The sequence below is a fragment of the Oncorhynchus masou genome, chromosome 4 (assembly GCF_036934945.1).
Source record: "Oncorhynchus masou masou isolate Uvic2021 chromosome 4, UVic_Omas_1.1, whole genome shotgun sequence".
In the NCBI taxonomy this organism is placed as follows: domain Eukaryota; kingdom Metazoa; phylum Chordata; class Actinopteri; order Salmoniformes; family Salmonidae; genus Oncorhynchus; species Oncorhynchus masou.
Genome location: NC_088215.1, coordinates 2,702,710 through 2,846,888, shown reverse-complemented (window position 1 = coordinate 2,846,888; position 144,179 = coordinate 2,702,710). Strand labels below are relative to the sequence as shown.

The following is a 144,179-nucleotide window of genomic DNA, read 5'->3' as shown; positions in this document are numbered from 1 at the left end:
CGAGACCTACCAGAGCTGGAGGTGGGTGAAACGATAAGGATGAAACCGCTGCCGGGAGACCACACAGGACTTTGGAGGCTGGGCACATGCCTACAGAGAGTTGCACCACGTTCTTACCTGGTGGATGTTGGTGGCTCACTCTATCGTCGCAATCGGGTGGATCTGCGCGTAGCAGAGCAGACAAACCAGAACACGCCATACACTCACCTAGATGAGCTGGATCACAGTCCAGGCCTAAGGGGCGCAGAATTGAGACATGGGCCAACTGAAGGTGAGGCTTCTACCCCACCAAGCTCTCCAGCTCGTGCCCCTAATCCTACCCCTGTCAGAGCCAATACTTACTCACGGGTGGGTCGGCTGTGCAAGCCACCGGACAGGCTTACTCTGTAAGCAAGGGACTGTTAACTTGCCCTCGGTTAATTAAAATATATATTTTTTCTGAAATAATAAAATTAAATCAAAAAAGGAAGATGACAACTGAAGTAAAAAGAAAATATAATGCCTTTTCTATTGTTATGACCTGACTGTTAAGAACTTAAATGTTATGCCTTTATGTTTGCACTTTCTATTGAAAAGGATGATGTTACGGAGTCTAGTTGATAGGTAATCGACTAGCTGGACTGTTCCCCGGACTCCAGTTGTACGGATTTGTACAATGCACTACCAAGGCTATTGAACCTGACATTGGTGTCTGTCTGTATTCATTTGTCCAACATGTTATACCGAAACACCGTCTCTGCAGTCGTTGAACCAATATGCAGGAAAGGGGTTCTACACTTTAATGTTGTTCTGTAGGAATGGCTGAAGCTACACTGTAACGTGTAGAACATCAAGACTTGACCATCAACAAAACGTTAACAATTGATGAAATGCAACCAATGACAATACCTAAAATACTGTAGTCCTCAATATCTCCTATTATATTAGCCCAATATGTAGTCTTAAAGGGGCAGTCAGCAGTTGTTACATCCATTTTGGGACTTACACATTAATGATATGAACCCATTGTTTCCTGAAGAAATCACTTATAAATGCCTTATGAGCTTAGTTCAACTGTTGTACCCCATCAGAATATAAGCTTTTTTTTTTACTCCAGTGTTCATCAGTTAAGATAAACAAACATGGTTAAAACTATAATGTTGATATTATGGATGGTTGCATTTCTCCAGCCCCATCCCTTAACTTTTTACCGAAACGGGCGGGGAGCACGCTTTGTTATTGTTTCTACTGCTGATTGCTGCTTTAAACAGCTTCTTCAGGATTGGTGTCCTGTCCACAGGAAGGTTGAGCTAACGTATGCGAATGCAATTAGCATGAAGTTGTAGGTAACAAGAACATTTTCCAGGACATAGACATATTTGATATTGTCAGAAAGCTTAAATTCTTGTTAATCTAACTGCACTGTCAAATTTCCAGTAGCTATTACAGTGAAATAATACCATACTATTGTTTGAGGAGAGTGCACAGTTTTGAATATGAAAAGTTTTAATCAACAAATTAGGCACATTTAGGCAGTCTTGATAGACAATTTTGAACAGAAATACAATGGCTCATTGGATCAGTCTAAAACCTTGCGCATACACAGCTGCCATCTAGTGTACAAAATCTAAATTGCACTTGGGCTGGAATAATGCATCATTGCCTTTCTCTTGAATTTCAAAGATGATGGTGCAAAGCAAAATATATAATAATGTTTTTTTCTTCTTTGTGTTATCTTTTACCAGATCTAATGTGTTATGTTCTCCTACATTCCTTCAACATTTCCACAAGCTTCAAAGTGTTTCCTTTCAAATGGTATGAAGAATATGCATATCCTTGCTTCAGGGCCTGAGCTACAGGCAGTTAGATTTGGGAAAAAAGGGGCAGATCCTTAAGAGGGTTTACCGTTACTCCTCAAGGTCCAAGGACTGTATGTTTTTCAGAGGGAGACTGGCTCTGGCTGCCAAAATAGCCAAATATTCCATCTAAATGTGAATTGATTCTCAATTGCGATACATTTCTAGAAACATAAACCTCTGTACTTTCATATCACATCAAAAATAATTTCACATAATACTTTCATATCACATCAAAATAATTTCACACAATACTTTCATATCACATTAAAATAATTTCAAATACTTTCACATCAAAATAATTTCACACAATACTTTCATATCACATTAAGATAATTTCACATAATACTTTCATATCACAAACATAAATCTCTACTTTCATATCACATCAAAAATAATTTCACATAATACTTTCATAACACATCAAAATAATTTCACACAATACTTTCATATCACATTAAGATAATTTCACATAATACTTTCATATCACAAACATAAATCTCTACTTTCATATCACATCAAAAATAATTTCACATATTACTTTCATAACACATCAAAATAATTTCACATAATACTTGCATATTACATCAAAATAATTTCACACAATACTTACATATCACGTCAAGATAAGGAGCTTGTTGATGCGGAGCATCAGGAGCTTGCAGGAGCTTGTTGATGCGCAAGCAGTGTGGGTGCAATAATTGATTAACATGTATGTGTACATTTATTTTGCAATGCTCGCGCACACGACGCAAGCATTGTGGTCAGCATGTTAGTGGTAGAGCGTGATCACCCCCTGGACTTGTGTGGTTCTCGGCTAGGTGCATGATTAGGCTGCCCTCGCTCCAATCAGTTCATGTACAAGACTAGGGGATGTCTGGCACTGTCAGATTCTCTTGACAATCGTGTTGTTTTCTGATAGTGACTTCCTCTCCTGGGTGCCCGTACCTCGGAGAAGTGTGAGTTGTGGGACACGGAGATGGATTGGGTCTTTGGTCGGATCAAACTAGTCTTGAAGCTGGGCGGTATACCATATTTGACTATATAACAGTATTGACGAATGGACCGGTTTGGGTTTTTACTTTACCTTCTATAAGGGTATTTCAATGTTTGCTTTGTTAAATATGATGTACCCCAATGACAATTTTTTTTAAGGAACCTGGTGGGGGGACCTCTTCATTCAGTGCTCCCTGTAGAATTCTGGCTGTAAAGTCTTGGAGATCCAGAAATCTATTTGCCGCCTTCACAATGATGTCAAGCTTCTCAGTTTTTTAAATTAGTATGACTAGTGCAATTTCTCACTTGCTCTATAAACACAACAAAGTCCACCTTCTTCACTATTAGTGTATTGGGATCCTTCTCCTGCATGGCGTCACTGCAGACTGTGGGACATTCACTACCATCTCCTCTCTACTCACTCCTTCAGCTATTTTCACTGCCTCCACATAGGAGACCTGCTGGATGGGCCTGATCCTCGCTACTCCGACCTCCTTCATCCGTACAAGGCACTCCGGGAACGTGATTCCCATCACATTTACAACAACATGCTTCATCTGACTCTTCAACTACAGCATATTTATTCCTTCGACAAACATTTTCCGCATGTCCCAACTTGAACAATTGCAACACCGCAGCGGCTTCTGTACATAGGGTCTCACCACATATCTCACATACCCAGGTTTTACATCAGATGGGAGAAGCAGTTCACCAAACCACAATAAAACCTTCCATCTATCGTTCAATTTAATGGACGTGCGTCTACCTTGAAGGTTATCCCTAAACCACCCAGCCTCTATGTCCAACGCAACACCAGAGATGACACTTTGAACCGGTGCCCTACTCTGAAAATCATAGCCTTCCACATCATACGTGCACATCTTGTTGAGTCACAGAGCTTTTGCGCTGTTGACACACAAAATCAGCATCAGCATCGGTTCGAGTGACTGCTCACGGTCACTCCAACCGATTCCACTTTACCCAATTCATCCTTCATCATCTTTGAGACCGTTAACAGGTCACCCACAAAAGCATCCTTGCTGATGATTCCCACTCCGACCCTAAACTGCTGTTCATTACCAACTTTAGCCCTTTTCACTCCACTGTTATTCACCATCGTCCACTCACTCTCCCCAACTGTACAGAGTCACTGTTCTTCACCATCGTCCACTCAGTCTCAACAACTGTACAGAGTTACTGTGCAGGGGTACCGCTTAGTTGAGGTAATATGTACATGTAGGTAGAGTTAAAGTGACTATGCATAGATGATAACAACATAGAGTAGCAGCGGTGTAAAAAGGTGTGTGGGTGCAAATAGTTTGGTTAGCCATTTGATTGGATGTTCAGGAGTCTTATAGCTTGGGGGTAGAAGCTGTTTAGAAGCGGCTTGCCGTGCAGTAGCAGGGAGAACAGTCTATGACTCATGTGACTGGAGTCTTTGACCATCATACATCAATAAAATCAATTTAGTCTCAAATAAATAATGAACATTTAAATAATGCAAAAACAAAGTGTTGGAGAAGAAAGTAAAAGTGAAATATGTGCCATGTAAAAAAGCTAACATTTAAGTTCCTTCCTCAGAACATGAGAACATATGAAAGCTGGTGGTTCCTTTTAACATGAGTCTTCAATATTCCCAGGTAAGAAGTTGTAGGTTGTAGTTATTATTATTTATCTCTTTACCATTTGTATTTCATATACCTTTGACTATTGGATGTTCTAATAGGTACTTTAGTATTGCCAGCCTAATCTCGGGAGTTGATAGGCTTGAAGTCATAAACAGCGCAATGCTTGAAGCACAGCGAAGAGCTGCTGGCAAATGCACAAAAGTGCTGTTTGAATGAATGCTTACGAGCCTGCTGCTGTCTGCCACCGCTCATTCAGACTGCTCTATCAAATCATAAACTTAATTATAATTTAATTACACACAGAAATACGATCCTTAGGTCATTAAAATAGTCAAATCCGGAAACTATCATTTCGAAAACAAAATGTTTATTCTTTCAGTGAAATACTTAACCGTTCCGTATTTTATCTAACGGGTAGCATCCATATGTCTAAATATTGCTGTTACATTACACAACCTTCAATGTTATGTCATAATGATTTAAAATTCTGCCAAATTAATTACGGTCTTTGTTGGGAAGAAATGGTCTTCACACAGTTCGCAATGAGCCAGGCGGGCCAAACTGTTGCATATACCCCGACTCTGTTGCAAGAGAAGTGACACAATTTCCCAAGTTAAAAGAAATTCATGTTAGCAGGTAATAGTAACTCAATATGCAGGTTGAAAAATCTATACTTGTGTATAGATTTTAAGAAAGGCATTTATGTTTATGGTTAGGTACACAGTGGTGCAACGACCGTGCTTTTTTCGCGGCCTCTGTGTGGAGGATCAGCGTGGTGGATGTGTTGTTATCTACCCTTAGCTAGCACCTTACCGTGGCTCCTTGCTGCACTCGCATAACAGGTAGTCAGCCTGCCACGCAGTCTCCTCGTGGAGTGAAATGTAATCGGCTATAATCGGTGTCCAAAAATGCCAATTACCGATTATTATGAAAACTTGAAATCGTCCCTAATTAATCGGCCATTCCGATTACTCGGTCGACCTCTAGTCTTGATCACATTGAGGGAGAGGTTGTTGTCCTTGCACCACACGGCCAGGTCTCTGACCTCCCTATAGGCTGTCTTGTCGTTGATCAGGCCTACCACTGTTGTGTCATTGGAAAACGTAATGATGGTGTTGGAGTTGTGCCTGGCTGTGCAGTCATGAGTGAACAGGGAGTACAGGAAGGGACTGAGCATGCACCCCTGAGGGGCCCCTGTGTTGAGGATCAGTGTGGTGGATGTGTTGATACCTACCCTTACAACATGGGGGCGGCCCGTCAGGAAGTCCAGGACCCAGTTGCAGAGGGAGGTGTTTAATCCCAGGATCCTTAGTTTATTGATGAGGTTTGAGGGCACAATGGTGTTGAACGCTGAGCTGTTGTCAATGAATATCATTCTGACATAGGTGTTACTTTTGTTCAGGTAGGAACGGGCAGTGTGGAGTGCAATATAGATTGCATCATCTGCGGATCTGTTAGGGTGGTATGCAAATTGGAGTGGGTCTCGGGTTTCTGGGATAATGCTGTTGATGTGAGCCGTGACCAGCCTTTCAAAGCACTTCATGGCTACAGAAGTAAGTGCTACGGGTCGGTGGTCATTTAGGCAGGTTACCGTAGTGTTTTTGTGCATAGGGACTATGGTGGTCTGCTTAAAACATGTTGGTATTACAGATTTGGAAAGGGAGAGGTTGAAGATATCAGTGAAGACACTTGCTGGTTGGTCAGCGCATGCTCGCAGTACACATCCTGGTAATCCGTCTGGCCCTGCGGCCTTGGGAATGTTGACCTGTTTAAAGGTCTTACTCACATCGCCTGCGTAGGACGTGCTCACACAGTCTTTCGGAACAGCGGGTGCTCTCATGCATGTTTCACTGTTATTTGCCGTAGTTTAGCTCTTCTGGTAGGCTCATGTCACTGGGTGTCACACTGGGTGTGATCTGAGTGGGCATTCTATGTTGGATGTCTTGTTTGTCTATTTCTATGTCTGGCCTGATATGGTTCTCAATCAGAGGCAGGTGTTAGTCATTGTCTCTGATTGGGAACCATATTTAGGTAGCCTGGGTTTCACTGTGTGTTTGTGGGTGATTGTTCCTGTCTCTGTGTTTATGTTCACCAGATAGGCTGTATAGGTTTTCACGTTCGTTTATTGTTTTGTTTAGTTATTTCATGTCGAGTCATTTATTAAAGAACATGAATAACCACCACGCTGCATTTTGGTCCGCTTCACCTTCGACAGACGAGAACCGTTACACTGGGCATCTATCTTAGTCCTGTATTGACAGTTTGCCTGTTTGATGGTTCGTCGGAGGGCATAGCGGGATTTCTTATAAGCTTCCGGGTTCGAGTCCCACTCCTTGAAAGCGGCAGCTCTAGCCTTTAGCTCAGTGCGGATGATGCCTTCAATCCATGACTTCTGGTTGGGGTACGTACGTACGGTCACTGTGGGGACAACGTCATCGATGCACTTATTGATAAAGCCAATGACTGTTGTGGTGTACTCCTGAATGCCATCGGAGAAATCCCGGAACATATTCCAGTCTGTGCTAGCAAAACAGTCCTGTAACTTAGCATCTGCTTCATCTGACCACTTTCTTATTGACCGAGTCACTGGTGCTTCCTGCTTTAATTTTTGCTTGTAAGCAGGAATCAAGAGGATAGAATTATGGTCAGATTTGCCAAATGGAGGGCGAGGGAGAGCTTTGTATGCGTCTGTGTGTGTGGAGTAAAGGTGGTCCAGAGTTGTTTTCCCTCTGGTTGCACATTTAACATGCTGATAGAAATTTGGTAAGACAGATTTAAGTTTCCCTGCATTAAAGTCCCCGACTTCGAGGAACACTGACTACTGGGTGAGCGTTTTCCTGTTCATTCAATGAGTTTTTAGCGCCAGCCTCAGTCTGTGGTGGTATGTAAACAGCTACGAAAAATACAGATGAACTCTCTAGGTAGACAGTATTAACTCGAAATGACACAACGACAAGGTTCCAGTTTAACAAACTTTACTAAACCGTATGAACACACTACAAGGTATCCATTCCCCTTAAGGCTAGGGCCATCAACAACTCAACTTCCTGTGCAGGCGCACTCTTGACAGAGTGATAACAGAAATATAGGGATACTTAAAACATGAAGTTAACTGATAGTGTGGTCTACAGCTTATCATGAGAGACTCTACCTCCGGCTCAACACTTCCTTAGATATTGTGCACCAGCTGTTATTTACAAAATACATAGTCCGCCGTCCCTTGTCTTATCAGACGCAGCTGTTCTATCCTGCCGGTGCAGCTTATAACCAGCCAGCTGTATGTTGATAATGTTGTCGTTTAGCCATGACTCCGTGAAGCATAAGATATTATAGTTTTGAATGTTCCATTGGTATTGTAGTCTTCCGCATAGGTCATCGATTTTATTTTCCAAAAGATTGCACATTTGCTAGCAGAATGGAAGCAGAATGGAAGGAAGTGGGGATTTATTCGATCGCCTATGAAATCTCAGAATGCAGCCTGCACTTTGGCCCCTATTTCTCCGCCTTCTTAACGGGGATCTGGGCCTGCTCCCAGGAAAACAGTATATCGTTCTCGTAGGACTCGTTAAAGGAAAAAAGGATTCTGCCAGTCTGTGGTGAGTAATCGCAGTTCTGATGTCCAGAAGTTATTTTCGGCCATAAGAGACGGTAGGGCAACATTATGTACAAAATAAGTAAAAAAATAAGTTCCAAAAACCGCCAAGAAACGATAAAAAACACAATTGGTTGGGAATACTTAAAACGTCAACCTTGCTCTCTGGCGCCGTCTTAAAGACAGTTATGCCGTGCTCCACGTTGAATCCAACCTCCCTAAACAAATTGATGTTTATAATGTGTTATTGTCTACTTGATTTCCAATAGGGTCTCGTTATTCTGTTTGGACACAGAAGATACTTATCTCATAATGTGTAGAGAACTGTTCCTTGATGGATAGGATATTGTACAACACACAGAACTATTTTCCTTTATTCAGGACATTTAGAATGACACCACATTACAGAGTGGGATTATTGACAAAATTATCTGGTGATCAGGTTATGAATTGTCATGACAAAGACATTTTAGTTTCCATTTTTCACCTGAAATATTAAATGATTTATAGTCCTAGGTCTATGTTATTGTTAGGTGAAGTTATGGGTCCCACAGTAGGTCATTGTTGTTGTTAGGTGACAATATGGGTCCTACAGTAGGTCTATGTTGTTGTTAGGTGAGGTTATGGGTCATACAGTAGGTCTATGTTATTATGTTAAACACTTATATGAAGTATAAAGCAGTTGATTTGCAACAATAACACAGGACATTCAAACGACCTGTAAGCAACCTGTAAACGGAGGCTATTTTTGCTGTCAGCCTATGAGAACTCCCCTGAGTTTTCCCCCACGGGGGTGAATTAGTGAATAGACACAGAGCTTAATGTGAGTTTCCTTGAGTAGCACTCCTGATCTTGCACTGTAATATTCAGAATACATTGTGAAAAGCTCAAATCTTTGCTCACCATTTTTGCTCCAGACAGATATACTACATCCATAACTAGTGGTTTCCTTGTTAGCAGGGAGGAGTTTCTACAACCAGATTGTGTGCTCATCACCCTCGCGCCGCAGTTTTAGCAAACACAGAAAGGGGCTTATATTGGAGACCAAAAGTTATCTGCCACACTGCTTAGAGTTTCAACAACTTCAACTTATGTCTAGCCTACAATCTTTGATGTTACTATAATGTGAAAACAAGACAAAATATGACTGTTGTTGCTCACTTGACAGTCTTAAGGAAATCGTCAAATCATTTAACAGACAGTCAATTGTTGTACAACCTCATGGGTGCGCACTGGGCATCACCTTTTTTTTACCTTTATTTTACTAGGCAAGTCAGTTAAGAACAAATTCTTATTTTCAATGGCGGCCTAGGAACAATGGGTTAACTGCCTGTTCAGGGGCAGAACGACAGATTTGTACCTTGTCGGCTCAGGGATTTGAACTTGCAACCTTTCGGTTACTAGTCCAACGCTCTAACCACTTACTGTTGTTGTGGGCCTTTAACCATCTGTCTGACTTGTTGTTCACACCGGAGAGAGACGGGACTATCGTAGATCCTCTGGGGAGCCTCAACAACCTCATGATGCTGACGAGGCAGAGAAGAGTCTCTCCACATCAGAACACTTCAAGAAACACCAGCAGAGATCCACAGGGAAGAGAACTCGCTGCTGCTCTGACTGTGGGAAGAGTTACTCAACATCAGATTCACTAAAAATACACCAGAGAATTCACACAGGTGATAAATCTCACCGCTGCTCTGATTGTGGGAAATGTTGCAAATCTTCATCAGAACTTAAAATACACCTGAGAAATCACACGGGAGAGAAACACTGTAGCTGTGATGAATGTGGGAAGAGTTTTGATACAGCTAGCCATCTTACTGTACACCAAAGGACTCACACAGGAGAGAAACCTTATAGCTGTGATCAATGTGGGAAGAGTTTTAGTCAGCTAAGCAGCCTGATAACACACCAGAGAACACACACAGGAGAGAAACCTTTTGGCTGTACTCAATGTGGGAAGAGTTTTACTCATTCAACCAACCTGTTATCGCACAAGAGAACACACACAGGAGAGAAATCTTATATCTGTGATGAATGTGGTAAGATGTTTACGACATCCAGCAATCTGAAACTACACCAGAGAACACACACAGGAGAGAAACCTTTTAGCTGTGATGAATGTGGGAAGATGTTTACGACATCCAGCAATCTGAAACTACACCAGAGAACACACACAGGAGAGAAATCTTTTAGCTGTACTCTGTGGGAAGAATTTTGTTCAATCGGGCGATCTGACAGTACACCAGAGAACACACACAGGAGAGAAGTCTTTTAGCTATGATCAATGTGGGAAGAGTTTTATTTCATCTGGCTCACTGACTTTACACCAGATAACACACACAGGAGAGAAATCACATAGCTGTGCCCAGAGATAATCTGATTAAAGATCTCTGATCAAATATAAGAAAATACATACATGAAGGAGTTGTTTCATGATATCAATGAATTAATGTCACAATGTAGAATGTTAACACATTGTAGGAGTATTTTAATAATGTCACAATATCGAAGCCTAAACATTTGCCCCCTTATCAATTGATTTCAGCATGATATGGATATTAGCCTCATTGAGAAAATACAGGCTCTGAATTGAAAGAGTTACTATTTATGTGATTTAACTAAAAGTGACTAGCAAAAAAAGAGTTGTGTTACATTTACCACTTTGGTGACTCACTTGAATTGAAATGTAACACTTCACAATGTAGCAATCTGTTTTTTACAAATTGCCTCTTTAACAAGGGATGTACACATTACTGTGAGCGGACCAAGTAATTGGGCGTCACTCTAAAGCGGGAAGTTGGAATAAACGAGTCAGGAGTAGGTTTTCTTGATTGAACACAGTTCTCTATGGAGGGCATTTGGTCAACACAAACACTCCAAAATAATCAATGAAAATCTTCCAAGGAAAAACATACATCTTCTTCTCCAGATGAAACAGGAACACAATAGGATTATCTTTAAACTACAACAAAAGTCACAGGATTGTCACCGTCCTAGTGGTTCTTCCTGGATAGCTCCTCTATCTCTCAGTGGCCATCTTCCAGAGATAGTTTTCCCCTCCACTCTGCTGGTTCCATTCTCTCTCTTATAGGGGAAGGAGAGTATGTCATTAGTACCGTCAGCTGTGCTTAATTGCCTCTGGTTACCTTGTCTCCCATGCCTTGTTGGGCTACTATCCATGAGCCCAGCCTGCCCTCTGGTGGTCCTTCCACATCAAATCAAATTTATTTATATAGCCCTTCGTACATCAGCTGATATCTCAAAGTGCTATACAGAAACCCAGCCTAAAACCCCAAACAGCAAGCAATGCAGGTGTAGAAGTACGGTGGCTAGGAAAAACTCCCTAGAAAGGCCAAAACCTAGGAAGAAACCTAGAGAGGAACCAGGCTATGAGGGGTGGCCAGTCCTCTTCTGGCTGTGCCGGGTGGAGATTATAACAGAACATGGCCAAGATGTTCAAATGTTCATAAATGACCAGCATGGTCAAATACTAATAAGGCAGAACAGTTGAAACTGGAGCAGCAGCACAGCTAGGTGGACTGGGGACAGCAAGGAGTCATCATGTCAGGTAGTCCTGAGGCATGGTCCTAGGGCTCAGGTCCTCCGAGAGAGAGAAAGAAATAGAGAAAGAGAGAATTAGAGAGAGCACGCTTAAATTCACACAGGACACCGAATAGGACAGAAGAAGTACTCCAGATATAACAAACTGACCCTAGCCCACAGACACATAAACTACTGCAGCAAAAATACTGGAGGCTGAGACAGGAGGGGTCAGGAGACACTGTGGCCCCATACAAGGACACCCCCGGACAGGGCCAAACAGGAAGGATATAAACCCACCCACTTTGCCAAAGCACAGCCCCCACACCACAAGAGGGATATCCTCAACCACCAACTTACCATCCTGAGACAAGGCCGAGTATAGCCCACAAAGACCTCCACCACGGCACAACCCAGGGGGGGATACCTTCATACCCCCCCCCCCAGGACCGAACCGGAGGGTCGGGCGCCAGACGCACCGTCTGCGTTCCCGTTCCTCGATCCGGCCCTGTGGATGACATGGAAAGAGAACGGTTGTAAAGACAAAAACCATCTGGCTATTCTGTTGTTATTGTTTCTCTTACCAGCCATCCACGTGAGGGGCGCATGATCAGTAACTAATGCAAACCTCCGACCCAGTAGGTAGTACCGGTGATAATCGAGGGCCCACTTGATGGCTAAGGCCTCTTTCTCTACGGTAGCATACCTCTGTTCCCGATCGCTGAGCTTCCTACTTATGAAGAGAATCGGCTTCTCTGCTTCGCCTTTACCCTGAGCTAGTACAGCCCCGAGCCCCGTATCCGAGGCGTCGACCTGCACAATGAACTCTTGTGAGAAGTCCGGATCCTGTAGAACGGGATCAGAACACAGGCCATCTTTTAGCAATTGAAATGCCTCTTCCGTCTCGTCTTTCCACTCTACCTGGTTTGGCAGGTTTTTCCTGATGAGGTTTGTGAGGGGGTTGGCAATGGTTCCATATCCCGGGATAAAACGGTGATAATATCCTGTTATCCCTAAGAAGGCCCGAACGTCTCGCTTGGTCCGGGGTCGAGGCCAGTAATGAATTGCCCTGGTCTTCTCTGCCTGTGGCCGTATTTTCCCATTCCCCATGGTGTACCCCAGGTATTCCGCTTCGGACAGGCCCAGGCAGCATTTCTTTGGATTGGCTGTCAACCCTGTGGCTTCCAAACTCACGAGCACCGCCCGTAATCGCAGGAGGTGACTATCCCAGTCCTCGCTGTGGATGACCACATCGTCTATGTACACCGCTGCATACTCTTGATGCGCATCCATGAGGTGTTGGAAGGTTGCAGCGGCACCATGCAGTCCGAAGGGCATTCTCACCTACTGGAAAAGCCCCTCTGGGGTGGCGAAGGCAGTCTTTGGGCGATCCTCCGGAGCCACCGGCACTTGCCAATATCCCTTCATCAAATCCAGGGTGTTGATGAACTTGGCCTTTCCTAAGCGCTCCAAGAGTTCAGCCACGCAGGGCATGGGATACGCATCGAATGTAGAGATGGCATTCACGCCCCTAAAGTCGTTGCAGAGTCTCATACTACCATCGGATTTGGGGACCAGGACTATGGGACTGGACCACTCACTCGTCGATGGCTCGATCACGCCCATACTCAACATCTCCCTTACCTCTTTCTTAGCGATGACTCGGCGAGCCTCAGAAATCCTGTAAGGGGGTATATGCGCCCTTCTTGCTGGGTTCAGTGTGGATATGGTGGAACAGGACATCTGTTTGTCCTGAGAATGGAGAGAATATTCAACCGAAGTTCATAATCAGCTTGTCTAGCTGTTTTGACTGCTCCGGTAGGATAGTTTGGCCACGGCGCATCTGTGGTAGGAGCCTCCTCTTTTCCTTTGCCCTCCAGGGCCATTAAAGCCACCACCTCCTCTCGTCCATGGTACGTCTTCAACAGGTTTCTGTGATAGAGTTGGACCTTCTTCCTCCTGTCAGGTTGCTTGATGAGGTAGTGGATTAGTAGTGGATTTAGACATCCATCTGACTCCAAAACAAGACATGATTGAATAGTTGAATAGTGTCTAATCCAAATAATCAACACAATGTCAGGTGTTAGTGCAGGGCTTGAACAGAAACCTGCACACCCAGTACCTAGATCTCTAGCAGGAAGTCCTTCTGTTCACCTGATTTAGAATTCCTCACAACCAAATGTCGACCGCATTATCTACCAAGGGAATTCTCTTCGGTTATAATCACAGCCGTATATATTCCCCCCCAAGCAGACACATCGATGGCTCTGAACAAACTTTATTTGACTCTTTGCAAACTGGAATCCATACATCCTGAGGCTGCATTTATTGTAGCTGGGGATTTTAACAAGGCTAATCTGAAAACAAGACTCCCTAAATTGTATCAGCATATCGATAGCGCAACCAGGGCTGGCAAAACCTTGGATCATTGCTATTCTAACTTCCGCGACGCATATAAGGCCCTGCCCTGCCCTCCTTTCGGAAAAGCTGACCACGACTCCATTTTGTTGATCCCTGCCAACAGACAGAAACTAAAACAAGAAGCTCCCATGCTGAGGTCTGTCCAACGCTGGTCCGACCAATCTGATTCCACACTCCAAGACTGCTTCCATCACGTGGACTGGGATATGTTTCGTATTGCGTCAGACAACAACATTGACGAATACGCTGATTCGGTGTGCGAGTTCATTAGAACGTGCGTTGAAGATGTCGTTCCCATAGCAACGATTAAAACATTCCCAAACCAGAAACCGTGGAGTGATAGCAGCATTCGCGTGAAACTGAAAGCGTGAACCACTGCTTTTAATCAGGGCATGGTGACCAGAAACATGGCCGAATACAAACAGTGTAGCTATTCCCTCCGCAAGGCAATCAAACAAGCTAAGCGTCAGTATAGAGACAAAGTAGAATCTCAATTCAACAGCTCAGACACAAGAGGTATGTGGCAGGGTCTACAGTCAATCACGGATAACAAAAAGAAAACCAGCCCCGTCACGGACCAGGATGTCTTGCTTCCAGGCAGACTAAATAACTTTTTTGCCCGCTTTGAGGACAATACAGTGCCACTGACACGCCTGCAACCAAAACATGCGGCCTCTCCTTCACTGCAGCCGAGGTGAGTAAAACATTTAAACGTGTTAACCCTCGCAAGGCTGCAGGCCCAGACGGCATCCCCAGCCGCGCCCTCAGAGCATGCGCAGACCAGCTGGCTGGTGTGTTTACGGACATATTCATTCAATCCCTATCCCAGTTTGCTGTTCCCACATGCTTCAAGAGGACCACCATTGTTCCTGTTCCCAAGAAAGCTAAGGTAACTGAGCTAAATGACTACCGCCCCGTAGCACTCACTTTCGTCATCATGAAGTGCTTTGAGAGACTAGTCAAGGACCATATCACCTCCACCCTACCTGACACCCTAGACCCACTCCAATTTGCTTACCGCTCAAATAGGTCCACAGACGATGCAATCTCAACCACACTGCACACTGCCCTAACCCATCTGGACAAGAGGAATACCTATGTGAGAATGCTGTTCATCGACTACAGCTTGGTATTTAACACCATAGTACCCTCCAAGCTCGTCATCAAGCTCGAGACCCTGGGTCTTGACCCCGCCCTGTGCCCTGTGGGTCCTGGACTTGCTGACTTGACACCGCCCTCGGAGTGTGGTGTCAGGAAAATAACCTCACACTCAACGTCAACATAACTAAGAAGATGATTGTGGACTTCAGGAAACAGCAGAGGGAACACCCCCCTATCCACATCGATGGAACAGTAGTGGAGAGGGTAGTACGTTTTAAGTTCCTCGGCATACACATCACAGACAAACTGAATTGGTCCACCCACACAGACAGCATTGTGAAGAAGGCGCAGCAGCGCCTCTTCAACCTCAGGAGGCTGGAGAAATTTGGCTTGTGACAAATAAAATCTGATTTGATTTGATTTGGGTACTTCTCTCAGGGCAAATATTAAGTGTGGGAGAAGCATGTCCCAGTTTTTCCTGTCTCGGGACACCACTCTTCTCAACATGCTTTTAATCATTTTGTTCAAGCGTTCACACAACCCGTCTGTTTGAGGGTGGAATATGCTTGTAGGTATCTGTTGAACCTGATATAACCGACACAAGTCCTTCATCAACCGGGACATGAACAGGGTTCCCTTATCAGTTAAGATCGTCTTGGGGAGGCCCACACGAGAGAACATCAGGAATAACTCCTTGGCAATTCCCTTTGACGACATGTTACGCAGGGGTATGGCCTCCGGAAACTTGGTAGCGTAATCTATAACCACCAGGATGTACTCGTGTCCTCTGGCAGATTTTGGGAGGGGTCCTACGAGGTCCATAGTTATGCGTTCAAAGGGAGTCTCTATGATGGGGAGAGGAATCTAAGGGTTACGTAGGTGTGGCCATGGAGCTGTACGTTGACATTGATCACACGTCCTACAATATCTGGCCACATCCCGGGTGACCCGGGGCCAATAGAATCTCTGCATGATTCTGTCAATAGTCTTGTCTTGTGCCAGATGTCCTCCTAGGACGTGGGAATGGGCTAACTGTAGAACTGTATCCATGCATGGTCTTGGCACCATTAGTAATTCCTGGTGAACTCACTTTTGATCTGAGTGGATACCACAACTCAAACCAAGTTTTTTTAAAGAATGCGGTGATCGAAACACGCAAAGTGTAGTTTTTAGAAAAGCCTCGTAGCTCTGAGTGTGTATTCCTGTGTGACGGTGGGCACCTTGGAGGTGTAAACAGGGCCCAGTCAGGAGGCTCTGAGTGTGTATTCCTGTGTGGAGGTGTAACCCGGGCCAAGTCAGGAGGCTCTGAGGCTGAGTCAGCTATCTGTGTGAACTATATGAAAACTAGAATCTGTGTTTACTAGTTAAGACCATTTATGATATATAAGATAGTAAGGTGCACCTGTAATTGTTTTAAACCTAGACCCCATTTTAGAAGTATTGAAGGATGTAAATGTATGAGTTGCATTGTCCTAGGAACTAACCATGACACAAATGTGAAAATATTCCTGCAGGTTAAAATATTGTTCAAAAACAGCTAATTGATTAGTTATGTTTGAGAATAGCATTGAGTGACTGTGATATGAGAGTTGTGTGAATATGGAAATTAGTCTTAATCGGTTTGGATAGTAACATAGAAATATGCTTAATCAGATTATTGAAATTTGGATAATAAGCGGGATGAGATTTTAGAAAGCAGCGGAAGGTCTATAGGTCCTGGGAGGCTTAATTTTGCCGTGGTCATTGTCCCGTAAACAAACATATATTTTTTGGGATCCGCTGGGAGTATGTTTGGAGAGCTGCTTAATTGCTATGGAGAGTCCTTGAAAAGAAAGCAAATGGAATGTTTGTCGTGAGTACCTAACGATTTTCTTACATTTAATATGGATTCTGTGAAAATGAAAATATGATGAATCGTATGTGTGTATAATGATTACTAGAGATTTGATAAAGTAATACTGGGAATATAATTAGATACAATTTAAACCACCCATTCGTAGACGTACCTAGTGTGGCAAAGAAGGGGGTCGAGTGGTAAATGGCAGATATGTGAGAGAAGAATTAATAAACGGGCTCTGCCCGATCACTAAAATGGCCACCCCTGTCAGAACTACAGATCACAAAATGGCCGACCACCGAAACTACAAGTCCCAGAAGCAAGGGGAACCCTCAGAAGGTGGAGCCAAACCACAGATAAAGGGTCAAGAAAAACCAAGAAGAGAAGAAGAGAGTGCTGGAAGGATCTATGAACAATAGAGAAAGAGACAATAGAGATTGGCTGGATTTACCGTGTATGAGTTGGACTGTTTTGGACTTACCTGTTGGCGTTTGGACCTGGACCTTCCCGAGAACCCGATTCGTGTACCGAACCCTGCTATCCTTGACCTCGCCTATGGCCTGGGTGGACCAGGACGGAGAAACAAACACACAGGTACTGTCCTGTTCGAAAGAACTCTCATTCTTGGGTGATTTGGTGACAGTTTACCACTTAGTTTGTGACAAACGCTCCTAACCTTGAAGAGGTTTGCCACACTAGGTTTTGAGTTGGTATCTTTAATGGATAATCTGATAAAGATGAGGTTTAAGCATTATTAAACAGTCTACAAAGTCTGGGCATCTTGTCTCAGAAACTGACTGGAGTGTGTCCACATTAGGTTAATTTACCCTAACGATGTAACTATAAAACGCTTATTGGATTTCGGGTACTACATTTTGAAATAAAACTGCCCTTAAGGCCTGTGGGGGTCTTCCCAGTATGAGAGGAGTTGCTAGATTTATTGAATAAATATTTTTCCATAAAGTTAGAGGCAGCACCCCCCTATCCACATCGACGGGACAGTAGTGGAGAGGGTAGTAAGTTTTAAGTTCCTTGGCGTACACATCACGGACAAACTGAATTGGTCCACCCACACAGACAGCGTTGTGAAGAAGGCGCAGCAGCGTCTTCAACCTCAGGAGGCTGAAGAAATTTGGCTTGTCACCAAAAGCACCCACAAACTTCTACAGATGCACAATCGAGAGCATCCTGTCGGGCTGTATCACCGCCTGGTACGGCAACTGCTCCGCCCACAACCGTAAGGCTCTCCAGAGGGTAGTGAGGTCTGCACAACGCATCACCGGGGGCAAACTACCTGCCCTCCAGGACACCTACACCACCCGATGTCACAGGAAGGCCATAAAGATCATCAAGGACAACAACCACCCGAGCCACTGCCTATATAGAAATATATATATACAGTGTGTTCAAATGGAGTGTGGAGGTAAGGCAATAAATAGGCCACAGTAGCGAAGTAATTACAATTTAGTAAATTAACACTGGAGTGATAGATGTGCAGATGATGATGTGCAAGTAGAAATACTGGTGTGCAAAAGGGCAAAAAAAGTAAATAAAAACATGGGGATGAGGTAGGCAGTTGGATGGGCTATTTACAGATGGGCTGTGTACAGCTGCAGCGATCGGTAAGCTGCTCAGATAGCTAATTCTTAAAGTTAGTGAGGGAGATATAAGTCTCCAACTTCAGCAATTTTTGCAATTCGTTCCAGTCATTGGCAGCAGAGAACTGGAAGGAAAGGCGTCCAAAGTAGGTGTTGGCTTTGGGGATGACCGGTGAGATGGCTGCGATCCCCGTACAGGGACCAACATCAGGGGAAGTTTCAGAGTGACAACTAAAAATACAATTTCATAACATTACACATTCTTGAAAATGCAAGTGTCTTACACCCTTCAAAAGATTAGAATCTTGGTAATCAAACTACGTTTTCCAATTTAAAATAGCTATTACAGAGAACAAATCCCATGCTTTTGTTTGAGAAGAGCAATCAAGAACAGAAACATTTTCCGCCATGACAGTTTTTAGACATTCACATCTGAAGGTAAAATTATGACTTACATTCTGATATCTTGCTCTTATTTCTCTTTCTGAGTATCCCATTGATCAAATGAAGTGCCGTTTTCTTTGATAAAATCCATTTTTATAGCCTAAATCTAAACATTTTGTAAACTATTTGTGCCGTGAATTCTATCTCTATCATTTTTTTACAGAGCATTCGGCGTTATTCGCCCCTGTAAACAATAGTTTATATAGTCATGGTGGGTTTCAGTGCATTCCTATGGATGTTTGCAACACAGTCAAACATCATTGTTTTTTTTGCGGGAGAATTGACCGAAGTGAGCTGATTTGAAGACAACGATAAATGACTACCTGACGCACCAATAATTTTAGCGAAGCTTCATTGATTGACTATATTTCTGCCCAATGACCACTGATCTTCTTGAAATCTAGCTGGGTAGATAGCCAATAAGCTGAGGTAAACGCCAGTATGTAATGGTTTGGGGTTGGACCACAATTCCTTGGTTGTAATCGCACGAGCAGGGAACTTGACGATCAGAGCAGTTGCTGTAAGGCTTTTTACGCGCAGCTGTAAGTTGTAGTTTCAACGATTTCATTGAAGATATCCTGGCAAATACATAATGTAAAGCGAAGTCAAACTCGAGTGAAAGTGAGACAGATTTTTTTGTTTGAGGAATCTTGGAGTGTTATGTTTCAAACGAACTGAGGAGCTGTTTCTGCAAGGACAGGACGTACTTCTGGACGGGTAAGAGCTAATGCCGTTTTATGAAATATAAATATATATATAAATGTATGTATGTATATATGTATATATATATGTATGTATATATGTATGTGTATATGTATATATATATAAAAAAAATATTATTTTTTTTGCAATGAAATGTGTCGTTTGTTTTTGTGTGTGTTGGTTTGTTTGGGTGTGTGTATGTGTGTATATATATATATATATATATGTATGTATATAAATAACAATGGCCGGAGTTGAATGGAACACCTTAGTGACTGTTCCCTCTGCTTTATACAATCAATACATATCTGTTTATTTTATATGATGATAAAAGGCTCATACAATACAAATATTGTTTTTATGTTTTCTTTCACAGTGATAGCGACTCCGACTGGGAGGCCCCGATGCCAAGCTGCCCGCTCTACCTGTGCCCCCAGTGGTGTTCATATGCCACAGTTCATTACAGCAGGCATGACTGTGCCTCAGGGCCAAAAGGGCACAGCATGGAGGCGTCGTTGTGTTCTGTGTCGCATGTAAGGGATTACCCCCCTGAAATGGACAAAAATGAATGGGAAAACATTGGCATTGGACAAACCATATACACGGTGTCCAATACCACCCCATTCGGCGTTGATTCATGCAAAGTGTATTACAAATCCCATATGGCAAATGCCAGTTGTAACACTTTAAAACTCCAACAGGTGGCGTGTGCGCTCCACCGTGGTTTTTCATATTGGAAATTTAACCCAAGTCAACATCCAAAAGCAAAATTTTGCTTTTTTTTGTCAAACTTATCACCCCTTAAAAAAGTCCTTGATGGACCGTTTTTCGAAATTCTTTCGATTTTTTTTTGTCAATTACACACGTATAAGAACTGTATCAACATACTTTAGTCGTATTTCATTAACCTGTTGAAACTCTAGGGGCGCAATTTCATTTTTGGATGAAAAACGTTCCCGTTTTAAACAAGATATTTTGTCACAAAAAGATGCTCGACTATGCATATAATTGGTAGCTTTGGAAAGAAAACACTCTGACGTTTCCAGAACTGCAAAGATATTTTCTGTGCGTGCCCTAGAACGTGAGCTTCAGGCAAAACCAAGATGAGACGGCATCCAGGAAATGAGCAGGATTTTTGAGGCTCTGTTTTCCATTGTCTCCTTATATGGCTGTGAATGCGAGAGGAGTAAGTCTGCCCTTTCTGTCGTTTCCCCAAGGTGTCTGCAGCATTGTGACGTATTTGTAGGCATATCATTGGAAGATTGACCATAAGAGACCACATTTACCAGGTGTCCGCCCGGTGTCCTGCGCCGAAATTGGTGCGCAAAAGTCAGCTGCAAGTATTTTTCCACAGAATTCAGAGAAGAATGCAGGCTTCCACGAACGATATATCAATGAAGAGATATGTGAAAAAACACCTTGAGGATTGATTCCAAACAACGTTTGCCATGTTTCGGTCGATATTATGGAGTTAATTCGGAAAAAGTTTGACGTTGTAGGTGACTGAATTTTCGGTTCGTTTCGGTAGCCAAATGTGATGTACAAAACGGAGCGATTTCTCCTACACACAGACGCTTTCAGGAAAAACTGCGCATTTGGTATGTAACTGAGAGTCTCCTCATTGAAAACATCCGAAGCTCTTCAAAGGTAAATGATTTTATTTATTTGGTTATCTGGTTTTTGTGAAAATGTTGCGTGCTAAATGCTACTCAAAATGCTAAGCTAGCTTAGCATACTCTTACACAAATTAGTCAATTGCTATGGTTCAAAAGCATATTTTGAAAATCTGAGATGACAGTGTTGTTAAGAAAAGGCTAAGCTTGAGAGCCGGCGCATTATTTTCATTTTATTTGCGATTTTCAGAAATCGTTAACGTTGCGTTATGCTAATGAGCCTGAGGCTTTAGTCACGATCCCGGATCCGGGATGGGGAGTTTCAAGAGTTAACATTATTATTATTATTTTTTTACTTGTGCATAAGGTATATGTTTTGTGGGTGCCAAATGTCATAAGAAATTTGACATGCTCAAAAATCCTGCAGAAATTCAAAATTGACTGGCCTGATGAACTCGGGATGGCCGGGCAGTGATTGTTGATCCTTTCCATCACTCGTTGTGTTGATTTCATCATGTCCATTTGGTGATATTTTTTCACTATAGAATCATATTGCAAATGCACGTGCATTGTTGTGCAACTGGTGATTGAAAATAGGCACCTGGTAACCCAAAAATAAAAATATGGTTGTAAATGCAGTTACCGGTACTCCTATTGTCCATGCCCGCTATGTGAGCACCCTACTACGGCCCTCTATCTGTGGGGGCCGTTCTGAGTGCTTTCTGGATAGTTTAAAATATTCTGATGGATACGCATTGTTGTGCAACTGGTGATTGAAAATAGGCACCTGGTAACCCCAAAAATAAAAATATGGTTGTAAATGCATTTACCGGTCATTCTGATATTAATGCCCGCTATGGGAACACAGGATGGCCGGGCAGTGATAGTTGTTCCTTTCCATCACTCGTTGTGTTGATTTCATCATGTCCATTTTGTGATGTTTTTTTCACTATTGAATGTTTCAATGGGCATTTACCATCACGAATTTGGCATGCTCAAAAATCATGCAGAAATGCAAAATTGACTGGCCTGATGAACACAGGATGGCCTGGCAGTGATAGTTGCTCCTTTCCATCGCTCGTTGTGTTGATTTAATTATGTCCATTTGTTTATGTTTTCTCACTTTTGCAAAGTCACTGTGCATTTGCAATATGGTTCAATGGGCATTTACCATCACGAATTTGTCATGCTATAAAAATCGTGCAGGAATGCGAAATTGACTGGCCCGATGAACTCGGGATGGCTGGGCAGTGATTCTGGTACCTCTCCATTGCTCGTTAGGGTTGATTTCAGAATGTCACTTTGGTGATGGTACCTCACTGTTTAAACATATTGCAAATGGACAAGAGTCACCATCAAGTCACCGTCCGTCAGTCAATTAGATATCATTCTGACACCAAACTGATACAAACTGACACCAAACCCACTTTTTCCAACTTGTTTAGTAGCCAACTATCACATACTTCAGAGCTGGCCCAAAATTCACAACGCCTTCGGTTCAAACCATAAAAAAAAAACATAAAACACGTAGTTACGTTCTAGCTGCGGATCCATTTCTTATGTTATGTGTAGGCCTAGCTGAGGCGACCCCGAATCCCAATTTTCAGCTCGATAGCTCATTTGGTGTCTGAGTAAAACCCTAATTGGTGCTGAAAATCCACTTTTTTCCATGACTTGCTACGGGGTCCTTTAATGAGCTATCGGACAGAAACGTTGGAGTCTGTCTATATGGGCCGAGACGGTCGCAATGCACCTAGTCTTGCGACTCTGGGACATTTCTAAATGTCGTCATTTTCGTGATGCAAAAATGAATTGAAGTCATTGCAAATGTACGAGGCTGTTTCTCGGTCCGAGAACCGTCTAGAGCCACGTAACTCACCACGCACTATCGACCTGAGGTCTAGAACAGGATTCTAAAGTTTTGGAACTCTAGGTCTGACGGTTCTTTAAAAGTTCCAACAAGGTTAACTAATGCAGGCAGTGTATGTCTCTACGCACCCCAATGTGTCCCTCCTTCCAAGCTGTGTGTGTGTGTGTGTGTGATTTAGTTTTCCTTTGACATTGTATGGGAAGAATGACTGATTTACAGTTCATGGGGTTGTCTAATCACATATATGAAGTTTTGGAAAGATCAGATTTTTTTTTTAACCCCTCGAAACAGCCCCTGAGACACCAATTATGGCACTTCCGGTTGGCACAGGAAGCGATAAGTCAACACACATCCTCATTGGGGTATTATATTACATAATCCTGAGTTTTAAGTCTTTACCATTAAAAACTGACTGATTTACACAGGGTTGAATGCACTATGTCTATCAAACTGCAGGCAGGGTATGGATATACACTTTTAGGGCGATTTGAACCACTTCCGGTTGGTCCAGGAAGTTTAGAATCAACACAGGTAGACCTCATAGTGGCCTGATGGACTGGTACCGAAGACAGGTTCATACGGCATTCATAACCCATATAGGCTCCAGGTTGAATTTAGGGGAGCAGGCAATGTATTCCTATGGGGAGAGATGTCATTGTAATCTGTGAGATCAAAAAACCCTGTTTTACTGTTAAGGGTTAATGCCACACGGTCAAAGTTAGGCTTTCACGGATCGGAAGGACCTTAGGAACATTCCTGTGGTTGAATTGTCCTTCTAAACCTAACGGTTCCGCCGTTGTCACCCAAAAGCAAATGATGTTGTGGTGCAGGCTTCATTTTGGGCCTACTTTTCTCATGGTCGCTGCGCTCAGACCGAGCGAGCTACGGTCAAGCGGGATATCTCGTTGAACTCGGCACAGCCTAGAGATTATGTTTATGCCGTTGCCTACTCTCTGTGTCTTTGAGCACCGCACTTTTTCACTCCATCCTTGCTGTGTGTGTGTGTGTGCGAGCTTTTCTTTGACATCTGTTAGGAGAAATGACTGATTTACAGTTCAGGAGGGTTACCTAGTCACACATATGAAGTTTTAAAAATATGTGACTTTTTTAACCCTTCAAAACAGACAGTGTGACCCAATTAAAGGCACTTCCGGTTGGCACAGGAAGCTATAAGTAAACACATGCCTTGATTGACATAGCCACTTACAGAATCCTGAGTTTTAAGTCTTTAAGTTAAGAATTGACTGATTTTCACAGGTTTGAATACAGTGATTTTCATAATGACAGGTTGTGTTTCAAAACATTTTTAGGGTGATTTTAACCACTTCCGGTTGCTTCAGGAAGCTTAGAATTGACACAGGTAGACCTCATAGTGATCTGATGGACTGTCATAGAAGACAGGTTCATAAGGCATTCATAACCCACATAGGTGTCAGGTTGAATTTAGAGGAGCAGGCAATGTATTCCTATGGGGAGAGAAGTCAATGCAAACTGTTTGATGTAAACACCTTATTTTAACTGTGAAGGGTTAATGCCACACGGTCAAGGTTAGGCTTGCACGGATCGGGAGGACCTTAGGAACGCACCTTAGGTCGAATTGTGCTTCTCACCCAAATGGTTCTCTCACTGTCACCCAAAAGCAAATGACATTGAGGGCCAGGCTTTATTTTGGGCCTTCTTTTTTTCAAGGTCGCTGCACTCAGAGCGAGCTACGGTCAAGTGGGGCGTCTCGTTGAACTCGGCACAGTCTGGACACTATGGTGATGCCATTTTTTGTGTTGATTTCAGAATGACATTTTGGTGATGGTCCCTCTCCGTTTAAACATATTGCAAATGTACAAAAGTCAACTAGCAAGTCAGTGTCCATCACTCAATTAAATGTCATTCTGACACCAAACTGATACCAATTGACACCAAACCCACTTTTTCCAACTCATTTAGAAGCCAACTATCACATATGTCAGAGCAGGCCCATAATTCACAGCGCCTTTAGTTTAAAACATAATAAAAACGTGAAAAACATAGTTACGTTCTAGCTGCGGGTCCAGTTCAGACATTATGTGTAGGCCTATGTGAGGCGACCCCGAATCCCGAGTTTCGGCTTGATAGGTCCTTCGGTGCCCGAGTAAAACCCTAATTGGTGTGTAAAATCCACTTTTTTCCATGCCTTGCTATGGGGTCCTTGAATGAACTATCGGACAGAAACGTTGGGGTTCATCTCTATGGGCCGAGCCGGTTTCAATGCACCTAGTCTTGTGTCTCTGAGACTTTTCTAAATGTCGTCATTTTCGTAATGGTCAAAATGAATTGAAGTCATTGCAAATGTACGAGGCTGTTTCTCGGTCCGAGAACCTTCTAGAGCCACCTAACTCACCACACACTATCGACCTGAGGTCTAGAACAGGTTTCTAAAGTTTCGGAACTCTAGGTCTGACGGTTCTTTTTTAGCTCGAACAAAGCTAACTATTGGAGGCACTGTCTGTCTCTACGCACCCCAATACGTCCCTCCTTCCAAGTTGTGTGTCTGTGTGATTTAGTTTTCCTTTGAAATTTTATGGGAAAAATGACTGATTTACAGTTCATGGGGGTTGCCTTATCACACATATGAAGTTTTGTAAAGATCTGACTTTTGTAACCCTTCGAAACAGCCCCTGAGACACCAATTATGGCACTTCCGGTTGGCACAGGAAGCTATAATTCAACACATACTCATTGGGGTATGCTTTTACAGAATGCTGAGTTTTAAGTCTTTACGCTAAGAACTGACTGATTTACACAGGGTTGAATGCACTTTGTCTATCAAACTGCAGGCAGAGTATGGATATACAGTTTTAGGGTGATTTTAACCACTTCCGGTTGGTCCAGGAAGGTTAGAATCGACACAGGTAGACCTCATAGTGGCCTGATGGACTGTCATCGAAGACAGATTCATAAGGCATTCATAACCCACATAGGCCTCAGGTTGAATTTAGAGGAGTAGGCAATGTATTCCTATCGGGAGAGATGTCATTGTATTCTGTGAGATCAAAAAACCCTGTTTTACTGTTAAGGGTTAATGCTACACGGTCAAGGTTAGGCTTGCACAGATCGGGAGGACCTTAGGAACATACCTGAGGTCGAATTGTGCTTCTCACCCTAACGGTTCTCTCACTGTCACCCAAAAGCAAATGACGTTATGGGGCAGGCTTCATTTTGGGCCTACTTTTCTAATGGTCGCTGCGCTTAGACCGAGCGAGCTACGGTCAAGCGGGGCATCTCGTTGAACTCGGCACGGCCTAGAGAATATGGAAATGCCATTGCAGGCTCTGTGTGTCTTTAAGCACCGCACTTTGTCACTCCATCCTTGCTGTGTCTGTGTGTGTGTGAGAGAGAGCTTTTCTTTGACATTTGTTGGTAATAATGACTGACTTATAGTTCATGGGGGTTGCCTAATCACACATATGAAGTTTTGAAAAGATCTGACCTTTTTAACCCTTGGAAACAGCCACTATGACACCATTTAAGGCACTTCCGGTTGGCACAGGAAGCTATAAATAAACTTATATCCTGATTGGGGTATGCCTTTACAGAATCCTGAGTTTTAAGTCTTTACGTTAAGAACTGAGTTATTTACGGAGGGTTTAGTGAGTGTTATTTCAGAAAATCATAGAAAATCACAGAAATCTCACAGAGCTCTGCAGCACACTTTAAAATATTTGTATGAATACCCTGCAACTGGATCTGTAACTGTTGAAAAAAAAACACCTATCTTTGAACATCACCAATCTGTCATTGTACGATTTCTCTTAAATGACGATAGATAAATGTCTTTTTTTTATTGACACCGGAGGCTCCTTGACTTTGACGTGAAGTGGAAAAATAATTTCTCTATTTTCATTTTGGACCTTTAATCCCAGAGAAATGGCCATAACTCAAAAACCGTTGAGGCCTAGACGCCATCTTGTTCGGGGCCAACTGCCCATTATGCCAAACCTACGCTCACCAAGTTTCGGCTTCGAAATATTTTCCGTTTTCGAGATAAGGCCCCGTCGTGATTCGTGATGTTTTGTCCAATTGCAATATGATTGCTTATGCCCTCTTGTGGGATTTTCCGGGATAGCGGAAAAATGACCAAAATTTGATTATTTTATAAAACGGAAACCGAATGTCCGACAAAGTTCATTTGATGACTTACCGGTAGGTCCGGCCCTGCCGCTCGGCCCGACGCCGTCCGCAAATTTTACAAACGTTTTCGGACGTCTAGTAAGGGACCGTACATTTGCAATATGGACTTTCTCACTAACCATACAGCAAATGTCAAAATGTTCCCTTAAGGTATGAAATGCACCACTTGTTCAGTTTGCCTCTGCTTTACATCAGAAAGAGACTGCTATGGGACAGGGCACAGGCAGCAAAATACTGTGACGAGGATTCCAAGGGGTGTACTGTTTTTTTTCTATATTTTTTTCTAATATTTTTAAAAACATTTTTTGTGTGTGTGTGTGTGTGTGTTAGAATTGCTTTTTGATGTGTTGTATATAGTTATTTGCACTGCTGTATATAGTTATAGGTCATTTCACCAATTCGGCCACTTGAGTACATTTGGGCAACTTGTGTGGGACACCTGGGTGACTTCATGCTAAATGTCATGTAGCTCACCCATTCCTGAAGTTATCAGTCTGAAACTTTGCACACCTACAGCTGCCCTCCTGTGTTATCCATCACAATTATCTCCAGCATCCTATCTGACTGTGTGGCTATTCTAGTAGATGTGAAAGATGATACGACAACACTAAAAAACAGAAAACGTATGCTCTTTCTCTTTTCCTCCACCAGATCTACTGTGTTATATTCTCCTACATTCAATTAACATTTCCACAAACTTAAGAATGCTTCCATTCAAATGATATCAAGAATATGCATATCCTTGCCTCTGGGGCTGAGCTACAGGCAGTTAGATTTGGGTATGTCTTCAGGTGGAAATTGAGAACAAAGGGATGCAGCCATAACAGGATATACCTCCTGGAGCACGTGCTATGGGTGGGTATTGCTATGGTGACCCGTGAGCTGAGTAAAGGCGGCCAGGCAAAGCCTTATAGATGACCTGGAGCCAGTGGGTTTGGCGATGAATATGTAGTGAGGGCCAGCCAACGAGAGCATACAGGTCGCAGTGGTGGGTGGTATATGGGGCTTTGGTAACAAAATGGATGGCACTGTGATAGACTGCATCCGGATTGCTGAGTAGAGTGTTGGAGGCTATTTTGAAAATGACATCACCGAAGTCAAGGATCGGTAGGATACCCTCGTAAAACTGACTATGTTTGGCAGCGTGAGTGAAGGAGGCTTTGTTGCAAAATAGGAAGCCGATTCTAGATGTAATTTGGGATTGGAAAAGCTTAATATTAGTCTGGAAGGAGAGTTTACAGTCTTGCACAGCAGAGAAGGTACGGTAGGATTCGAAATGGTCAGTGATCTGTTTGTCAACTTGGCTGTCGAATACTTTAGAAATGCAGGGCAGGATGGATATAGATCTGTAATAGTTTGGGTCTAGATTGTCACCGCCTTTGAAGAGGGGGATGATCGCGGAAGCGTTCCAATCTTTAGGAATCTCAGATGATACTAAAGAGAGGTTGAACAGACTAGTAATAGAGGTTGACACAATGGCTGCGGACAATTTTAGAAAGAGGGTCCAGATTGTCTAGCCCTACCTCCCTGTAGGCCGTCTCGTTGTTGTTGGTAACCCAGATTGTCTAGCCCAACCGGGTCCAGGTTTTGCAACTCTTTCAGAACATCAGCTATTTTGGATTTGGGTGAAGGAGAAGCTGGGGAGTATTAGGGAAGTAGCTGAGGGGTTAAGGAGCTGTTGGTCAGGGTTGGGGTAGCCAGGAGGAAAGCATGGCCAGCCGTAGAGAAATGCTTCTTGAAATTCTCGATTATCGTGGAGTTATCGGTGATGACAGTGTTTCCAAGCCTCAGTGCAGTGGGCAGCTGGGATGAGGTGCTCTTATTGTCCATGGACTTTGCAGTGTCCCAACAGTTTTTGGAGTTAGAGCTACAGGATGCAAATGTATGTTTGAAAAAGCTTTCCTTTTCTTTCCTAACAGACTGTGTGTATTGGTTCCTGACTTCTTTGAAAAGTTTCATATCGCGGGGACTATTCGATGCTAGTGCAGTACACTACAGGATGTTTCTGCGCTGGTCGAGGGCAGTCAGGTCTGGAGTGAACCAAGGGCTATATCTGTTCTTAGTTCTACAGTTTTTTGAAAGGGGCATGCTTATTTAAGGTGGTGAGGAAATTACAATTAAAGAACAACCAGGCATCCCCTACTGACGGGATGAGGTCAATATCCTTCCAGGATACCCGGGCCAGGTCGATTAGAAAGGCCTGCTTGCAGAAGTGTTTTAGGGAGCATTTGACAGTGAATGAGGGGTGGTCGTTTGACCACGGACCCATAACGGATGCAGGCAATGAGGCAGTGATCGCTGAGATCCTGATTGAAATAGCAGAGTTGTATTTGAACAAGGCAGTTAAACCCACTGTTCCTAGGCAGTCATTAAAAATAAGAATTTGTTCTTAATTGACTTGCCTAGTTAATTAAAGGTAAAATAAAACATCTGGAGGGCAAGTTGGTCAGGATAATATCTATGAGGGTGCCCATTTTTACGGATTTAGGGTTGTACCTGGTGGGATCCTTGATAATTTGTGTGAGATTGAGGGCATCTAGGTTGGATTGTAGGATGGCTGGGGTGTTAAGAACGATAGCGTCCCACACACCCCAGAGAGGTTAAGCATATCCCAGTTTAGGTCACCTAACAAAACGAACTCTGAAGATAGATGGGGGGCAATCAATTCACATATGGTGTCCAGGGCACAGCTGGGAGTTTAGGGGGGTCCGTAACAGGCGGCAACAGTGAGAGACATTTTTAAAATTAGAAGTTCAAACTGTTTGGGCATGGACCTGGAAAGTATGATACAACTTTGTAGGCCATCTCTGCAGTAGATTGCAACTCCTCTCCCTTTGGCAGTTATGTCTTGATGGAAAATGTTGTAGATGGGGATAGAAATTTCAGAATTTTTGGTGACCTTTCAAAGCCAGGATTCAGACACGGAAAGGACATCAAGGTTGGCAGAGTGTGCTAAAGCAGTGAGTAAAACAAACTTAGGGAGGAGGCTTCTGATGTTAACATGCATGTAACCATGTTCTTTACTGTTACATAAGTCAACAATTGAGAGCGCCTGGGGACACATGGCCTGGGTTAACCTCTACATCACCCGAGGAAGAGAGGAGAAGGATGAGGGTACGGCTAAAGGCTATCAGAACTGGTCGTCTAGTGCTTTGTGAACAGAGAATAAAAGGAGCAGATTTCTGGGCGTGGTAGGAGAGATTCAAGGTATAATGTACAGACAGGGTTTGGTAGGGTGCGGGTACAGAGGAGGTAAACCTAGGCAGTGAGTGACGATAAGAGAGGTTGCATCTCTGGAGGCACCAGTTCTGCTAGGTGAGGTCACCGCATATGTTTGAGGTGGGAGAAAAGAGTTCTCTGAGGCATGTAGAGTAGGACTAGGGGCTCTGCAGTAAAATAAAACAATGATAACTACCCTAAACAACAGTATACAAGGCATATTGACATTAGAGAGACATAAAGCGAGGCATAAAGCAATCACAGGTGTTGACTGGGAGAGGTAGCTAAGACAACAACGGGTAAGACATCAGTTAATCAGCTAAGACAACAACAACGGGTAAAATGGAGATGAATGGGCAGAGAGGGTCAGTTAAATACACACAGGGCCTGAGTTCGAGGCTAGGGCCGACAGATAAACAAAATAAACTAAATGGAGTACCGTGATTAGTGAACAGTCCAGCAGGCATCAGCTATGTAGCCAAGTGATCATAGGGTCCAGTGAACAGCAATATATGAACCAGGGAAGCCATTAGGTAGTCATTACTACGCTAGCCGGGAGATGCACCTGGCTTGAGGGTAACTGGTGTTAACTTAAGGGCGTTAGCCACTACAGCCAATCGGGTGCAGAGTTTACAGCAGGAATCCGGTGACGTAGTGGCTTCTAGTTGTCTTAGTGAAGAGTCTGGGACACATCAGCTGTGTAGCCGAGTGATCATAGGGTCCACTGTGCAGGCCGGGAGATGGGCCTGGCTCAAGGCTAGCTTTTAGGCTGGGCCACTTGGTGGCAGCTAGCTAGCTGCGATTATCCGGTGTAATGGTCCAGAGCTTACAGCAGGAATACGGTGATGTAGTAAATAAAAACAGTCCGATATGCTCAGGGTTGATATCTCGCTGTGTAGACTGGCAGGTATTATACAGGCTAAAAGCAGCTGGTGCCTGAGCTAAAAAGGTAAAGACTGCTAGCAGTGGCTAACAATGACTAAATAGCTAGTAGCTAATTAGCTGGTTAGCTTCTGATGGCTAGCTTCTGATGGAGGTTCTAGCTATAAGGTCTAAAAAAAATAGCAGATCCATATCACATTGGGTGAGGAAGGTTTCCGGAAGGTATATTTAATTTAAAAATGTAAAAAGATATATGAATAAAGCATAACATTTACAACAAACACGTCTTTATTGGATTACAAGATGGATTACAAGATGACACAGTTTAAAACCATTGGATTTAGCACTGTGCCCATGAGAACTTTTTTTCCCAGCGTAACATAAGGAGCCAGTAAATGATACATAGTTTGAGTGCATTTCAGAATACAAAAAAACTGTCCGACAGCAAGATCCCGTATTTAAGTTCAAGCTCATCATATGACAAGCGTAACGTTGTGACTATAACTACTGTTCTCTGAAGGAGGGAAACAAGGTACAACATACTATTAAATTCACACCTTGCTGGAAGCCCCACCTTCTACAGGTGATGAAAGTGAGGCTTGAATTTTTTACTTAAATTTAATACCGCTCTTCACCGACTAAGGAAAGGGTGGGGACGAACAGGTGTTGCACCTCGTTTCCCTCCTTCAGGGAACCCACTCCAATTTGCATACCGCCCAAACAGATCCACAGATGTTGCAATCTCTGTTGCACTCCACACTGCCCTCTCCCACCTGGACAAAAGGAACACCTACATTAGAATGCTATTCATTGACGACAGCTCAGCGTTCAACACCATAGTACCCTCAAAGCTCATCACTACGCTAAGGATCCTGGGACTAAACACCTCCCTCCGCAACTGGATCCTGAACTTCCTGACGGGCCGCCCCCAGGTGGTGAGGGTAGGTAGCAACACATCTGCTACGCTGGTCCTCAACACTGGAGTCCCCCAGGGGTGTGTGCTCAGTCCCCTCCTGTATTCCCTGTTCACCCACGACTGCATGGCCAGGCACTACTCCAACACCATTATTAAGTTTGCAGACGACACTGATCACCGACAACGACTAGACAGTCTATAGGGAGGAGGTCAGAGACCTGGCCGGGTGTTGCCAGAATAACAACCTATCCCTCAACGTAACCAAGACTAAGGAGATGATTATGGACTACAGGAAAAGGAGGACCGAGCACACCCCCTTTCTCATCGACAGGGCTGTAGTGGAACAGCTTGAGAGCTTCAAGTTCCTTGGTGTCCACATCAACAACAAACTAGAATGGTCCAAACACACCAAGACAGTCGTGAACAGGGCACGACAAAGGCTATTCCCCCTCAGGAAACTAAAAAGATTTGGCATGGGTCCTGAGATCCTCAAAAGGTACTACAGCAGCAACATCCTGACTGGTTGCGTCACTGCCTGGTACGGCAATTGCTTGGCCTCCGACCGCAATGCACTACAGAGGGTAGTGTGTACGGCCCAGTACATCACTGGGGCTAAGCTGCCTGCCATCCAGAACCTCTACATCAAGTGGGGACAGAGGAAGGTCTCAAAAAATGTTCAAAGACCCAAGCCATCCCAGTCATAGACTGTTCTCTCTACTACTGCATGGCAAGCGGTACCGGAGTGCCAAGTCGAGGACAAAAAGGCTTCTCAACAGTTTTTACCGCCAAGCCATAAGACTCCCAAACAGGTAATCAAATGGCTACCCGGACTGTTTGCATTGTGTACCTCCCCCCCAACCCCTCCTTTACACTGCTGCTACTCTGTTCATCATATATGCATAGTCACTTTAACTGTACATTCTACTTCAATTGGCCTGACCAACCAGTGCCCCCGCACATTGGCTAACCGGGCTATCTGCATTGTGTTCCGCCACAACCCCTCATTTACGCTACTGCTACTCTCTGGTCATCATATACAGTACATATAAACTCAGTTTTCACAATTCCTGACATTTAATCCTAGTAAAAATTCTCTGTCTCGGGTCAGTTAGGATCAACACTTAATTTTAAGAATGTGAAATGTCAGAATAATAGTAGAGAATTATTTATTTAAGATTTGATTTCTTTCATCACATTCCCATTGGGTCAGACGTTTACATACACTCAATTAGTATTTGGTAGCATTGTCTTTAAATTGTTTAACTTGAGTCAAATGTTTCGGTTAGCCTTCCACAAGTTTCCCACAATAAGTTAGGTGAATTTTGGCCCATTCCTCCTGACATAGCTGGTGTATCTGTGTCAAGTTTGTAGGCCTCCTTGCTCGCATATGCTCTTTCAGTTCTGCCCACAAATGTTCTATAGCATTGAGGTCAGAGCTTTGTAATGGCCACTCTAATACCTTGACTTTGTTGTCCTTAAGCAATTTTTCCACAACTTTGGAAGTATGCTTGGGGTCATTGTCCATTTGGAAGACCCATTTGCAACCAAGCTTTAAATTCCTGACTGATGTCTTGTGATGTTGCTTCAATATATCCACATAATTTTCTTCCCCGTGATTACATCTATTTTGTGAAGTGCACCAGTCCCTCCTGCAGCAAAGCAACCCCACAACATGATGCTGCCACTCCCGTGCTTCACGGTTGGGATGGTATTCTTCTGCTTGCAAGCCTACGCCTTTTTGCTCCAAACATAACGATGGTCATTACAGCCAAACAGTGATATTTTTGTTTCATCAGACCAGAGGACGTTTCTCCAAAAAGTACGATCTTTGTCCCCATGTACAGTTGCAAACCGTAGTCTGGCTTTTTTATGGTGGTTTTGGAGCAGTGGCTTCTTCCTTGCTGAGTGGCCTTCTAGGCTATTTCGATCGAGGACTCATTTAACTGTGTATATAGATATTTTTGTTAGCCGTTTCCTCCAGCATCTTCACAAGGTCCTTTGCTGTTGTTCTGGGATTGATTTGCACTTTTCGCACCAAAGTACGTTTATCTCTAGGAGACAGAACGTGTCTCCTTCCTGAGCAGTGTGACAGCTGAGTGGGCCCATGCTGTTTATACTTGCGTATGATTGTTTGTACAGATGAACGTGGTACCTTCAGGCGTTTGGAAATTGCTCCCAATGATGAATCAGACTTATGGAGATCTACAAAAGAAATTCTTAGGTCTTGGCTGATTTCTTTTGATTTTCCCATGATGTCAAGCAAAGAGGCACTGAGTTTGAAGGTAGGTCTTGAAATACATCCACAGGTGCACCTTCAGTTGACTCAAATGATGAATGATCAGAAGCTTCTAAAGCATGACAAAATTGTGTATGTAAACTTCTGACCCACTGGAATTGCGATACAAGTGAAATAATCTGTCTGTAAACAATGGTTGGAATAATTACTTGTATCATGCACAAAGCAGATGTCCTAACCGACTTGCCTGAACTATAGTTTGTTAACAGGAAATTTATGGACTGCTTGAAAAACTAGTTTTAATGACTCCAACCTAAGTGTATGTAAACTTCCTACTTCAACTGTTAGATGGGCTATTTACAGATGGGCTATGTACAGGTGCAATGATCTGTAAGTTGCTCTGACAGCTGGTGCTTAATTAAAGTTAGCGAGGGAGATATGAGTCTCCAGCTTCAGTGATTTTTGCAATTCGTTCCAGTCATTGGCAGCGGAGAACTGGGTGGAAAGGCAGCCAAAGGAGGTGTTGGCTTTGGGGATGACCAGTGAAATATACCTGCTGGAGCGTGTGCTACAGGTGGGTGCTGCTATGGTGACCAGTGAGCTGAGATGAGGCGGGGCTTTACCAATGTATTAATTTATGTATTAATATGTATTAATTTATTTTGGGATTCTGGGTAATCCACAGCAGATTTATGGAGAATTGCTGTGGGTGAGTTGAAAATTGAATGATCCCCGGCACAGAAATGTATAAAGTTGACATTACATCATAAAATGTAATTCATCCATACTGTGTGTATCCCATCTTTGCAACTTTGAAAATAAATGAACTATCCATCCATTGCTCCTTCCTGTGTTGACTTACTGCCTTCAGGGACTAGGAACTAGCTTGATATCTAGCTCAAGCTTGCCAACGTTAACCACCTTGTGCCTTTCATGTACTGTATGGTTGTGTTATCTAGTGGGAATCCGTTAGCACGTGTTGGGGAATAATCAGAATTGGTTGGTAACATAGGTAAGATGTTTTATATTCGTCATATGTTTGTAAGTTACTTCTCATCAGAATGTTATTTTTGTATAATACTATGGCGGGGTTGCAGTATCTGTTCTATGTCAAGACTAAGTTGCTTGGGCCGGAGAGAGGGGAGACGTCAAGCGTGTATCTCTTGGCTCCACAATGTCTGTGTGCCAGTTAGTGTGTCTCTGTGATCTTGTCAAGATAGGATGGATTTGATATATGCCTGTTGATATGGAGGATTGGTTTATGGTTTTGAGTTTGAGTTTGAGAAAAGAACATAGTTTAGGAGACAAAGCTGAACGATGAATTATGCCGATGCTGTCTTATCCTGTGTGTATCTTTGCTATAAAGGATCTCAGTTGAAATGTGGAAGGGACTCTCAGAGAATTCATTGATAGACACTGAATTGATCTGAGAGTCACAGGGTTGTGATAGAGCTCATATAATTAAAGATGGACTTTGTGATAACTAACTCTGACTTGTGTGTGGTTTGCTCTCATGATTTGGTGAATAGAGGAAATTTCCACGACACACGGCAGACTCTGATGCCTTGTTACCTTGGGTTCAAAACAAAAGAGGAAATCAACCTGCTTGCTCCTTTTTTTCCCTTTTCTTTTTTGACACAACAGTCTGAAAAGTGGTTTAATATATGACATAAAGGCTACGCTATGCTACGGTGTGGGACGTCATCTATAAATTCTGTGTCGCTCAAAGCCTTGAGTAATGAACCTATTTTTGACACAATTGGCTGGAAAGTGTCTATGCTTCAGGAAGTTTTGTTTCCCCATCACTACTTTTCAGCATATTCTCTGTGAAGTAGATTACGGGAGTTTTGTAACTTTTTCCACCTTGGCTTACTGATAGCACGCAAGCTGACTGACATCTAGAACCTATCTATTTTGGATGTTGGGGATTTTCCCTTCCATCATTCTGTATGTCTCTGCTCCTTTGATCATGTTTTAGTTGGGTTTTGTTAGTTGGGTTCGAACTGGTCTCCAGGAGTTGGTGCTCCAGCTCGCTGACCATAGCAAGTTGGCTAAATAGCTAACATTAGCTGGCTGGCTAAGAAAACTGCATATAGCTAACATTCTTTGATTAGATGGCATGATGTATTTCCAAAACGTTGGTTTACTTCAATCACTCAAGTCATGAGTGCAAATGATTGGTTTAATTTAAAGTTATACATTTGAAGTTCTTTCTGTTGTCAATTTGTAAGTCGCTCTGGATAAGAGCGTCTGCTAAATGACTTAAATGTAATGTAAATGTAATGTTTACATCACAGGGAATAGACTGGTCCCCCATATTACTTCACACCTGACTTTGGCATTCTTCTGAATTCTGATTGGTTTAATGTAATAAAACCAAAAATAGAACAGTGAGGTTAACTTTGCATTGGGACTTTATTTGATATTTTATAAACAATACAAACACTCACACAACAACATCATACAAACATCACACCTGCCCAGACCCAAGAGATCACACCTCCATCTCCATTAACTATGTCACACCTGCCCAGACCCACTAGAACACACCTCCATCTCCATTAACTACATCACACCTGCCCAGACCCACTAGAACACACCTCCATCTCCATTAACTACATCACACCGGCCCAGACCCAGTAGAACACACCCCCATCTCCATTAACTACATCACACCTGCCCAGACCCACTGGAACACACCTCTCTCCAACTCCTGCATCACACCTGCCCAGACCCACTAGAACACCCCCCCATCTCCATTAACTACATCACACCTGCCCAGACCCACTAGAACACACACCCATCTCCATTAACTACATAACACCTGCCCAGACCCGCTAGAACACACCTCCATATCCAGCTACTGCATCACTGTCCGCCACATGGCCTCAAACTGCACCATTTTATTTCTCTCTGTCGCCCAGCACTTAAATTTTTAGATAATAAAGCATTTGAACTTTCCACTGCGTTAACAACGTGTGCTGCACTGGAATTATCCTTCTACACATGTACTGTAATGGAATTATCCCTCTATATATGAACTGAAGTGGAATTGTCCCTCTATGTACTGCACTGGAATTATTCCATTGGCTAGCAGAAACTTCATCAACTCTGTCTCAGTGATTTTTGTGATTGGTTACATTTCAGTCACATGTGCATAAGAGAGAGAGAGGTGGTGTCTGATGTCTGCAGGTCAATGCAACTGAGAAATATGATCCTTGTAATTATTCTGTGAATATCAGCAGTGGGAATGATTGTGAAATATTTTGTTCATTTCATGAGAGCAACATGATAATGATTTCTGAACAACCATTTTTTATTTAATGTCTATTAAGAGTATCTTATCAACTTTATTTCACTTGGTGATGTTTCATTATAGAGAGCATAACATGACAATACATGACAATACAGTGGCAAGAAAAACAACCCTTTGGAATGACATCTAAGTAGCCGAATATGTTTTTTTTCCCCACCAAGGCAATAATAGTGTTCGTGGGAGGACACCACAGAAGAAGCCACTGCTGTCAAAAAAAACATTGCTGCAAATCTGAAGTTTGCAAAAGTGCACCTGGATGTTCCACAGCGCTACTGGCAAAATATTCTGTGGATACATTAAACTAAAGTTGAGTTGTTTGGAAGTAAAACACAACACTCTGTGTGGAAAAAAAAAAGGCACAGCACACCAAATCACAACCTCCTCCCAACTGTAAAGTATGGTGGAGGGAGCATCATGGTTTGAGGCTGCTTTGCTGCCTGGACAGCTTGATATCATCGACGGAAAAATGAATTCCCAAGTTTATCAAGACATTTTGCAGGAGAATGTTAGGCTATATGTCTTCCAATTGAAGCTCAACAGAATTTGGTTGATGCAACAGGACAGCAACTAAAAACACAGAAGTAAATCAAGTAATCAATCAACAGAATGGATCAGTCTATCATTGTTGGTATTGAAAAAGCCTATTGCCCATTGTGGTGGAAATTCTAACCAATAAGAAGAGACTGACATTTCTTCAAACAATCAACCTTAATTTGATAGCAATTGCAATAATGTCGCTGGTCAGTCCTACACTCTGAGGTGGACGGCTGAGAGCTCGACGACACAAGGAGTTCAGAAGCCTTATATAGTCAAACTATCTTGTGCATATAGAAAACACCTGATCTTGGTATGTGTCCATGTGTGGAGAACGAGACACAGACTGTGAATTGTTCGTCTCGTTCTGTAGCAACAGCTAGTTATTCTAGTTTACCAGTGAGGTGTCAAAACAACAGGAAATCACTCTAGACACAGTTCCTCTGAAGTAGATCAAAGGTTCCCTGAATTAATTGGGCCAAGCGCCTTTGGCCTGTCTGTCCAGAGCGTGTGTGGTTGCACACCACACAAACATACACATAAACTTCTCAACCTTAAAGAGATCCTTCAACACATTGGAAGTCATATAAACTTAAAGAGGTTAACATAGATTTTCTCTCACAACATTGCACAGAGAAAAATCAGACACAGCCTGAACTGTGTGATGTTGTAGTTCCGCTAGAGATAAATCAGATCCAGACTGAACTGTGTGATGTAGTAGAGAGTTGTAGTTTCTCTAGAGATAAATCAGACCCAGCCTGAACTGTGTGAGGTAGTAGGGAATTGTAGTTTCTCTAGAGATAAATCAGATCCAGCCTGAACTGTGTGATTTAGTAGAGAGTTGTAGTTTCTCTTGAGATAAATCAGACCCAGCCTGAACTGTGTGATGTAGTAGGGAGTTGTAGTTTATCTAGAGATATATCAGATCCAGCCTGAACTGTGTGATGTAGTGGGGAGGTGTAGTTTACAACAGGCCAATATTATACGTAGTTTAGCACATAAAACATTGCAATTAACTGCAATGACCATAATCCACTGCGCGCCTACTTGTCTTTTCTGTGTTTCTTTTACACCTGTGTTAAGTTGCAATTAAAGAGTAAAAACTCAGACGATAAGTAAAGCTCAAACCAATTTTATTCACCAACTGAGTCACACAGCTGCATAAGACCAAGATATATTCACACAAGCGCTGATATTTAACCCTTTATGCTGAGTCTCCTCCTTACTGGTATTTAACCCTTTATGCTGAGTCTCCTCCTTACTGGTATTTAACCCTTTATGCTGAGTCTCCTCCTTACTGGTATTTAACCATTTATGCCGAGTCTCCTCTATACTGGTATTTAACCCTTTATGCCGAGTCTCCTCTATACTGGTATTTAACCCTTTATGCCGAGTCTCCTACTTACTGGTATTTAACCCTTTATGCTGAGTCTCCTCCCTACTGGTATTTAACACTTTATGCTGAGTCTCCTCCTTACTGGTATTTAACCCTTTATGCTGAGTCTCCTCCCTACTGGTATTTAACCCTTTATGGTGAGTCTCCTCCTTACTGGTATTTAACCCTTTATGCTGAGTCTCCTCCTTACTGGTATTTAACCCTTTATGCTGAGTCTCCTCCTTACTGGTATTTAACCCTTTATGCTGAGTCTCCTCCTTACTGGTATTTAACCCTTTATGCCGAGCCTCCTCCTTACTGGTATTTAACCCTTTATGCTGAGTCTCCTCCTTACTGGTATTTAACCCTTTATGCTGAGTCTCCTCCTTACTGGTATTTAACCCTGTATGCTGAGTCTCCTCCTTACTTGTATTTAACCCTTTATGCTGAGTCTCCTCCTTACTGGTATTTAACTCTTTATGCTGAGTCTCCTCCTTACTGGTATTTAACTCTTTATGCTGAGTCTCCTCCTTACTGGTATTTAACCCTTTATGCTGAGTCTCCTCCTTACACCTCTGTTGCTAGGCAGAACTTTTGTGGTATCAGTTCTTCCTCACTTCATCTGACCTCTGACTAAATTCCTCCCTCCTCCCCATCTCACGGCAGTCCTGTTGACTTGTACCAGACTGTGGCCCTTCTCCTCCCCAACTCACGGCTGTCCTTTTGACTTGTACCAGACTGTGGCCCTTCTCCGTCCCACCTCACGGCTATCCTGTTGACTTGTTCTCCTTCCATGCGATCCCTTAAGTCCTACCGTAACCATTTTAAATGTCAACTTCAACGGGTTAGGGACGTCCCAAGGATGTATCTCTACCTGAAAATACATGATCTAAGTGATTGATAGTTGGTATTCAGCAGTCATGAAGCCTTATTTCCTTTAATGAACTACTAAAATAGTGATTTTGTCAGACAGCATAGACAGCAGCTCTAAACTTTATTGATTGACTGATCCATTCATCCTTCCATCCCTCCTCAGCCTTCCTCTCGTCTGAAGACCCAGTAAGGGTGGAGCTCAGTCAGAGAGCTGTTGAGGGACTGGTTAGGAAGAACACTTCTACAGCCAGAGAGGTGAGAGGTCACACATGGTTTAGATGGTAAATATGTATGTCCCCTTAGCAGTTCATCACGTCATCAAAAGGTAATACGTTACATCTATGTTTATTTACATTAGTGCAAATTGTCCACTGATATTGGTGCAATTTCTCACCCCTTTTGGCTGTATGAAAGTGAATTTCTTCTCAGACACACACATTTGTTCTTTGATATTATGGAGGTAATTTGTGTAAAATGTCCTTTTCCCTACTAAATCACCACATCTCTTTACATTGCTTATGCATATTCAGTGACCTGACAGTATCCAGACTATGTCAAAGGCCCATCCTGGTAGATCTGAACCTAATGCAGTTTGGAGTGATGACAGAAGTCACATTTAGGTGCCAGGTGTAACTGAGGCCATAGATGCTCCATATCCATTACTTTGAGTGTTTCATATAATATGACTGAATGTGTTTATTTCTGTGTTGCAGGGGCAGTCAAGAAATGGAACGGCAAGGCCACAGAACATGACATAAGCAGAGCTGTGGGGGACCACCTCAAGCCCCTGGTAGAGCCGGGGGTGGTGTTTACCACTCCACCACGCATTCAGCAGGCTTGAAAAGTGGGATTGATCTGGTTTATCCATTTGTTTGTCTCTGTTTTAAGTAGTGCATCCTTTGACATACTGATCTTCATACCAAGAGTCTTTCGATTGGTCGGTCATTGGGTTCATATATATATCTCCATCACTAACTGAAAACATCAGCTGTCAGAGCAGCTTACCGATCATTGCACCTGTACACAGCCCATCTGTAAATAGCCACACCCAACTACCTCATCCCTGGATTGTTATTTATTTTTGCTCCTTTGCACCCCAGTATCTCTACTTGCACATTCATCACTCCAGTGTTTAATTGCTAAATTGTAATTATTTCGCCACCATGGCCTATTTATTGCCTTACCTCATTACTCCATTTGAACACACTGTATATATATATATATCTGTTGTGTTAATGACTGTACTTTTGTTTAGCCCATGTGTAACTCTGTGTTGTTGTTCGTGTCACACTGCTTTGCTTTATCTTGGCCAGGTCACAGTTGTAAATTAGAACTTGTTCTCAACTGGCCACCTGGTGAAATAAAAATAACATTTTGTTATTGGAATCAAATCAAGCTTTATTTATACAGCACATTTCAGACATGGATGCAACACAATGGCTTCATAGGAAAAAACAAATAAAAGACAATGAAAATAAACAAATATTTAGTACACAACAAACAGAAGACTAATGAGCACCCTAAGGAAATTCCATTGATTAAAATATTAATCGGATGCAATATCCAACCCAAAATAGAAGCTTGTTTTTTAGGAGGGGTTCTGAAAGACACTAAGGGTGTCCACTTAAAATGAGTAACAACAACTGGGACCTAAAAGACACTCACCATGAGACCCACTAAATCTGCCCAAGAAGAGACAAACAAAAGAAAAACCCACAACAAACTTAAAGACAGGAAGTAAACCAGAAAGGTGGAGCAACTAAAGGTGTTGACTCTCCACATATCAAGACAACTGGAGCACTGGGCCAGACACTCTTAAATAGACTAATGAGGTGACACCAATCTGTGCATCCTACGTTCCATTTCTCATTATAATCAACTACAATGCTTCATCAATATAAACATGGCATCTGCTGGCTGTCAACAATTGAAGACAGGAAAAAAATAATTTCTAAATAATAATATACAATAGCATATTTTTCTAAATTTTCTCTATAGAATCCGAAAACGCACTAGCTTCTAGTCCACTTTTTATTTTACTAGGCAAGTCAGTTAAAAATGTGTTCTTATTTTCAATGACGGCCTGGGAACAGTGGGTTAACTGCCTTGTTCTTCAACATATTTTTACCTTGTCAGCTCGGGGATTCGATCCAGCAACCTTTCGGGGACTGGCCCAATGCTCTAACCACTCAGCTACTGAAAGTACGTTGAAATTAGGTTGTTTTGAATATAATTTTAAAAATACATATTTTCAACTACAACCGAACAAATATTGGGCATCGGGCATCGTCTTCTTTTCAATTACATTTTGCTAGGTGGGATAGCTCCAATGTCAAAACACAGTTTTAAAATGTCTAAATCAATCAATAACCATTATGCAGGAACATTTTGTGATACATTGAAAACCTAAACATAAAATGGGCTATGTACACAAACATCTGCCACAATATTCATATTACTTGTATTTGTTAAACAAGCTCCTTATAAACTGCACAAGCATCAGAAACGCTATTATTTTGACAAGTAGTAATAAATCACTGATATCAATTAGGTGGGAATTCAGGTTGTAGGTGCTGTTGAAACTAACACAACTAAAAATATATTTTACCTCACTGGTTAGAGGACAACCTGCAGAAGACAGTCAGCTACATTTTTGGGGTGATGCATTTAGATTTACGGGTCACTAAACAAAGGAACGCAACACTTATTTGTCATCACTCATCAATATCATGTTGAAATCAATTGTGCGAGAGGAGGGAGATGAGGTTGCACGTCCTGTTAAAACTAACAGCTCAAAAATCACAAGGAATCTGGGAATAATGTGTACATCACTGGTTAGAGAATAACTTGTAGAAAACATCTAGCTACATTTTGAAGTGTTGCATTTTGATTCAAGTGGGTCACCAACGTGGTAAGTGTAACAACTCTTTTTTTGTTAATCACTTTTTGTTAAATCAGATAAATAGTACTCTTCCATTTCAGAGCCTGGATTTTCCCCCTGAGGCAAATATCCATATCATGCTGAAATCAATAGAACAGGTGACAAACGATTAGGCTTCTACATTGTGACATTATCAAAATACTCCTACTACAATGTTAAAACATTCCACATTGTGACATACATTTTTGATATCATGAAACAACTCCTTCATGTATGTACTTTCTGATATTTGATCAGAGATCTTTTATCAGATTTTCTCTGGTCACAGCTATGAGCTTTCACTCCTGTGTGTGTTCTCTGGTGTCGTACCAGGCTGTTTGACTGAGTAAAACTCTTCCCACATTGATTACAGCTATAAGATTTCTATTTTTTGTGTTTTCTCTGGTGTACAGTCAGCTGCCCAGATGTAACAAAACTCTTCCCACATTGACCACAGCTATAAGGTTTCTCTCCTGTGTGTGTTCTCTGGTGTATAGTCAGACTGCTAGATGTAACAAAACTCTTCCCACATTGACCACAACTATAAGGTTTATCTCCTGTGTGTGTTCTCTGGTGTGATATCAGGTTGGTTGACTGAGTAAAACTCTTCCCACATTGATCACATCTATAAGGTTTATCTCCTGTGTGTGTTCTCCGGTGTACCTTCAGATGGCTCGATTTACCAAAACCCTTCCCACATTGATCACAGCTATAGGGTTTATCGCCTGTGTGTCTTCTCTGGTGCACTGTCAGATCGCCAGAATGACCAAAACTCTTCCCACATTGACCACAGAAAAAATGTTTATCTCCTGTGTGTGTTCTCTGGTGTGATGTCAGGCTGGTTGACTGAGAAAAACTCTTCCCACATTGAGTACAGCTAAAAGGTTTCTCTCCTGTGTGGATTCTCTGATGAATTTTAATGCCTGCTGATGAGGTGAATCTCTTCCCACAGTCAGAGCAGCAGTGAGTTCTCTTCCCTGTGAGTCTCTGCTGGTGTTTCCTGAGGAGTTCTGATGTGGAGAGACTCTTCTCTGCCTTATCAGCATCATGATGTTGTTGAGGCTCCCCAGAAGATCCATGATAGCCCCGTCTCTCTCCTGTGTGAACGACAAAGTCAGACAGATGGTTAAAGTCCCACAACAGCGGAAATCCACTGTAAAAGGTGATGCCAACAGCGTAGCTATGATGTTGGACAACAATTGATGTCTGTAATGAATGTTAAAATTATTTGACAATTGTCTTAAAATGAGCAAGAAGTCATATTTTGTCTTGTTTTCACATTAGTAGTAAAATCGATGAATGTAGGCAAGAAATAAGTTATTAAAGTTGTTGAAACCCTAAGCAGTGTGCCAGACAACTTTTGGTTTCCAATATTGGCCCATTTCTGTGTTTAATAAAATTGTGGTACGTGGGCGATGCACACAATCTGGTTGTAGAAACTCCTCCCTGCTAATGAGGAAACCGCTAGTTATGGACGTAGTATATCTGCCTGGAGCAAAAATGGTGAGCAAAGATTTTAGTTTTTCACAATGTATTCTGAATGTGAATGGGGGAAATCTCAGGGGAGTAAACTCCATTTCTAGGTTGCTTATTTGATACTTTTCTTTATTTTTTTATTTTACCTTTATTTAACCAGGCAAGTCAATTAAGAACAAATTCTTATTTCAATGACGGCCTAGGAACGGGTTAACTGCCTTGTTCAATGGCAGAATGACAGATTTTTACCTTGTCAGCTCGGGGATTCGTTTTTGCAACCTTCCGGTTACGAGTCCAACGCTCTAACCACCTGCCTTACATTGCACTCCACAAGGAGCCCTGCGTGGCAGGCTGACTACCTGTTACGCGAGGGCAGCAAGAAGCCAAGGTAAGTTGCTAGCTAGCATTAAACTTATCTTATAAAAAACAATCAATCTTAACATAATCACTAGTTAACTACACATGGTTGATGATATTACTAGCGTGTCCTGCGTTGCATATAATCGATGCGGTGCCTGTTAATTTCTCATCGAATCACAGCCTACTTCGACAAACGGGTGATGATTTAACAAGCGCATTTGCAAAAAAAGCACTGTACACCAATGTACCTAACCATAAACATCAGTGCCTTTCTTTAAAATCAATACACAAGTATATATTTTTAAACCTGCATATTTAGTTAATATTGCCTGCTAACATGAATTTCTTATAACTAGTGAAATTGTGTCATTACTCTTGCGTTCCGTGCCAGCAGTCAGGGTATATACAGCAGTTTGGGCCGCCTGGCTCATTGCGAACTGTGTGAAGTCCATTTATTCCTAACAAAGGCCGTAATTAATTTGCCAGAATTGTACATAATTATGACATAACATTGAAGGTTGTACAATGTAACAGCAATATTTAAACTTAGGGATGCCATCCGTTGGATAAAATACAGAACGGTTCCGTATTTCACTGAAAGAATAAATGTTTTGTTTTTGAAATTATAGTTTCCGGATTCGACCATTTTAATGACCAAAGGCTCATATTTATCTGCGTTATTATGTTATAATTAATTAAGTCTATGATTTGATAGAGCAGTCTGACTGAGCGGTGGTAGGCACCAGCAGGCTCGTAAGCATTCATTCAAACAGCACTTTCGTGCATTTGCCAGCAGCTCTTCGCAATTCTTCAAATATTTAGCTGTTTATGACTTCAAGCCTATCAACTCTCAAGATTATGCTGGTGTAATCGATGTGAAAAAAGGCTAGCTAATTATCGGGGTGCGCGCTAATAGTGTTTCAAACGGCACTCGCTCTGGGGCTTGGAGTAGTTGTTCCCCTTGCTCTGCATGGGTAACGCTGCTTCGAGGGTGGCTGTTGTTGACGTGTTCCTGGTTCGAGCCCAGGTAGGGGCGAGGAGAGGGACGGAAGCTATACTGTTACACTGGCAATACTAAAGTGCCTATAAGAACATCCAATAGTCAAAGGTATATGAAATACAAATCGTATAGAGAGAAATAGTCCTATAAATACTATAACTACAACCTAAAAACCTTACCTTACCTTACCTTGGAATATTAAAGTCTCATGTTAAAAGGAACCACCAGCTCTCTCATATGTTCTCATGTTCTGAGCAAGGAACTTAAACGTCAGCTTTTTTTTTACATGGCACATATTGCACTTTTACTTTCTTCTCCAACACTTTGTTTTTGCATTATTTAAACCAAATTGAACATGTTTCATTATTTATTTGAGGCTAAATTGATTTTATTGATGTATTATATTAAGTTAAAATAAGTGTTCATTCAGTATTGTTGTAATTGTCATTATTACATTTAAGAATCGTCCGATTAATCGGTATGGGCATTTTTTGGTCCTCCAATAATTGATATTGGCATCGGCGTTGAAATATCATAAACGGTCGACCTCTAGAGCTTACCAAGATGACATTGTATGTTCCTGAGTGGCCTAGTTACAGTTTGGACTAAAATCGTCTTGAAGGTCTATGGCAAGACTTGAAAATAGCTTTCTAGCAATGATGAACAACCAACTTGACAGAACATGAAGGATTTTAAAAAGAATAATGAACATTCACATGAAGAACGCCCTTTAAAAAATCAAGCATTAGTTCAACAACTGCAGAGTTTATGTCCCTGTTTTGTAAGATTGATCTCACTGTATTTACTCGTGTTAATCAGTTCTCCAGTCTTCTCTTCTTCGTCCTCCTCTAATGTAACAGTAATCTCCCCCTCTTCATCCTTCATTCCAAAAACGTCTTCATCTTCTTTCACTGTGACAGTAACCTCCTCCACTCCAAGAACCGCATATTCCTCCTCCTCTTTCACTCTGGAGGCGTCTACCTCTCCTTTCACTGTAACAGCCTCACCCTCTAAATGTTGTTGTATTGTAACAGCCTCCTCTTCCTCCTCCTCTTTCACGAGAGCTTCTTTCTCCATCCAGCAGACAGACTCTTCTTCAGCAGGAGGAGAGTAACTTAGTGAGCTCATGGTCGGTGATAATAGACAAGTGACAAGCCAGCTAGTTGACTTACAACGTAAATATGAAATTAAATAGGGTAGCTAGTTGTTTCCACATAAGTACGTTTAAATCATAGTGGCAAATAAAACACGAAATTGTCTAAAGAACTTGAATGTTCCGACTTTGTTGGCTAGCGAGCTACCGAGGTGGCTGCAGTTGTTGAAGAAGCGTTCCGTCCACTAGATTATACGTCACACGAGAAACATCGCCTGAAAGACACATATCACATCTGCTGTTTGGAGGGAGTAAACGCTGTTGAGGAGGGAACACTTTTTTCTTCTTCATTGAATTGTAATATTATAAAACAGTTTAGGGAAACGTTTTTTTCTTCTCCAATAAATAAGAATATTATATCAACACGTACAAAGAGCAACAAGTGTTGTTTGATTAGTTAAGATTTTTTTATGAGAATTTAAAACAAACTCAACATCTACTCCACATCTGTATTCCTGATTCAGTCAAATAACTAGATATCAAAAGTATCACCTAGTCATTGATAACATTGATAAAGATTAGCAAAAATTACTGTATAAAATAAATAAGTAAACTTTACCCACTACCAGGATATTTTAGCCCAAAACCTGGTTACCTCTCTGCCTGGAGGCTGAAACTTGGCAATAAGTGGATCTTCCAGCAAGACATCAACATCCACAAAGAAATGGTTAATTGGGCACAAAATCAACATTTTCAATGGCCACCTCAGTCTTCAGAATTGAACTCCATTGATAATCTGTGGTTTGAATTGAACAGGGCAGTCTACAAACGCAGACAAAATAAATGAAGGACCTGGAGAGATTCTGTATGGAGGAATGGTCTAAGATCCCACCCAATGTGTTCTCTAATCTCATAAAACATTTCAGTTTCGTTTTCCTCCCAATGGGAGGGTGCTGGAGAATTGAAACATGGGTGTCAATAATTCAGACCCTTACCTTTTGAGAATTACATGTTAAACTAAATATATTTCTCTGAGCAATTGTATTAGCATAAAATAATATAATTTCCCTTTTTTTGTTGGTGTAACAATACAGCATATAGATGTATATAATGAACAGACTAGGTCTATACTGCTCCTACGTGGTGTAACATTACATCATGTAGATGTATATAATGAACAGACTAGGTCCATACTGCTTCTACGTGGTGTAACAATACATCATATAAATGTATATAATGAACAGACTAGGTCTGGTGTGCGACTTTAAGGCAATGCTGCTAGTGTGACGTATATTTTAGTGGACGGAACCCTTCTTTCAACAGCAGGAGCATGTAGTCAGCCAACTCGGTAGCTTGCTAGCCTAAAAATCTGAACCAATAAAGCTCTTCAGACTCTTTAGTGTATATTAGTCACTGTCTTTTAAACCCACGGCTGTCGTCTAGTTAGTTATCCGTTTTAATTTCATATTTACGGTGTTATTGATATTATTCAGCTAGCGGGCTGGTTATGTTAGCATTAGCCTAGCTAGCGAACATTCCCAAAGATGAGTTCACTAAGCTACTCTCCTCCTGTTAAAGAAGATGAGGTCTGCTGGACGGAGAAAGAGGGTCTCGTCAAAGAGGAGGAGGAAGAGAAGGATGTTACAATACAAAAACAAGTAGAGTGTGAGGCTGTTACAGTGAAAGAAGAAGAGAAAGACGTTTCAGTGAAAGAAGAGGTAGGCACGTTAAGAGTGAAAGAGGAGGCTGAGGAGAATGCAGTTATTGGAGTGAAAGAGGAGGAGGGGGAGATGATTGCCACATCCAAAACGGAAGAAGCGGAGGAAACGGAATATCTGGGCCCGGTTTCTCAAATGCATCTAAAGGCGTCCAATGATGAATTTTGCCATAAGATGGTTTTGGGGAACCAGGACTCGATTAACACTAGTAAGAACTGTCATTAAAACAGAGGCACAAACTCTCCAGTTGAACTGATGTTTGGTGTTAAAGGGTAAACATGTAATAGCATATTTGGACTTCCAAATGATATATTTATAGCCATTCTTGAGGAATATAACACATGCCTCATGAGCTTAGTTCAACTGTTGTACCCCATCAGATCCCCAAATAAGCTTTTTTACTCTAATATTTAGAAACAATGTAAATCAACACTGTATAGCCTCAACATGGTTAAAACTAAAATGTTGATATCATGAATGGTCAGTCCTTGCATCCATAGGTCTGTTTATGAATTTGAGAGTAGTTACATTTCTCCATCCCCATCATCATCTTATTACCAAAACACTTTATTATTGTTTAAACTGCAGATTAGTTGATTGGTTGATGGGGCTTTTTTAAAGGGACTATCTAGGTTTTACATAGCAACAAAATGCCTGCCCTGAGTCTTGGTTTGGTAAACAGCTGAGGGAAGGGGGCTGGAGAAATGTAACCACACAAATTCATAGAGAAAGCTATTGTAGAAACCGTAACCCAACACCTAGCGACCTCGTCAAGAAGTTCAGACATTTTGGCGTAACAGTTATAAGGTGTTGGCTTGACAGTCAATGGACACAGGTTTGAGTTCAGCTCAGGGCTACCCCCAGAATTCACTACGCTATGAATACAAGGACTGGCCATCCATGATGTCAAAATGATAGTTTAACCAGGTTTCTATGCTATATAGTATATTCTAGAATTCTTCCATGATGTCATAATGATAGTTTAACCAGGTTTCTAGGCTGTATAGTATACTCTAGAATTCATCCATGTTGTCGTAATGATAGTTTAACCAGGTTTCTAGGATATATAGTATATTCTATAATTGCCAGTTTAGATTTCCTGTGGGGATCAAACTGTTTTTAAGTCATTGTATAATATTCAGCCATTTTTTTCATACCATTTACAGGCGAAACATACCTAGATTCAGAAACATTCATTATTTCTTTAAGTTAATGAATTGGTTTGAAATGTTTGTTTTAAAACCTTCTCAAAGTTGGTGCCTTGACAGTTTTGTAAAAAATGTTTACCATAAATCACTATTTTAATTTGTTTTAAATGTAACCTTTATTTAACCAGGCAAGTCAGTTAAGAACAAATTCTTATTTACAATAATGGCCTACCCCGGCAAACCCGGACAACGCTGGGCCAATTGTGCAACAGCCCATGGAACTCCCAATCATGGCCGGTTGTGATACAGCCTGGAATTTAACCAGGGTCTGTAGTGACACCTCAAGCACTATATCCTATCCTAGCCACATGGGTGCCCAACATTGACGACCGTTGGCTGGCATGCATAACTTCCAGTGAATTAAGCTTACTGGTGTTCCCCCAGCATTAGGGCAACCCCATTCCTATTTTAAATTCCTGGAGATTATTGGACATTTTCCAGTACCTTTAGAATTGTCCAGTTTAGAATTGTACTGTTTTCTTAGAAGTAGGTAGCAGAATCAATATAGTTAGTGGATCAACACACCTGGTCTTTCTGGGTCTTGTGAAGGCCTTTGGACAGGAACACTGGTTAATCATTTGTAAGCACCATAGGCTTGGACTTGTGAAGGCCATTGGACAGGAGCATTAGTTAATCAGTTATAGGCACCTGCAATAGGAGTGTGCATGTTTGTTTATTTTTGTGTCATTGCAATGGTCATGCCACCAATAAAATCTATGCCCTAATGTCTGAGCCAATCAGAGAATGGAAACTGAGCAGAAAGATAAGGGTGGCCAAGGCTAAAGGGTGTTAATCATTTACATAAAGGGTAGTGACTATGCTATGTAAGGGAACACACCCCTGAAATGTACAAAAATGAATGGGAAGTCATTGGCACTGGACAAACCATATACATGGTGTCCAACACCACTCAATTCGGCGTCGTTTCATTCAAAGTTGATTGCAAATGCCATATGGCAAATGCCAAGTGTAACAATTTAAAAATCCAACAGATGGCGAGTGCGCTCCACTGTGGTTTTTCATATTGCAAATGTAACACAAGTCAACATCCAAAAGTAACATTTTGAAAAACTGAACATTTTTTCTATAACTTATCACCCCCTTAAAAAAGTGCTTTGTGGACCGTTTTTCAAAATTATTTAGATTTTTGTGTCAATTACACATGTATAAGAACTGTATCAACATACTTTAGTCATATTTTATTATCATTTTTATTTTATATTTTTACTTGTGCATAAGGTATATGTTTTCTCCATTTGCAATATGATTTCGTAGGAAGTCAAAAGTCGAAAATGTGAACTTAAAAAAAAATGTATCACCCCCTTCATGTAATGGCATTGAAAAAAGGCGAATAGCTGTGTTTGAATACCCATACTGAATTCTACACACTTAATGAGTATATACTATTAGTTAACTTTATTTATTAGTTCATGTTAGTATACTGTAACCTAACCATATCCTTTCAAATCAGCGCTCTTCTCCTGTCTCTCTACCGGAAGTTTATGCTGTTGCTATGCAACCTCTTGCTAGCTAGTTAGCATAACACATTACTAGTTAGACATTTTCCCACTTCAGGTTGTGTTTTCTTAAATTCAATCTTGAATACCAGAGTGCTTCATAAATTCAGACTGTTGTCAGATTGTCCATTTGTAAATTCATCCCGTTTCTCTCTCGGAGCCACTGGCCGTTCCGTTCGAGGAGTTGGGTTGATTTGACCGTTCTGACCTCAGCTTGCTGGCTACTTCCAAACACAAATGAGACTCTGACCATTTTACTCACCCTGGCAGAGCTGGTTAGGCAGTTTTCATGTTATCCAGAGAGACTAACTGTGCTGCTGGAAAAACATTTAAATTACGCTTTTTTTAGCCTATGTTTACTGACACCTGGACATATTGAACGGGTGTTGAGCGCTAGTAAATTCATTATTCTGCTCTCTGGTAATCAGACGAGAGAACTCTGAAATCGGAGTAGAGAGCCAGAATGTCCATTGAAAAAGCAAAACGACTATACCATTTAGCTAAGCTAAGAATGACTGAAATAATCAAGTCAATAAACGTTAAGTTTGTTAGAATATAGTTAAAATACTGGCAAGTTTAATGTATAAGTAGTCAACTAACGTTAGGTAGCTAGTTGACATACCGGTACATACTGCTGTAATAACATGCTAACAAATTGCCAGAAAAATAGCATGTAAGGTAACTTATTTGAAAAGTCATTACTTTATTACATTGCTCAACATTTTTTAAACATTTGTCATAATTAGTTAAAACAATGAATTTGTATCGGCTCTCGTTGGACTTTCCGCCATTTTCTTCAAATCTGAAAACGATGTGAAGCCACGCCCATTTCCTGAAGAATTGCATTATGGGCCCTGACGTACTGCGTGTTTATGTAATATTGTGGCGAATTTAGTACAACATCCGGCAACTTTTGGAATACTAACAATATCATACTGTGACCAATAAGCATACTATATACTCAATTAACATCACAAATAGTAGGGTTACTATGAGTATTCTAACACAGCTAATGACTTATCAACAGCTCTAACAATTTGACCCCCACAGGAAATCTACACTGGCAGTTACAAGTAGACCCATTTACTATATACCCATTGATTCTTGAAGAATATTACTTATACATGACTCAAATGTTTCAACCGTATTACCCCGACCAGAAACCAAAACATAAGTTTGTATCTCCAACCCTCAAAACATGTTAATAAAAAAATAAAATGTATAGCCTTAATCTTGTTTAGAACTATCATTTTGACTTTATGGATTGCCAGTCCTTGAATTTACAGTGTAGTCAATTCAGGGGGTAGCCCTGAGCTGGACCCAGCGACTGTCAAGCCAACACCTATTACTGTTACTCCAAAATGTCTGAACTTCTTAACGAGGTCACTAGGTTTTGGGTTACGGTTTATAAAAAATGCTTTCTCTATGAATTTGAGTGTGGTTACATTTCTCCAGCCCCCATCCCTCAGCTCTTAACCAAACAAAGTCTTCAGGGCTGACATTTTGTTGCTGTTTAAATACTACGGTGCCCCTTTAAAAAAGCAACACAATCAACCAACCAATCTGCAGTTCAAACAATAACAAAGCTGTAATTCCACCACTGTTTTGGTAATACGATTATGGATGGGGCTGGAGGTATGTAACAACTCTCAAATTCAGAGACAGACCAATGGATCTATGATATCATTATAGTTTTAACCCTGTTGAGGCTATACAGTGTTGGTTTACATTGTTTCTAAACATTGGAGTAAAAAAAAGCTTATTCTGGGTTCTGATGGGGTACAACAGTTGAACTGAGCTCATGAGGCATGTTATATTCTTCAAGAATCAATGGCTATAAAAAAGTCTAAATACGGATGTAGCTATTAGATATTTTCACTTAAACACCACACATCAGCTCAACAACTGCAGAGTTTGTGCCTCTGTATTTAAGACAGTACTTACTAGTGTTAATCAGGGCCCGTTCATCGTTAGAACAATTAAATGCCTTAACATGCCTTTGGGAAACAGGGCCCAGATATCCAGTTTCCTCCTCTTCTTCCAATGTGACAGTCATCTCACCCTCCTCCTCCTCTTTACTGTAACATCCACTTCCTCTTCCACTCTGAACACGTCTTCCTCTTCTTTCACTGAAACGTCTTCCTCTTCTTCTTTCACTGTAACAGCCTCACCCTATACTTGTTTTTGTATTGTGACAGCCTCCTCTTCCTCCTTCACGACAACGTTCAGCCACAGGCCCTCTTTCTCCGTCCAGTAGACCTCTTCTTTAGCAGGAGGAGAGTAGCTTAGTGAACTCATGGTCGGGAATGCTAGCTAGCTAGGCTAATGCTAACTTAACCAGCCCGCTAGCTGACTAATAACAACAACAATTAAAACTGATAACTAACTAGACGACAGAAGAGGGTTTAAAACACAGTGGCTAATATACACTAAAGCGTCTCAAGAGATTTAGTGGTTCGGATATCTTGTCTAGCAAGCTACCAAGGTGGCTGACAAGCTGTTGCTGCTTTTGAAAGAAGCGTTCCGTCCACTAGATTATACGTCACACTAACAGCATTGCCTTAAAGTCGCAGATCGCCATCTGCTGACTGGAGTGGGTAACGCAGTTGAGTAAAATGTATATTTAAATTATTTGACTAAAAGTTAAAGTATAGGAAGCATGAGTTTTTACTCACCAGTGTAACAACACAGTGTGGTTAAAGACTTAGTAATGGAGTTCTAGTCACAATATGGTTTAATATAAGTACAAACAGTTATGTTGTTGCGTTATTACATATTTCTTGACTTATTTCTGGATATTTTCTAAACTACCCACAATGCACTATTTCTCAACGTCATGTGGAGTATCTACTCTGTGCTACAGAGCTCGGTAGCTAGCTCAAGCTTGCTAACGTTATGCGTTCATGGTGGTTGTGTTATCTAGTGGAAACCCGTTAGCACTATATAGCCTAGAAACCTGATTAAACTATCATTATGACGTCATGGATGGCCAGTCTGAACCCGTTAGCACGGTTGAGCTTCTGGACATCAGAGCAGCAATTAGTCACCTCGAACTTGACAAATATTTATTCTTTAACGAGTCTGACGCAAAGTATATGCTGCTTTTAGAAGACCAGGCCCAAATCCCCGTCATTCGCGTGAAGAAAATTTGGAGATGAGCTAAATTTACATTTACATTTTAAGTCATTTAGCAGACGCTCTTATCCAGAGCGACTTACACTAAATGACTTTTATGCTCTCTTTGAGGCAATCAACTCTGAAGCACGATTGAGAGCACCAGCTGTTCCGGATGACGATGTGCCCAATGTGAGCAAGGCCTTTAAACAGGTCAACATTCACAATGCCCCATGGCAGACGGATTACCAGGGCGAGTACTCAGAGCATGCGCAGACCAACTGGCAAGTGTCTTCACTGACATTTTCAACCTCTCCCTTTTTTATTTGATTTAACTAGGCAAGTTAGTTAAAACCTCTAGTGACTCCCCATCCCGCATGAGGGAGCGTAATCATCGACTGACACTAATTAGCATAACGCAACGGAAATAAATATTCCTAGAAAATATTGCTGTTCATGAAAATCACAAGTGAAATATATTGAGACACAGCTTAGGCTTTTGTTAATCACACTGTCATCTCAGATTTTCAAAATATGCTTTACAGCCAAAGCTAGACAAGCATTTGTGTAAGTTTATTGATAGCCTAGCATAGCATTTTGTCCAGCTAGCAGCAGGTAACTTGGTCACGGAAATGAGAAAAGCAATGAAATTAAATCGTTTACCTTTGATGAGCTTCGGATGTTTTCACTCACGAGACTCCCAGTTAGATAGCCAATGTTCCTTTTTTCCAAAAATGTTATTTTTGTAGGCAAAATAGCTCCGTTTGTTCTTCACGTTTGGCTGAGAAATCGCCCGGAAATTGCAGTCATGAAAACACCGAGAAAATATTCCAAATTAGCTCCATAATATCGACAGACACATGGCAAACGTTGTTTATAACCAATCCTCGAGGTGTTTTTCAAATATCTATTCGATAATATATCCACTGGGACAATTGGTTTTTCAGTAGGACCGATTGGAATAATTGCTACCTCTGTATTTTACGCGAGAATCACTCTGGGAGCCATCAGGTGACCAGTTGCGCAATGTAGCCGCTTACGGGTATTCTTCAACATAAATGCGTAAAACTATGTCACAATGCTGTAGACACCTTGGGGAATACGGAGAAAAAGTAATCTGGTTGATAGCCCATTCACTGCTCAGTAGAGACCCATTGGAACGCAGCACTTTCAAAACATGAGGCACTTCCGGATTGGATTTTTCTCAGGCTTTCGCCTGCAATATCAGTTCTGTTATACTCACAGATAATATTTTTACAGTTTTGGAAACTTTAGAGTGTTTTCTATCCTAAGCTGTCAATTATATGCATATTCTAGCATCTTGTCCTGACAAAATATCCCATTTACTACGGGAATGTTATTTTTCCAAAAATGAAAATACTGCCCCCTAGTCACAAAAGGTTGTGAAGAACAAATTCTTATTTTCAATGACTGCATAGGAAGGGTGGGTTAACTGCCTTGTTCAGGGGTAGAACGACAGATTTTGTACCTTGTCAACTCGGGCATTCGATCTTGCAACCTTTTGGTTACTAGTCCAACACTCCAAACACTAGGCTACGCTGCCGCCCGACTTAGTGCCGGTACCCCCTGTATATAGCCTCGTTATTTTGTGTTACTTTTTATTTCATTTTTTACTTGAGTTTAATGAGTAAATATTGAACTGCATGGTTGGTTAAGGGCTTGTAAGTAAGCATTTCATGTTGTATTCAGCAAATATGACAAATACAATTTCATTTGATTGGTTTGGTATTGTTTGTTCGACATTGCAGCCAACAGTGCAGGTGACTGCCGACTGACTGATCTATAAATCACCTTGCATCATAAATAACTACTCATTATTATTTATAAATCAGACTGCCAGTCACCATTTACCCACAATACAGCATGGATTTGATGGTCTCGAACACGGCCAGTGGTTTAGTTGATGGCTATCATGTCTGGGATGTCATCTATAATACTTTGGGTGTTCTAAATTCTGTGTCGCTCAAAGCCTTGAGTAATGAACCTATTTTCAACATAACAGGCTGAAAAGCTGCATTGCTTCAGGAAGCTTTGTTTCCCCATCACTACTTTTCAGCATGTTCTCTGTGGAATACACTACGGGAGTTTTGTACGGTTTTCCACCTTGGCTTACTGCTACCGCGCAAACTGACTGATATCTGGAATCTATCCATTTGGATGTTGGCGATGTCCCCTGCCATCATTCTGTATGTCTCTGCTCTTTTGATCGGCAGTCATGTTTTAGTTGGGTTTTGTTAGATGGGATCTAACTGGTCTCCGGTAGTTGGTGTTCCAGCTCGCTGACCATAGCTAGTTGGCTAAATAGCTAATGTTAGCTGGCTGGCTAAGATAACTGCATATAGCTAACAATCTTTGATTTTTGGTTAGATGGCGTTATGTATTTCCAAAACTTTGATTTACTTTAATCACTCAAGTCATGAGTGCAAACGATTGGTTTAATTTGAAGTTCTACATTTGAAGTTATTTCTGTTGTAGTTTAGGTCATAGGAAATATGCTGGTCCTCCATATTACATCACACCTGACTTTGGCATTCTTCTGAATTCTGATTGGTTTAATGTAATAACTTCAAAAATAAAACAGTGAGGTGTAACTTTGCATTGTGACTTTTTTAACATTTTATTTGAAATTTTAAAAACAATACGAAACACACACATACAAACAACAACATCATACAAACATTAACTACATCACACCTGCTCAAACCCACTAGAACAAACCCCCATTGCCAGCTCCCGCATCAGCCCCATTTTATTTTTCTCCGTCGCCCACTTTTAGATAATAAAGCAATTTACCTTTCTATTGAATTAACAACAGAGGATTGGTTGATTTCCAGGTTTTAATTAGGTATAATATTTAAGATGATTGATGAGAAAAGTATTGTCCAATTCTGGGGTATCCCACTGCACCCTCAAATGTCATGTTTTGAAATACCAGACAGGCAGATTAAAATAAATTTGACATTGTATAACTTCTGATAGAAAGTTGGCTAACTCCACCCATAACTTTGTAACGTTATAACATTCCTGGAAGGCATGGATTTTTAAAATGTATTTTACATTTATTTATCTTTTATTTAACTAGGCAAGTCAGTTAAGAACAAATTCTTATTTACAATGACGGCCTACAGACGACACTGGGCCAATTGTGCACCACCCTATTATTGAGTCATTGTTAGTTTTACACTGAAGACATTAATGTCGTTGTGCTGTAGAATTTGTGAATTTTGTCACTTGTATAATAAGGTACTATCATTTGTCCCAACATCACAGGCCACAGACTTTGATGCAGTTAAAGACTTCCAAAAGTGTTTTAATGGGGTTTCTCCCTGTCACCTGCCAATTTAAATCCATTAAATGAAACAAGTTACCAGACACGACATATTGCTAATGCTCTTCCTATTGATATCCTGAATGTCAATTAACTTGTGGTCGTGATGACGGTCTATTCGATGACGTCGTCGATCGGGATTCCTCAGAAAAGAAGACGCTCTTGATTGATCACTGGAGTCAGATGTGAAGGAGGAGGTTGATCATCAGGAGTCAGATGTGAAGGAGGAGTTTGATCATCAGTGAACCTCTAGGATTGTGGCTGGGCTGGCGTTTCAATTTCCAGCTTGGTCATATATTTAGATACATTAAATGTTGATATTGTGAACCTATGTTTATGTATTTGTACCTCCTGTTTTGGGATGTGATGTCACTAAGTACTGCCCCAAAATATACAGTGCATTTGGAAAGTATTCAGACCCCCTCACTTTTGCTACATTTTGTTACGATACAGCCTTATTCTAAAATTGATTAAATATTTTTTCCTCTCAATCTATACACAATACCCAATAATGACATCACAATACCCCATAATGACAAAGAGCCTATATACAGTACCAGTCAAAAGTTTGGACACACAACCTACTCATTCAAGGGTTTGTCTTTATTTTTACTATTTTCTACATTGTATAAAAATAGTGAAGACATTAAAACTATAAAATAACACACATGGAATCACATGTGAAAAAAAGAGTTAAACAAATCAAAATATATTTCCTATTTGAGGTTCTTCAAAGTATTCACAATTTCCCTTGACAACTTTGCACACACTTGGCATAGTTGTGTTGTCTTCACTAATTATTCTACAATGTAGACAATAGTTAAAATAAATAAAAAAACATTGAATTTGTAGGTGTGTCCAAACTGTATATGCATTGTGGAGGAGAACTGATCCTAGATCTGTACAAAGGCATAACATCTACAGCAGGAACAACTGTCTGTGTTAAAAAGGCCCAGCTGGATTGAATTGAGCTATTTAAAATGCCATATTTGAAAGTCAAATGATTTGTTCCGTTTGTCTATCGGCATATTAGTGGTAGATTTGGGGGAGAATTTGACATGTCAGTTGGAATAGTGATAGATTTTTGGAGGGACCCTTTTCACTACAGCCAATCAGTGAGCAGCTTCCCTTCCCCCACATCTCAGGCAGTTCTGTTACAACACTTCCCTGCTTTCATCAACAATGGAGTAGCTTCCCCTGCTTTCACCAACAATGGAGTAGCTTCCCCCGCTTTCATCAACAATGGAGTAGCTTCCCCCGCTTTCATCAACAATGGAGTAGATTCCCCTGCTTTCACCAAAAATGGAGTAGCTTCCCCTGCTTTCATCAACAATGGAGTAGCTTCCCCCGCTTTCATCAACAATGGAGTAGCTTCCCCCGCTTTCATCAACAATGGAGTAGCTTCCCCCGCTTTCATCAACAATGGAGTAGCTTCCCCCGCTTTCATTAACAATAGAGTAGCTTCCCCCGTTTTCATCAACAATGGAGTAGCTTCCCCTGCTTTCATCAACAATGGAGTAGCTTCCCCTGCTTTCGTCAACAATGGAGTAGCCCACTGAACGAAAGCCTTGACATTTCATATCTGGGGTATTTTTACCTCAGCCAGCATTGTGAATGGTTAAGAACGTCATGTTGTACTCGTAATTTAGCCAGCATTGTGAATGGTTAGGAAATACTATTTTACGTTTTACTCATACCTCAGCCAGCATTGTGAATGGTTAGGAGATAATATGTCATGTACAGACCTAGTCTGTTCATTATATACATCTACATTATGTATTGTTAAACCATGTAGGAGCAGTATAGACCTAGTCTGTTCATTATATACATATACATTATGTATTGTTACACTAACAAAAAAAGGGAAATTATATAATTTCATACTAATTGCTCAGAGAAAGTGATATAGTTTAACATGTATTTCTCAAAAGGAAGCACCCACGCCTTAGGAGGATAACAACACTGAAATGTTTTATGAGATGAGAGAACACATTTGGTGGGACCATTCCTCCATAAAGAATCTCTCCAGGTCCTTGATTTCTTTTGTCTGTTCTTATGGACTGTCCTGTTCAATTCAAACCATAAGTTTTCAATGGAGTTCAAGTCTGAAGACTGAGATGGCTGTTGAAAATGTTGATTTTGTGCCCAATTAACCGTTTCTTCGTGGGTGTTGGTGTCTTGCGAGAAGACCCGATAAATGGCCAAGTTTCAGCCTCCTAGCAGAGAGGAAACCAGGTTTCTGGGCTGAAATATCCTGGTAGTGGGTAATGTTTATTTATTTTATACAGTAATTTTTGCTCATCTTTATCAAGGGTATCAATAACTAGGTGCTCATTGTGATATCTAGTTATTTGACTGAATCAGAAATACAGATGTGGAGAAGATGTAGAGTTTGTTTTAAATTATCATAAAACATCTGACTTAATCAACCAACACTTGTTGCTCTTTGTACGTGTTGATATAATATTCATATTTAATGGAGAGAAAAAAATCGTTTCCCGACACTGCTTTATAATATTATAATTCAATGATGGAAGAAAAAAGTTTTCCCTCAACTGCGTTTCCTCCCTCCAGACAGCAGATGGCGATATGTGTCTTTCAGGCGATGTTTCTAGTGTGACGTATAATCTAGTGGACGGAACGCTTCTTCAACAACTGCAGCCACCTCGGTAGCTCGCTAGCCAACAAAGTTGGAACATTCAAGTTCTTTAGACAATTTCGTGGTTTATTTGCCACTATGATTTAAACATACTTATGTGGAAACAACTAGCAACCCCATTGAATTGCATATATACGTTGTAAGTCAACTAGCTGGCTGGTTAAGTTTGCACTAGTCTAGTCGCTAATGCTAACTAGCTTTTATCTCCGACCATGAGTTCACTAAGCTACTCTCCTGATAAAGAAGAGGTCTGCTGGACGGAGAAAGAAGCTCTCGTCAAAGAGGAGGAAGAAGAAGAGGCTGTTACAATACAAAAACAAGTAGAGGGTGAGGCTGTTACCGTGAAAGCAGAAGAGGAAGACGCGTTCAGAGTGAAAGAGGAGGATGTTACAGTAAAAGAAGAGGAGGATGCAGTTTTTGGAGTGGAGGAGGTTACTGTCACAGTGAAAGAAGATGAAGGCGTTTTTTTAATGAAGGATGAAGAGGGGGAGATTACTGTCACATTAGAGGAGGACGAAGAAGAGAAGACTGGAGATCTGATTAACACCAGTAAGTAGTATCTTATAAAACAGGGTTGTTGATCTCGTATGATTTTTAAAAGGGCATTCTACACTCGCTAATGCTAACTAGATTTTATCTCCGACCATGAGTTCACTAAGCTACTCTCCTGATAAAGAAGAGGTCTGCTGGACGGAGAAAGAAGCTCTCGTCAAAGAGGAGGAAGAAGTAGAGGCTGTTACAATACAAAAACAAGTAGAGGGTGAGGCTGTTACCGTGAAAGAAGAAGAGAAAGACGTTTCAGTGAAAGAAGAGGAAGACGCGTTCAGAGTGAAAGAGGAGGATGTTACAGTAAAGGAAGAGGAGGATGCCGTTTTTGGAGTGGAGGAGGTTACTGTCACAGTGAAAGAAGATGTTTTTTTAATGAAGGATGAAGAGGGGGAGATTACTGTCACATTAGAGGAGGACTATATACTATAAATAATTATATAACATTCTATTCAGATCTATCTACAAATACTTTTTCTTTTCTGAAACATTTATAAATATAACTAATGACTGTCTTATATCTGTTTGAAATATAACTGAGAAGAGAAGACTGGAGATCTGATTAACACCAGTAAATACAGTGAGTTCTATCTTATAAAACAGGGTTGTTGATCTCGTGTGATTTTTAAAAGGGCATTCTACACTTGTACTATATGAATTGTTCATGACGTCCTCCAGTGATTTTTACTTTGAACTTTTCCTGTTGAAAAGTGATATATAAATACATTAAAGTATAAACACACTAAAGGGAAACATATTACTTTGAAAATGGTGTTTAATAGACAACTGCAAACGTCAAGTAGTAGAGTATTCGAGGAGTTGGTTTGATAGGAAGTGGTGATGTCATGGACAGGAGGTGAAAGGAGACTGGAGTGACAGTTTAATTAAAGCTACAACAAGGAAGCATTGACAGATTCCAATGGATATTGATGTTCAAATGCTACAGCGATTATGAAGGTGAACAACTTGAAGTCAAAAAGTCAATCCAGAGGTATAATTCCACAATAAAAGTATTAAACAATGATATTAAATGGTTGAAAACTGTATCTTAAAACGGCATCTGCTATACAGGCACCCATCATTTGTTCAATGTAGACTTAAACTGACCCCGTCTTCCCATATTCCAAATAATGAAACGCACCTACAATTGGCCAATAGGGGTTATGACAATAGAGGGATATTCTGTATATAAATAAACAACTTCCATACAACGCTGTACACAGTCAGCATTTCTATATTAATTCTATATACTATAAAGTATATAGTAAGTATATTTTGCACGCCCAATTTTTCAGTTTTTGATTTGTTAAAAAAGTTTGAAATATCCCATAAATGTCGTTCCACTTCATGATTGTGTCCCACTTGTTGTTGATTCTTCACAAACAAATACAGTTTTATATCTTTATGTTTGAAGCCTGAAATGTGGCAAAAGGTCGCAAAGTTCAAGGGGGCCGAATACTTTCGCAAGGCACTGTATCTGTTAGTCATTTAGTTATATTTCTAACGGATATAATCTGTACATCAGACAGTCATTAGTTATTTTTTTGAGGTTGAGAGACAAAAGCTCTGGTTGTTCATTCTATTGAAATAGTTTCTAGCCAATCGCTCTGGTTGTTCATTCTATTGGAATAGTTTCTAGCCAATCGCACTGGTTGTTCATTCTACAGTTTCCAGCCAATCGCACTGGTTGTTCATTCTATAGTTTCTAGCTAAGCAGAAAATGTTACTGTCTAAGAATGTCAACATTGTTGCTGTAGTGGCTTCAAACAATGTCCCAATATTCTAATTAACCACTTGGATATGTTCTGTAGGAATTGATGAAGCTACAAAGAGGGGGGTCCACCAACAAAACGTAAAATATATTAGAAAGCATTTCATCCTTTTTCACAACATTTCTAAGGGTGATTTTGCGTAAAAGTGATGCTGAACCACGGTGATAATTATCCTTTAATAAGGTTCGATGTGCAGAAATCTCTCCACCATTTGATAAAATGGTGATATTTCGCCTGATTTCAGTATGTCTCCACCCCGAACTTGTTTTGTCACAATCATTGTATTATCTAAACCGCTGTGAAATATATTTTCTAAAACCTCAAATATTGTATTTAAAGCAGTTTGAAGCTGGTGTACAAAATCCTAAGGGAAAAGACTAAAAAAAACACTTAAGAATGGGAAGCATAGACATAGCGCACATAGATCAGATCTGTGACTTCTTAGACTTGCTTTCAATGAGTGACATATCTATAACACACATTTCTATGTGAAGTTTGTCAGGTCACCCAAAAAGTGACATGTTGCAGCTTTAAGGCCTATAAACAGGTCATTGTATGAATTTAGATCAGTACAGAGCATGTGACCAAGTCTCCAAAAGGCTTTTCAGCCAATCATATTTCATGTCTTTTAGAATGCGCTTCCCGGATCTTGTTTTCCACTCATAGCTGGTTCCACAGCACCCACAAATGTCATGTTTTGAAATACCAGACAGACAGATTAAAATAAATTTGACATTGTATAACTTCTGATAGAAAGTTGGCTAACTCCACCCATAACTTTGTAACGTTATAACATTCCCGGAAGGCATGGATTTTTTATTTATTTAACTATAGGCAAGTCAGTTAAGAACAAATTCTTATTTACAATGACGGCCTACGGACGACACTGGGCCAATTGTGCGCCACCCTATTATTGAGTCATTGTTAGTTTTACACTGAAGACATGACTCTGTCGTTGTGCTGTAGAATTTGTGAATTTTGTCTCTTCTATAATAAGGGACTATCATTTGTCCAAACTTCACAGGCCACAGACTTTGATACAGTTAAAGACTTCCAAAAGTGTTTTAATGGGGTTTCTCCCTGTGCACCTGCCAATTTAAATCCATTAAATGAGACAAGTTACCGTACAGGACATATTGCTAATGCTCTTTCTATTGATAACCTGAATATCAATTAACTTGTGGTCGTGATGACGGCCGATTTGATGACGTCGTCCATCGGGATTCCTCAAAAAAGAAGACACTCTGGATTGATCACTGGAGTCAGATGTGAAGGAGGAGGTTGATCATCAGGAGTCAGATGTGAAGGAAGAGGTTGATCATCAGTGAACCTCTAGGATTGTGGCTGGGCTGGCGTTTCAATTTCCAGCTTGGTCATATATTTTGATACATTGAATGTTGATATTGTGAACCTATGTTATGTATTTGTACCTTATATTTTAGTATGTGATGTCACTAAGTACTGCCCCAAAATATACAGTGCATTCGGAAAGTATTCAGACCCCTTCACTTTTTCTACATTTTGTTACGTTACAGCCTTATTCTAAAATGGATTACATTTTTTTTCCAATCAACACACAATATGCAATAATGACATCAAAACCCCATAATGGCAAAGCGCCTATATACAGTACCAGTCAAACATTTGGACACACAACCTACTCATTCAAGGGTTTGTCTTTATTTTTACTATTTTCTACATTGTATAATAATAGTGAAGACATTAAAACTATAAAATAACACATATGGAATCATATGTGAAAAAAAGAGTTTGGGTGAGAATTTGACATGTCAGTTGGAATAGTGATAGATTTTTGGAGGGACCCTTTTCACTACAGCCAATCAGTGAGCAGCTTCCCTTCCCCCACATCTCAGGCAGTTCTGTTACAACACTTCCCTGCTTTCATCAACAATGGAGTAGCTTCCCCTGCTTTCATCAACAATGGAGTAGCTTCCCCTGCTTTCATCAACAATAGAGTAGCTTCCCCTGCTTTCATCAACAATAGAGTAGCTTCCCCTGCATTCATCAACAATGGAGTAGCTTCCCCTGCATTAATCAACAATGGAGTAGCTTTCCCTGCATTCATCAACAATGGAGTAGCTTTCCCTGCATTCATCAACAATGGAGTAGCTTTCCCTGCATTCATCAACAATGGATTAATTTCCCCTGCATTCATCAACAATGGAGTAGCTTCCCCTGCATTCATCAACAATGGAGTATAGACCTAGTTCATTATATACATCTACATGATGTATTGTTACACCAACAACAAAAAGGGAATTTATATTATTTTATACTAATTGCTCAGAGAAAGAGATATAGTTTAACATGTATTTCTCAAAAGGAAGCACCCACGCCTTAGGAGGATAACAACACTGAAATGTTTTATGAGATGAGAGAACACATTTGGTGGGACCATTCCTCCAAACATAATCTCTCCAGGTCCTTGATTTCTTTTGTCTGTTCTTATGGACTGTCCTGTTCAATTCAAACCACAGGTTTTCAAGTCTGAAGACTGAGATGGCTGTTGAAAATGTTGATTTTGTGCCCAATTAACCGTTTCTTCGTGGATGTTGATGTGTCTTGCTGGAAGATCCGCTTATGGCCAAGTTTCAGCCTCCTAGCAAAGAGGTAACCAGGTTTCTGGGCTGAAATATCCTGGTAGTGGGTAAAGTTTATTTATTTTATACAGTACTTTTTGCTCATCTTTATCAAGGGTATCAATAACTAGGTGCTCATTGTGATATCGAGTTATTTGACTGAATCAGAAATACAGATGTGGAGAAGATGTAGAGTTTGTTTTAAATTATCATAAAACATCTGACTTAATCAACCAACACTTGTTGCTCTTTGTACGTGTTGATATAATATTCATATTCAATGGAGAGAAAAACTCGTTTCCCGACACTGCTTTATAATATTATAATTCAATGATGGAAGAAAAAAGTTGTCCCTCAACTGCGTTTCCTCCCTCCAGACAGCAGATGGCGATATGTGTCTTTCAGGCGATGTTTTGTAGTGTGACGTATAATCTAGTGGACGGAACGCTTCTTCAACAACTGCAGCCACCTCGGTAGCTCGCTAGCCAACAAAGTCGGAACATTCAAGTTCTTTAGACAATTACGTGGTTTATTTGCCACTTTGATTTAAACATACTTATGTGGAAACAACTAGCTACCCCATTGAATTGCATATATACGTTGTAAATCAACTAGCTGGCTGGTTAAGTTAGCACTAGTCTAGTCGCTAATGCTAACTAGATTTTATCTCCGACCATGAGTTCACTAAGCTACTCTCCTGATAAAGAAGAGGTCTGCTGGACGGAGAAAGAAGCTCTCGTCAAAGAGGAGGAAGAAGTAGAGGCTGTTACAATACAAAAACAAGTAGAGGGTGAGGCTGTTACCGTGAAAGAAGAAGAGAAAGACGTTTCAGTGAAAGAAGAGGAAGACGCGTTCAGAGTGAAAGAGGAGGATGTTACAGTAAAGGAAGAGGAGGATGCCGTTTTTGGAGTGGAGGAGGTTACTGTCACAGTGAAAGAAGATGTTTTTTTAATGAAGGATGAAGAGGGGGAGATTACTGTCACATTAGAGGAGGACGAAGAAGAGAAGACTGGAGATCTGATTAACACCAGTAAATACAGTGAGTTCTATCTTATAAAACAGGGTTGTTGATCTCGTGTGATTTTTAAAAGGGCATTCTACACTTGTACTATATGAATTGTTCATGACGTCCTCCAGTGATTTTTACTTTGAACTTTTCCTGTTGAAAAGTGATATATAAATACATTAAAGTATAAACACACTAAAGGGAAACATATTACTTTGAAAATGGTGTTTAATAGACAACTGCAAACGTCAAGTAGTAGAGTATTCGAGGAGTTGGTTTGATAGGAAGTGGTGATGTCATGGACAGGAGGTGAAAGGAGACTGGAGTGACAGTTTAAAGCTACAACAAGAAAGCATTGGCAGATTCCAATGGATATTGATGTTCAAATGCTACAGCGATTATGAAGGTGAACAACTTGAAGTCAAAAGGTCAATCCAGAGGTATAAATCCACAATAAAACTATATTAAATGTTATTAAATGGTTGAAAACTGTATCTTAAAACGGCATCTTCTATACAGGCACCCATCATCTGTTCAATGTAGACTTAAACTGACCCCGTCTTCCCATATTCCAAATAATGAAACGCACCTACAATTGGCCACTAGGGGTCATGACAAATAGAGGGATATTCTGTATACAAATAAACAACTTCCATACAAAGCTGTACACAGTCAGCATTTCTATATTAATTCTATATATTATAAATAATTATAACATTCTATTCAGTATCAAAAATATCTACAAATACTATTTCTTTCTGATACCAAAATGAGACGGAAACATTTAGAAATATAACTAATGACTGTGATGTCCAGATTATATCTGTTAGAAACATTTAGAAATATAACTAATGTCTAACATATATAGTCTGGACATCAGACAGTCATTAGTTATATTTCTAACAGATATAATCTGGACATCAGACAGTCATTAGTTATATTTTTGAGGTTGAGAGACAAAAGCACTGGTTGATCATTCTATTGTAATAGTTTCTAGCCAATCGCACTGGTTGTTCATTCAATAGTTTCTGGCCAATCGCACTGGTTGTTCATTCTATAGTTTCCAGTCAAGCAGAAAATGTTGCTGTCTCAGAATGTCAACATTGTTGCTGTAGTGGATTCAAACAATGTCCCAATATTCTAATTAGCCACTTGGATATGTTCTGTAGGAATTGATAATGCTACAAAGAGCGGGGTCCACCAACAAAACGTAAAATATATTGGAAAGCATTTAATCCATTTTCGCATTTCTAGGGGTGATTTTTCGTGAAAGTGAACCTGAACCACGGTGATAATTATCCTTTAAGGTTCAATGTGCAGAAATCTCTCCACCATTTGATAAAAAAGGTGACATTTTGCCTGATTTCAGTATGTCTACACTCCGAACTTGTTTTGTCACAATCATTGTATTATCTAAACCGCTGTGAAATATATTTTCTAAAACCTCAAATATTGTATTTAAAGCAGTTTGAAGCTGGTGTACAAAATCCTAAGGGAAAAGACTAAAATAGACACTTAAGAATGGAAAGCATAGACATAGCACACATAGATCAGATCTGTGACTTCTTAGACTTGCTTTCAATGAGAGTGGCATATCTATAACACAACTTTCTATGTGAAGTTTGTCAGGTCACCCAAAAAGTGACATGTTGCAGCTTTAAGGCCTATAAACAGGTCATTGTATGAATTTAGATCAGTACAGAGCATGTGACCAAGTCTCCAAAAGGCTTTTCAGCCAATCATATTTCATGTCTTTTAGAATGTGCTTCCCGGATCTTGTTTTCCACTCATAGCTGGTGATGTCATTGACATAGCTGTCCCCCAGTATTAGTTATGGGCATGTTAATGAGGCAGTACAGACCCAGTGGAAGAGTCCTGAGTGTTGTTTTGAAGTATTATAAAGATCGGTGCGGGACTGGCAATCTAACAGTACAGACCAATGGAAGAGACGGGCAATGTAACAGTACAGACCCAATGGAAGAGACGGGCAATGTAACAGTACAGACCCAATGGAAGAGACAGGCAATGTAACAGTAAAGACCCAATGGAAGAGACGGGCAATGTAACAGTACAGACCCAATAGAAGAGACGGGCAATGTAACAGTACAGACCCAGTTGAAGAGACGGGCAATGTAACAGTACAGACCCAGTGGAAGAGACGGGCAATGTAACAGTACAGACCCAGTGGAAGAGACGGGCAATGTAACAGTACAGTCCATTGGGTCTGTACTGTTACATTGCCCTTCTCTTCCATTGGGTCTGTAAGAGACGGGCAATGTAACATCCATAAAGGTTTTAGGAAATGTTAAACCTGGAGCTGACATCAGATCATCTTGAAACTTTCTCTGGAAAGTGAACTTTTATCAAGGTTTTATAATTATTTCCTGCTTTTCATTGTCAGTAGGTTTTATATGGTTTATAATTAGTTCCTGCTTTTCATTGTCAGTAGGTTTTATATGGTCTATAATTAGTTCCTGCTTTTCATTGTCAGTAGGTTTTATATGGTCTATAATTAGTTCCTGCTTTTCATTGCCAGTAGGTTTTAAATCAAATCAAATTTATTTATATAGCCCTTCGTACATCAGCTGATATCTCAAAGTGCTGTACAGAAACCCAGCCTAAAACCCCAAATAGCAAGCAATGCAGGTGTAGAAGCACGGTGGTTAGGAAAAACTCCCTAGAAAGGCCAAAACCTAGGAAGAACCAGGCTATGTGGGGTGGCCAGTCCTCTTCTGGCTGTGCCGGGTAGAGATTATAACAGAACATGGCCAAGATGTTCATAAATGACCAGCATGGTCGAATAATAATAAGGCAGAACAGTTGAAACTGGAGCAGCAGCTCGGCCAGGTGGACTGGGGACAGCAAGGAGTCATCATGTCAGGTAGTCCTGGGGCATGGTCCTCGGGCTCAGGTCCTCCGAGAGAGAGAAGGAGAGAATTAGAGAACGCACACTTAGATTCACACAGGACACCGAATTGGACAGGAGAAGTACTCCAGATATAACAAACTGACCCCAGCCCCCTGACACACAAACTACTGCAGCATAAATACTGGAGGCTGAGACAGGAGGGGTCAGGAGACACTGTGGCCCCATCCGAGGACACCCCCGGACAGGGCCAAACAGGAAGGATATAACCCCACCCACTTTGCCAAAGCACAGCCTCCACACCACTAGAGGGATATCTTCAACCACCAACTTACCATCCTGAGACAAAGCTGAGTATAGCCCGCAAAGATCTCCGCCATGGCACAACCCAAGGGGGGCGCCAACCCAGACAGGATGACCACATCAGTGAATCAACCCACTCAGGTGACGCACCCCTTCCAGGGACGGCATGAGAGAGCCCCAGTAAGCCAGTGACTCAGCCCCTGTAATAGGGTTAGAGGCAGAGAATCCCAGTGGAAAGAGGGGAACCGGCCAGGCAGATTATTATATGGTTTATAATTAGTTCCTGCTTTTCATTGTCAGTAGGTTTTATATGGTTTATAATTAGTTCCTTGCTTTTCATTGTCAATATTTTTTTTTCGGCGTAATGATGTCAGTAACATACACAATGGTTGTGGATGTGATGGATATTGATGGATCTTCTCTTCAGAAGCTGTTCCATTCACCACATTCAGTGTGCTTGTTCCTAGATATTTTCTTCCGACTTCAACTGAAGCAATTGTTGATAGCTAGAACACATCATTTTCAAGTTAAGATTCTCTTAAAAAAAACATGCTGAAGTCAGTGGTTGGAATCGCTTCAGGGAACTGAAATAACTGAGATCTGGGGTTTAAAATCAGTTCAGGAAGCTGAAATATATGCTGAAATCTATGGTAGAAAAGTGGATTGGGCGCTATATAATAGTAATAAAATAATAACAGTAATGTCTTATTTGTAATACTTTTCAAATAAGTGGCACAAAAATATATGTATAATAACATCAAATCAATAACAATATTAAATCCTTAAATATCAAGCCAAAAGGTGGCTACTTAGAAGAATCTAGAATCTCAAATCTATTTAGATGTAACACTTTTTTTGGTTAATACATAATTCCATATGGGTTATTTCATAGTGTTGATGTCTTCAATATTACTCTACAATGTAGAAAATAGTCAAATGCGTAGATAAAAACAGCGAGTAGTAGCAGTGTACAAAACAAATGGGGGCGTGGGGGGGTCAATGTAAATAGTCCAGTGGCCATTTGATTAATTGTTCAGCAGCCTTATGGCTTGGGGGTAGAAGCTGTAACGGAGCCTTTTGGTCCTAGACTTGGCGCTCTGGTGCTTGCTGTGCGGTAGCATAGAAAACAGTCTAAAACTTGGATGACAGGAGTCTTTAACGATTTTATGGGTCTTCCTCTGACACCGCCTATTATATAGGTCCTGGATGGCAGGAAGCTTGGCCCCAGTGATGTACTGGGCCGTACACACTACCATCTGTCGCGCCTTAGTCAGATGCCGAGCAGTTACCATACCAGGTGGTGATGTAACCGATCAGGATGCTCTCGATGGTGCAGCTGTAGAACCTTTTGGGAGGGGACTAAGTACACATACCCGAGGGGCCCCTTTGTTGAGGATCAGCGTGGCAGACGTGTTGTTGCCTACCCTTACCACCTGGGGGCGGCCCATCAGAAAGTCCACGATCCAGTTGCAGAGGGAGGTGTTTAGTCCCAGGGTCCTTAGCTTAGTGATGAGCTTTGTGGGCACTGGTGTTTAACGCTGAGCTGTAGTCAATGACCAGCATTCTCACATAGGTGTTCCTTTTGTCCAGGTGGGAAAGGGCAGTGTGGAGTGCAATCTTTGGATCGGTTGGGGCGGTATGCGAATTGGAGTGGGTCTAGGGTATCCGAGATGATTCTGTTGATATGAGCCATGACTTTCAAAGCACTTCATGGCTACCGATGTGAGTGCTATGGAGCGGTAATCCTTTAGACAGGTTACCTTCGCTTCCTCGGGTACAGGGACTATGCTGGTCTGCTTGAAACATGTAGGTATTATAGACCTGGTCAGGGAGTGGTTGAAATGTCAGTGAAAACACTTGCCAGTTGGTTCACGCATGCTTTGAGTACGCGTCCTGGTAATCCATCTGGCCCCGCAACTTTGTGAATGTTGACCTGTTTAAAGGTCTTGCTCACATCGGCTACCGAGAGCGTTATCACACAGTCATCCAGAACAGCTGGTGCTCTCGTGCATGCTTCAGTGTTGCTTGCCTCGAAGCGAGCATAAAAGGTATTTTGCTCGTCTGGTAGGCTGATACCTATATCAGCAGATTGTGTTCCTCTGACAGGTTGTTTTACCGCATTCTTGCGTTCTAACTACCCGCTATTCAAAGTGCTCTGAACAAATTAAGGGAATTGTTCACAAACATTGGCACATCCTAAAATCCGATGATAGTCTTGGTAATGTGTTTTCGGACCTTCCCTTGGTCGTATTCTCGCGGGGCAGAAATCTCAGAGACCAATTGGTACACTCTGATTTACCACCCCAAGATATTCCTGAACAACGTCTATTTGCGCCCCTACTGGATGGAAATTACAAATGTAATGGCTGTGCTCAATGCAATGACACTTATAAATGTAGATCCTTCAAACACCCACAAACAGGGAAATCGATCCCAATAAAAGGTGTTATTACGTGCTCCACTAAGGCAGTTATTTATCTTATAACTTGTCCTTGTGGTAAAAATCATGTAGGTAAAACAAAGCGCAAATTAAAAGTACGTATCTCAGAGCAACGTAGCACCATTAGGTGTAAAACTTGACTTATCCAGTTGCGGCCCACTTCTTGGAGGCAGGCCACTCGATTTCGTCTCTGCGTTATATTGGCATCGAACATGTCACCCTCCCTAGGAGAGGGGGTGACCTTGATAATTTATTGTTAAAACGAGAGGCTGCCTGGATCTTTAATTTAAAGGCCCTTCGGTGTCAACGTAGACTTTGATCTGAAGCCATTCTTGTGATTATTGTGACTTTTGCCATTGTAATTGTTTGTAAACTTGTATAGTCAAATTAATCTATGATCGTATGCTATCCATTTGTTTGTATGCTGTTCTTTGTATGACATTTTAATATTTGATTATTAACCAATGATATTAGGCCACTCCTGGCCATGATTACAGACACCTGTGTCCTTTGACACTATATAAACGAGTCATCCCGCAGTGTTTGTGATTATACCCTGATGAAAACAGCTTGGCTGTCGAAACGTTGGTATTAAATTTTTGCATCTGAGCTCCAAGAGTGTGCGGCTCTCTTTTATTTTCTAGGTTGTTTTACTATATCAGACCACACCAGCACCAGTGTTCCTATATCAGACCACACCGGTGTTCCAATGTCAGACCACACCAATGTTCCAATGTCAGACCACACCAATGTTCCAATGTCAGACCACACCGGTGTTCCAATGTCAGACCACACCAGTGTTCCAATGTCAGACCACACCAGTGTTCCAATGTCAGACCACACCAGCACCAGTGTTCCTATATCAGACCACACCAATGTTCCTATATCAGAACACTCTAGCACCAGTGTTCCTATATCAGAACACACTAGCACCAGTGTCCCTATATCAGAACACACAAGCACCAGTGTCCCTATATCAGAACACACTAGCACCAGTGTTCCTATATCAGAACACACTAGCACCAGTGTTCCTATATCAGAACACACTAGCACCAGTGTTCCTATATCAGAACACACTAGCACCAGTGTTCCTATATCAGAACACACTAGCACCAGTGTTCCTATATCAGAACACACTAGCACCAGTGTTCCTATATCAGAACACACTAGCACCAGTGTTCCTATATCAGAACACACTAGCACCAGTGTTCCTATATCAGAACACACTAGCACCAGTGTTCCTATATCAGAACACACTAGCACCAGTGTTCCTATATCAGAACACACTAGCACCAGTGTTCCTATATCAGAACACACTAGCACCAGTGTTCCTATATCGGAACACACTAGCACCAGTGTTCCTATATCAGAACACACTAGCACCAGTGTTCCTATATCAGAACACACCAGCACCAGTGTTTCTTATTGCCTCAGTTTGCTGCTTCGGCTTGTTGTTATTTCATTTTCTTTTCTTCTTGTACCATCAGCCATGGTCATAGGAGCCTATATTCATTCATACCTATATTCATTCATATTAATGAACCCCCTCTGTTGCAATCCAAATGTTAGGCTATAAACATGGGGTAATAATGTCTAGACGATTCTTTCTAGTGAACATTAGTTTATGAATTGCCTGGCAGGGCTGTGGTACAGTGGAGATTAGTTGATTAATTGCCTGGCTGGGCTGTGGGACAGTGGAGATTAGTTGATGAATTGCCTGGCTGGGCTGTGGGACAGTGGAGATTAGTTGATGAATTGCCTGGCTGGGCTGTGGGACAGTGGATGTGTAGGAGTGATTCAAATAGAACTGTTAACAGTCATTACCCCGGTAGTATTGTGAATAACTAACGGCTATAACCAATCAGCATCCAGGATCCAAATGTTGTGTTATAATGAAATATCTAGACCTCAATAGGAAGACTGTTTTGTCATATGGAGGTTTTAGTCAGGTGTCTGCTTAACTAAATACTTTGTTTGTCTTTGGCAGGAGAGAGACCAGACTCTCCCTCTGACAGACGGAAGAGTCCTTCAGGGGAAACAGACCCAGAGACTCCCAAAGCAGTGAGACAACATCACTGCTCCCTGTGTGGAAGGAGTTTTACCAAGTTAGGGAACCTAAAAGAGCATGAGAGAAAACACACAGGAGAAAAGCCTTTCCAATGCTCCCAGTGTGGAAAGAGATTTTCACGAACTCATGAACTAATATTACATGAAAGGACACACACAGGGGAAAAACCACACAATTGCTCCCAGTGTGGAAAGAGTTTTACGCAGTTAGGGAACCTAAAAAAACATAAGAGAATACACACTGGAGAGAAGCCTTACCCCTGTTCCCATTGTGGAAAGAATTTTAGGTTGTCAGAACACTTAAAATCACATGAGAGGACACACACAGGGGAAAAAACACACAATTGCGTCCAGTGTGGAAAGAGTTTTTCCCATCTAGGGAACCTAAAAAAACATAAGAGAATACACACTGGAGAGAAGCCTTACCCCTGTTCCCATTGTGGAAAGAATTTTAGGTTATTACAAAACTTAAAGTCACATGAGAGGACACACACAGGGGAAAAACCACACAATTGCGTCCAGTGTGGAATGAGTTTTTCCCATTTAGGGAACCTGAACAAACATAAGAAAATACACTCTGGAGAGAAACCTTACCCCTGTTCTTATTGTGGAAAGAATTTTACATTGTCAGAAAGCTTAAAATCACATGAGAGGACACACACAGGGGAAAAACCACACAATTGCTCCCAGTGTGGAAAGAGTTTTTCCCACTCAGCGACCCTGAATCAACATAAGAGAATACATTCTCGAGATTGTTCCCAATGTGGAAAGAATTTTGCATTGTCAGATAACCTGAAAAAGCATGAGAGGACACACACAGGAGATAAGCCTTACCCATGCTCCCGGTGTGGAAAGAGATTTTCAAGATCACCGGACCTAAAGAAGCATGAAAGGACACACACAGGAGAAAATCCTTACCACTGCTCCCAGTGTGGAAAGAGTTTTACTGACTTAGATAGCCTGAACATACATAAGCTAATACACTCAAAAGAGAAACCGTACCATTGTTCCCAGTGTGGAAAGAGTTTTACTAAGCTCGGGAACCTGAAAAGGCACGTGAATAAACACACAGGGGAGGATAACCTTACAGTTTGGAAAGAGTTTTAGTTAGGGAACCCAATTGTGGAAAGACATTTTCCCAGACAGAGGACCTGAAATCACATGACAGAATAGACAGGCTGTGTTCTGATGAGTCACTGTGTTCTGACTGATGTTTGACCGTTGTTTTATGTCACATTAAATCATATTGTTTATATTAAATTTAACTCAAATATAGGCCTCTACTTTTGTTTTAGTTTTTTCCTCTGGAGACATGATCATGTCTAAAATAAGATTACAATTTTAAAATGTGTTTAATTGAATACAAGTATGAACCCTTATTATTCCACAATGTGCTGATTGTAAAAATGATTTGATTAATGCAACATTATCTGAATAAACTGTATAGAACAATGTTAGCCGCTCGTGGACATTCATTATCTACATCTATGTACTTACAGAAATGAGTTATTCTGAATTGAGGGCTGGAAGGTGGATAACACAACGTATCAGGACAGGTCTTCTGATTGGGTGAATGGATGGCAGGAGAGGTCTTCTGATTGGGTGAATGGATGTCAGGACAGGTCTTCTGAGTGGGTGATTGGATGGCTGGATGGTAGATAACACAACATGTCAGTCAGAACAGCAGGAGAGGGTATTGGGGGGCCTTTCAACCTTTTTATTTAAATTAGTTTGCTTCTTTAGTCTTTTTGGTTTTCAATAGGCTTTGTCTATTACAGCGAACACCTGGTAAAGAGGTGATCATCTCTGATCCACCTCAGTAGTACTGTAGTGTCCACCTATCTGGTAAAGCGGAGGTGGGGTTTGCACATTGTAGTCTATTTCATTTCCACCCACCCGGGGAACCTGGCCATGCAAAACAAACTAGCCCAATATTTCTGCCTCATGGACATAGCAGGTTAGGAGGCTGAGGTTAGGGTTAGGAAAAGGGTTAGCTAAATTGCTCTCCTAACCTGCTACGAAATGTCACTTCCGGTCGTAACTGTACTCCATCCAGTCACAACCGAGAATCATGAATTGACTTCCTGAAACTATTCAACCACTGTCGTTCGTCTGTGAGCAAGCTGATCAACCAATAGTTTGAGTTGCCTGATCCTGTGGTATTCTGTTCACTAGGAGAGTCAGTATGTACAGTGGGGAGAACAAGTATTTGATACACTGCCGATTTTGCAGGTTTATCATAGGTATACTTCAACTGTGAGAGACCGAATCTAAAACAAAAATCCAGAAAATCACATTGTATGATTTTTAAGTAATTAATTTGAATTTTATTGTATGACAGGTATTTGATACATTAGAAAAGCAGATCTTATTATTTGGTACAGAAACATTTGTTTGCAATCACAGAGATCATATATTTCCTGTAGTTCTTGACCAGGTTTGCACACACTGCATCAGGGATTTTGGCCCACTCCTCCATACAGACCTTCTCCAGATCCTTCAGGTTTCGGGGCTGTCACTGGGCAATACGGACTTTCAGCTCCCTCCAAATATTTTCTATTGGGTTCAGGTCTGGAGACTGGCTAGGCCACTCCAGGACCTTGAGATGCTTCTTACGGAGCCACTTCTTAGTTGCCCTGACTGTGTGTTTCGGGTCGTTGTCATGCTGGAAGACCCAGCCACGACCCATCTTCAATGCTCTTACTGAGGGAAGGAGGTTGTTGGTCAAGATCTCACGATACATGGCCCCATCCATCCTCCCCTCAATACGGTGCAGTCGTCCTGTCCCCTTTGCAGAAAAGCATCCCCAAAGAATGATGTTTCCACCTCCATGCTTCACGGTTGGGATGGTGTTCTTGGGGTTGTACTCATCCTTCTTCTTCCTCCAAACACGGCGAGTGGAGTTTAGACCGAAAAGCTCTATTTTTGTCTCATCAGACCACATGACCTTCTCCCATTCCTCCTCTGGATCATCCAGATGGTCATTGGCAAACTTCAGACGGTCCTGGGCATGCGCTGGCTTGAGCAGGGGGACCTTGCGTGCTCTGCAGGATTTTAATCCATGACGGCGTAGTGTGTTACTAATGGTTTTCTTTGAGACTGTGGTCCCATCTCTCTTCAGGTCATTGACCAGGTCCTGCTGTGTAGTTCTGGGCTGATCCCTCCCCTTCCTCATGATCATTGATGCCTCACGAGGTGAAATCTTACATGGAGCCCCAGACCGAGGGTGATTGACCGTCATCTTGAACTTCTCCCATTTTCTAATAATTGCAGTTGTTGCCTTCTCACCAAGCTGCTTGCCTATTGTCCTGTAGCCCATCCCAGCCTTGTGCAGGTCTACAATTTTATCCCTGATGTGCTTACGCAGCTCCCTGGTCTTGGCCATTGTGGAGAGGTTGGAGTCTGTGTGATTGAGTGTGTGGACAGGTGTCTTTTATATAGGTAACGAGTTCAAACAGGTGCAGTTAATACAGGTAATTAGTGGAGAACAGGAGAGCTTCTTAAATAAAAACTAACAGGTCTGTGAGAGTCAGAATTCTTACTGGTTGGTAGGTGATCAAGTACACTGCTCAAAAAAATAAAGGGAACACTAAAATAACACATCCTAGATATGAATGAATGAAATATTCTTATTAAATACTTTTTTCTTTACATAGTTAAATGTGCTGACAACAAAATCACACAATGTATCAATGGAAATCAAATTTATCAACCCATGGAGGTCTGGATTTGGAGTCACACTCAAAATTAAAGTGGAAAACCACACGACAGGCTGATCCAATGAGTGTGTGTGTGTGGCTTCCACGTGCCTGTATGACCTCCCTACAACACCTGGGCATGCTCCTGATGAGGTGGCGGATGGTCTCCTGAGGGATCTCCTCCCTTGACCTGGACTAAAGCATCCGCCAACTCCTGGACAGTCTGTGGTGCAACGTGGCGTTGGTGGAAGGAGCAAGACATGATGTCCCAGATGTGCTCAATTGGATTCAGGTCTGGGTAACGGGCGGGCCAGTCCATAGCATCAATGCCTTCCTCTTGCAGGAACTGCTGACACACACCAGCCACATGAGGTCTAGCATTGTCTTGTATTAGGAGGAACCCAGGGCCAACCGCACCAGCATATGGTCTCACAAGGGGTCTGAGGATCTCATCTCGATACCTAATGGCAGTCAGGCTACCTCTGGCGAGCACATGGAGGGCTGTGCGGCCCCCCAAAGAAATGCCACCCCGCACCATGACTGACCCACCACCAAACCGGTCATGCTGGAGGATGTTGCAGGCAGCAGAACGTTCTCCACGGCGTCTCCCGACTCTGTCACGTCTGTCACGTGCTCAGTGTGAACCTGCTCTCATCTGTGAAGAACACAGGGTGCCAGTGGCAAATTTGCCAAACTTGGTGTTATCTGGCAAATGCCAAACGTCCTGCAAGGTGTTGGGCTGTAAGCGCAACCCCCACCTGTGGACATCGGGCCCTCATACCACCCTCATGGAGTCTGTTTCTGACCGTTTGAGCAGACCCATGCACATTTGTGGCCTGCTGGAGGTCATTTTGCAGGGCTCTGGCAGTGCTCCTCCTTGCACAAAGGCGGATGTAGCGGTCCTGCTGTTGGGTTGTTGCCCTCCTCCACGTCTCCTGATGTACTGGCCTGTCTCCTGGTAATGCCTCCATGCTCTGGACACTACGCTGACAGACACAGCAAACCTTCTTGCCACAGCTTGCATTGATATGCCATCCTGGATGAGCTGCACTACCTGAGCCACTTGTGTGGGTTGTAGACTCCGTCTCATGCTCCCACTAGAGTGAAAGCACCACCAGCATTCAAAAGTGACCAAAACATCAGCCAGGAAGCATAGGAAATGAGCAGTGGTCTGTGGACACCGCCTGCAGAACCAGTCCTTTATTGGGGGTGTCTTTGCCTATTGCCTAAAATTTCCACCTGTGTTCTAGTCCATTTGCACAACAGCATGTGAAATTTATTGTCAATCAGTGTTGCTTCCAAAGTGAACAGTTTGATTTCACAGAAGTGTGATTGACTTGGAGTTACATTGTGTTGTTTAAGTGTTCAAATTGATTTATATAGCCCTTTGTACATCAGCTGATATCTCAAAGTGCTGTACAGAAACCCAGCCTAAAACCCCAAACAGCAAGCAATGCAGGTGTAGAAGCATGGTGGCTAGGAAAAACTCCCAAGAAAGGCCAAAACCTAGGAAGAAACCTAGAGATGAACCAGGCTATGCGGGGTGGCCAGTCCTCTTCTGGCTGTGCCGGGTGGAGATTATAACAGAACATGGCCAAGATGTTCAAATGTTCATAAATGACCAGCATGGTCAAATAATAAGGCAGAACAGTTGAAACTGGAGCAGCAGCACTGTTAGGTGGACTGGGGACAGCAAGGAGTCATCATGTCAGGTAGTCCTGGGGCTCAGGGCCGAGAGAGAGAGAGAACTTAGATTCACACAGGACACCGAATAGGACAGGAGAAGTACTCCAGATATAACAAACTGACCCTAGCCCCCTGACACATTAAACTACTGCAGCATAAATCCTGGAGGCTGAGACAGGAGGGGTCAGGAGACACTGTGGCCCCATCCGAGGACACCCCCGGACAGGGCCAAACAGGAAGGATATAACCCCACCCACTTTGCCAAAGCACAGCACCCACACCACTAGAGGGATATCTTCAACCACCTACTTACCATCCTGAGACAAGGCTGAGTATAGCCCACAAAGATCTCCGCCATGGCACAACCCAAGGGGGGGCGCCAACCCAGACAGGATGACCACATCAGTGAATCAACCCACTCAGGTGACTCACCCCTTCCAGGGACGGCATGAGAGAGCCCCAGTAAGCCAGTGACTCAGCCCCTGTAATAGGGTTAGAGGCAGAGAATCCCAGTGGAAAGAAGGGAACCGGCCAGGCAGAGACAGCAAGGGCGGTTTGTTGCTCCAGAGCCTTTCCGTTCACCTTCCCACTCCTGGGCCAGACTACACTCAATCATATGACCCACTGAAGAGATGAGTCTTCAGTAAAGACTTAAAGGTTGAGACCGAGTTTGCGTCTCTGACATGGGTAGGCAGACCGTTCCATAAAAATGGAGCTCTATAGGAGAAAGCCCTGCCTCCAGCTGTTTGCTTAGAAATTCTAGGGCCTGCGTCTTGTGACCGTAGCGTACGTGTAGGTATGTACGGCAGGACCAAATCAGAGAGATAGGTAGGAGCAAGCCCATGTAATGCTTTGTAGGTTAGCAGTAAAACCTTGAAATCAGCCCTTGCTTTGACAGGAAGCTAGTGTAGGGAGGCTAGCACTGGAGTAATATGATAATTTTTTTTGGTTCTAGTCAGGATTCTAGCAGCCGTATTTAGCACTAACTGAAGTTTATTTAGTGCTTTATCCGGGTAGCCGGAATTTAGAGCATTGCAGTAGTCTAACCTAGAAGTGACAAAAGCATGGATAAATTTTTCTGCATCATTTTTGGACAGAAAGTTTCTGATTTTTGCAATGTTACGTAGATGGAAAAAAGCTGTCCTTGAAATGGTCTTGGTATGTTCTTCAAAAGAGAGATCAGGGTCCAGAGTAACGCCGAGGTCCTTCACAGTTTTATTTGAGACGACTGTACAACCATTAAGATTAGTTGTCAGATTCAACAGAAGATCTCTTTGTTTCTTGGGACCTAGAACAAGCATCTCTGTTTTGTCCGAGTTTAAAAGTAGAAAGTTTGCAGCCATCCACTTCCTTATGTCTGAAACACATGCTTCTAGCGAGGGCAATTTTGAGGCTTCACCATGTTTCATTGAAATGTACAACTGTGTGTCATCCGCATAGCAGTGAAAGTTAACATTATGTTTTCGAATAACATCCCCAATAGGTAAAATATATAGTGAAAACAATAGTGGTCCTAAAACGGAACCTTGAGGAACACCGAGATTTACAGTTGATTTGTCAGAGGACAAACCATTCAGAGACAACAACTGATATCTTTCCGACAGATAAGATCTAAACCAGGCCAGAACTTGTCCGTGTAGACCAATTTGGGTTTCCAATCTCTCCAAAAGAATGTGGTGATTGATGGTATCAAAAGCAACACTAAGGTCTAGGAGCACGAGGACAGATGCAGAGCCTCGGTCCGATGCCATTAAAATGTAATTTACCACCTTCACAAGTGCCGTCTCAGTGCTATGATGGGGTCTAAAACCAGATTGAAGCATTTTGTATACATTGTCTGTCTTCAGGAAGGCAGTGAGTTGCTGCGCAACAGCCTTTTCTAAAAAATTTGAGAGGAATGGAAGATTCGATATAGGCCGATTAGTTTTTTATATTTTCTGGGTCAAGGTTTGGCTTTTTCAAGAGAGGCTTTATTGCTGCCACTTTTAGTGAGTTTGGTACACATCCGGTGGATAGAGAGCCATTTATTATGTTCAACATTGGAGGGCCAAGCACAGGAAGCAGCTCTTTCAGTAGTTTAGTTGGAATAGGGTCCAGTATGCAGCTTGAAGGTTTAGAGGCCATGATTATTTTCATCATTGTGTCAAGAGATATAGTACTAAAACACTTGAGCGTCTCTCTTGATCCTAGGTCCTGGCAGAGTTGTGCAGACTCAGGACAACTGAGCTTTGAAGGAATACGCAGATTTAAAGAGGAGTCCGTAATTTGCTTTCTAATAATCATAATTTTTTCCTCAAAGAAGTTCATGAATTTATCACTGCTAAAGTGAAAGTCATCCTCTCTTGGGGAATGCTGCTTTTTAGTTAGCTTTGCGACAGTATCAAAAAGGAATTTCGGATTAAGATAGAAAAATTAAGATAGAAAAATAGGATGATCGAGCAGCAGTAAGGGCTCTTCGGTACTGCACGGTACAGTCTTTCCAAGCTAGTCGGAAGATTTCCAGTTTGGTGTGGCGCCATTTCCGCTCCAATTTTCTGGAAGCTTGCTTCAGAGCTCGGGTATTTTCTGTGTACCAGGGAGCTAGTTTCTTATGAGAAATGTTTTTAGTTTTTAGGGGTGCAACTGCATCTAGGGTATTGCGCAAGGTTAAATTGAGTTCCTCAGTTCGGTGGTTAACTGATTTTTGTCCTCTGGTGTCCTTGGGTAGACAGAGGGAATCTGGAAGGACATCAAGGAATCTTTGTGTTGTCTGTGAATTTATAGCACGACTTTTGATGTTCCTTGGTTTGGGTCTGAGCAAATTATTTGTTGCAATTGCAAAGGTAATAAAATGGTGGTCCGATAGTCCAGGATTATGAGGAAAAACATTAAGATCCACAACATTTATTCCATGGGACAAAACTAGGTCCAGAGTATGACTGTGACAGTGAGTGGGTCCAGAGACATGTTGGACAAAACCCACTGAGTCGATAATGGCTCCGAAAACCTTTTGGAGTGGGTCTGTGGACTTTTCCATGTGAATATTAAAGTCACCAAAGATTAGAATATTATCTGCTATGACTGCAAGGTCCGATAGGAATTCGGGGAACTCAGTGAGGAACGCTGTATATGGCCCAGGTGGCCTGTAAACAGTAGCTATGAAAAGTGATTGAGTTGGCTGCATAGATTTCATGACTTGAAGCTCAAAAGACGAAAACATATTTTTTTTGTAAATTGAAATTTGCTATCGTAAATGTTAGCAACACCTCCGCCTTTGCGGGATGCGCGGGGGATATGGTCACTAGTGTAGCCAGGAGGTGAGGCCTCATTTAACACAGTAAATTCATCAGGCTTAAGCCATGTTTCAGTCAGGCCAATCACATCAAGATTATGATCAGTGATTAGTTCATTGACTATAATTGCCTTTGAAGTAAGGGATCTAACATTAAGTAGCCCTATTTTGAGATGTGAGGTATCATGATGTCTTTCAATAATGACAGGAATGGAGGTGGTCTTTATCCTAGTGAGATTGCTAAGGCGAACACCCCCATGTTTAGTTTTGCCCAACCTAGGTCGAGGCACAGACACGGTGTTCCCTTTATTTTCTTGAGTAGTGTACTCACAGTGGGACAAACAAGTATTTAGTCAGCCACCAATTGTGCAAGTTTTCCCACTTAAAAAGATGAGAGAGGCCTGTAATTTTCATAATAGGTAAACTTCAACTATGACAGACAAAATGAGAAAAAAAATCCAGAAAATCACATTGTAGGATTTTTAATTAATTAATTTGCAAATTATGGTGGAAAATAAGTATTTGGTCACCTACAAACAAGCAAGATTTCTGGCTCTCACAGACCTGTAACTTCTTCTTTAAGAGGTCGGAGTCTGATGATATACCAGGGACAATGCATGCAGTTAGGTTTGTATGCAGTCTGATGATATACCAGGGACTGGGGATGCAGTTAGGTTTGTATGCAGTCTGATGATATACCAGGGCCTGGGGATGCACAGTTGGGTTTGTTTTTCTCTAACTAATCTACAGTTTGCTCCCAGCAGCATTCATAGAACATAGATCACTGTTAAACTAGGCTGCAGAGTGTTTCTAGTTTGACAGATAATTCAACCAGTATTTGAACAGTGGGTTTCTCTAAATTAATGAATATGAAACTGCCTTAAATACAGATGTGAAGGACAGTATGTTTTAAATTCTCACTCAAAATGTCACTGCTCTATTTGAACGTCTCAATATAAGATTATTATTTAATGAAAGCAATAATTTGGTCTGCGAATGAAAAATATAAAAGCGTATCTTAACTGTGTTTCCCCTCCAGTCAGCAGATGGCGATGTGCGTCTTTCAGGCGACGCTGCCAGCGTGACGTATAACCTAGTGGACGGGTATTTAGTGGATTGGACGGATCAACAATAAGGAGTCAGACGCCATTTTTATTTATACCTTTATTTAACTAGGCAAGTTGGTTAAGAACAAATTCTTATTTTCAATGACGACCCAGGAACAAGTGGGTTAACTACCCTGTTCAGGGTCAGAACAACATATTTTTACCTTGTCAGCTCCGGGATTCAATCCACCAACCTTTCGGGTTACTAGTCCAATGCTCTAACCACTAGGCTAAAACATGTAGACTGTTTCTGTGCATATTTGCCTTTGTGTTTTCAATATACTTCTGACATCTACTTAATTGCCCCCATTTTAAATGTTATAGGTACATTGTTAGTCAACTAGCTGGCTTGATAAGTTAGCCTAGCACTAAACTAGTCGCTCATGCTAATTAGCTAGCTAAGCTACTCTCCTCCTGCTGAAGAAGAAGAGGTCTGGATGGAGAAAGAGGGTCTGTGGCTGAACATTGTCGTGGAAGAGGAGAAGGATGTCTCAGTAAAACAAGAAGTAGAGGGTGGGTGTTACAGCGAAAGAAGAGGAAGACGCGTTCAGAGTGAAAGAGGAGGAGGATGTTACAGTAAAATAAGAGGAAGAGAAAAAGGAGGATGCAGTTTTTGAAGTGAATGAGGAGAAAGAGGGAGAGAGAACTGTTATATTGACAGAGGAGTCAGGAGATCTGATTACCGCCAGTAAGTACTGTCTTAAAAACGGGCACTAACTCTCCAAAGTTTTTGAACGAATGTGTGGTTTTAAAGCAGCATGCTACTGAAATTCTACACTTGAAAATGTTCTGTACTACTACAGGAGTTTGTTATAATATAATATTAAAGCTACATTTTAAAATGGGTAATTAAATCCCTGAATGCTGATTGGGTGACAGCTGTGGTATATCAGGCCGTATACCATGGGTATGACAGAACATGTATTTTTACTGTTCTAATTACGTTGGTAACCAGTTTATAGTTGCAATAAGCCACCTCGGGTTTGTGATATATGGCCAATATACCACGGCTAAGGGCTGTATCCAGGAACTCTGCGTTGCATCGTACAAAGGACAGTCTTTAACCATGCTATATTGGCCATATACCACACGGGTCTTATTGCTTAACTGTGACGTGTATACCATCAGAGTCCCCCCCCCACCACAAAATCACAACTTAATTGTCTCGCCAAATGGCAAACAAGTTATAAATGAAACATTTGACGTGTGTCTATTGTAGACCTTGCATGGAGTGTGTAAATACGCAAAAAGCAGATTTCAGATGTTGGAGAAATACAGAAAATAACAAGCATTATTGACATGAAATGGACTCGTGTTATGGAGAGACTAAACGTATTAGCAAAAGGACAAGCGCTTTGTGGGGACTGAACATATTAGCAAAAGGACAAGCGCTTTGGGGAGACGGACCATGTTAGCAAAAGGACAAGCGTTTTGGGGAGACGAAACATATTAGCATATTAGCAAAAGTTTGTAAGTCTACATAAAACATGGCCAAAATAGCCGTTTCAAGGAAAGGCTGAACTAAAGAATTATAATTTAGAAAATATAGTAATTATTACTTTAGAGATGAAGTGAGCCACCAACAAAACGTTAACAATGGATCAAATGCAGCCTATAACATTGACTGAAATAGAAATATATATTATAATAGAGCTCTGCTCAGCCTTATATATGACATTATCTATTATTATAGACCTCTGCTCAGCCTAAAACATGACATTATATATTATTATAGAGCTCTGCTCAGCCTAAACATCACCTATAAACATGACAATCACACCGTCACCAAGTTTATGTTTAATAATGTATTGTTTTGAAGAATGACCTCGGGTTATTGAGGTATCTAGTCTGGATTAAACCTCATAGGAAAACAGTTCTATTATGTGGAGATTTCATTCAGGTCTCTCTTTAGTATTAAACAAATTACTCTGTCTTTGGCAGGAGAGAGACCAGACTCTAACTCTGACAGCAGAAAGAGTCCTTCAGAGGAACCAGACACGGAGATGCCCAAACCAGCGAGACGACACCACTGCTCCTACTGTGGAAATGGTTTTACCCGATTACTACACCTGAAAGCACACGAGAGAATACATACAGGAGAAAAGCCCTTCCACTGTTCCCAGTGTGAAAAGAGTTTTAGGTGGTTAACGAGTCTGAAAAAGCATGAGAGGGGACACACACAAGAAAAGCTCTACCAATGCTCCTTGTGTGGAAAGAGTTTTACCAAGTTAGGGGGTCTGACAAGGCATGAGAGGACACACACAGGAGGGGATAAGACCTACCACTGCTCCCAGTGTGGCAAGAGATTTAACCGGTTAAGGCATCTGAATAAACATGAAAGAATACATACACAGGAGGAGAAGACATACCACTGCTCTCATTGTGGAAAGACATTTTCGCAGTCAGAGGACCTGGAATCACATGAGAGAATAGAGAGACTGTGTTCTGACTTGTGTTTTTGACTGATAATTAGTGTTTTTGTTTGTCACATTAAATCATATTGTTTAAATTAAATCAGACATGAAAATCTGACCAAAACAACAGGCCTGTTTCTGTTGTTTATTCATCTTGATCTAAAATCACATTAAATATTTTAACATGTGTATTTCGTTTTCATTATGAACTTTGATTGGTTGTATACAAGTATAAATCCTCTGATGTAGTTCATAATATTATTTGGATATTGCTAAATGTAAATTATTATATAAGGAAGTAAGTAGCCTTGGCTTGTAGCTGTTTCTGTAATGTGAGGCAGCTTGATGTACAAGTACTTCCCATGGACAAGACTCTAGTCTATGAAGTTATTACATAGATTAATTGAATTTTGCTATTCATCACTCCAACATTGGATTTGATATATGATTTGGATATTGCTAAATTACTTTGATTGGATACAGCTGCAGCCAAATATATTGGCACCCTTACACTTAGAAATAATTTCCCTATTTCTTCTCAAATCAGTTGAAATTGATGGTGGTCTGGTACCACTACTATACTGTGATGGTCTCCACACCTTGTTATTATACCTGCTCCACTACTAATACCACTACTATACTGTGATGGTCTCCACACCTTGTTATTGTACTAGTACCACTACTATACTATGATGGTCTCCACACTTTGTTATTGTACTAGTACCACTACTATACTATGATGGTCTCCACACCTTGTTATTGTACTAGTACCACTACTATACTATGATGGTCTCCACCTTGTTATTGTACTAGTACCACTACTATACTATGATGGTCTCCACACTTTGATATTGTACTAGCTCCACTACTATACTATGATGGTCTCCACACCTTATTTTGCTAGCTCCACTAATTTACTATGATGGTCTCCACACATTGTTATTATACCTGCTCCACTACTAATACCACTACTATACTGTGATGGTCTCCACACCTTGTTATTGTACTAGTACCACTACTATACTATGATGGTCTCCACACTTTGTTATTGTACTAGTACCACTACTATACTATGATGGTCTCCACACCTTGTTATTGTACTAGTACCACTACTATACTATGATGGTCTCCACACTTTGATATTGTACTAGCTCCACTACTATACTATGATGGTCTCCACACCTTATTTTGCTAGCTCCACTACTTTACTATGATGGTCTCCACACCTTGTTATTGTACTAGCGCCACTACTATACTATGGTGGTCTTCACACCTTGTTATGATACTAGCTCCACTACTAGTGCCACTACTATACTATGATGGTCTCCACACCTTGTTTTTGTACTAGTACCACTACTATACTATGATGGTCTCCACACCTCATTGTACTAGTACCACTACTAGCTCCACTACTATACTATGATGGTCTTCACACCTTGTTATTGTACTAGCTCCACTACTAGTACCGCTACTATACTGTGATGGTCTCCACACCTTGTTATTGTACTAGCTCCACTACTATACTATGATGGTCTCCACATCTTGTCATCAAATGTATCTTTATAAAGCCCTTTTTACATCAGCCGATGTCACAAAGTGATGTACAGAAACTCAGCCAAAAAACCCAAACAGCAATGCAGATATAGATGCAAGGTGGCTCCCCAATTAAGGTTCAACCAGCCGCCTGTAGTTGGGAGGTAGTTCTGTAGTTGTATACAGCCAGACTGGAGGGGTTCATGTAGATTGTTGGTATAGAGGTAATTCTGTAGTATCGAGCCAGACTAGAAGGGTTCATGCAGATTTTTCAAGGTTGGTTTGATAGAGGCAGTTAAGGGAATTATTCACAGTGCCTGAATTAAGAAAGTGATTTGTGATTGTATGAGTCCTGTGGGAACAGGGTCCAAGGGGCAGGTAGTTGACCTCATATTATGGACCATTTCAGAGACAGATGTTGGGGTTGTCAATGAGAATGTGGTGAAACTGCAGCTGGGGGCCTCAGTATGAAGCAGAGGTGCAGGTCTGAAACAAGGGGTAGATTGGACAGTGAAGTAAATCCTCTTTATTTTGGATTTGGGGATTTGAAAAATGGTACTTTATTCAATGGAGTGGGTAAAGGAGGAGTTATCGAGTGGTTTTCCTCTAGCTACTCTGCAGTTTTCTGCCAGCAGCTTTCATAGAACGTAGATCACAGTTAAACTATGCTGCAGAGCGTTTATTTGACTGAATGAATATGACATTGCCTTAAATGCAGCGTTAGATGTAAAGTTTAAATTCTCATTCATTACAAATCTTCACTAATCAATCAACACATGCTTTCATTTCGAGGTATCAATATAATATTATTATTTAACGAAATATATTTTAAAAATATTATTTTTTTGTCAGGAAATTAAATAATCATTTCCTTATACTGCGTTACCCACTCCAGTCAGCTGATAACAATGCTGCCAGTGTGACGTATAATCTAGTGGACGGGACACTTCAACAACACCAGCGAGTCAGTCACTTCAGTAGCTTGCTTGGCGACATGGCCTAAACATTCAAGCTTTTTAGACTGTTTCAGTGCACATTTGCCTATGTGTTTTAAACATGCTAATGTTTTATAGCTAGTTGCCCCATTTATTTTCATATTTACGCTGTTCGTCAGGCAGATGTCTTAAATGTACCTAGCGGTCGGCTAATGCTAACTAGCTAGTTAACATCCCCGAACATGAGCTCCCTAAATTTCTCCCCTCCTGTTAAAGAAGAGGGGGTCTGCTGGTCAGAGAAAGAAACTCTATGACTGAACATTGTCGTGAAAGAGGAGAAGGATGTCACAGTAAAAAAACAAGTAGATGGTGAGGCTGTTACAGACAAAGAAGAGAAGAAAGACGTTTCAGTGAAAGAAGAGGAATACGCGTTCAGAGTGAAAGAAGAAGAGGATGTTACTGTAAAAGAAGAGGAAAAGAAAGAAGAGGATGTAGTTTTTGGAGTGAAGGAGGGAGAGAACTGTCACATTGAAGGAAGAACAGGAGTAGGAGACAGGTGATATGATTAAAAACAGGAACATGCTTTATCTATTATTATAGAGCTCTGCTCAGCCTATAAACATTATCATTATGATAAATCTCTGCTCAGCCTATAAACATGACATTATCTATTATTATAGAGCTCTGCTCAGCCTAAAACATGACATTATGTATTATTATAGAGCTCTGCTCAACCTATTAACATGACATTATCTATTATTGTAGAGCTCTGCTCAGCCTATAAACATTATCATTATGATAAATCTCTGCTCAGCCTATAAACATTATCATTATGATAAATCTCTGCTCAGCCTATAAACATGACATTATCTATTATTATAGAGCTCTGCTCAGCCTAAAACATGACATTATGTATTATTATAGAGCTCTGCTCAGCCTAATACATGACATTATGTATTATTATAGAGCTCTGCTCAACCTATTAACATGACATTATCTATTATTGTAGAGCTCTGCTCAGCCTAAAACATGAGTGTGGAAGCAGTTTTAGGTGGTCAGGGAGTCTGAAAAAGCATGAGCGAAAACACAGGTGAAAAGCCTTTCCAACATACTAATACACAGGAGGAGAAGATATACCACTGCTCTCATTGTGAAAAGACATTTTCCCAGTCAGAGGACCTGAAATCACATGAGAGAATAGAGAGACTGTCTTATGACTTATGTTTTTGACTGAGAATTTGGGTTTTTGTTTGGGCTGTCAGGCTTGAGTTCACTTTGTGTAATGTTAGTGCACTATTTTTTTATTGCGATTAATCCATTGTCTGAAAACGTTGAAAATACAATTTCCAATTGTCCACATGGCTGGGAGAACCTATTCAAGTAAGTAAGTAAATAGATTTTGAAAAAAACTTGATGTATTATTAGACAACTAGTTACAGTGCAGACTAACTCAAATGAGCTGCTAAATGAGCTAGCTAGTTGGCTAGCATCTGAACTGGCTACATAGAGAGCACAGCGTGATCAGAGGTGAGAGGTCACAAGGTCAGGTCAACAGGAAGTATTATTCAAGAGATGCTTTACATTGAAATACAGATAGATGCAGTAGTCCCAGAGTTAATGATCCAAGGTCAGTTTTGCATTTCACCTCCTGATTGATGACTAACAATGTTAGAATAAAAAATAAAAATGCAATGCTTAAACATGCTCTCTCTCTCCATCTGTCTCTCATCTGCAGACATGTTTTGATGTAAGAGGATGCCAACCCCCAGTCCCATCATCGCCACCTCACCTGCTTTTAAGATAACCTTTGGGCCGACTAGAGACATTATTATGTAATTGTGATGAACTGAGAGAATATTTATGTCGCACTGTGATTCATTAATCATGTGCTGCCTTCCTTGCTCCTATGTGCTTACCTCTTTCCCTTTCTGTCTTTTACACCTCCCATTTCTTCCTCTGTTTTTAAAATGCACAAAAGATGTGCATTGAAGTCCAGATTGAACTTGTATTTATAACATTTGGATAATGAGCTTTTCAATAAAGCGTTTCACATTCTCTACTGGTTGAAATGAAGTGTAATGTGATGAAATACTCCACATATCCTGTGTTTATCAGATCAATGCAGATGAAGGACATTAGATATTGTGATGAACCGGTTTTACATGATGCATAGGAAGTGTGGTGTAGTGTTTTTGAACATTATATTTCTGTATATATGAATTAACTAGGTAAATCCTGTTTCTAGTCTATTAGTTACAATGCATAACCATTGATGTCCCAGGACCAAGATTGGAAGTGTAAAATTGTAATACATACATGCAGACACAGCATCATTCAAAGACTGGAATTTGATAGTCCTGGTATGGATATGACTGAAAAATAATCTCAAAGACATTCATACCTGAACAGCACCTTTATTTGCCAAGGTAGTGTACATGATCAGTGAATATATTAAATGTACAGTCTACAATGTGGGGATCTCATGCATGGTAATAAATACATGTATATAAATCTTGCATCCTTGGTACAACATGATATTATATTCTACTCAATCCATAGGCTTCAATAATGTCATTCAGGCTGTTTTGAAGTTGATACAACTGGCTATGATAGCTGACGTTCATAGCTTGGTTCTGATAGGTTCTAATATGTATACCAAACGTTTGGGTCCATTATACAGATCGGCTAGATAGCTAGCTACACATCCATGGGCATACAGGGATTATAATCATCCGCTGCACAATAAGCAAGAACATAGCTAGCTACGTTATTTCATCTATCTGCATGGCAAATATCAGCAAGGCAAACTTACAAAATTGTACATTCAATTTGCAGTAAATTCTTCACCGAGCTAGATTCTATACATCCACTGTTTCACAGAACGACAGCCTGGTTTGCTAGTCATTTCAGGAGTCCCTAAAACAACCAGAATGACAATTTCATACTCATGTCACAACATCCACAATGCTAGCTGGCTAATGTTATCTTGTCAGCTAGTTTGCTAAATCGCGATTTTTGTAAATTAATTTACCTTTAAAAAAATGCATAATCGTTTGTCTCTACATTAACTAACATTCCTGTCAACTGTACATGTTTCTGCTTGATTCGTTATGACCTTATAATCCCTTACATTTGCTTCCATCCTAGTATTTCTGTCTGCCATCTTTGATCCAGTTCTGTGTAGGGGTACCCCTTCTCTCCTAGTATTTCTGTCAGCCATCTTTGATCCAGTTCAGTTCTGTGTAGGGGTACCCACCTCTCCTGGTATTTCTGTCTGCCATCTTTGATCCAGTTCAGTTCCATGTAGGGGTACCCCTCTCTCCGAGTATGTACTTAAATACAGTGGCTCAAACTCTGCAGTTGTTGAACTGATGTGTGGTGTTAAAGGGGAAATTTGCAATTGCTACATCCATATTGTGACTCTTAAAGTATTTATTTATAGCCATTGATTCTTGAAGAATATAACACATGCCTCATGAGCTTAGTTCAACTGTTGTACCCCATCAGAACCCAAAATAAGCTTTTCTTACTCCAATGCTAAGAAACAATGTAAATCAACACTGTTTAGCCTCAGCATGCTTAAAACTATAATGTTGGTATCATAGATGGTCAGTCCTTGCATCCATAGGTCTGTCTATGAATTTGAAAGTAGTTACATTTCTCCAACCCTATCATTTATAACCAAAACAGTGTTTGAACTACAGATTGGTTGATTGATTAATGTGTGGATTTTTTAAACAGTAACAAAATGGCTGCCCAGAGACTTGGTTTGGTCAAGAAAGAAATGTAACCACTCTCAAATTCATAGAGAAAGCTATTGTATCAACCTTAACCAAACACCTAGCGACCTCATCAAGTTCAGACAAGTTCAGTTATAAGGTGTTGGTGAAAACATACCTAATTACATTCATGAATTGGTGTGAAACCTGTTTTATGCCCTTCTCAAAGTCGGTGCCTTGACTGATTTGTAAAAAAAACAACGTTTTGTCATAAAACACTTTTGTTATTTAAAAAAAATGTAACCTTTGATTAACTAGGCAAGTCAGTTAAGAATAAAATCTTATTTCCAATGACTGCGTACCCCAGATGACAGTGGGCCAATTGTGCGCCACCCTATGGAACTCCCATCACGGCCGGTTGTGATCAGTTCAAAGTTTATTTGTCACAGGCGCCAAATACAACTGGTGTAGACCTTACAGTGAAATGCTTACTTACAGGCTCTAACCAACAGTGCAAAAAAAAGGTATTAGGTGAAAAATAGCAGTAGAGAGGCTACATACAGGCACGGGTTAGTCGGGCTGATTGAGGTAGTATGTACATATGGTTAAAGCGACTATGCATATATGATGAACAGAGAGTAGCAGTAGCGTAAAAGGGGGGTTGGCGGGTGGCGGGACACAATGCAGATAGCCCGGTTAGCCTATGTGTGGGGGCACTGGTTGGTCAGGCCAATTGAGGTAGTATGTACAGTTAAAGTGACTATGCATATATCATGAACAGAGAGTAGCAGCAGCGTCAAATAGGGGTTTGGGGGGGCACACAGTGCAAATAGTACGGGTAGCCATTTGATTACCTGTTCAGGAGTCTTATGGCTTGGGGGTAGAAACTGTTGAGAAGCCTTTTTGTCCTAGACTTGGGGTGGCTGAGGTCTTTGACAATTTTTAGGGCCTTCCTCTGACATCGCCTGGTGCAGAGGTTCTGGATGACAGGCAGCTTAGCCCCAGTAATGTACTGGGCCGTACACACTACCCTCTGTAGTGCCTTGCTGTCGGAGGCCAAGCAATTGACTTACCAGGCAGTGATGCATCCAGTTGCAGCTGAGGAACCTTTTGAGGATCTGAGGACCCATGCCAAATCTTTTTAGTTTCTTGAGGGGGAATAGGCTTTGTCGTGCCCTCTTTACGACTGTCTTGGTGTGTTTGGACCATTCTAGTAGGCTCTCGTCATTGTCAGTGATCAGTGTCGTCTGCAAACTTAATGATGGTGTGGAAGTCGTGTCTGGCCATTCAGTCATGGGTGAACAGGGAATACAGGAGGGGACTGAGCACACCCCCCTGGGGGGGCTCCGGTGTTGAGGATCAGCGTGGCAGATGTGTTGCTACCTACCCTCACCGCCTGGGGGCGGCCCGTCAGAAAGTCCAGGATCCAGTTGCAGAGGGAGGTGTTTAGTCCCAGGATCCTTAGCTTAGTGATCAGCTTTGAGGGTACTATGGTGTTGAATGCTGAGCTGTAGTCAATGAATAGCATTCTCACATCGGTGTTCCTTTTGTCCAGGTAGGAGGGGGCAGTGTGGAGTGCAATAGAGATTGCATCACCTGTGGATCTGTTTGGTATGCAAATTGGTGTTTGGTATGCAAATTGGTGTGAGTCTAGGGTTTCTGGGATAATGGCGTTGATGTGAGCCATTACCAGCCTTTCAAAGCACTTCATGGCTATGGATTCGAACCAGGGTGTCTGTAGTAACACCTCAAGCACCGAGATGCAGCGTCTTAGACCGATGCACCACTCGGGAGACCCAAAATCATATTCTAGTGCTGTCCCCAACTAGTATCCAAGATGGCCTAGCAGTGAAGACGTGTTTTTGTTCGTCCTCTCGTGTACGTTTGTATTTTTCATATTTTTTTGTATATATTTCAATTTTATTTTCAATCTCTTTTCGATTTTTAATTTGATTATACCTTCCGGTAACCTGCCTCACCCAATGTGATACGGAATCGCTGTTATTTTTAATTTTAGAACACATTCAAGAACCACCAGAAGCTAACCAGCTAATTAGCTACAAGCTATTTAGTCATTGTTAGCCACTGCTAGCGGCTTTTACCTTCTGCACAGATACCAGCCCTGTTTTTCGCCTGGACAATACTCGCCAGTCTACCAGTATCGGACTGTCTCTCCACAATAACGTCGGATCCCTGCCGTAATCCCTGGACCACTACTTCTGATCTTCACAGCTAGCTTGCACTCACCGTGGCACCCAGTACCGAAGCTATCCCTGAGGCCCACCTCCCGGCCTACTCAGCTGTTCACCCGAACCCCACTCATACACGGCTAGAGCCCAATACTCTACCGGATCCTTGCTGTAAACTCTGGGCACCGGATCACCGCTGCTACCGATTGGCTATAGTGGCTTACGCCACTGCCACGAAGCTAGCAACAGAAAGCCGTGAGCCAGGCGCATCTCCCGGCTAGCAAACTAAATTCTACAATACCTCTTTCGCCATCTGGCTTGGATTCTCTGTCGACATGGCGCCCCGCAGCACCACACGACTGGTCTGCCAATGATTCGCTGTGCCTTCAACCGGCCTCCGTCGGAGCAGACGCTCCTACTAGCCCCGGGCTACTAACTTTAAACGCTGTGTCGCTAGCGTAGTGGCGGCTTCCCTGTTCCTTCTACTGTTGCCCTCTGGACACTATAATCACTTGGCTACATAGCTGATGCCTGCTGGACTGTCCATTAATCACGGTACTCCATTCTGTTTATTTATTTTTTATCTGTCGGCTCCAGCCGCGAACTCAGGCTCTGTGTGTAGTTAATACGACCCTCTCTGCCTAGTCATCGCCATTTTACCTACTGTTGTTGTGTCAGCTAGCTCTCCCAATCAACACCTGCGATTACTTTATGCCTCGCTGTATGTCTCTCTCAAATGTCAATATGCCTTGTATACTGTTGTTCAGGTTAGTTATCATTGTTTTAGTTTACAATGGAGCCCCTAATTCCACTCTTCATACCTCTGATACCTCCTTTGTCCCACCTCCAACACATACGGTGACCTCACCCATTACAACCAGCATGTCCAGAGTTACAACCTCTCTTATCATCACCCAGTGCCTGTGCTTACCTCCGCTGTACCCGCACCCCACCATACCCCTGTCTGCACATTATGCCCTGAATATATTCTACCACGCCCAGAAATCTGCTCCCTTTACTCTTTGTCCCCAACGCTCTAGGCGACCAGTTTTGATAGCCTTTAGCCGCACCCTTATCCTACTCCTCCTCTGTTTCGCGGGTGATGTGGAGGTTAACCCAGGCCCTGCATGTCCCCAGGCACCCTCATTTGTTGAATTCTGTGATCAAAAAAGCCTTGGTTTCATCCATGTCAACATCCGAAGCCTCCTCCCTAAGTTTGTTTTACTCAATGCTTTAGCACACTCTGCCAACCCTGATGTCCTTGCCGTGTCTGAATCCTGGATTAGGAAGGCCACCAAAAATTCTGAGATTTCCATACCCAACTATAACATTTTCCGTCAAGATAGAACTGCCAAAGGGGGAGGAGTTGCATTCTACTGCAAAGATAGCCTGCAAAGTAATGTCATACTTTCCAGGTCCATACCCAAACAGTTCGAACTTCTACTTTTAAAAATTAATCTCTCCAGAAATAAGTCTCTCACTGTTGCCGCCTGCTACCGACCCCCCTCAGCTCCCAGCTGTGCCCTGGACACCATTTGTGAATTGATCGCCCCCCATCTAGCTTCAGAGTTCGTTCTGTTAGGTGACCTAAACTGGGATATGCTTAACACCCCGGCAGTCCTACTCACCCAAGCCTCCCCAGCTTCTCCTTTACCCAAATCCAGATAGCAGATGTTCTGAAAGAGCTGCAAATCCTGGACCCATACAAATCAGCTGGGCTTGACAATCTGGACCCTCTATTTCTGAAACTATCCGCCGCCATTGTCGCAACCCCTATTACCAGCCTGTTCAACCTCTCTTTCATATCGTCTGAGATCCCCAAAGATTGGAAAACTGCCGCGGACACTCTGGACCCAAACTGTTACAGACCTATAGGGAGCCAGTCATCAACATAACCTGACTATAGGGAGCTGGTCATCAACTTAACCTGACTATAGGGAGCCGGTCATCAACTTAACCTGACTATAGGCAGCCAGTCATCAACATAACCTGACTATAGGGAGCCAGTCATCAATTTAACCTGACTAGAGGGAGACAGTCATCAATATAACCTGACTAGAGGGAGCCAGTCATCAATTTAACCTGACTAGAGGGAGCCGGTCATCAACTTAACCTGACTATAGGGAGACAGTCATCAACTTAACCTGACTATAGGCAGCCGGTCATCAACATAACCTGACTATAGGGAGCCAGTCATCAATTTAACCTGACTAGAGGGAGCCGGTCATCAACTTAACCTGACTATAGGGAGCCGGTCATCAAATTAACCTGACTATAGGCAGCCAGTCATCAACATAACCTGACTAGAGGGAGCCGGTCATCAACTTAACCTGACTATAGGGAGCCGGTCATCAACTTAACCTGACTAGAGGGAGCCGGTCATCAACTTAACCTGACTATAGGGAGCCGGTCATCAACTTAACCTGACTAGAGGGAGCCGGTCATCAATTTAACCTGACCAGAGGGAGAAAAACTCTTCCCGACTGCCGTTCTGATCCTGAAGTTTTCAATAATTGACTACACCACCGGCCGGCAACCTTTTCCAGTTGGAGTGCCAATGTATCTTACCATTTCTACCGATCTACGAGTTATGATTTTCACATGCACATTTTCGTGGAACAGTTTCATTTAATTTATAATAGTATCTCAAAATCATTGTCTGTGAATAATCTATATTCTATCTAAATCTAAATGAAAATGATACAAATTTAAAATGAACTTTTATTGCCATTGCCAACTATGTAAAAATAGCCAACATAAAGCCAACAAATAAAAACATTGCAGCCTGCAGGTAGAAAATATCCTATAAATCACATTTGCTGCACATGGCCTGTCTACAACAAACTTGAAACATTGTATCAACTATCATACTGGGTCCTCTGAAACTTGTGATAGCAAGCTTGCAACATTGTATAAAATATTCTGGGCCCTCAGAGTTTCCCGCGCCAGTGAGTTTGGGACAGAAACAGCTGTCGGCTATTTGTGCAAAGGATAAGAATTAATCAGGTATTTTATGACATTTCCACTGGAGCATTACATTTTTCCCTTTCATGCCGAGTGGAAATATTTTACGAAAATACTTGGAGGAACTATTGTCGTATGCAATTGATTTTGATTAGACTAAGTTTACTTGCTGTTTGAGGTGAAGAAACATTTGCTTTGAGAAGCTCCACAGCTCATTAGTGGTGGTGCGTTAAGACAGAGATACTATCAGACATCCCCAAATGGGCACATTTATAGGCCTACATTTGCACGCAGGCCAGGTAGACTAGTCCTACTTCTATATGCGTAATTAGATGTGTGTCCTTACTCAACATTGACAGGAGTTTTCAAACAAAGGGTAATTTATAAATTGACAAAACTGATGCATCTTGCGGGGTAAGGTCTGGGTGGTCTGCCCGGGGCCGTTTAATTTAGTATCCGTTTGGGTCGGCATGGGGAATGATTGTATTTTCGACAGTATGTTTTACTGAAGTTGACAGACTGAAAGGGAATGTAACTTTGACTATTGTTGGATTATAAACTTTGAACATTGAGATATTAAAGACATGCTAGTTCAGACACAGAGTATATAAAGGAGTGAGATCTGTAGAAAGACAGAGTGACTGTGGAATGTGCTGGGTGGACAGGAGGAGATCACAGGATTGGTTTAGGGGAAGCGGATGGACATCTGTTGATTAGGCAAAGGAGGGGTTAAGGGCAGGAGGTCAGGTCAGATCCCCTGAAGGGAGTAATAAGGGTTTAGTATCCTGTCACCCTCTTCCTGTGGAACCAGGAGATGTAAGGATTGGAGAGAAGGAGTGTCCAAAGTGGCGTATATAGTGGGGAGAACAAGTATTTGATACACTGCCGATTTTGCAGGTTTTCCTACTTACAAAGCATGTAGAATTCTGTAATTTTTGTCTTAGGTACACTTCAACTGTGAGAGACAAAAATCCAGAAAATCACATTGTATGATTTTTCAGGAATTAATTAGCATTTTATTGCATGACATAAATATTTGATCACCTACCAACCAGTAAGAATTCCGGCTCTCACAGACCTGTTAGTTTCTATTTAAGAAGCCCACCTGTTCTCCACTCATTACCTGTATTAACTGCACCTGTTTGAACTCGTTACCTGTATAAAAGACACCTGTCCACACACTCAATCAAACAGACTCCAACCTCTCCACAATGGCCAAGACCAGAGAGCTGTGTAAGGACCTCAGGGCTAAAATTGTAGACCTGCACAAGGCTGGGATGGGCTACAGGACAATAGGCAAGCAGCTTGGTGAGAAGGCAACAACTGTTGGCGCAATTATTAGAAAATGGGAGAAGTTCAAGATGACGGTCAATCACCCTCGGTCTGGGGCTCCATGCAAGAGGGCATCAATGGGGAATCAATGATCATGAGGAAGGTGAGGGATCAGCCCAGAACTACACGGCAGGACCTGGTCAATGACCTGAAGAGAGCTGGGACCAGTCTCAAAGAAAACCATTAGTAGCACACTACGCCGTCATGGATTAAAATCCGGCAGAGCACGCGAGGTCCCCCTGCTCAAGCCAGCGCATGTCCAGGCCCGTCTGAAGTTTGCCAATGACCATCTGGATGATCCAGAGGAGGAATGGGAGAAGGTCATGTGGTCTGATGAGACAAAAATATAGCTTTTTAGTCTAAACTCCACTCGCTGTGTTTGGAGGAAGAAGAAGGATGAGTACAACCCCAGAACACCATCCCAACTGTGAAGCATGGAGGTGGAAACATCATTCTTTGGGGATGCTTTTCTGCAAAGGGGACAGGACAACTGCACCGTATTGAGGGGAGGATGGGTGGGGCCATGTATCACGAGATCTTGGCCAACAACCTCCTTCCCTCAGTAAGAGCATTGAAATTGGGTCGTGGCGTGGTCTTCCAGCATGACAACGACCCGAAACATACAGCCAGGGCAACTAAGGAGTGGCTCTGTAAGAAGCATCTCAAGGTCCTGGAATGGCCTAGCCAGCCTCCAGACCTGAAGCCAATAGAAAATCTTTGGAGGGAGCTGAAAGTCTGTATTGCCCAGCGACAGCCCCGAAAGATCTGGAGAAGGTCTGTATGGAGGAATGGGCCAAAATCCCTGCTGCAGTGTGTGCAAACCTGGTCATGAACTACAGGAAACGTATGATCTCTGTAATTGCAAACAAAGGTTTCTGTACCAAATATTAAGTTCTGCTTTTCTGATGTATCAAATACTTATGTCATGCAATAAAATGCTAATTAATTACTTAAAAATCATACAATGTGATTTTCTGGATTTTTGTTTTAGATTCCGTCTCTCACACTATGATAAATATTACAGACCTCTACATGCTTTGTAAGTAGGAAAACCTGCAAAATCATCAGTGTCTCTAATACTTGTTCTCCCCAATGTATATACTTGTGTTGGTGATAACATGTTTCTGTCTGAATTACAGCTGTAACGACCCTTTGGGAAGAATTAAACTTGATTAAGCTTCTCTAGTGTCCGTGAGTTATTTTCTCTGAAAAATTAGAACCTAACACTCTAATTACTGTTCCCCGAAGGAGGGAAACGAGGTACAACACCTGTTTAGCCCCACCCATTCCTGGGTCGCTGAAGAGCCGTATTCAATTTAAGAAATAAATCCGAGCCTCACGCTCATCACCTGTGAAGGCGGGGCTTCCAGCGAGGCGTGAATTTAATAGTATGTTGTATCTAGTTTCCCTCCTTCAGGGAACAGTAGTTATAGTCCAGTGGTGGGCCATCAGGGCCAGCAAGGCCTTCTCTGCTGGCCTAAACATCATCAGAATATAATTTTAAAAAATATATATTTTCCCACAAATAGGTATTCAATTATTCCCCAGAGTAAGAGTTACAGTGGGGCAAAAAAGTATTTAGTCAGCCACCAATTGTGCAAGTTCTCCCACATAAAAAGATGAGAGAGGCCTGTAATTTTCATCATAGGTACACTTCAACTATGACAGACAAAATGAGAAAGAAAATCCAGAAAATCACTTTGTAGGATTTTTAATGAATTTATTTGCAAATTATGGTGGAAAATACTGAGTTGCATCCAAAGAACACCATACCTCAGCCTCGAACTCAGGCCCTGTGTGTAGTTAACTGACCCTCTCTGCCCATTCATCGCCATTTTACCCGTTGTTGTCTTAGCTAGCTCTCCCAATCAACACCTGTGATTGCTTTATGCCTCGCTTTATGTCTCTCTCTAATGTCAATGTGCCTTGTGGTCTGTTGTTTAGGGTAGTTATCATTGTTTTATTTTACTGCGGAGCCCCCTAGCCCCACTCAGGCTCAGAGAGCTCTCTTGTCCCACCTCCCACACATGAGATGACCTCACCTAGCATAACTAGTGCCTCCAGAGATGCAACCTCTCATCGTCACTCAATGCCTAGGTTTACCTCTACTGTGCCCGCACCCTACCATACCCCTGTCATTACATTATACCTTGAATCCCTCCTACCACACCCATATATCTGCTCCTTTTATTCTCTGTTCCCAACACACTATTCGACCAGTTCTGATAGCCTTTGGGCCGTACACTCATCCTACTCCTCTGTTCCTCTGGTGATGTATACGTTAACCCAGGCCCTGTGTGTCCCCAGGCGCTGTCATTTGTTGACTTCTGTAACCATACAAGCCTTGGTTTCATGAATGTTAACATCAGAAGCCTCCTAAGTTTGTTTTACTCACGGCTTTAGCACACTCCGCCAACCTTGCTGTCCTTGCCGTGTCTGAATCCTGGCTTTGGAAGGCCACCAAATATTCTGAAATTTCCATCCCTATCTACAACATTTTCCGTCAAGATAGAACTGCAAAGTTCTATCATACTTTCCAGGTCCATGCCCAAAGAGTTCGAGCTTCTAATTTTACAAATTATTATCTCCAGAAATAAGTCTCTCACTGTTGCTGCCTGTTACAGACCCCCCTCAGCTCCCAGCTGTGCCCTGGACACCATATGTGAATTGATTGCCCCCCATCGATCTTCAGAGTTCGTTCTGTTAGGTGACATAAACTGGGATATGCTTAACACCCGGACCGTCCTACAATCCAAGCTGGATGCCCCCAATCTCACACAAATTATCAAGGAACCCACAAGGTACAACTCTAAATCCGTAAACATGGGCACCCTCATAGATATTATCCTGACCAACTTGCCCTCCAAATACCCCTCTGCTGTTTTCAATCAGGATCTCAGCGATCACTGCCTCATTGTCTGCATCCGTTAACGGTCCGCAAGTCAAACGACCACCCATCATCACTGTCGAACACTCCCTAAAACACTTCTGCGAGCAGGCCTTTCTAATCAACCTGGCCCTGGTATCCTGGAAGGATATTGACCTCATCCCGTCAGTAGAGGATGCCTGGTTGTTCTTTAAAAGGAATTTACTCACCACCTTAAACAAGCATGCCCCTTTCAAAAAATGAAGAACTAAGAACCGATATAGCCCTTTGTTCACTCCAGACCTGACTGCCCTCGAACAGTACAAAAACATCCTGTGCGTACTGCACTAGCATCAAATAGTCCCCGCGATATGAAACTTTTCAGAGAAGTCAGGAACCAATACACACAGTCAGTTAGGAAAGCAAAGGCAAGCTTTTTCAAATATACATTTGCATCCTGTAGCTCTAACTCCAAACAGTTTTGGGACACTGTAAAGTCCATGGAGAATAAGAGCACCTCCTCCCAGCTGCCCACTGCACTGAGGCTAGGAAACACTGTCACCACCGATAAGTCCACGATAATCGAGAATTTCAATAAGCTTTTCATTACAGCTGGCCATGCTTTCCTCCTGGCTACCCCAACCCCGGCCAACAGATCCGCACCGCCCGCAGCTACTTGCCCAAGCCTTCCCAGCTTCTCCTTCACCCAAATCCAGATAGCTGATGTTCTGAAAGAGCTGCAAAACCTGGACCCGTACAAATCAGCTGGGCTAGACAAACTGGACCCTCTTTCTAAAATTAGCCACCGCCAATGTTGCAACCTCTATTACTAGTCTGTTCAACCTCTCTTTCATATCGTCCGAGATTCCTAAAGATTGGAAAGCTTCCGCGGTCATCCCCCTCTTCAAAGGGGGTGACACTCTAGACCCAAACTGTTACAGACCTATATCCATCCTGTCCTGCCTTTCTAAAGTCTCGAAAGCCAAGTTAACAAACAGATCACTGACCTTTTCTAATCCCACCGTACCTTCTCCTCTGTGCAATCCGGTTTCCAAGCTGGTCATGGGTGCACCTCATCCACGCGCATGATACTAAACAATATCATAACCGCCATCGATAAAAGACAGTGCTGTGCAGCCGTCTTCATCGATCTGGCCAAGACTTTTGACTCTTGTCAATCACCGTATTCTTATCGGCAGACTCAACAGCCTTGGTTTCTCAAATGACTGACTCACCTGGTTCACCAACTACTTCTCAGATAGAGTACAGTGTGTCAAATCAGAGGGTCTGTTGTCCACACCTTTGGCAGTCTCTATGGGGGTACCACAGGGTTAAATTCTCAGGCCGACTCTTTTCTCTGTATATATCAACGATGTTGCTGCGGGTGTTTCCTTGATCCACCTCTATGCAGATTACACCATTCTGTATACTTCTGGCCCTTCTTTGGACACTGTGTTAACTTATGGCTGCAGGGGCAGTATTGAGTAGCTTGGATGGAAAGGTGCCCATTGTAAACAGCCAGCTCCTCAGTCTCAGTTGCTAACAAATGCATATTATTATTAGTATTGGATAGAAAACACTCTGAAGTCTCTAAAACTGTTTGGATTATGTCTGTGAGTATAACAGAACTCATATTGCAGGCATAAACCTGAGAAATTCCACTTCCTGTTTGGATTTTTTCTGGGGGTGGCAGATTTTCAACCTAGCTCTCATTGAAATTACAGCTAGATATGGATGAGTTTTCACTTCCTACGCCTTCCACTAGATGTCAACAGTCAATAGAACTTTGTCTGATGACTAATGTGAAGGGGGGTCGAATGAGACAGGAAATAGTCACCACTGCCATGAGTTGACCATGCTTTCACTATGCGCGTTCACAAGGGAAGGACCTGTGTTCCACCGGTCATTTGAAGTCATTCTAATTCTCTGGATGGAACGTTATTCAAGATGTATGTAAACAACATTCTAAAGATTGATTCAGTACATAGTTTGACATGTTTCTACTTACTGTTACGGAACATTTGGACATTTCGTCACGTTATAGTGGACGCGCTTTGTGACTTTGGAATTGTTTACCAAACGCGCTAACCAAAGTAGCTAATTGGACATAAATAACGGACATTATTGAACAAATCAAGCATTTATTGTGGACCTGGGATTCCGTTCTGATGAAGTTCATCAAAGGTAAGGAAACATTTATCATGTGTTTTCTGATTTCTGTTGACTCCAACATGGAGGCTAATTTTTCTATTGTTCTGAGCGCCGTCTCAGATTATTGCATGAGTTTCTTTTCCGTAAAGTTTAAAAAAAATCTGACACAGCGGTTGCATTAAGGAGAGGTATTTCTATAATTCCATGTGTATAACTTATTTTATCATCTACATTTATGATGAGTATTTCTGTTGAAACAATGTGGCTATGCAAAATCACTGGATGTTTTTGGAACTAGTGAATGGAATGCTCCAATGTAAACTCAGATTTTCTGATATAAATATGAACTTTATCAAACAAAACATGTATGTATTGTGTAACATGAAGTCCTATGAGTGTCATCTGATGAAGATTATCAAAGGTTAGTGATTCATTTTATCTCTATATGTGCTTTCTCTCTTTGTCTGGCAAAATTGACTGTGTATTTTAGTGAGTTGAGGGTGAGCAAACATAATCGTTTGTGGTGCTTTCCCCGTAAATTCTATTTGAAACCGGACACTGTGGTGGGATTAACAACAAGATTACCTTGAAAACGATATAAAATACATGTATGTTTGAGCAATTTTAATGATGAGATTTCTGTTCCTTGGAATATGGCGCCCTGTACTATCACTGGTTGCTGTTATATCGCTCCCGGTAACGGGATCTCAGCCATAAGAATTAACAAACCTCCAAACAAGCTTCAATGCCATACAACACTCCTTCTGTGGCCTCCAACTGCTCTTAAACGCTAGTAAAACTAAATGCATGCTCTTCAACCGATCGCTGCCCGCACCTGCCCGCCCAACTAGCATCACTACTCTGGACGGTTCTGACTTAGAATATGTGGACAACTACAAATACCTAGGTGTCTGGTTAGACTGTAAACTCTCCTTCCAGACTCATATTAAGCATCTCCAATCCAAAATTAAGTCTTGAATCGGCTTCCTATTTCGCAACAAAGCCTCCTTCACTCATGCTGCAGAACATACCCTCGTAAAACTGACTTTCCTACCGATCCTTGACTTCGGCGATGTCATTTACAAAATAGCCTCCAACTCTCTACTCAGCAAACTGGATGCAGTCTATTCCAGTGCCATCTGTTTTGTCACCAAAGCCCCATATACCACCCACCACTGCGACCTGTGTGCTCTCATCGGCTGGCGCTCGCTACATATTTGTCACCAAACCCACTGGCTCCAGGTCATCTAAAAGTCTTTGCTATGTAAAGCTCCGCCTTAACTCAGCTCACTGGTCACCATAGCAACACCCACCCATAGCACACGCTCCAGCAGGTATATCTCACTGGTCATCCCCAAAGCGAACACCTCTTTGGCCGCCTTTCCTTCCAGCTGCCAAGGACTGGAACGAATGGCAAAAAAATTGCAGAAGTTGGAGACTTTTATCTCCCACACTAGCTTTAAGCATCAGCTATCTGAGCAGCTTACCGCTCGCTTCAGCTGTACACAGCCCATCTGTAAATAGCCCATCCAACTACCTACCTCATCCCCATTTTTTTTACTTTTTTTTGCACACTAGTATTTCTACTTGCACATCATCATCTGCACATCTATCACTCCAGTGTTAATTTCCAAATTTGCAATTACTTCGCTACTATGGCCTATTTATTGCCGTGGCTCCTTACTCCATTTGCACACACTGTATATAGATTTTTCTATTGTTTTATTGACTTCTTTTATCCCATGTGTAACTTTGTTTTTTTTGTCACACTGCTTTTCTTTATCTTGGCCAGGTCACAGTTGTAAATTAGAACTTGTTCTCAACTGGCCATCTAGTTAAGTAAAGGTGGGGAAAAAATGTCATTAAAAATACATTATCTTCTCTGGGATATGTGAGATGGTAGCGTCCCACCTCGCCAACAGCCAGTGAGAGTGCACGGCGCCAAATTCAAAACAACAAAAATCTCATAATTAAAATTCCTCAAGCATACAAGTATTTGACAAAATTTTAAAGATACATTTCTCGTTAATCCAGGCACAGTGTCTGATTTTAATAAGGCTTTACAGCGAAGGCACCACAAACGATTGTTAGGTCACCACCAAGCCACAGAAAAACACTTTTTCCCGCCAAACACCATTTTTCCAGCCAAAAAGAGGAGTCAGAAAAAGCACAAATAGAGATAAAATTAATCTCTAACCTTCGATGATCTTCATCAGATGACCCTCATAGGACTTCATGTTACATTTACATTTACATTTAAGTCATTTAGCAGACCACAATACATTACATTTACATTTACATTTAAGTCATTTGGCAGACGCTCTTATCCAGAGCGACTTACAAATTGGTGAATTCACCTTATGACATCCAGTGGAACAGCCACTTTACAATAGTGCATCTAAATCATTTAAGGGGGGGGGTGAGAAGGATTACTTTATCCTATCCTAGGTATTCCTTAAAGAGGTGGGGTTTCAGGTGTCTCCGGAAGGTGGTGATTGACTCCGCTGTCCTGGCGTCGTGAGGGAGTTTGTTCCACCATTGGGGGGCCAGAGCAGCGAACAGTTTTGACTGGGCTGAGCGGGAACTGTACTTCCTCAGTGGTAGGGAGGCGAGCAGGCCAGAGGTGGATGAACGCAGTGCCCTTGTTTGGGTGTAGGGCCTGATCAGAGCCTGGAGGTACTGCGGTGCCGTTCCCCTCACAGCTCCGTAGGCAAGCACCATGGTCTTGTAGCGGATGCGAGCTTCAACTGGAAGCCAGTGGAGAGAGCAGAGGAGCGGGGTGACGTGAGAGAACTTGTGAAGGTTGAACACCAGACGGGCTGCGGCGTTCTGGATGAGTTGTAGGGGTTTAATGGCACAGGCAGGGAGCCCAGCCAACAGCGAGTTGCAGTAATCCAGACGGGAGATGACAAGTGCCTGGATTAGGACCTGCGCCGCTTCCTGTGTGAGGCAGGGTTGTACTCTGCAGATGTTGTAGAGCATGAACCTACAGGAACTGGCCACCGCCTTGATGTTAGTTGAGAACGACAGGGTGTTGTCCAGGATCACGCCAAGGTTCTTAGCGCTCTGGGAGGAGGACACAATGGAGTTGTCAACCGTGATGGCGAGATCATGGAACGGGCAGTCCTTCCCCGGGAGGAAGAGCAGCTCCGTCTTGCCGAGGTTCAGCTTGAGGTGGTGATCCGTCATCCACACTGATATGTCTGCCAGACATGCAGAGATGCGATTCGCCACCTGGTCATCAGAAGGGGGAAAGGAGAAGATTCATTGTGTGTCGTCTGCATAGCAATGATAGGAGAGACCATGTGAGGTTATGACAGAGCCAAGTGACTTGGTGTATAGCGAGAATAGGAGAGGGCCTAGAACAGAGCCCTGGGGGACACCAGTGGTGAGAGCGCGTGGTGAGGAGACAGATTCTCGCCACGCCACCTGGTAGGAGCGACCTGTCAGGTAGGACGCAATCCAAGCGTGGGCCGCGCCGGAGATGCCCAACTCGGAGAGGGTGGAGAGGAGGATCTGATGGTTCACAGTATCGAAGGCAGCCGATAGGTCTAGAAGGATGAGAGCAGAGGAGAGAGAGTTAGCTTTAGCAGTGCGGAGCGCCTCCGTGATACAGAGAAGAGCAGTCTCAGTTGAATGACTAGTCTTGAAACCTGACTGATTTGGATCAAGAAGGTCATTCTGAGAGAGATAGCGGGAGAGCTGGCCAAGGACGGCACGTTCAAGAGTTTTGGAGAGAAAAGAAAGAAGGGATACTGGTCTGTAGTTGTTGACATCGGAGGGATCGAGTGTAGGTTTTTTCAGAAGGGGTGCAACTCTCGCTCTCTTGAAGACGGAAGGGACGTAGCCAGCGGTCAGGGATGAGTTGATGAGCGAGGTGAGGTAAGGGAGAAGGTCTCCGGAAATGGTCTGGAGAAGAGAGGAGGGGATAGGGTCAAGCGGGCAGGTTGTTGGGCGGCCGGCCGTCACAAGAAGCGAGATTTCATCTGGAGAGAGAGGGGAGAAAGAGGTCAGAGCACAGGGTAGGGCAGTGTGAGCAGAACCAGCGGTGTCGTTTGACTTAGCAAACGAGGATCGGATGTCGTCGACCTTCTTTTCAAAATGGTTGACAAAGTCATCTGCAGAGAGGGAGGAGGGGGGGGGGAGGAGGATTCAGGAGGGAGGAGAAGGTGGCAAAGAGCTTCCTAGGGTTAGAGGCAGATGCTTGGAATTTAGAGTGGTAGAAAGTGGCTTTAGCAGCAGAGACAGAGGAGGAAAATGTAGAGAGGAGGGAGTGAAAGGATGCCAGGTCCGCAGGGAGGCGAGTTTTCCTCCATATCCGCTCGGCTGCCCGGAGCCCTGTTCTGTGAGCTCGCAATGAGTCGTCGAGCCACAGAGCGGGAGGGGATGACCGAGCCGGCCTGGAGGATAGGGGACATAGAGAGTCAAAGGATGCAGAAAGGGAAGAGAGGAGGGTTGAGGAGGCAGAATCAGGAGATAGGTTGGAGAAGGTTTGAGCAGAGGGAAGAGATGATAGGATGGAAGAGGAGAGAGTAGCGGGGGAGAGAGAGCGAAGGTTGGGACGGCGCGATACCATCCGAGTAGGGACAGTGTGGGAAGTGTTGGATGAGAGCGAGAGGGAAAAGGATACAAGGTAGTGGTCAGAGACTTGGAGGGGAGTTGCAATGAGGTTAGTACATACATGTATGTTTTGTTCACTAAAGTGCATAAATATATCAAAAAATCTCATTTTACATTGGCGCGTTACTTTCAGTAGTTCTAAAACATGCAGTGATTTTGCATAGAGCCCCATCAATTTACTGAAATACTCATCATAAATGTTGATGAGATTACAAGTATTACACATGGAATTAGAGATATGATTCTCCTTAATGCAACTGTAACAGTACTCTTCTTGCGTTGTGTACAATGTCATCGACACGGAACTCCAACATGTAGCACCAGTCATGTAGATTTATTCTGATATGAACAGCACAAAATTGCACGTCATGCAATGCACGGCTCACCATCCAACTCTGCACTCACGCTCGCTGGTTTGGTGCTTGTTCACTGGGCTAGTTACCAAAATAATACAATTACAATATACAATATAATATCTTTAACAATGTACCTGATATGAACAGCACAAAATTGCACGTCATGCAATGCACGGCTCACCATCCAACTCTGCACTCACACACTGTACAAAATATATGAACCCCCCCCACCAGACACAGTAAGTTGCTAGCTAATACTGGCTGGAATTCTTTACAACAAAATGCACAACAAATATTCTCCAAAAACCACTGCATCTTATGTGTGATGTTCGAATAACATTTGCAAACAATTTGATATAAATTGTACATTTAAATCATCACTTTAGAGTATAAAAATCACTTTTGATGTACAGTGCTTTGCAACCAACAACTTACCGCTGGTTTGGTGCTTGTTCACTGGGACGATTCTAACTGGAACATCCCCCCTCATAAGCAAGCTACGCAAACCAGCCAATAAGATGCCATGTTGAGTGGGTGAAGGCAAGACAAACTCAAACCAAAAACCCATTGGCTTAACAATAAAGTGGCAAGGGTAATCACCAATATAAGCCTGTTACACAACCGCTGTGTCAGATTTCAAAAAATGTTACGGAAAAGCAAACCATGCAATAATATGAGTACAGAGTTCAGACAACAATGCAGCCAAAAAGATATCCGCCATATTAATCAGAAATAGCGTTATAAATATTCACTTACCTTTGATGATCTTCATCAGAATGCACTCCCAGGAATCCCAGTTCCACCATAAATGTTTGATTTGTTTGATTATGTCCAAATAGCTTCTTTTGTTAGGGCGTTTAGTACACAAATCCAAACGTGAGTTCAAGTCCAGCTGAACGTCGGACGAAAAGTTCAAAAAGTTATATTACAGGTCGTAGAAACATTTCAAACTAAGTATAGAATCAATCTTTAGGGTGTTTTTATCATAAATCTTCAATAACGTTCCAACCGGAGAATTCCTATGTCTGTAGAAAAGCAATGGAACGCAGGTCGCTCTCATGTGAAATGCGCGTGATCAGCGCGTGACTCTCTGCCAGACACCTGACTCATTCAGCTCTCATTCAGTCCCACTTCACAGTGGAAGCCTCAAACCAGTTTCTAAAGACGTTTGACATCTAGTGGAAGCCTTAGGAAGTGCAACATAACCAATATCCTGCTGTATCTCCAATAGGGGCTGAGCTAAAAAAACAACAACAGATTTCCCACTTCCTGATTGGATTTTTTCTCAGGTTTTGCCTGTCATATGAGTTCTGTTATACTCATGGACATCATTCAAACAGTTTTAGAAACTTCAGAGTGTTTTCTATCCAATACTACTAATAATACGCATATATTAGCATCTGGAACAGAGTAGCAGGCAGTTTACTCTGGGCACCTTATTCATCCAAGCTACTCAATACTGCACCCTGTCACCAAGAAGTTCAAAAGAATCATAACTTTATTGACAACACTCAAATGGATACTGTCATTAACGCGGTTCTTAATACTGTAGCAAACATTATATTAAGCAGGACATTCAAGCGAGCCTTACAATTATAATCTAAAGTAGTGTGAAATGCAGTCATAAGCAACCTGGAAATGAAGGTTACTCTCCTGAGTTTTCCCCCATTCACATTCAGAATAGTTTGTGAAAAACTAAAATCTTTGCTCACCACTTTTGCTCCAGGCAGATATAGTACATCCATAACTATCGGTTTCCTCATTAGCAGGGAGGAGTTTCTATAACCAAATTGCATGTGCAATGCCCTCGTGCCGCAATTTTAGGAAACACTGAAAGGGGCCTATATTGGAGACCAAAAGTCATCTGGCACAGTGCTTAGTTTCAACAACATGAATAAACTTATTTCTAGCCTACAATCATCGATGTTACTACTAAAATAGGACTTTTCTTGCTCATTTTAAGACAATTGTAACATTTATTACAGACTTCAATTGTTGTACAACATCATGGCTATGCTGTTGGCATCACCTTTTACAGTGTATTTCCACTATTGTGGGCATTTAACCATTTGTCTGACTTTGTTGTTCACACAGGAGAGATGCGGGACTATCGTGGATCCTCTGGGGAGCCTCAACAACCTCATGATGCTGACGAGGCAGAGAAGAGTCTCTCCAGAGCAGAACACCTCAAGAAACACCTGCAGAGATCCACAGGGAAGAGAACTCACTGCTGCTCTGACTGTGGAAAGAGATTCACCTCATCAGGCATTAAAATTCATCAGAGAATCCCCACAGGAGAGAAACCTTATAGCTGTGATCAATGTGGGAAGAGTTTTACTACATCTGGCTCTCTGACAGTGTACCAGAGAATACACACAGGAGAGAAATCTTACAGCAGTGGTCAATGTGGGAAGAGTTTTTGTCAATCTAGAGATCTGACAGTGCACCAGAGAACACACACAGGAGAGAAACCTAATAGCTGTGATCAGAGATAATCTGATAAAAGGTCTCTTATCAAATATCAGAAAATGTATACATGGAGTTGTTTCATGATATCAATGAATTAATGTCACAATGTAGAATGTTTTAACATTGTAATAGGAGTATTTTAATGATGTCACAATGCAGAACCTAAATGTTTGCTCCCTGTTCTATGGATTTCAGCATGATATGGATATTAGCCTCCGGGGAAAAATCCAGGCTCTGAATTGGATGGGGCCACAGTGTCTCCTGACCCCTCCTGTCTCAGCCTCCAGTATTTATGCTGCAGTAGTTTATGTGTCGGGGGGCTAGGGTCAGTTTGTTATATCTGGATTACTTCTCTTGTCCTATTCGGTGTCCTGTGTGAATTTAAGTGTGCTCTCTCTAATTCTCTCTTTCTCTCTTTCTTTCTCTCTCTCGGAGGACCTGAGCCCTAGGACCATGCCCCAGGACTACCTGACATGATGACTCCTTGCTGTCCCCAGTCCACCTGGCCGTGCTGCTGCTCCAGTACCAACTCTTCTGCTTTATTATTATTCGACCATGCTGGTCATTTATGAACATTTGAACATCTTGGCCATGTTCTGTTATATAATCTCCACCCGGCACAGCCAGAAGAGGACTGGCCACCCCGCATAGCCTGGTTCCTCTCTAGGTTTCTTCCTAGGTTTTGGCCTTTCTAGGGAGTTTTTCCTAGCCACTGTGCTTCTACACCTGCATTGCTTGCTGTTTGGGATTTTAGGCTGGGTTTCTGTACAGCACTTTGAGATATCAGCTGATGTACGAAGGGCTATATAAATAAATTTGATTTGATGAGATTTAACAAAAAGTGACTAACAAAAAAAGAGTTGTCCTCTAACCAGGGAAGTACACATTATTCCCATATTCCGTGTGGTTTTTGAGCTGTTAGTTTTAACAGGATGTGCAACCTCATCTCCCTCCTCTCAGCACACCTGATATCGATGAGTGATGACAAATAAGTGTTGCGTTCCTTTGTTTAGCGATCCCTAAATTTAAATGCATCACTCCAAAATGTAGCTGACTGTCTTCTGCAGGTTGTCCTCTAACCAGTGAGGTAAAAGATATCTCCCATTTCCATGTGTTTTTTATAGTTGTGTTAGTTTCAACAGCACGTACAACCTGATTTCCCCCCTGATCGATATCAGCGATTTATTGCTACTTGTCAAAACAACAGTGTTTCTGGTGCTTGTGCAGTTTATAAGGAGCTTGTTTAAATAAATACAAGTAATATGATGATTGTGGCAGATGTTTGTGTGCAAATAGCACGTTATGTTTAGGTTTTCAATATATCATAAACTGTTCCTGCATATTGGTTATTGATTTAGACACATTAAAAATGTGTTTTGACATTGGGGCTATCCCACTTAACAAAATGTAATTGAAAAGCTGTTGAAAATAAGACTATGCAATTAAATATTTCATATTTACATTTCATGTAACATTTAGTAATGATAATTATTTATGCAATCAACTGACAATTTTTTGTACAATTATATTGACATTGTTGCCCTGCTTTTAGAATATCAGGGTTAATTCTCAGATGTGCCAACCCAAATGTACTAGAGAATGACATTGGGGACTGGGCCCCGATCCAACAACATGCCTATCCACTGAACCCTGAAAAGAGAAAGAAGCTCTGCAGTGAGGTGGAAAGTTACTACAGATATTGCAGGAGTTTCCTCTTGAAATCAGACATGTCCGTGGTGAGAACAACCTGGTTGCTGACTGTCTCAAGGGTGGGCAGTCAAAAAGTTTTGTGTTCGGCATTTAGCCAGTGCATTGCCATTTATTTTGACTGCAGATAATTCAAGGTTAGTGATGAATTTTATCTTTATTTCTGCTTTTTGTGAATGCTATATTTTGCTGGAAAATGACTGTGCTTATTGTGGTTTGGTGGAGACCTAACATAATCGTTTGTAGTGCTTTCCCTGAAAAGCCTATTTGAAATCGGACATTTTGGTGGGATTAACAACAAGATTACCTTTAAAATGATTTAAGACACATGTATGTTTTAGGAATTGTAATTATGAGATTTCTGTGGTTTGAATTTGGCGCCCTCTATTTTCACTGGTAGTTGTCATATTGATCCCGGTTATGGGATTGCAGCCATAACAAGTTAAGACATAGTATAAGATAGTAAGGTGCACCTGTAATTATTTTAAACCTGGACCCCATTTTAGAAGTATTGAAAGATATAAATGTAGGATTACATTGTCCTAGGAACATACCACGAGATAGAAATGTGGAAATATTCCTGCAGGTAAAATGTTTGAGAAAAGCATTGTGTCACTGTGGAAATGAGTCTTAATCTGATGTTTGGATAGTAACATATAGAAATATGCTTAATTAGATGATTGAAATTTGGATAATGAGCGGGATGATATTTTAGAAAGCAGCAGAAGATCTATAGTTCCTGGGAAGCTTGATTTTGCCGTGGTCTCTGGGATGTTCGAGAACGGTTGAGGATCCCTTGTTCGGGAAACAAAAGTTTATTTCTTGTTCTGCAGGGAGTATGTTTGGAGAGTCCTTGAAAAAGCAAATGGAATGGTTGTTGTGAGTACCTGAGAATTTATTACGTTTTATATGGATTCGGTGCATATATGAAAATATGATGAATTGTATGTGTATAATCGATTACTATTGATTTGGTGAAGTAATACTGGGAATATAATTAGATACAATTCATAGACGTGCCTAGGTTTTGAGTTGGTATCTTTAATGGATCATTTGATAAAGATGGAGGTTTAAGCATTATTAAACAGTCTACAAAGTCTGGGCAGTTGTCTCAGAAACTGATGGGAGTGTGTCCACTTTAGGGTACCCTAAATTACCTTAAGGATGAAACGCTAATTGGATTTTCTCCATCCGGGTACTACAAATTTTAAACTGCCCGTAAGGCCTGAAAATGTTATATTTTTCTTCCCAGTATGAGAGGTGTTGCTAGATTTATTAAATAAACATTTTTTCCAAAAAGTTAGAGAGAACCAAGGTGGCTGACTAGCTGTTGATGTTGAAGAAGCGTCCCGTCCACTAGATTATACGTCACAGTGACAGAATCACCTGAAAGACGCACATCGCCATCTGCTGACTGGAGTTGTTATCGCAGTTGAGAAAATATTTTCAGACAAAAAGCTAAAAAGCAACTGCCTCTAAAAACCATCGACTCCTTTTGAAAACGGCCGATGTGGCATCAGAAACATTTATTATTGTGTAAAAATGTACTACAAAGTGAAGCTAAATAGAATAACTTTGGTCATACCCAGTCAGCACGTGACATTGAATTATGGGCGATATCAGGTCTGTCTGTTGTGGCCGCTATTTCATTAACCCCTCTCATCCCCAGAGCACAGTAACTTAAGAACATGTGTTTTTCTGAAATTTAAGGAAAAATAAAAAATCCAGCACTAGCAGAGCCCCAAGTCCTATGGGGACGTCCTCGAGGGCGTGGATGTTCTCCCCATCAAAGGCCAGCGGGATTTCACTCTCATGGTGAAATGGATTTCCGCCGATGTGCGGTAAAGGATTGAAGAGCGGTGAAATCTGTGTCAACAAAAGTAAGAAAAGATGAATACACATACAATTAACAAAGACCATAACAAATGTTCAGCTGTAGTTTTATATAAGCGTGCACACCTATGTTTATGAAGAAACAGATGATTTGTGCATAGGCATACCTTGTCACGGACATAAAGGCCACTCGGGTCCTCATTGAAGAGGTAGGACAAGAACAGAATCGCTGCTGTGGTCTCCAGTCCTAGTAAAGTAAAGCAATGATCTTATACACTTGCTAATTTTATTACAAAATACATTAGAGAAAGGGAAGGAATAAGAGCAAGTACCTCTTCTGTATTGTCCTTCAGGGACTGTCAAAATAGCAGGATGATGTCCTCACCCCTGCCTTGCCTCTCTACCTCTGCTAGTCCTTGAATTATATTTTTGTCTATTTCCATTCCATGGACTTGATTCATTTCTGAGAAGATCTGAAAAGATAATTTGCACACATTTGTATGCTAATAGATTTCAGTTTGTATTGACTGCTATGTAGGTTAAATGTTCACTTCAAATGCAGCTGTCCTTCAACATATCTGTACCTTCTTCTTGATTCCAATTGCATTGTGTCCATGTTCTGTCCTATAAGAATTTCAAAGAAAGAGAAAATGTGTCAAAGAATAGTCTTACAAGCATTAAAACAAATATATATATATATATTAAATAAATATTGAAAGATAAAAGGCATCGACATACAATTTAATGCAAAATAGAAGAACATATTGGAGAAAGCACTAGCCAATACAGTACTGCCATAAAGTAACAGTACTGCCATACAGGCCTAATATCACATTTCAAGATATCATTGTACGCATTGTTCAATATTTTATCAGGCTGACTTGAAAGATTATTTTCGTAACATTTTTCTGCGTGGCAATACTGTGTTTGGATTCTGAAGAGCATTTATACAAAAGAGGTAGTCTCGACACTGTATTAATACCATTATGCATTTGAATCCCATCTACAACTTCAATCTAAGATATTAATTTCCCTCCACGAGGGGCGGACATGTAACGTTTCCAAAATGGGATAGTATTGTCCATGTAACGTTTCCAAAATGGGATAGTATTGTCCATGTAACGTTTCCAAAATGGGATAGTATTGTACATGTAACGTTTCCAAAATGGGATAGTTTTGTACATGTAACGTTTCCAAAATGGGATAGTATTGTCCATGTAACGTTTCCAAAATGGGATAGTATTGTACATGTTACGTTATGACCCCTTGTGAGCTAATAGTATTGCATCATATAGCAGGCTATATAAAGAGGAAGACCTCCATTGACGATTCAGTTCGTTGTAACATCTCATCTGGACAGGTCACCGCACACAGTTAGTTAACGTTAGCTAGTTCATTCTCACAAAAGTGAGAACTGCTCTAGATTGGAAACTTACGTTAATGAGTATAAAGCCATGTTGGCTTTATGGAAACGATATACAATATATGGGAAAGAATATAGTTGAGCGAAGTAATCCAAACCTAGTTCTGCCTCAATAGGACATAACATCTCGTCTGGACAGGCCACCGTCCTTAGTTAGTTAACGTTAGCTAGTTCATTCTTACAAAAGTGAGAAAGGCTTTAGTCCGGCATTGTTTCCCTTTACTTCTCCCAGAAAGATGCTATCCTGCTGTACCTCCTTTGAGACCTCATGCATTTGCTTTAATCGACAGACAGCTGAAAAGTGTCCTCTCCTGTGACATTTCCTGCATTCCGCATCCTTTGCTGGGCAATCTTTCAATCTGTGGAAAGGGGATTTCCTGCATTTGCGACAAACACTTGAACTAGCTACTGGTGCTGTCTGTGATTGTTTTCTCGACGTCTGTCTCTGTTCTGTGTTCCCCTCCGTTTTTTTTAGCTCCGTATGAAAATGCATTTATTTCCTCGTCTGCTGTCTTTTTACTGTCTCACTCTGCCTAACCTGGTTTACAGCTTTGGACAAGGTAAGCTGGGAATCCAACTAACTTTTCAGAAAGTTATATTTCTTATTTCCACTACAATCCGATCTCGGATCAGCTCTTCCCTGCGCGCGCCAAACTGACAATGTTCTGCTAGTTTGTGAACAGCTGTGATAAAACTTTCGGTGGTTTCACCCTGCTCCTGTTTGCTCATATTAAACCTAGCTATCTCAAAAATAATGTTGGGCCTCCCTACAAAATGCGTTTCAAAACAGTCTTTAAACGGCACTGTAGTTAAGTTTCTCTTCTTCAGTCAACCGCGAAGCATTTAATATATCCTCGGCTTCATCACCCATAGAGTAGATCAGTGTATTAACTTTAAACGCCTAATTTTTCACGTTGAAGCCTGATGCTACCCTGTACCTTTCAAAGCGCCTGATCCAGTTTGGCCAGTTTTGAATGTCCATACAAACAAAATTATCCAGGGGACTAATGCGGACAGCCACTGGCCTGTCCGTGTTTGCGCCAGAGCCCGTTTAACTTGGAGACGCAAACCCTGAAATCCCGCCAGCTTCTTCCTTCTTGCAACATGTTGCTTAGCAGTAACTTAGTTAGCAAAATAATTATATGCGCTGATTTATCTCCAACACGGTGCCCTCCCTGATTTGAAACAGCCTGAATGTATGATTTACATGGGACGCCCTTCACGTTTATGTGAATTTTAAAACCACTTCTGACACCATGTAGTATGATCTAAAATAAGGACGCGCGACAAGGTTCTAGGTCCAGCCTGGTTTATTAACCTAGCCCTCGCATGTCCTACATAGGTACGGATACCCCAAGGAACATCCTACTACAAACCATAATTGTCTTCGTTATTCATTAGTATGTTATATTATTATATAAATTTCGATACATATTCAGAGCCAAACATCAACCCAAACTTACATTTTTAACTGTTGTACAATATAAGGGAAATAATATAGTTGAGGGAAATAATCCAAACCAAGTTGTGCATCAACAGGACATAACGTTATCTAGCTAGGTACTGTACTGTAGCTCATACAACGCCGACGGTCAAACCCGACTTTCTAATATTTACGGTAATTAACTAAAGTAACGTTATGGAGATATTCACAGAAAACCAGAATTATCTTCGTTATTCGTTATTAGTATGTTATTATATAGAAATTATTTCGAGACATATTCAGAGCCAAACATCAACTCAACTTAACCTTTCTAACTTGTTGTTGCATCTACACTTGTCACCATCGTTTTCAGTTGTAATTGCGAAGTTCCCGGAAGAAGTCCAGCAACAACGGAGGTTCCTCGATGAACCCACCTTCTAACAAGCTCGTTGAAGAACCTTTTGGGGCTGTTTTTCATTGACCAAGAACCCTACGGTTCTTAGGGGATCTGACAACAACTCCAGTTGAACCCTTCATTTTTAGAGTTGTATTCGGCTCTATTTACTCTCTGATTCAAAACATGCTGATTAGCATCAACGATCAAGTCAGCTGCTGCTGCTCCAATACAGTATGAGGTGAGACGGTGAACTGACATGAACCGGGCAGTCAGTCATTCATGTAGTAGGAAGATGATGTTCAACTAGAGATAAATCAGACCCAGCCTGAAATGTGTGATGTAGTAGGGAGTTGTAGTTTCCAACAGAGCAATATTCCACATAGTTTAGGCATAAAACGTAATTAACTACAATGATCATAACCCATTGCGTACCTATTTGTCTTGTCTGTGTTTCTTTTACACCTGCTATGTAAAAGAGACAGAATGGGCAATGCTATCTGGGATATCTCAACCTTAAACCCCGACCTTAACCATTTTAAATGTCAACTTCAATGGGCTAGGGACGTCCCAAGGATGTATCTCTATCTGAAAATACATGATCTAAGTGATTGATAGTTGGTATTCAGCAGTCATAAAGCCTTAATTACTTTAATGAACTACTAAAATAGTGATTTTGTTAGACAGCAGCTAGACACTTTATTGATTGACTGATCCATTCATCCTTCCATCCCTCCTCAGCCTTCCTCTCCTCTGAAGACCCAGTGAGGGTGGAGCTCAGTCAGAGAGCTGTTGAGGGACTGGTTAGGAAGAACACTTCTACAGCCAGAGAGGTGAGAGGTCACACATGGTTTAGATGGTAAATATTTATGTCCCCTTAGCAGTTCATCACGTCAGCAAAAGGGAATATGTTCCATCTATGTTTATTTACATGAGTACAAATTGTCCACGGATATTGGTGTAATTTCGCTTTTGGCTGTATGAAAGTATATTTCCTCTCAGGCACACTCATTTGTTCTTTGCTATTGTGAAGGTCATTTGTGTAAAACATACTTTTCCCCACTACTCTTTACATTGCTTATGCATATTCAGTGGCCTGACTGCATCCAGACTATGTCAAAGGCCCATCCTGGTAGATCTGAAACTAATGCAGCTTGGAGTGATCAGATGACAGAAGTCACATTTAGGTGCCAGGTGTAACTGAGGCCGTAGATGCTCCATATCTATTACTTGAGTGTTTAATATGACTAAATGTGTTTCTGTGTTGCAGGGGCAGTCAATAAATGGAATGGCAAGGCCACAGAACATGACATAAGCAGAGCTGTGGGCGATCACCTCAAGCCCCTGGTAGAGCTGGGGGTGGTGTTTACCACTCCTTCAACATGCTTGAAAAGTGAAATTGAAACTGTTTTTCATACTAAGATGGGCCAAGAGTCTGTTGATTGGTCTGTCACTGGGTTCATTTGACTCACAATATGTTCAAATCAAGCTTTATTTATACAGCACATTTCAGACATGGATGCAACCCAATGGAAACAGGCAAAGAAAAACCCACACCAAACTTAAAGATAGGAAGCAAGCCAAAAAGGTGGTTAAAATAATTTATTTACAATCAATACCATTCACACTTTACAAAATCATATCTCTCATTCATTCTTAATTACTTATATTTACAAAACCAAATCACCAAACACCAAACAAAAACAAACCTCAGGGGAGCATCGTCCCTCCCCGTCATACCTAACCAATACCTAACCCCTTCCCTAATCTATCCCCTTACCAAACTCACTCTAACACTCCCAGCCCTAAACCCCCTTTCCACCTCTCCCGTGCCCGCATGCTTCCCCCACTTCCTCTCCTCCCTCTTCATCCTCCCCCTCAAAACACCTTCCACCCTTCTCACTATCCCTTCCACCCCCAATCTCTCCCTGTCTTGACTAAATTCTGCCTGGCTTCCCACAGTCCCTTTTTAAAGAGACTCATGAGAAGCCAGAGCAGAAACCTGTCCCTATCCGTTCCCTTTGCTCTCCCTACAGCTCTCTCTAGCCTAGCCCATGTCAAAACAAAATCCCTCCTAACCACACCTAGCATCACCCGTGCCCTAGCCCAGACTAGTCCGGCAAAGGCACAGTCCCAGAAGGCATGGCGCACAGTCTCCTCCCTGCCACAAGAGGATCTTGGACAGGTGGGGGATCGCACCACACTATACCGGTACAAGATGGAAAGTACCGGCAAGCACTTATGGAGGCCCAACCAATTCAGGTCCTTGAGCCTGTTGCCCAGGCCCCGCGCCTGCACTCCCTCCCAGACCACTGACGAGATGCCCGCTACGGGCGCAGGACTCCCTGCCTGCCTGACCTCTTCGTACAGGTGCCTGTGATCTAAACCTACTCGGGCAACTTCAACCTCGGGGTGCGCACGCAGCCACTTTGCCGCATGGCCAAAGTGCCACGGCAGCTGTTCCGCCCGAGGACCCGCGTTAGACCACACCATTACGCTTCTCGCCTGGTACGAGAAGAACACCCGCAGGAGGTAACCGGACGGGTGTATCACTGGCTGAGCAAGCTCCGCTAACAAGAAAGAAACAAAAATTTAGTCCAGCTTGAGGGGGAAATGTGGTACCCCCCTACCTCCCTCCCCGATGGGACAGATCATGCGTGCCCTGGCAACCCACTCGCACCTGCCACTCCACATAAACTGAAACACAAGCCTCACTAGAGGCCTCCTCAGACAAGCCGGCAATGGGTAGATGTATGCCAAATACAAAAGAGAGGGCAACACATCCACCTTTAGGACCAGGACTTTGCCCATAAAAGACAAATACCTAGCCTTCCACATTGCTAGCTTCCTCTGTACCACTGCGATACGCATGTTCCAGTTTAGCGTCGCTGAGCCAGAGGTCTCAAAATGGACCCCGAGAATCCTCAGGGCCCCTTCACAGAGAGATAACCCCCCGGGCACATCCGTCCTAACGCGCCATCTTCCGAAATATTTAACGAAAGATTTTGCATGATTCAGAACTGCCCCCGACGCTTGGGTGAAATCCCCAATGATGGCAAGGGACCTTGTCAGGCACGAGTCCTTACATAACAGCAAGGAAGTGTCGTCGGCGTACTGCGTCATCTTAACACGCAGCCCACCGCTCCCAGGGATCAACAAGCCCTCCACCCCTGTGTCTGCCCTAATGGCAGCCCCCAGAGGCTCCATGTACAGTACGAAGAGGAGGGCCGAGAGTGGGCATCCCTGCCTGACCCCAGACGAGAGGTCAAAAACGTCACCTAAGTGACTATTTACACTAACTCGACACCCCGCTCCGACATATAATGTACGGATCCATCCTATAAACTTCTCCCCAAATCCTAATCTACCAAACACCCTGAATAGAAAAGATCTATTCACGCGATCAAAGGCTTTCGCCTGATCTAGCGCTGCTACCATTAAAGGCAGCCCTCTATCTTCAACCCAGGCGATGGAGTCCCTGATCAACTGTAGGTTCCATCTTATTGAGCGGCCCTCTACCCCGCACGTTTGATCCTCATGGACGACGTAGGGAAGGGCTGTGCGCAACCGGTCTGCTAAAACCTTTGCAAGAATCTTGTAGTCTACACACAGCATGGTCAACGGCCGCCAGTTGCCAAGGTCAGTTGCTTCCCCCTTCTTATAAAGAAGTGACAGCACACCAACAGCCATTGATCCCCCCGGGACCCCCGTCTCAAGGATGGCCTTCAAGACTTCGAGGACCACTGGACCAAGTATACCCCAAAACTTGAGGTAAAACTCAGCCGGCAGCCCATCCATCCCAGGCACCTTCCCTTTTCCCATCCTCCTAAGAGCGCTCTCAACCTCTTCTAGTGAGATCTGGGCCTCCATCACGTCTCTAATGTCCTCTGGCAGCCGCCGGGACAAGTGTTCTAAAAACACGTTTCCCTGCTCTACATCTATCTCCCTTTCTTTAAAAAACCCCCGGAAATGATCAGTTGTCTCCCTGACCATTTCCTCTGGTTTTCTAACTATACTACCATCTTCTTTTCTAACGCCATGCATTACCTTCCTACTCTGCCTGGCCCTAACCGACTTAAAGAACATAGCAGAACAAGTCTCATTATGTTCTAGAAAGCCACTATGCGCACGCTCCAGGAAAGCTCGAGCCTTCTGCTCCTGCAGCTCCCTGAGCTGCGCCTTTAGGGTTGCAGATCTCTCCCAGTCAATCGACCCGCCGAGGTTGCCTGCCTCGTACTCGAGTTCAATTAACCTTTGGATACGATCCACCTCCCTCTTTTCCTCCCTTTTTTCCCTTCTACAATATCCTATTATAAAATCCCTTAACTAAATCCCACCACTCTAACACCCCCTCGCACATGGACCGGAGGCCGTCAAGCCTCCGAAAGAAACAAAAAAAGTGTGTCAACGAAAGCCTGCTACTCCAGTATATCCCGATCTAACTTCCAGTACCCCCTACCAAAGAGGCAGACTGGCGACCCCACCTGCAGGAACACCCCGTCGTGATCCGTGAAGAAAACAGGCACCAGCCGCCCAGACAACTGACCCAAAAACCTGGATACAAAAATGTAGTCGAGCCTCCGCGCAACCCCCCCTGGAGTTGCGCCATGTAGGACCGACCATTGCCGGAGTAGTGTGCAGGCCACCATCAACCAGACCATGGCAAGCCATTAGCCCAGAGATGGCACCTGCACTGCTATCACCGCCTACCCCTAAATCTATATTAAAGTCTCCTCCTATCACCAAGTGCCTGTTTAACACACAGGGGCGCAAGACAGTCCCACCATCTCCCTCCTGTCTGCCGCCATCTGTGGCCCATACACCCCAATTAACCTATATCTAGCTTCTCTAAACTTAACATCTATCCCCAAAACTCTACCCTGCATTATTACAAAAGTGTTCTCTATTTTAACCTCTCTATGCCCACACAAAATTCCTACTCCTGTTGAGTGCACCCCTCCTATGCCCCAAAAAGATTCCCCCTTATCCCACTCCCTCTAAAATCTACACACATCCCCACCATCCCTCAGGTGAACCTCCTGTAAAAAACAGAAATCAAACCCCACACCCTCTAAATAACAAAAAACCGCCCTCCTTTTAACATTATTCCTTAACCCCCTAACATTTAGACTAAAAAAAGAAATAGAAATATTCATTTAATTATTAACAACAAATAGAAAAAAACAAAACCAAAGAAAAAACAGGAGACTCACCCGATGCTCCCCTGGTCCATCTCCACCGGCGGGGACGTCCTCTCCTCTCCTGACGCCCCCCCGTCCTCCATCCCAACCCATGACCCAGGCAGTGTGTTGGGTCCTCCCTCCCCACCCACCATCCCCCCCCTCCCTGTTTGCCTCAGGGCTGCATGTAGGGGACCCCACCTCCTCAAACAGGAGTTGGGATCCCTCTAACAAACAGCCCACCGACCCCTCACTGGAGTCATCCACTAAAATGCAAGGGGCTGAGGCAAACCGGGAGGACAAATTCCCCCCCCCGCCACTCTCTTAGCCCCCCCCTCCCACTCCACACCCCCCTCCCTCTCACTTCCTGCCAAGCTCCCCCTCCTCATCCCTTTCTTCTTTGGTGAAGGAGATAGCGGGGAGACACAACGTCTAACTCCTCCACCAAATCCCTCATTTCGACCTTGAGGAAGCCTGGCAGGCTGTCCCCCCCTCCCACCTCCACTCCTCCCTCCTTCTCCGTCACTGTCCCCGTTCCCTCTTCCACTCCTTCTCGTACCACTGTCCCCTTCTCCCTCTTCTCTGCTCCTCCACTTTCTTCCACCTTCTTTTTAATCTCTCCTTTTTCCTTCTTTCCATCTTCTCTCCTCTTTCTTTTCGCCTCTTCCTTCTTCCCTTCTTCGTCCTTCTCCGTCCTTTCCCCTGTGCCATCCGTACAATCCGCACGCGTCCTTTCTTTTCTCCCCCCATCCCCCGCTCCCCCCCAGCTGCAGACGCGTATGACCTGTGACAAGCCGGGCAATCACGCCACAGGTGTTCTCTGGAGCCACACCCGTGGCAAGCCTTGGGCTCGTCACACTCCCTGGCCTCGTGCTCTTCCGACCCACAAAAACGACATTTCTTGTTACTGCACGAGGCCAGGGTATGGCCATAAGCCATACAACGCCTGCAGAACGGGGGCTGACGTGCATAGTAGAGTGTTCCCCTGTCAGCCCCCAGGGAGAACGTCGCCGGAGGATGGAGGTAGCCATCCACACTCTTCGGGGACTCCCTGAGTAACGCCTGGAAACCTCTCTTTCCGTTCCAGAAACCCAGGGAGTCCCTGAGGTACCTCGCTGAGGAGACATTGTCCATATATCTCCCCAGAAAGGCCCTCACCTCTTCATCCTTCACATGTGGATTGTACATGGTTACGGTGACCACCCTGAAATTGCTCCTTGCCAGGCTGGTCACCGTGTAATGGCACAGGGGTCCTTCTTCTTTCTCTTCCCTCACCATCTTCATAATCTCGTCGTGCTGTTCTTCCAAATGTACAGTCACATCAAACCCTTTCTCCACCGGATTCCCCTGAAGGCAGAGGATATTTTTCACCTTCAACTTCAGATGCCCCATCAGAATGGTCCTCGCAAAGGTTTCTCTCCCCCAAGGCTCCATCCCTCTTTCCCTCCAAGAAAAACGCACCGTATTGGCCAGCCCAACTGCTGGAACCGACCGTGACACTTTTTCCTGCGCCATCTCCGCAAGGAGAATAGCACACCTGGCTCTCCAACCTCTTCCAAAAAACAAGAAAAAGTTAAAAACAGGAAATAAACCAAAAAGGTGGCGCAACTAAAGGTGTTGATTTGTCACATCTATCAAGACAACTGGAGAACTGGGCCAGACACTCTTAAATAGAACCTGGACCAGCTCAGGTGAAACACCTTCCCAATAACGAGATGGACAAGCCAGCACAGGTGAAACACATACTGACTAACGAGGTGACACCAATCAGTTCGTCCTACATGCTAAAGTCCAACCTCAAAACATAAATGGAAAAACCAAAGTCTGTAACACCTTCCCCCTTAAGACAACAAATATATCCTATATTTTTGTTGGACAAGTTTGCTTACCACCAACAGAAAAAAACTTCCATTTCACATTATAATCAACTACAATGCTTCACCTTCACCAATATAAACATGGCGTCTACTGGCTGTCAACAATTAAAAACAATTTTCTAAAGAATAATATACCATTTTCTCATTTTTCTTTCTATAGAATCCTAAAACTCACTAGCTTCTAGAACTCTCATGTTCCTAAAACTCACTAGCTTCTAGTCCACTTGGAACGAGTCCAAACAAAACCCATCTCCAATACAGAAAAACGTGCAGTCACAATAAATTGTGATCAAATGTACACCCCTTTGTTAATATGTCTTAGCAATAATTCACTTAATTGTCAGGCATTGAATAATAAAACATGTATATTTTGTCAGGCTGAATGTTTGAAATATGAGGTGATTTGAGACATGCGTCTTCAGTAGTGGAATAAAGACAATTAGCAATTGAATGTTGTCAAGAAATACTGGAGTGATGAATGATGGTTAATAAAATTGATTATAGACCAATTTATTATACTGTGTCCATGTGTATTTATTTATTTTAACCTTCACTTAACAGGAACCGAAAGGTTGCTGGACTGGATCCCGAGCTGACAAGGTAAAAATCTGTCATTCTGCACCCAAACAAGGCAGTTAACCCACTGCTCCCTGGTAGGCCGTCATTGTAAATAAGTCAGTTAAGAACAAATTCTGGCTTACAATGACGGCCCAACGCTCTAACCACTAGGATACCTGCAAGTAAGTTGAAATTAAGTTATTTTCAAGTCATTGGAAAAATTACCCCAAAATACATATTTTCAACCGAACGTATATTGGACGTCGGACATAGTCTTCTTTTCAATGACATTTTGCTCGGTGGAAAAGCCCAATGTCAAAACAGTGTTAACGTGTCCAAATCAATAACCAATTCGCATAAACAGTTTGGGATAAATTGAAAACCTAAACATAACATGTGCTATATACACCAACATCTGCCACAATAATTATGTTATTTGTATTTTTTAAACAAGCTCCTTATAAAACTGCAGTGGGTCACCAACATGGTAAGTGTAACACAACTCAACACAACTTTCAATTCAGAGCCTGGATTTTTCCCCCGAACGCTAATATCCATATCATGTTGATATCAATTGATAAGGGGGCAAACATTTAGGCTTGTACATTGTGACATGATTAAAATACTCCTAGTACAATGTTAAAACATTGACAGTAATTCAATGATATCATGAAACAACTCCTTCCTGTATGTACATTCTGATATTTGATCTGAGATCTTTAATCAGATTATCTCTGGTCAAAGCTAAGAGGTTTCTCCTGTGTGTGTTCTCTGGTGTTGTACCAGGCTGTTGGACTGAGTAAAACTCTTCCCACATGGATTTCAGCTACAGGATGTCTCTCCTGTGTGTGTTCTCTGGTGTATAGTCAGCTGCCCAGATGTAGCAAAACTCTTCCCACATTGACCACAGCTATAGGGTTTCTCTCCTGTGTGTGTTCTCTGGTGTGATATCAGGTTGCTTAGCTGAGTAAAACTCTTCCCACATTGATCACAGCTATAGGGTTTCTCTCCTGTGTGTGTTCTCTGGTGTGATATCAGGTTGCTTTGCTGAGTAAAACTCTTCCCACAGTGAGTACAGCTAAAAGGTTTCTCTCCTGTGTGTATTCTCTGGTGTCGAGTCAGATTTCTATATGTAGTAAAAATCTTCCCACATTCATCACAGCTAAATGGTTTCTCTCCTGTGTGTGTTCTCTGGTGTGAAATCAGGTTGCTCAGCTGAGTAAAACTCTTCCCACATTGAGAACAGCTATAAGGTCTCTCGCCTGTGTGTGTTCTCTGGTGTGATATCAGGATGCTTAGCTGAGTAAATCTCTTCCCACATTGATCACAGCTATAAGGTTTTTCTCCTGTGTGTGTTCTCTGGTGTGATATCAGGCTGGTTGAATGACTAAAACTCTTCCCACATTCAGTACAGCTAAAAGGTTTCTCACCTGTGTGTGTTCTCTGGTGTATCTTCAGATGGCTATATTGAACAAAACTCTTCCCACATTGAGTACAGCTAAAAGATTTCTCTCTTGTGTGTATGCTCTGGTGTAGAGTCAGATTTCTAGATGTAGTAAAAATCTTCCCACATTCATCACAGCTATAAGATTTCTCACCTGTGTGTGTTCTCTGGTGCGATATCAGGATGCTTAGCTGAGTAAAACTCTTCCCACATTGATCACAGCTATAAGGATTATCTCCTGTGTGTGTTCTCTGGTGTGGTATCAGGCTGGTTGAATGACTAAAACTCTTACCACATTGAGTACAGCAATAAGATTTCTCTCCTGTGTGTGTTCTCTGGTGTATCTTCAGATGGCTGTATTGAACAAAACTCTTCCCACATTGATCACAGCCGGAAGATTTCTCTCCTGTGTGGATTCTCTGATGAATTTTAATGCCTGATGAGGTGAATCTCTTCCCACAGTCAGAGCAGCAGTGAGTTCCCTTCCCTGTGGATCTCCGCTGGTGTTTCTTGACGTGTTCTGATCTGTAGAGACTCTTCTCTGCCTCGTCAGCATCATGAGGTTGTTGAGGATTCCCAGATGACCCACGGTAGTCCCGTTTCTCTCCTGTGTGAACAAAAAGTCAGACAGATGGTTAAAGGCCCACAACAGTGGAAATCCACTGTAAAAGGTGATGACAACAGCGTAGCCACGACCTTGTACAACAATTGACGTATAATGAAGGCTAAAATGATTTGACAATTATCTTAAAATGAGCAACAATAGTCATATTTAGTCTTGTTTTCACATTCGTAGTAACATCTATGATAGAAGGCTAAAAACAAAGTTATTAAAGTTGTTGAAACCCTAAGCAATGTGCCAGACGACTTTTGGTCGCCAATACAGGCCCCTTTCTGTGTTTGCTAAAATTGCGGCATGAGGGTGAAGCACACGCAATTTGGTTGCAGAAACCCCTCCCTGCTAATGAGGAAACCACTAGTTATGGATGTAGTATATCTGGTAGTGAGGAAACCTCTAGTTATGGATGTAGTATATCTGGTAATGAGGAAACCACTAGTTATGGATGTAGTATATCTGGTAATGAGGAAACCACTAGTTATGGATGTAGTATATCTGGTAATGAGGAAACCGCTAGTTATGGATGTAGTATATCTGGTAATGAGGAAACCGCTAGTTATGGATGTATTATATTTTAGCTGAGAAACTCCTCCCTGCTAATGAGGAAACAGCTAGTTATGGATGTAGTATATCTGGTAGAGGAAACCGCTAGTTATGGATGTAGTACATCTGGTAATGAGGAAACCGCTAGTTATGGATATAGTACATCTGGTAATGAGGAAACCGCTAGTTATGGATGTAGTATATCTGGTAATGAGGAAACCGCTAGTTATGGATGTAGTATATTTTAGCTGAGAAACTCCTCCCTGCTAATGAGGAAACAGCTAGTTATGGATGTAGTATATCTGGTAGAGGAAACCGCTAGTTATGGATGTAGTACATCTGGTAATGAGGAAACCGCTAGTTATGGATATAGTACATCTGGTAATGAGGAAACCGCTAGTTATGGATGTAGTATATCTGGTAATGAGGAAATCGCTAGTTATGGATGTAGTACATCTGGTAATGAGGAAACCACTAGTTATGGATGTAGTATATTTTAGCTGAGAAACTCCTCCCTGCTAATGAGGAAACAGCTAGTTATGGATGTAGTGCAGTGGGGCAAAAAAAGTAGTTAGTCAGCCACCAATTGTGCAAGTTCTCCCACTTAAAAAGATGAGAGAGGCCTGTAATTTTCATCATAGGTACACTTCAACTATGACAGACAAAATTAGGGAAAAAAATCCAGAAAATCACATTGTAGGATTTTTAATTAATTTATTTGCAAATTATGGTGGAAAATAAGTATTTGGTCACCTACAAACAAGCAAGATTTCTGGCTCTCACAGACCTGTAACTTCGTCTTTAAGAGGCTCCTCTGTCCTCCACTCGTTACCTGTATTAATGGCACCTGTTTGAACTTGTTATCAGTATAAAAGACACCTGTCCACAACCTCAAACAGTCACACTCCAAACTCCACTATGGCCAAGGCCAAAGAGCTGTCAAAGGACACCAGAAACAAAATTGTAGACCTGCACCAGGCTGGGAAGACTGAATCTGCAATAGGTAAGCAGCTTGGTTTGAAGAAATCAACTGTGGGAGCAATTATTAGGAAATGGAAGACATACAAGACCACTGATAATCTCCCTCGATCTGGGGCTCCATGCAAGATCTCACCCCGTGGGGTCAAAATGATCACAAGAACGGTGAGCAATAATCCCAGAACCACACGGGGGGACCTAGTGAATGACCTGCAGAGAGCTGGGACCAAAGTAACAAAGCCTACCATCAGTAACACACTACGCCGCCAGGGACTCAAATCCTGCAGTGCCAGATGTACTGGCTTAAGCAGAGGGACACATGTCCAGGCCCGTCTGAAGTTTGCTAGAGAGCATTTGGATGATCCAGAATAAGATTGGGAGAATGTTATATGGTCAGATGAAACAAAAATATAACTTTTTGGTAAAACCTCAACTCGTCGTGTTTGGAGGACAAAGAATGCTGAGTTGTATCCAAAGAACACCATACCTACTGTGAAGCATGGGGGTGGAACCATCATGCTTTGGGGCTGTTTTTCTGCAAAGGGACCAGGACGACTGATCCGTGTAAAGGAAAGAATGAATGTGGCCATGTATCGTGAGATTTTGAGTGAAAACCTCCTACAATCAGCAAGGGCATTCAAGATGAAACGTGGCTGGGTCTTTCAGCATGACAATGATCCCAAACACACAGCCCGGGCAACGAAGGAGTGGCTTCGTAAGAAGCATTTCAAGGTCCTGGAGTGGCCTAGCCAGTCTCCAGATCTCAACCCCATAGAAAATCTTTGGAGGGAGTTGAAAGTCTGTGTTGCCAAGCAACAGCCCCAAAACATCACTGCTCTAGAGGAGATCTGCATGGAGGAATGGGCCAAAATACCAGCAAGTGTGTGAAAACCTTGTGAAGACTTACAGAAAAAATTTGACCTCTGTCATTGCCAACAAAGGGTATATGACAAAGTATTGAGATAAACTTTTGTTATTGACCAAATACTTATTTTCCACCATAATTTGCAAATAAATTCATTACAAATCCTACAATGTGATTTTCTGGATTTCTTTCCCTAATTTTGTCAGTCATAATTGAAGTGTACCTATGAAGAAAATTACAGGCCTCTCTCATATTTTTAAGTGGGAAAACGTGCACAATTGGTGGCTGACTAAATACTTTTTTGCCCCAATGTATATCTGGTAATGAGGAAACCGCTAGTTAAGGATGTAGTATATCTGGTAATGAGGAAACCACTAGTTATGGATGTAGTATATCTGGTAATGAGGAAACCGCTAGTTATGGATGTAGTATATCTGGTAATGAGGAAACCGCTAGCTATGGATGCAGTATATCTGGTAACGAGGAAACCACTAGTTATGGATGTAGTATATCTGGTAATGAGGAAACCGATAGTTATGGATGTAGTATATCTGGTAATGAGGAAACCGATAGTTATGGATGTAGTATATCTGGTAATGAGGAAACCACTCTAGTTATTGATGTAGTATATCTGGTAATGAGGAAACCACTAGTTATGGATGGAGCATATCTGCTTATGAGGAAACCACTAGTTATGGATGCAGTATATCCAGTGGTGGGCCGCCAGGGCCAGCAAGGCCTTCTCTGCTGGCCTAAACATCATCAGAATATATATATATTTTTAAATATATTTTCCCATAAATATGTATTAAATTATTCCCCAGCTTATTCCCCATAGCTTTCCTCTTGGTTGCACAGCTTCCAGCCCCAGGTTGAGATTTGGAGGGCTGGTCTCTATGTTAGATCTTTTATCCAGTCATATTCAGCCATCATGTGTTGCCAGGGGTCTAAAATCTGTCCTCAGGCCTTCAGAATCAACAGTGCGGGCGCTTGTAGTTTAAAGTGAATGGAAATGAAAATTTAGTGTCAACCAATCAGCTTTAGAGTTGGCTATTGTACGCCTGCTGGCTGGCTCCAGTGTTACACAGGAGCCAGCTAGCAGGCGTAGTGCGTGCACGTCTTTGGATTGGATTACCAATATTGAGAGGCAAGTCCTATGGGCAGGTCTATGCAGAACCTCAGAACTAGGAAACTGAATTTGATAAACGAATTAATACATGTACTACTAAGCTGTTTTTTCAACTCACAATGGCGGAAGGAGGAGAAGATATCGATTTGGTCGAGGATATAATTATAATGCCATTCTCAAAACAAACTTTTCAAGAAAAGTTAGACATTGTAAGGAGAGGTCGCCTGACGCCGACGCTACAAAGCCTGTCACAGGCGGGAAAGGGGTTTGTTCGCCACTTTCAAAGTTCCAACTACGAGCGCTACCAATGGCTCACAGGCTCCGAGAAGCACTGCAAACTGTACTGCTGGGAATGCAAGTGATTGATTTGGTGTTTGGAGCCACACTGGCTTTCCAAACTTGAGTTGTCTAACCAAGGCAGCAACGAGACACCAAAGTACGGCTGGCCACTTACAAGCAATGGTGCTTTTGAGAACTTTTGGGAACACCCGAGTGGATCTACAGCTCAATGAACAAGCGCGTAGGGCAACGGAGCTGCACAATGAAAAGGTGAAGAAAAATAGGGAAATATTGAAAAGACTCATTGATTGTGTCATGTTTTTGGGTAAACAGGAACTGTATTTTTTTTTGGGGGGGGGGATTTAAAGCTTCAAAGTTTGTGGACCAGAAATGGATTGAAGAAGAATATTAATATAACTCTGCTGCACTCGACTATGTTCTTGCCTATTAGTTGAACTGTTCTGTATTGTACTCTTCCCCTGCAATTCTCTGAATAAAAATGTCAATTTCAAGGTGACGCAACGCCTGGTTATACTGCGTTTCTGTCTAAATGTATAGTGTCTAGAGCCATGGCATCATAATGATGGCAATAAGAGGTGGATTAATTTGGGTGGGACTGTGTTGGACCTCACTGAAGGCCCAGGCCCCAGGCCCGCCACTGAATATATCTGGTAATGAGGAAACCATTAATTATGGATGGAGTATATCTGGTAATGAGGAAACCACTAGTTATGGATGTAGTATATCTGGTAATGAGGAAACCACTAGTTATGATGTAGTATATCTGGTAATGAGGAAACCACTAGTTATGATGTAGTAGATCTGGTAATGAGGAAACCACTGGTTATGGATGTTGTATATCTGGTTGTAGAAACTCCTCCCTGCTAATGAGGAAACCAAACACTTCAGAACAAACTTCCTTTTGATGTTTTGGGAGAAAAAAATGTTACTATGGGGCGGCAGGGTAGCCTAGTGGTTAGAGCGTTGTACTAGAAACCGGAAGGTTGCAAGTTCAAACCCCCGAGCTGACAAGGTACAAATCTGTTGTTCTGCCCCTGAACAAGCAGTTAACCCACTGTTCCTAGGCCGTCATTGAAAATAAGAATTTGTTCTTAACTGACTTGCCTAGTTAAATAAAGGTAAAATTAAATGGTTACTGTTGTAAATGTTATCCAATGTGTTACTGTATGGCCTAATAATTTGACATACATTTGGAATATTTCTGGTTGATACCTTCAAGGAGACTTACAATTCAAAATCAGAAAGCCTAATTATCCTTGGTATAACCTTAAACAGTACTATACTGGGGAAGCCCTTCATGTTGGAGGGTGTTTCTACAGTACTATACTGGGGAAGCCCTTCATGTTGGAGGGTGTTTCTACAGTACTATACTGGAGAAGCCCATCATATTGGAGGGTGTTTCTACAGTACTATACTGGAGAAGCCCATCATATTGGAGGGTGTTTCTACAGTACTATACTGGGGAAGCCCATCATATTGGAGGGTGTTTCTACAGTACTATACTGGAGAAGCCCTTCATGTTGGAGGTGTTTCTACAGTACTATACTGGGGAAGCCCATCATATTGGAGGGTGTTTCTACAGTACTATAATGGGGAAGCCCTTCATGATGGAGGGTGTTTCTACAGTACTATACTGGGGAAGCCCTTCATGTTATTTAAACCTTCTTAAAACAATTCCACAAGGCTTAGACTGTAAAGGGTTAAACTATCTGAAACTTACATTACTCAGACTAGTTATCCTGGGATCTAACATTACTCAGACTACTTATCTTGGGGAATAGTTTTAATACATTTGCAAAAAATCTAAACCCGTGTTTGCTTTGGCATTATAGGGTATTGTGACGGCATTATGGGGTATTGTGATGGCATTATGTGGTATTGTGATGGCATTATGGGGTATTGTGTGTAGATTGATGAGGATTTTTTAAATAATAGAATCAATTTTAGAATAAAGGGATGCACCGATATTACATTATTGGCTAATATCTTCCTTGCCCCAAAAAAACGAAACAGATATTTAAAATTGTTGCTGCCCTTTAAGCATTCTAGTACAGCATTCTAATAGTTAACACACACGCGGAAGCAGCGGTCTAAGCCACTGCATCTTAGTGGAAGAGGTGTCACTACAGTCCCTGGTTCGAATCCAGGCAGTATCACATCCAGCTGTGATTGGGAGTCCCACAGTAGTTGTCTGATATTGGTGTAGAGAGGATAACAAAGGAGAGGGATCCCACAGTAGTTGTCTGATATTGGTGTAGAGAGGATAACAAAGGAGAGGGATCCCACAGTAGTTGTCTGATATTGGTGTAGAGAGGATAACAAAGGAGAGGGATCCCACAGTAGTTGTCTGATATTGGTGTAGAGAGGATAACAAAGGAGAGGGATCCCACAGTAGTTGTCTGATATTGGTGTAGAGTGGACAACAAAGGAGAGGGATCCCACATGTGGATAGGAAGATACAAATGATCAATATTATGGAAAATATTATTTTAAAATACAGGAATTTTACAACTTTAACAGTAGGTTGTATCTCGCTAGGTCATGCCAGTAGGCTACAGTAGTTTGTATCTCTCTAGGTCATGCCAGTAGACTACAGTAGGTTTTAGCTCTCAAGGTCATGCTAGTAGGTTACAGTAGATTGTAACTCTCTAGGTCATGCCAGTAGGCTACAGTAGGTTGTAACTCTCTAGGTCATGCCAGTAGGCTACAGTAGGTTGTATCTCTCTAGGTCATGCCAGTAGGGTACAGTAGGTTTTATCTCTCTAGGTCATGCCGGTAGGTTACAGTAGGTTGTAACTCTCTAGGTCATGCCAGTAGGTTACAGTAGGTTGTATCCAAGTGGAAAAAATTGTCAACCCAATGTGGAAAGTGTCGAATTTGGCCAACAACAAAATGAATGGCTCATTTGCTACGTGAGGTTTACTTGATCTAACAGAAGATTCATAATGATTAAGTTGTTATGTGGACACGTGACATACAGACAACTCTGATAAAAACACCATAGGAGTTGTCATCAGATCGCTATGCATATTCATGCTAGTAACGTAGCATCTCTCTCCATTGAATACAGGCGGTTAACGTCAACAACCCTCGTAGAATATAAACAATATATTACAATAATAAGATGTAACCACCAAAGAAAGGATATTTGGGAGATAGACAACCCACATGGCCGCTTTGTGGACAACGACTCCCCTTTTTAGGGCAGAGAGACATCTTGTCAGTATATCCATAATCTTTGGTGTAGCCAACCCAACTCTCGCATGGCACTATTGGGGGGCACGGTGTGTAGTAAATCATCACTACATGAAAATCACTACATGCCCCCCAGTCTGCGGCAAGCAGATATACCCTTCTCAAATATATATGTTAAGTCACTTTTTGGAAACGGGACGGAGAAAACAAGGGGTAGCTTGTTCTCTACGTCGTCTGATTCTAGACATATCAGTCATCATCCTAGGGCCTTCCGTTGAAGAGGTATTGACGGGCCAACTCCAGATATCCAAAGTTAAAAGCAAATTTAAGGCGGTACTTACTGGTGTTAATCAGATCTCCTATCTCCACCTCTTCATCTTTCAATGTGACAGTAATCTCTCCTTCCATCTTCACTCCAAAAACTACATCCTCTTCTTTCTCTTCCTCTTCTTTCACTGTAACGTCTTTCTCTTCTTTTTTCACCGTAACAGCCTCACCCTCTACTTCTTGTTTTACTGTGACATCCTCTTCTTCCTTCTCCTCTTTCACGACAATGTTCAGCCCCAGAGCTTCTTTCTCCGTCCAGCAGACCTCCTCTTCTTTAACAGGAGGGGAGATGTTTAGGGAGCTCATGTTCGGGGATGTTAGCTAGCTAGATATCATTAGCGACTAGGCTAACTTAACCAGCCAGATACTATAGCTGACTAATACAAAATAATATAACGTCGATATTAAATTAAATAGGTTAACAAGTAGATACGACAGAACTGTGTCTCAAACACAGTAGCTGATATACACCGAAAGCGTATAAATAGCTTGAATCTTTCGGCTATGTTGGCTATCAAGCTACCGAGGATGTTGACGAGCTGTTTCTGAAGAACCGTCCACTAGATTATACGTCACGCTGGCAGCATCGCCTGAAAGACGCACATCGCCGTCTGCTGACTGGAGGGGAAACGCAGTTGAGGATCATATTTTATTTTCAGATAAAGATTATTTAAATTGATTTAATTAAATAATACTATTATATTGAGACATACAAAGACAGAAATGTGTTGATTGATTAGTGCAAATAAAAAATGTCTACTACAGCACATTTAAGGCAGTTTCATTCAGTCATACTAAATCTAAATAAGTAGCCAGCTACTGTCGGTCTATACTTCTCCTACATGGTGTAACAATACATCATGTAGATGTATATAATGAACAGACCAGATCTATACTGCTCCTACATGGTGTAACAATACATCATGTAGATGTATATAATGAACAGACTAGGTCTATACTGCTCCTACATGGTGTAACAATACATCATGTAGATGTATATAATGAACAGACCAGATCTATACTGCTCCTACATGGTGTAACAATACATCATGTAGATGTATATAATGAACAGACTAGGTCTATACTGCTCCTACATGGTGTAACAATACATCATGTAGATGTATATAATGAACAGACCAGATCTATACTGCTCCTACATGGTGTAACAATACATCATGTAGATGTATATAATGAACAGACCAGATCTATACTGCTCCTACATGGTGTAACAATACATCATGTAGATGTATATAATGAACAGACTAGGTCTATACTGCTCCTACATGGTGTGACAATACATCATGTAGATGTATATAATGAACAGACTAGGTCTATACTGCTCCTACATGGTTTAACAATACATAATGTAGATGTATACTACCGTTCAAATGTTGGGGTCACTTAGAAATGTCATTGTTTTTGAAAGAAAAGCACATTTTCTATAAACAGTGTGCAGGCCTTCTTGTTCTTTAATAACAAAGATTTTGTAAACAGTGTTTTTGCATGCAGCAACTCAACCAGTCTCTGAACAGTTGATGTTGAGATGTGTCTGTTACTTGAACTGTATGAAGCATTTATTTGGGCTGCAATCTGAGGTGCAGTTAACTCTAATGAAAGTATCTTCTGCAGCAGATGTATCTCTGGGTCATCCTTTCCTGTGGCAATCCTCATGCCACCCATACCTTGTCACAACACAACTGATTGGCTCAAACACATTAAGAAGGAAAGAATTTCCACAAATTAACATTTTACTAGGCACACCTGTTAATTGAAATGAATTCCAAGTGACTACCTCATGAAGCTGGTTGAGATTATGCCAAGAGTATGCAAAGCTGACATCAAGGCAAAGGGTGACTTTCCAGTCAATTGTGTCAAAAATAGGTTCATTACTCAAGGCTTTGAGCAACACAGAATTTAGAACAGCCAAATTATTATAGATAGTGTTCCACACCCCGTAGAGCGTGTGCAGCGTATTCTTTATGTCATTATTATAGATGATATTCCACACAACGTAGAGCGTGCTCAGCGTAGCCTTTATGTCATTATTATAGATGGTGTTCCACACCCCGTAGAGCGTGTGCAGCGTATTCTTTATGTCATTATTATAGATGATATTCCACACAACGTAGAGCGTGCGCAGCGTAGCCTTTATGTCATTATTATAGATGATGTTCCACACCCCGTAGAGCGTGCACAGCTTAGCCTTTATGTCATTATTATAGATGATGTTCCACACCCCGTAGAGCGTGCACAGCGTAGCCTTTATGTCATTATTATAGATGATGTTCCACACCCCGTAGAGCGTGCACAGCGTAGCCTTTATGTCATTATTATAGATGATGTTCCACACAACGTAGAGCGTGCACAGCGTAGCCTTTATGTCATTATTATAGATGATGTTCCACACAACGTAGAGCGTGCACAGCGTAGCCTTTATGTCATTATTATAGATGATGTTCCACACAACGTAGAGCGTGCACAGCGTAGCCTTTATGTCATTATTATAGATGATGTTCCACACCCCATAGAGCATGCTCAGCGTAGCGTCTCTGTTATTTACTAAACCACTGACCGTGTTCCAGAGCATCAAATCCATGCTGCATTGCGGGAAAAAGTTTACTGGCTGACTGATTTATAAATAATAAGGCAGTCGCCTGCACTGTCGGCTGCAATGTCGAACCAATACCAAACTAGTCAAATCAAATTGTATTTGTCACATTCGCTGAATACAATAGGTGTAGATCTTACCGTGAAATGCTTACTTACAAGTCCTTAGCCAACCATGCAGTTCAAGAAATAGAACATATTTACTCATTAAACTAAAGTAAACAATGAAATAACAATAAGGAGTCTATATACAGGTGGTACCGGTATTGAGTCAATGTGCAGGGGTACAGGTTAGTAATGAGGCTATATACAGGGGGTACCGGTATTGAGTCAATGTGCAGGGGTACAGGTTAGTAATGAGGCTATATACAGGGGGTACCGGTACTGAGTCAATGTGCAGGGGTACAGGTTAGTAATGAGGCTATATACAGGGGGTACCGGTACTGAGTCAATGTGCAGGGGTACAGGTTAGTAATGAGGCTATATACAGGGGGTACCGGTACTGAGTCAATGTGCAGGGGTACAGGTTAGTAATGAGGCTATATACAGGGGGTACCGGTACTGAGTCAATGTGCAGGGGTACAGGTTAGTAATGAGGCTATATACAGGGGGTACCGGTACTGAGTCAATGTGCAGGGGTACAGGTTAGTAATGAGGCTATATACAGGGGGTACCGGTACTGAGTCAATGTGCAGGGGTACAGGTTAGTAATGAGGCTATATACAGGGGGTACCGGTACTGAGTCAATGTGCAGGGGTACAGGTTAGTAATGAGGCTGTATACAGGTGGTACTGGTACCGAGTCAATGTGGGGGGTGCAGGTTAGTTGAGGTAATAGAGATAATATTTACATGTAGGTAGGAGTAAAATGACTGCATAGATAATAAACAGCGAGTAGCAGAAGCGTAAAAAAATGAGTTGGGGGGTCAATCTAAATAGTCCAGATGGCCATTTGATTACTTGTTCAGCAGTCTTATAGCTTCCTCTGACACCACCTAGTAAATAGGTCCTTTATGACAGGAAGATTGACCCCAGTGAAGTATTAGGCCGTACGCACTACCAACTGCAGCGCCTGACGGTCAGAAGCCGAGCTGTTGCCAAGGCGATGATGCAACCGGTCAACATGCTCTCGATGGTGCAGCTGTAGAACTTTTTTAGGATCTGTGGACCCATGTCATATCTTTTCAGTCTCCTGAGGGGGAAAAGGTGTTGTCCTGCCCTCTTCACAACTGTCTTGGTGTGTTTGGACCATGATAGTTTGTTGATGTAGTGTCGATGTTAATGGGGGCCCGTTTGGCCCACCTTTTCCTGTAGTCCACAATCATCTCCTTTGTCTTGCTCACAATAAGGGGGAGGTTGTTGTCCTGGCACCACATTGCCAGGTCTCTGACCTCCTCCCTATAGCCTTTTTCATCGTTGTCTGTGAACAGGCCTACCACTGTGTAGTCGTGCTTGGCAGCGCAGTCGTGGGTGAACACGGAGTACAGGAGGGGACTGAACACGCACCCGTGAGGGGCCCCGGTGTTGAGGATCAGTGTGGCAGATGTGTTGTTGCCTACCCTTACCACCTGGGGGCGGCTCGTCAGGAAGTCCAGGATCCAGTTGCAGAGGGAGGTATTTAGTTCTAGGGTCCTTAGCTTAGTGATGAGCTTTGTGGGCACTATGGTGTGGAATGCTGAGCTGTAGTCAATGAACAGCATTCTCACATGGGTGTTCCTTTTGTCCAGGTGGGAAAGGGCAGTGTGGAGTGCGATTGAGATTGCGTCAACTGTGGATCAGTAGTCATTTTTGAAAGTTACCTTCGCATTCTTCGGCACAGGGACTATGGTGGTCTGCTTGAAACATGTAGGCATAGCCCGGTGCGCTACATAGCAGCTCCTCGTATCGGCCGGGCTGGAGTGGGCATCGAGCCAGGAGCAATGAAGCCGGCTCAGCGTATCTGGTCTCCAGTGCGTCTCCTCGGCCCGGGTAATATGGCACCAGCCCTATGCACGGTGTCCCCGGTTCGCCAGCACATCCCAGTGCGGTCTGTTCCACTCCGCCACACTTGCCGGGCTACGGGAAGTATCTAGCCAGGACAGGTTGTGCAGGCTCAGTGCTCGAGACCTCCAGTGCGCCTCCACGGTCCAGTCCATCCGGTGCCTCCTACATGCACCAGGCCTCCGGTGGCAGCACCACGCACAAGGCTGTCTCTCCGTCTCCTCCCTCCAGGGGCTCCCGCCTGTCCAGTGCTTCCAGTGTCTCCCTCCTATCCAGTGCTTCCAGAGTCTCCCTCCTGTCCAGCGCTTCCAGAGCTGCCTGTCAGTCAGAAGCTTCCGGAGCCGCCCTTCACGCCGTCGCTGCCGGAGTCGCCCTTCACGCCGGTGTTGCCGGAGTCTCTCGCCTGTCCGGCGCTGCCGGAATCTCCGTCTATTCGGGGCCTGCTGCAAGGGTCCCCAGTCCGAGGTCGGCGGCGAGGGTCGCCGCTCCAAAGGCGCCACTTAAGTGGGCCAAAACTATGGTGGAGTGGGGTTCACGTCCCACGCCAGAGTCGCCACCGCGGACAGATGCCCACTCAGACCCTACCCTATGGGGTTAGGTTTTGCGGCCGGAGTCCGCACGTTTGGGGGGGATGCTGTCACATCCTGACCTTAGTTCCTTTTTTATGTCTCTATTTTAGGTTGGTCAGGGCGTGAGTTGGGGTGGGTGTTAAGGGACTTTTTATCAATAATGACTAATTATTTATACATTTCAATCAGGACTGACTAATCAGAATACTATTATGTTACTCTATAGATGTATGAATTTTCTTTTAATCCTAGTACTGAATATAATGTGTGTAAATATAATCAAGAATTTGAACAATGACTGTCTGTTCCTTGGTAGAAATGAATGAATATATCGTCAGACTGGCTAGAATGCTTATCTACACAGGAAGACCTTGGCTCATAAATTATATTAAATTGGTGTGGGATGATGTGGGAAGGCTTGAGATACTGCCTTTGTACCAGGGTGAAGAAGAGACGGGACAGTTCGTCATTTTCAGTTTATAACCTGTGGTCAACTGTATCATGTTCAGTACTCTCGAGAATAAACGCTGCTAATTGATTTTGAGACTGGTCTCTGTCTATTTTATGCAAATAAGAGTCTTACAAATTCATAGAAGTGGACAGAGTGTTTAATTTAATTGGGTATTAAAACATGTAGGAATTTAATTCCTGTAACAGTGGGCATTCTATGTTTTTGTTCTATGTTTTAAAATTTCTGCTTTTGGCCTGGTATGGTTCCCAATCAGAGGCAGCTGTCAATCGTTGTCTATGATTGAGAACCATACTTAGGTAGCCTGTGTTCCCACTATGATTTGTGGGTAGTTATTTTCTGTTTAGTGTGTTTTGCACCTGACGGAGCTGTTTCAGTTGTTCTTTTGTTACTTGTTGTATTTAGTGTTCAGTTTTAATAAATAACATCTCTCACGTCACCCCGCTCCTCCGCTCTCTCCACTGGCTTCCAGTTGAAGCTCGCATCCGCTACAAGACCATGGTGCTTGCCTACGGAGCTGTGAGGGGAACGGCACCGCAGTACCTCCAGGCTCTGATCAGGCCCTACACCCAAGCAAGGGCACTGCGTTCATCCACCTCTGGCCTGCTCGCCTCCCTACCATTGAGGAAGTACAGTTCCCGCTCAGCCCAGTCAAAACTGTTCGCTGCTCTGGCCCCCCAATGGTGGAACAAACTCCCTCACGACGCCAGGACAGCGGAGTCAATCACCACCTTCCGGAGACACCTGAAACCCCACCTCTTCAAGGAATACCTAGGATAGGATAAGTAATCCTTCTCACCACCCCCCCCCCTTAATGACTTAGATGCACTATTGTAAAGTGGCTGTTCCACTGGATGTCAGAAGGTGAATTCACCAATTTGTAAGTCGCTCTGGATAAGAGCGTCTGCTAAATGACTTAAATGTAAATGTAAATGTAAACATGAACACGTACCACGCTGCGCTTTGATACTCACCTTCTTCCACCAATGGCCGTTACATAGGGGAGGGTCTGGTTGGGCATCTGTCCACGGTGGCGGCTCTGGCGCGGGACGTGGACCCCACTCCACCTTAGTCTGGGCCCACTTAGGTGGCGCCTTCGCTGCCGACCACGGACTGGGGACCCTTTCAGCGGGCCCCGAAAAGACGGGAAACTCTGGCAGCGCTGGAGTGAAGGGCGATTCTGGCAGCGCCAGAGTGAAGGGCGACTCTGGCAGTGCCGGAGTGAAGGGCGACTCTGGCAGCGCCGGAGTGAAGGGAGACTCTAGCAGCGCTGGAGTGAAGGGCGGCTCTGGCAGCTCCTGACTGACGGGCAGCTCTGGCAGCTCCTGACTGACGGGCGGCTCTGACAGCTCCTGACTGACGAGCGGCTCTGGCAGGTCCTGACTGACGGACGGTTCTGGCAGCTCCTGACTGACGCGCGGCTCTGGAAGCGCTGGGCAGGAGTGAGACTCTGGAAGCGCTGGACAGGAGGGAGACTCTGGAAACACTGGACAGGAGGGAGACTCTGGAAGCGCTGGACAGGAGGGAGTCTCTGGAAGCGCTGGACAGGAGGGAGACTCTGGAAGCTCTGGACAGGAGGGAGACTCTGGAAGCGCTGGACAGGAGGGAGACTCGGGAGCGCTGGACAGGAGGGAGACTCGGGAAGCGCTGGACAGGAGGGAGACTCGGGAAGCGCTGGACAGGAGGGAGTCTCTGGAAGCGCTGGACAGGAGGGAGACCCTGGAAGTGCTGGACAGGCGGGAGCACCTGGAGGGAGGAGACGGAGAGACAGCCTGGTGTGTGGTGCTGCCACCGGAGGCCTGGTGCGTGTAGGAGGCACCGGATGGACCGGACCGTGGAGGCGCACTGGAGGTCTCGAGCACCGAGCCTGCACAACCTGTCCTGGCTGGATACTCCCCGTAGCCCGGCAAGTGCGGCGGGCTGGAACAGACCGCACTGGACTGTGCTGGCGAACCGGGGACACCGTGCGTAGGGCTGGTGCCATATAACCCGGGCCGAGGAGACGCACTGGAGACTAGATGCGCTGAGCCGGCTTCATTGCTCCTGGCTTGATGCCCACTCTAGCCTGGCCGATATGAGGAGCAGCGATGTAGCGCACCGGGCTATGCCTACTGGGGACACCATGCGTCTCACGGCATAACACGGTGCCTGCCTGGTCAACCTCTCGCCACAGTAAGCACGGGGAGTTGGCTCAGGTCTCCTACCTGACTTAACCACACTCCCTGTGTGTTTCCCCCCAATAAATATTTGGGGCTGCCTCTCGGGCTTCCTTGCCAGCCATGTTCCCTCAAAGTGCTGTCTCCCTTTACCTGCTGCCTCCACTCTCCTGGCTGCCTCCACCTGTTCCCATGGGAGGCGATCCCTTCCAGCCAGGATCTCCTCCCATGTGTAGGAACCCTTCAGGTCCAGAATGTCCTCCAATGTCCATGAGTCCATTCCACACTGCTCCTGGTTACCATGCTGCTTGGTCCTTTTTTGGTGGGTAGTTCTGTAACGGTTTTCGTAGGTGGAAGAAGGTGAAGAGGACCAAGGTGCAGCGTGGTACGTGTCCATGTTCATATTTATATTATCTCAGAACACTAAGACAAGATAACAAAAAAATGACCAAAGTGAGGGTTGAAAATATGCTTGGCCTATCATGAGGGTGTCTGTGTGTGCTGGAAATAACATTTTGCAACATATGGTGTGACTAGCGGGAAGGCTATGGCTAACCTTCGGTGTAGGCAGTTATCATGAGTTGTG

The 144,179-nt window shown here is 42.4% G+C and overlaps 3 protein-coding genes and 1 long non-coding RNA gene across 7 annotated transcripts; 2 read left to right on the top strand and 2 right to left on the bottom strand.

Moving 5' to 3' along the window:
- Positions 1-42,078: 42,078 nt before the first annotated feature.
- On the bottom strand, positions 42,079-48,188 carry LOC135521611 (zinc finger protein 239-like). The gene is made up of 2 exons (XM_064947325.1): positions 47,258-48,188; positions 42,079-44,712 (listed from the first exon to the last, which is right to left on the bottom strand). Exons 1-2 carry the CDS (start codon positions 47,577-47,579, stop codon positions 44,000-44,002), a joined length of 1,035 nt encoding a protein of 344 aa, XP_064803397.1. The 5' UTR covers positions 47,580-48,188; the 3' UTR covers positions 42,079-43,999.
- An 18,288-nt stretch (positions 48,189-66,476) lies between these two features.
- LOC135521441 (zinc finger protein OZF-like) lies at positions 66,477-87,075 on the top strand. Of its 3 annotated transcripts, none has more exons than XM_064947302.1 (2): positions 66,477-67,066; positions 86,412-87,075. In XM_064947302.1, the coding sequence occupies exons 1-2, from the start codon at positions 66,703-66,705 to the stop codon at positions 86,930-86,932; spliced, it is 885 nt and encodes a 294-aa protein (XP_064803374.1). In that variant the 5' UTR covers positions 66,477-66,702; the 3' UTR covers positions 86,933-87,075. The 3 variants fall into 3 exon arrangements, with proteins under 3 accessions (XP_064803374.1, XP_064803373.1, XP_064803372.1); XM_064947301.1 differs by lacking the exon at positions 86,412-87,075 and adding an exon at positions 74,630-76,163 and having other exon boundaries at positions 66,477-67,057; XM_064947300.1 differs by lacking the exon at positions 86,412-87,075 and adding an exon at positions 74,630-76,163.
- A 2,287-nt stretch (positions 87,076-89,362) lies between these two features.
- On the top strand, positions 89,363-91,407 carry LOC135521621 (uncharacterized). Its single transcript, XR_010452595.1, has 2 exons — positions 89,363-89,908; positions 91,088-91,407. It is a non-coding gene; the product is annotated as an uncharacterized LOC135521621 (long non-coding RNA).
- Positions 91,408-126,059: 34,652 nt separating this feature from the next.
- Positions 126,060-136,366, bottom strand: LOC135521478 (gastrula zinc finger protein XlCGF57.1-like). Of its 2 annotated transcripts, XM_064947304.1 has the most exons (3): positions 135,828-136,366; positions 128,150-128,464; positions 126,060-126,589 (listed from the first exon to the last, which is right to left on the bottom strand). In XM_064947304.1, exons 1-3 carry the CDS (start codon positions 136,117-136,119, stop codon positions 126,531-126,533), a joined length of 666 nt encoding a protein of 221 aa, XP_064803376.1. In that variant the 5' UTR covers positions 136,120-136,366; the 3' UTR covers positions 126,060-126,530. The 2 variants fall into 2 exon arrangements, with proteins under 2 accessions (XP_064803376.1, XP_064803375.1); XM_064947303.1 differs by having other exon boundaries at positions 126,060-128,464.
- Positions 136,367-144,179: the final 7,813 nt, after the last annotated feature.

Bases quoted from the DNA above. Each gene is read 5' to 3' on its own strand.
- LOC135521441 (XM_064947300.1), top strand. From the start codon at position 66,703: ATGAGTTCACTAAGCTACTCTCCTGATAAAGAAGAGGTCTGCTGGACG. The intron at 67,067-74,629 runs GTGAGTTCTATC...TGTCTTTGGCAG, and splicing joins GATTAACACCAGTAAATACA to GAGAGAGACCAGACTCTCCC.
- LOC135521478 (XM_064947303.1), bottom strand. From the start codon at position 136,119: ATGAGCTCCCTAAACATCTCCCCTCCTGTTAAAGAAGAGGAGGTCTGC. The intron at 128,465-135,827 runs GTAAGTACCGCC...TTGTTCACACAG, and splicing joins AGGAGATCTGATTAACACCA to GAGAGAAACGGGACTACCGT.
- LOC135521611 (XM_064947325.1), bottom strand. From the start codon at position 47,579: ATGAGCTCACTAAGTTACTCTCCTCCTGCTGAAGAAGAGTCTGTCTGC. The intron at 44,713-47,257 runs GTAAATACAGTG...TCGTTCACACAG, and splicing joins TGGAGAACTGATTAACACGA to GAGAGAGACGGGGCTATCAT.